The 127500-nt window shown below is 43.8% G+C and overlaps 4 protein-coding genes across 6 annotated transcripts in view; 1 reads left to right on the plus strand and 3 right to left on the minus strand.

Annotated features, from left to right (window-relative positions):
- Nucleotides 1–5774: 5774 nt before the first annotated feature.
- On the minus strand, nucleotides 5775–7334 carry gdf6b (growth differentiation factor 6b; the record flags this gene model as incomplete). Its single annotated transcript, XM_080006533.1, has 2 exons — nucleotides 5775–6670; nucleotides 6989–7334. 2 exons carry the CDS (start codon nucleotides 7332–7334, stop codon nucleotides 5775–5777), a joined length of 1242 nt encoding a protein of 413 aa, XP_079862659.1.
- Nucleotides 7335–8852: 1518 nt separating this feature from the next.
- Nucleotides 8853–71701, minus strand: LOC307234783 (fibrocystin-L-like; the record flags this gene model as incomplete). The annotated part of the gene is made up of 76 exons (XM_080006646.1): nucleotides 8853–9091; nucleotides 10053–10206; nucleotides 10885–11031; nucleotides 11723–11874; nucleotides 12206–12550; nucleotides 12690–12825; nucleotides 13331–13488; nucleotides 13862–14026; nucleotides 14585–14817; nucleotides 15419–15584; nucleotides 15851–15967; nucleotides 16094–16205; nucleotides 16433–16555; nucleotides 17309–17457; nucleotides 17794–17884; nucleotides 17970–18091; nucleotides 18518–18644; nucleotides 18862–18965; nucleotides 20031–20204; nucleotides 20499–20628; nucleotides 21103–21221; nucleotides 21715–21844; nucleotides 22353–22516; nucleotides 23286–23374; nucleotides 23631–23802; nucleotides 24090–24249; nucleotides 25052–25203; nucleotides 25337–25528; nucleotides 26350–27379; nucleotides 27515–27651; nucleotides 29003–29244; nucleotides 29977–30106; nucleotides 31576–31785; nucleotides 32406–32562; nucleotides 34871–35027; nucleotides 35568–35742; nucleotides 38058–38207; nucleotides 38537–38785; nucleotides 40714–41692; nucleotides 42464–42675; nucleotides 44340–44513; nucleotides 44946–45131; nucleotides 47273–47377; nucleotides 47937–48079; nucleotides 49002–49194; nucleotides 50759–50891; nucleotides 51373–51494; nucleotides 52343–52507; nucleotides 53418–53525; nucleotides 54027–54132; nucleotides 54989–55111; nucleotides 55209–55363; nucleotides 56006–56138; nucleotides 57083–57255; nucleotides 57796–57959; nucleotides 58645–58769; nucleotides 59192–59344; nucleotides 59562–59654; nucleotides 60056–60210; nucleotides 60679–60822; nucleotides 62153–62288; nucleotides 62809–62968; nucleotides 63080–63168; nucleotides 63390–63652; nucleotides 65341–65430; nucleotides 66402–66512; nucleotides 66730–66800; nucleotides 67228–67270; nucleotides 67411–67484; nucleotides 67651–67704; nucleotides 68094–68187; nucleotides 68303–68360; nucleotides 68485–68593; nucleotides 68752–68896; nucleotides 71116–71193; nucleotides 71629–71701. 76 exons carry the CDS (start codon nucleotides 71699–71701, stop codon nucleotides 8853–8855), a joined length of 12651 nt encoding a protein of 4216 aa, XP_079862772.1.
- A 3245-nt stretch (nucleotides 71702–74946) lies between these two features.
- Nucleotides 74947–106553, plus strand: lepr (leptin receptor; the record flags this gene model as incomplete). Its single annotated transcript, XM_080006758.1, has 23 exons — nucleotides 74947–75063; nucleotides 76952–77048; nucleotides 84323–84547; nucleotides 87105–87219; nucleotides 89383–89573; nucleotides 91111–91244; nucleotides 91782–91923; nucleotides 93481–93638; nucleotides 94126–94225; nucleotides 94554–94653; nucleotides 95292–95515; nucleotides 95780–95928; nucleotides 96576–96729; nucleotides 97995–98077; nucleotides 98208–98421; nucleotides 100836–101042; nucleotides 101161–101244; nucleotides 101370–101463; nucleotides 101756–101831; nucleotides 102179–102853; nucleotides 105679–105788; nucleotides 106197–106294; nucleotides 106396–106553. 23 exons carry the CDS (start codon nucleotides 74947–74949, stop codon nucleotides 106551–106553), a joined length of 3705 nt encoding a protein of 1234 aa, XP_079862884.1.
- An 11868-nt stretch (nucleotides 106554–118421) lies between these two features.
- Nucleotides 118422–127500, minus strand: part of LOC307234747 (myocardial zonula adherens protein-like) — a 33234-nt gene continuing 24155 nt past the window's right edge. For 2 of the 3 annotated variants that reach the window (XM_080006609.1, XM_080006611.1), the window contains exons 2-12: nucleotides 124765–124827; nucleotides 124564–124665; nucleotides 124260–124328; nucleotides 124107–124172; nucleotides 123920–124009; nucleotides 121468–121578; nucleotides 120483–120706; nucleotides 120285–120390; nucleotides 119893–119976; nucleotides 119498–119592; nucleotides 118422–118566 (exon numbers count right to left, since the gene is read on the minus strand). In XM_080006609.1, coding sequence (XP_079862735.1) covers nucleotides 118494–118566; nucleotides 119498–119592; nucleotides 119893–119976; nucleotides 120285–120390; nucleotides 120483–120706; nucleotides 121468–121578; nucleotides 123920–124009; nucleotides 124107–124172; nucleotides 124260–124328; nucleotides 124564–124665; nucleotides 124765–124827 — 1083 coding nt within the window. In that variant the 3' untranslated portion in view covers nucleotides 118422–118493. The remainder of the gene's footprint in view (nucleotides 118567–119497; nucleotides 119593–119892; nucleotides 119977–120284; nucleotides 120391–120482; nucleotides 120707–121467; nucleotides 121579–123919; nucleotides 124010–124106; nucleotides 124173–124259; nucleotides 124329–124563; nucleotides 124666–124764; nucleotides 124828–127500) is intronic. The other variant, XM_080006610.1, reaches the window with a different exon arrangement.

The raw sequence follows: 127500 nt of genomic DNA on the forward strand, positions 1-127500 counted from the left end.
ACCCTGAGCTCTGTTTCTAGAGCAGATATATGATGACTGATCTCTGGATGGAGGGAATAATCTCTAGTATTACTCACGAGATCAAAGGCTCCCAAAACCCTTTCTTTGCATATTCTAGGAACCACATGTAGGCTGAAAGTTAAAGTGGAAATCCATAAAATCGTCCGCGTTGGGTGGATCACACGACAAGTCCCAGAATTCCATTCAAAACTGCGACATTTGGTGTCCTTCCCCCCAAAATGTCAAAAAAATGGCAAAAATCCAAAATAATACGAAATAATGTTACGGATTACCACTTTAACAAAAATTGCCCGGATTTCCGAAAATTATTTTCTCCTTTTTTTCCCGTGTAGACTCGAGATTTTCACTTTTCGATGTTTGCACAGGCTTGATGCTATCGATGCCAAAATAAAAGACGTCAACGCAGCCTCTCAGCAACACATCTGGCCTGACCCGTAGTTTGAAACCCGGCACGCCAGGTCAGTGCATTTCTGCCGGGAAAGGCGGACCCCGCCACTGACATCGGAAACAGTAAATAGAGGAGCACACCCATTGAATGGTTGTTTCCTATAAAAGTTTCAACGAAATAAATATGGGACAAATATCAAATACAGGCTTACAGGCTATTTATTTATTTGTTTAGGTTTACAAAAATAATTGCATGGATCACCACTTTAACGAGAAAACTCAATCCTTTTTCCTTTCTCAAAATGACTTCAAATTCCACTTTTCAATTTTTCACAAGCTTGAAATAATCAATGGCGAGATGGCGCGACCGTTTATTCCTTCAACGACACTAAACCCCGTGAGGCACATCTGGCCCGATCCAGAGTGAGCAACCCAAGAGTCTGGGTAATATGCTTGTTATTGTCCCTTCTTTGAAAAGAACCTCTCGGCCCCAGCGGATTCGCGGATCCAGCGTGGGGTGGACGCGCCGTGGAGCCGACTGGACTCGTTCTGGAGACGGAGTGTGACGCTGTTTGCCAACTGCGCTGACCCAGAGAGGACGGCCTTTCTTCCAGGATAACAGAGCGTCTCCCTGACCCCCCCCCCCCCCCGCTGTCAAAATACCAAAATACACCCCCGCCTCCTTCCATCCCGGCGCTCGCTAATCCAACCTGCAGATCCCAGTTGGTGCGCAAACTGAACTATTTACCTCGGTAGCTCCGGCAGGAGGTCGAATATCAGTGGTGCGCCGAGTACTTGTCACGCCCCACGTCCTGATAAAACGGAGCCTAATGAAGAACGGCCGCGTTATCATCGCCCTCTCTCGTCACATGAACACAATGTAACCCCACATGGCGCTGGAATACTATTTGTTTAGTACGGCCTGGAAGAGTCCCCGAAAAAAACTCCCTTTTTTGAGGTTGTGCACTCAAGAGAAACGAAGATCGGGGTTTCAAGGTGGCACACGCACACGCAAGCACGCACACACACACACACACACACACAGACACAAGCATACACACACACACACACACACACACACACACACACACACACACACAGACACAGACACACACACACACACACAAACACACTCACACACACACACACACACATATATACAAACATACACACACTATATCCTAACCTTTCCACTAATTATCAAAAAACATTTTTTTTAATCATACAAATATAAGCTATGGGATATACACTATAAGATACAGATATAACTCTCATGTAAAGAAAAAAAAAGAATATATATATATATATAAATATGTAAATATATATATAAATATATATTTTTATATATAAATAAAGAAATAAAGAAATAAACAAACAAACAAACAAACAAATAAATAAATAAACAAAAATACATATATACGTATATATATATATACTGACAAAAAATATATATATTGACAAAAACTATTGGGGTGAACATAAATCTTATCATAATAATCTTAACATAAGCAGAATCGTCAAGTGGGCGTGTTGAAACTCCAGAGCTGACTCCATTTGAAAAAAGAAACAAACCGAAAGGCAGTTTGGCTGCACGTCCCCCGTCCCGCTTGCAGCTTCTCCGTGTTCTCTTGAGGTCGGGGAAGGAGCAGAATCACTTTCATTTGTTTCGCTGCAGAGATCCCCATTCCCACACCACGCCAGGCGATTCTTTTTTTTTCTTTCCTCCCTTTCTTCTTCCCAAGCTGCCCCGCCCCAATTAGAGTGACTCACCACGTTAACAAAAACATGGAATTGAACTTCAGTCGCTCTTCAGTGTGTATATGTGTATTCATTTGAACATGTAAATACTGTAGATATTCACGTTTTCACCCTGATTCGTGAATTCATGTGCATTCATCACACGCCACGTTAGTGTTTCGTTTTTATTTCCAAATCTGTACTGTGTTCAACAAGAATGAGACAAGTACCAGGATGATGTTTTACGTGTAACATGAGTTGAATCTGCATAGAGAGCACCGCCTTCAGAGAAATAAATAAACAGAAGTAAACAAGCAACATTTTCCCCGGGTTGCCGGCGGTGGGCGAGATGATGCGCTTCTCGTAGCTTCCCTTCAAACCAAATGATGAGCGAACGTCAGTTAAGAAGGAGACGTGGACTCATACGTCGTCGTCCAACTGGGAGAGTATTTACACTCATAATAGCCTAAAAACAAAATAACGTCTAAAGGTGAGCGGTGACTTCCGCCCGTTGGTCTCCTGCTCTGCCGCTGTGGGACTTTTTGGGGATGGATTGAGGAGAGGGAGGGGCGGGGCAGGGGTTCCTCAAGCTCCGTTCGGGCCGCGGTGAAATCAGGGGGAGAAAGTCGGGGCAAAACATGAGGTTTGACGCTGTTTCCACGGAGGGAGAAAAAAAAACGAAAAGAAAACCACAACGGAAAAACAGGCCCTGGCATTGGCATTCAGGACCAAACTCCGCCCGCACACCATCCATTCTGTTCCCCTCCGGCCAGCGCTGATAAAGAGACGCGTCCCACGCGCCCCCCGTATATATATAAAAAAAACCCTGTTTTGTCCGCCGTATATTTCCCCCGCCGCGCTGCAAATCTGCCAAGACGGAGCCGGAGCGTTAGAAAAGGTCTCCAGATGCCCCTATAGAGATGCTGCATTCCACCCCTTTGTTCCCCAGAGGCTGTTCAGTGCAGCTGCTGAAAACAACCTCCCCCTTTTTATATCTTACCTTGTTGTGTGGGGAGAGAGCATCACACACACACACACACACACACACACACACACACACACACACATACGCGAACGCGCACACACACACACACACACACACACACACACACACACAAATTCCTTTCCTTTGCCACCAAACCCACCCATCCACCCCTCCGCCTCCCCCACTTGATTGCCACCCCCTTTTCTAAGACGGTGTGTACGTTGTAGAGCGTCCGCAGCCCACAGAGACAATGGGCCACTTGACCTTTGACTCCGGGAGGAAAAAAAAGGCGGCTGCTTAATCTGATGTCGAGCGCCTCCGCGGCCATTGTCCGCACCCAAAGGCGCCTCTCGACCAAAGGGGTCGGGGGCCGCCGCGCCCGCCCTCCGATTGGCTCGTCGGCGGGCTCGGCCCGGCCCGGCCCGGCCCGGAACGGCCCACCCATGGAAGGCTGGGGATCTTTCTGCTTGTCTGCTGACCCCACTTTCACCCTGGCAACTGTCACTCAACCTGCTCATCCATTAACGCCCGAGGAGATCAGACTGGTCTGCAAGGAGACGGAACCATCCGCACGCGTCCTGATCGGTGACTCTCAAGGTTCCTCTCCTGCGCTTGATACGCATTTGATACGATTTTGTCTCTGGGAGCGCCGATGTGGGACGTCTTTTTTGAATTGTTAGGTATGATTTTGTCCAAACTCCCATCCATACCTGTCATACTACAATTAAAGCGATAACAGTGCAACTAGGATGAGAAAAATAATTACTGCACACATAACGTTTTGTGATTATGTGGAAGTTGAACTATTCATAATTTTGCTGGGGACCCCCTGGAGCCTCCCGAAGGACCCCTGGTGGGTCCCTAGACCCCCTGTTGAACACCACTGCAGTAGATCATCTGCAGTTCATTAGGTACCGAGCGAGTAAACACCAAACAGATAAAATGTGGTAACACACTGAGTAATGTGGCAGCGTAAGACATGTATCACCCAAAATAAAGAGACGTTCCAATGAAGACAGTTCATAAGACACTTTAATTGCTTCTGTCGCGACATGAAAACGACCGTAAGAGCGGTTCCAACTGGGACTTTGCCGGAAAATGGGGCGCATTTATACAGCATGTTTCTAGTCGTGGGACTCAAAGCGCTTTACAGTGCATTCCTCACGTTCACACATGGACGGCGGCGGCGGCGGCGGCGGCGGCGGCGCCACGGCCGTGCAAGGCGCACACCGGCTCATGGAGAGCGGTGAGGGGGGGTTGAGTGTCTCGCTGGAGGACACTTCAGCAGGCAGCCAGGAGGAGCTGGGGACTGCTCTGCCTGCTCTACCTCTTGAGCTACTAACCCCCCTCCCCTCCCCTCCCCTCCCAAAAAAAAAAATAAAAATTGACTGTTAAGAATCAGAAACTTTGGAGGTGCTGGGACTTTTTTTTTTTTAAATACGGAAATGTCACAAACTTTAGGCCTAAAGCCATTATTCTGATGGCATGTTTATTCCTCAGGATGGCAGTAATAACATATAAAAACACATTTTAATGACAGGATCATACTTTAGTATAACATTTTGATTTGAATCAGTGTAATATATATATATATATTATTATTTTGTAATTCCACTAAGATAATGTAAAATACAAGTTAGAATCAACAAGCTAAAAAGGTCTATATAAATGTTTAATACTGCAGCAGAAATGTAAAAGGTGAAAGCTTCTTCTGGTCTTTTGCCATAACTTATTTTTATTTATTTTTTTTTACAAAAGAAATGGCGCTACCGTTCCACCATCTGTGACCAGAACATATTTGACATTTTCTCTCTCTCTCTCTCTCTCTCTCTCTCTCTTTTTACTTTTTGTTTCCAATGCATTCCTCATATGTCTTTAGTTGAAACTCAACACTACGATGCCTTGACACACGCAATCCCCGAAATTTGTTGAGGAGCAATACTGGCACGAACGATGCAATAACTTATTCATAGAGCATAAATTATGAATTCCCAGAGCAATATTTACATATGGTCACTTTGAACATCAGTGCATTACAGAAAAAAAAAAAACCATCCATATCGTTACGTGTACAGTAAAGCCAGGAAGCCACATCGGGGTCGTTTAAAAAAAATAAAATGAAACCTTTTTTTTTTTTTTTTTTAGAAATGAAAACCGGAGTTTGGACGAACGGAACGTCACTCTCTCCGAAGCACTTGGCTACGCTCCCTGAGTCGCAGGCCATGGCAAGTGCTTCGAGATGAACTTGCGGCTAAGTTAAAGGCAACCGTCCCGGAAAAAGCTCAATATTCATTTTTGAAATATTGTGACAAGTTGAGAATTCAAATCGAATGGTTTGAAATTGATGGACTGAGTTCTTCACATCACCTGATTTTTCCGGCAATTACGCATCGGCCATGAGACGCAAGGGACATTAGAGATGGATCGTAAATCCCCTAAAAGAACAATTAATCCACAATCTATAAATAAAACGGATGAGGTATTAAACATGGCCCTGAAAGAAATGATTCCTATCACCTCGCACTTCTATCTCCACGCTCCTAGATATACGGAATATAGATTTGGTCCGACTCCCGTGTCGCCGAGGGAGCCGCTAAACGGGGCGAGAGGTCGCCCGGAGCCTCCACCGCCATCACCTCCACCACTACCTGCACCCGCAGGACTCCACCACCATGTCCTCGTACTGCTTGTAGACCACGTTGTTGCCCGAGTCGATGTAGAGGATGCTGATGGGGCTGAGCTTGGCCGGGGCGCAGCAGCTGGGCGGCATGTTTCCGGGGTTCATGGAGTTCATCAGCGTCTGGATGATGGCGTGGTTGGTGGGCTCCAGGTGCGAGCGCAGGGGGAAGTCGCACACGCCCTCGCAGTGGTGGGCCTCGTAGTCCAGCGGGGCGATGATCCAGTCGTCCCAGCCCAGCTCCCGGAAGTTCACGTGCAGCGGCTTCTTGCTGCACCTCGACCTGGACTTCTTGCCGTGCCGCTTCCCGTGGCGGGTCTTCTTCGCCGGCGTCGTCCTGCGCTTCCTGCTGGCTTTGGCCCGCGCCGCCCGCTCTCGCGCCCTCCGCTTGGGGCCCAGCAGCGCCATGGCCTCCCTCCTCTCGCTGAAAAGGGTCTGCCTCTTCTTGGACCGGGTGAAGACCACCAGGATGGCCTTCTTCGGCTGGGGGCGCCCGTGTCTGTGGAAGCCCAGTAGTTGCAGGTCCAGCTCCCTTTCCGGGTTGTCCAGCACGGCCCTGAGCTCCAGGCAAAACCGGTTCCCCAGGGTCAAGGACCGGCGCTCCTTGAAGATCTCCCACACGTCCAGCACCTTCCAAGTGGGCCTGTGCGAGTCCTGGAGGTCCAGCGTTTTGGAGTCCAGCAGCTGCTGATCGCCGCAGGACAGGAGCTGGACCTCCACGGACCCCGTCTCCGATATCCTGAAGTTAGCAGACACCTTGGTGTATATCCTGAGCTCGGCGCCCAGGACCTCCGCCCGGTCCGAGAGCGTGGAGACGTCAAACAGGTAGCGCTGCCCCCGCAGTGGAGAGAGTGGGAGGTCATCTGTGGAAGGCATCAGCACAACAGGGTCAGATGGATTTGATGTCAGGCGTGGGACGTCCCAGCCCAAGTAACGCATGCGTGAATTTCAGAAAACTCAGCGGAAGATTCCAGAGTGAAGAAGAATTATCCAGACCATTTGATAATAACGCAAGAATAACCACAATCACATCATGCAACTATGAGCTCTTGAGAGAAAGAGAGGCACAGCTCAGCATAGTGCATTAGATGAGGATGCACTACTGGAAAATCTATATATCTCCAGTAGCTTGCAACACTGTGGTGGCAGCAATAAGAGTGCACTGAAGTGGCTTCCCATACCTTGTCCATTGTCCACAAAACTTGCGATGGTGTTCGCCGCTTTGGACGAACGAAAGAAACTCGCGTTGAGTCCCAGTTTCTCCGCCGTGGAGAAGGTCTTGTAGATGGAGAGCATGTAGTCGTGCGGCTCCACCAGGTCTTTGGGGACGGCCTTGTTCTGTCTCTCGCCGGGGTGCGACGCGTAAAACTCCTTGAAGTATCTGGATGCCTCCTGTCCGTCAAACAGCTTGCCCATCCTGTGGCCCTTGGGCGCGGGCTGCAGGAACGCAGCCAGGGTCCGGAGCCGGGGGGCCTCCAGAGCAAACACGAGGGCCGCGGCGAGGGTGCTGATCTGGTAGAGGTCCATTCTCCGGATCCACTAGGGAGCAGTCTGAGCACGTGGATTTCGTGGCCGAGGGACCACGGGAGGTGGTCCACAGAGCTGGAGGCGGACCGTGCATCCAGCTGCAGCACAGTGCGTGTTCTGCTCAGTGTGAACCAGGGCAGAGTGGAGGAGGGCTGCGGACCCGCCCACCGTGCAGGGGCTCCTGTAAATCTAAACTGTCTGGGCTCTTAAATTAAAGGCTGTAAAAACTAATTGTTCCACTGTGTCGCTCAGGAGGGATTTTCTCGGGGATGCGCGGAGCGTTGTAAATTCTCACGTCGGATCGTGCACGGTGTGCGTGGACCCCCCCTCATCAACTCAAAATTCCATAAACTCTCAAAAAGAAAATTAAGCATGATATAGCCTATATAGGAACAGTATGTACATAACCTGGATTTGTTTATTACCTGAATTTCTTCCTGGGGATTAATAAAGTCTAATCTTATGTAAGATAATGTAAGATAACACTTTATAATTATAATAAAGTCTTATCTTACTTGTTGATACTGAGGTATATTGTTTATTTTTAGGTTTATTGTGTATTGCCACACTTTCAGTACATCTTTGGATGAATTGTATATTGCCAAAATTGTCATTTCTTTCTCTTTATCCCCTTATATCTATTGTTTTGACAACCGCCGCTATTTCCCTCCGGGATGAATGATGTGTATATCGATCTATTTGTTCAGGAATATACATCCCTATATATACACTTGTAATATTTAAACATACATATAATTTATATATTTTTAATTTATCATATACTTTTAGCCCACTACTTGACATCTCCCACATTATTCAATGCATCCTGAGTCAGAAAAAAAACCTGTGTGGAGTCACGCGCCCTCTAGCGGCCATCAGAGTCCACCGCACCGGTTGACATTAAATAACTTATTTCCAAGATATGTCCAATGTCTCAGTTCAGCACCTTGGAGAGAGTCTGGGAGGCTCGTCATTCTAAACAACCTCAAAACTAAACAGTCAAGAAAAACACAGAGACACGTTTGATTTGATTAGGCAAAAATAAACTGTATTTTAGAAAGATCATGTCGTTTCAGCCCAACATCCACAAACACGGAATAGTCTTTATCAATATATATATTTAAAAGATGGATGTTGCCTCAGTCTAGGATTGGTTTCTACAGGGTTTGTACACAGGTAGTGTAAAGAAATCTTGCATCAAACATGGAACGATATACAATGAAATTCCTGCATTATCAAAAAGATTCATTGAAGAGACCCAGCTGAATTGAAATACAACAAAAATCCTTTTGTTTATCCTTTCACAGATTAAATCGTATTCAAACATCACCATATACAATATAGACATATCCTTCACAAATCAGAAGTAGTAACACGTTCATCTGTATAATTCTATTGATTTAGACTTGTTTATGTCAAAGGAGTGGTCAGCCCAGCCACATTTCATAATTCAATCGTTTAAAGGAGACAGTTAAAAAGTTGGCGAAAGTGCTGATCAGAATGTGATCTTACGTTAACTCACAGCCCTGCGAACAGGAGGCCCAGCGCGTACACCACGCTGAGCGAGCACACGCCGCCGGAGGAGAGGCCGGCGCCGGAGTCGAAGATGCTGCTGTCCCCCGTGACAGTGGGGGGCGTGGCCGCCGTGGAGCCGATGGTGCTGGCAGGACTCTGGGTGGTGGGAGCGGCCTTGACGCTGAAGGAGCCCGAGCGAGCGCTCCACTCCTTCAGAGTGAAAGCCATGGCGAGGTTCTCGCCTGCGGGGGAAACAGGTTTAATGGGGGAGAAATGATGAAGGCTTTTGTTCGAAATAGAAAGTTACCGTTCTTAACTCATATTTTTGTCACTTTTTCCATTGCCGGCCAAACAACGTTCCCCTTGGAGACCAAAACGTTGTAATGAATTGATTGATTCAATCCATGTCGCTAGGTAAGCGAGGTAAAACTGGAATTTTCAAGTTGGAAAAAGGTACAAAGTTGGAAAAAGGTGCATAAAAATAACTAATAATAATAATAATAATAATAATAATAATAAAAGAATTATAATAAAAATGTCAAAACCCCTTGATCATAAACAACACACAATCCAAAAATACAAGTAGTAGTAATTATAAGTAGTTATTATAAAGTAGTTACTATCAAATGCTGTTATAGCATTATTAGAATCCACAACATAGACTACGCTTAAGAATGGAGTAAGAGTCCAAGGCCCAGCGCTTTCTTTCTTTCTTTCTTTCTTTCTTTCTTTCTTTCTTTCTTTCTTTCTTTCTTTCTTTCTTTCTTTCTTTCTTTCTTTCTTTCTGTGGTTCCCTGTGGGATGGACTGTATTGGCCTCTAAACTTGGATATTTTTTAGGAACCACAAAACAGTATAGTGTCTATATTTCAGTTCACTACAGAATGAAGGGGTTCAGGTGTTGGTCGATGTTAAATGTAAAATGTTTTCAGAACTAAGACAAATATAAAACAAAATTGAAGGCTGTCTTTGGGACAAAATATCTCTGAAGTATTAGGTTCGGTGGTAGGTATAGGGTTTTACAACTTAATTTTGACAAAAAGAAACGGACTTGATGCGGATGAATAAAATCCGATAAAAAAAGAGCCTCAACCAAAATTTAAGACGATTGAATGACTTTTAAGGGCTAATATTAAAAAATTGAATTTGAGACTCCGTTATGCTGATCTGAGGAAGCCGCCTGGACGTGGTTTCGGTGACGTACCGCTGTTGATCACGGCCAGGTCGGTGTAGTTGGCCCAGCAGGTGCTGAACAGGATGGTGGTGTTCCCCGTCAGCCCCGCGACGCTGTTGCCGGCTTTGTCTTTCAGGGTCGCCGTGGCGGTGAGCGTCGTCACGCCGACGGACACACAGTTGCCCTGACGACAGGATATTAAGTGTTTTTTTGTTTGTGTTCCAACCACCTTCCTGTTTTCTCGCTACCAAACGGACATCATTTCTGATGTGTCGCAGGAAGAATTTTTGGGGGAAAAATGTGTGTTCCTAATCTTCACATCTACATTTCTAAATAAGATATAATGAAGTATCTTAGAATATAATATTACGTATGAGTATAATAGTACAGGAATCATCTCTAGCTATTTAAATTACAGCTTGTTAATTATACAAATATTTCTGAGTAACGTCGATTTTTTATGACGTAGTTGGTAAAATATGTTAATATAAAAAAATAATCACAAAATAACATACCAGTAGTAAACCGGTATACCAGTAGTCGGTGAATGATAGAATCAGGTTGTGCTCTATTGGTACAATATAAAACCAAATTGTTCTATACCATGTCATTGATCGCAGCCTTCCTGTTGTAGATTGGTTTAATGTGATTTTATAGCTTATTCCCTACATATACTAGAGGAGTATTATTGAAATAAGCCATTGGTCAAATAATTGTATCAATAATAATCAATAAAATTGTGAAAATAACAATCGGAAGTGTTGGAGATTCATCTTTACCAATTGTAGGCATTGGATGAATTCTCAACAACGTGTCTCTAACCTATGTGTATCGCTGGCTGCTATTTAAGCATAGTGTTTACCTGCTCATCGATGGCCATCAGGCTGGGCTGCTGGTCCAAAGGGCCCACGTACTCCCCTGCCACTGGCTCCTGGATCACCAGCAGGTTGAACACGCCGGACACGAAGCTGACTTTGGGCTCCTCCCTAGTCACCGGCGTCGCCGCCACCTGAGCCACGGGGTTGGAGAAACAAACCTCAGTGGAAGTTTTTGCGAGGATTTTCAAGATAACCTACCTAACCTACCTACCCAAATGTAAGTCGCTTTGGATAAAAGCGTCTGCTAAATGCTATGTAATCTAAAAGCCACTGCTTCCCACTGATTTGAACTGTCTGGTGAAGATAGATTTTTTTTTTAAATTGGATACTCTGCCGTAGATATCAATAACATGTCGTCTTTATTACCGGTATGTTTGAACCACTATGTGTAGCGTGTCAGTGAAAGCGGGTACGTCCCAGGACATCCCAATACGCAACAATATAGAGATGGATGGATAATACTGTGTGGCGGACCAAGGGGCGTGGTTAAGCCGCGGCTGCAGACAACAGCATGCTCTCCTTCCTCGCGACCGCACAGCCGCCCCGAGTCGGCCAAATCAGTGCCCGCGCGCCGCTGATTTGGCCGACTCGGGGCGGCTGTGCGACTCGCTTCTTAATGTTTGTCTGTCTTGCAGAGGAGATCGGCGCACGGGCTCGTCAGCCGGCCAGATTTCGTCAGAATCGGTGTCGATAGTGAAGAGGTGGTATCGACACCATCCCTACACCGATAAAAACGGCAGAAAATCATGACGGTGTTTTTGTACATCGTCCTTCCATGCGTCTTTCATGATGAACGCGTACAAACCGTAAGCGGGGAGTCACCTGTTGCCAGGAAGGATCTGAGGACGGAGGCGGCGGTGGGATGACGCCCATGGAGGAGACGTTGAAGCCGATGGAGTTGCTCAGGTTCCCGGAAACGGCCGCCTGACCGAGGTCGTCGGCGACGCTCTTGAGCACGGCAAAGTCCTGCTCATCTGAAGGAATGTCGGAACGTTGGGGTCGTCATAGCAACCCCACAGACTTTTCTCCATGTCTCAGTCATTAGTGTAAACATTGTTTTTTATAGAAGATAACAGTCAGACTAACTAACAGGCTAACAGTCAGAGCAGAATCACTAACAACATGCATTACTTACATACATACATATTAAATCCATGATCTCAGAAAATAATAATGAATTTCCTTTAAAATATTTAAGATTTCTTGCTATTCCTGTCCTTGCATGGAGCTAACACAGTAAGCATCCTGTCACCGTCTCGCTTCTGGAAACACAGACACAGTGTGTCCTGCAAACTCCTCTCTCACCGTTAGTGGTGTTGGTGGTCTGCTGGACGGGCGGCTTCTGGATCGCCACCTCCACCGTCAGGCCTGTGGATCTCTTCCTGCGCCGCGAGTCTCCGTCCTCCCGGACGATCTTTGTGATCCGGATCATGTTGGGGGGGATCTTGAGGAACAGCGCCAGGTTACGGACCAGGTCGTCCCCGAAGAACTCCGCTTCGGTCATGGCCGGCAGCTGGAAGGCGATGAAGAGCAGCGGCGAGGTTCTGATCTCCACCGGTGAGGACCCCCTCACCAGGACCCGAATCATCTTGTAATCGTGGTCAAAGTAGTTGGTTCCCAACGTGGAGTTCAGCCAGGGAACGTACTGACCTGAGGCCATCAGGGACAAAAAGGCAGAAATAAAGAAAATATTCCATATATTCACTATAATCACGAATAGTTCCAGCAGGGTTTCTGGTTGACGAAGCAGACAACAGACGATGTCAACACATTTGCCAGTCTGTTCTACCTGTGAACTGTGGCTCCATCAGGGTGTAGTCGGTCTGCTCAGCGTTCCACTTGGCGTTAGTTGGAGCCACCAAGCTGTTGTCAACATACACATCCAACCGCTGGGGGTTGGAGTAGAAGACCGAGACCAAGACACTCTGTGGGATTAAAAAGAAAAGAGGCGATCCGAAGGAATCAATAACCCACATCAATAACAATGTGTTTTCCCTACATGTAATATTTCATATTACTTACTATTACTTACTTACTAAATGCAAATTCAAGATTAAACTAATCTCATTTGATTTTGAAAATAAGCAAGTATTAATGTGTGAATCATTTTTCACTTCAACAATGAAGTGGCTTCTAACTACAAGCCCTGCTTTGTTTACACCTGTTTTGCTTGCATCCTGAAAAAAAATATTCCCTTCCCTGATAATTAGAGAGAGAGAGAGTGAAAAACTGAGTGGAAAAACATACAACCTGTGTTGGTGAACGATATGGCATCAATGGATATATCAAGGGACATAATAATTAGCAAAAGTTCCACAAAACCTCCATATCACTTTAAAATGAATTTTCAACAGATTCACGCCCCACAGGAGAGAAATATAAAGAGGATTTTGACGCGTGGGAAGCTGGCGGCTGAAACAGAGCACTGACCTCAGAGGGCTCAGCGTTCAGCATCATGAGGCGTAGCTTCTGAGGGGTGGTGCTGCTGAAGTAGACGTCGAAGGAACGCCCCGTGGCCACGATGCTGTGGAACAGGGAGAGTCTCTCCTGGCAGGTGTAGCCGGAGCACCAGCCCTGGTCCTGAGGGCCTGCGGGCGGGTCGGACATTTTTTATCACAAGCCTTCTCCTTCCATTGAATAACGTCAGACCTACATTCCACAATGTATTTTATCCCTATTGCACGTCAAAGTAACAAAGAAAATGTGAGCAGGACTGATTATCATGTCAAAACCGCATCACAAAGTTAAACAAGAAAATACAGTGACATGCAAATTAGTTATTGTTATATTCAATTTTGGGCTTCTGCTGGACAATTTGAAATTTACTGGACAAAGAAGAGTATCTAAACATTAGAAAATTCCCTGCCGATAGAAAAAGAAAAAAGAACCTCCAATACCTTAGGATCTAGGCTGATTAATCCTCTAATTGTCATGTGACGGTGGCTGACCAGATCCTCTTACCGTTGATCAGGTCCACGTAGCCGCCTCCCAGCACTGCGACGGGGGACAGGCGTCTGGTCTCCGTGTCCGAGTCCAGACTTTCGATGGCCAGCATCCTGTAGTTCAGCCCAAAGCACTTGTAGCTCTGCCAGGACGGCACAAAGGAGCAGTTGTCCCGGATCACGCCTGCAGATTTAGGAACCGGACAGGAATTCAGAGTAGAAATGAGTTGGGGAATCCAGTTTGATCTCATCTAATCTAATACGATCCAATCCAATGTTCAACCCGATGTTCTGTCCACTTCTGCCACACCAAAAGTTCCCCCTGGGGATCGACAAAGTATTATCTTATCTAAGATAATACTTTATAAAATGTAATGTTTATATTATAAACATTAAATATGATAGATTAATATAATATATATTTTTATAAATATATTTTTTATATAATATATTTTCAAATATTATTGAATAACTGTATTAATTCATCAAATAAATGTACGTTCCTCTGACTTTTTTTAAGGCCTCGGAGACTGTAATTGTGTTGGGACGTGGGATGATTTTGACTGCTTCAATAACACCACTTCACCGTGAGATCATTAAATGTTATCACCTATTCTAATCCAATCTGATCCTACTCCATTCCAAGAGCTCATTTGGACCTCTGTTTTAAAGGCCAAATTACCATTTAACGGCGATACGCAACAACGGACCGCAATGCAACATGTCTACCCGGCAACACTACCTTTGTGCGGTGCGATCTGGTTGACGGGGATGCGGCTGCCGTTCTGATAGGTGAGCATGACCTTGGGGATGCGGTAGTCCCCCAGGCCCCTCCTCGGGTCCCCGCCCCACTCGTACTCCGACTGGGGCACCACGGCGCCGACAGCGCCCAAGAAGGAGCCGTCCAGGTCCTTAAGCATGCTCTTCTTCTTGGCGTCACAGTCCATGTCCACGCAGTCGGCTGGGTTGACCTTTCTGCAAGAAGAGGAAAAATCCATAAAACTCACAAATACGCCACGAGCTGTTCTTCTACATTCGAGGACATTGGCATGAAAATCACTCAAAATGTACATATCTCAACAGAGAATTTTTTTTTAAAATATGCCATAATGGTAGGGTTTTTTGATATGACATAAATTTGAAAACTTCACAATTCACACAAGTGCCTTAAATTTATGATCGAACTATTGTAATATTTCTCCATTTTTTGTCTGATTAGTGTAAGCTTTGCATTTTTTGGGACTCCAAATGCCCCCCTTATAATACGTATTCTTTAATACACAATTAAATGTCACCAACCCAATAGGGCGTGTGATATATTTATGAAATTGTATGAATTTATAAAAGTTCATTTGAGAAACTGCAAAAAGCTTACAACAGAAGCTCACCTCACTTTAATATTTCAATATATTTTTTGAAATAAGTTATATAAGTTATTTAAACATAGTTGTGAAATTACTAAGTATAAGTAAGTAACTTAATATAAGAAACCTTGATTTAACTTTCTGTTGTCCCATATTCTTTAGTCATTTCAGGGATCTGGTATTAAACACAAGGTGATATTTCCAAGACGCACCCCAGATCAGGCCTGTGGATGAAGACCTGGGCTGCAGATGTGCTGTTGGTCATCCTGAGGCGCCGGACGTGCACCGGGTGCTGCAGATCCTCATTCGCTGGGTTGGTCATGAACATCACGTCGAGGTGGCCGGAGCAGATGTTTCGGAACGCCGCGAAGGTCGTGTCTGGATATGGAAACGAGAGCGTGAAAAAGCGAGCCGGGTAGACAATTACACACGCAAGAAGCCTTCCCAGATTGTACATCGCATTCCGTGAGACGCGCTCAAAGGGGAGCGTGTCTCTGCTGGATGGTTGGATGACGCGTTCAGGGACTGAAATGGACTTCTGTTGAATTCCAGAATTCCCGCCTCACTCTGATTAAGTGCAGCAGCCACTGTCATGCGGCTCCGCCTTTCCAGCGCGGATACCAAAGCGAGAGGCCGGAACTCACCGACGACCCTCATCAGGCCCTTGATGGCGTTGTAGTTGTTGTTCAGGTGATGGACCTTTATCGGGCAGTTGTTGTGCTGAGATCCAAAGGTCGGCCAGCAGATCCCAGACCTGCCGACTGGCGCCATGAGAACATCGAGTCAAGTCGAGGCAATGGATGCGCCGCGGCGCGTGTACTTTCATCACAATTATTCACACGTTATTGGTCGTATCTGTTGTGTGTTTGGGAATTGGAGACTAGTACCGTTGTGAGGTCGGGGCGCGCGGTGAGCATCACTCTCCAGGATGTTATAATCCGTCATCAGCACGCTGTCCGAGCAGTTGAAGTTGGGACTGCTTCCAACTATCACGGCATTCTGGCGACACGGACGTTATTTTTGATGTGAAACGTAAAAAAAGGCTTAATAACTGTAACAGCTTCTCCAACAAAAACAATTGCTGAGCATTGACTTAAGTACAGCAGATTAATTTTCTAAATGTGGATTTGAATCCCTTTCTCATATTGTGATTGAACAGGATCAGCAGCAAAAGGCGGTGAAATGCACGAGACAAGGGGGAGCTTGAACCACAGGAAGCCTCTCACCTGGACGTCCACAGTCTTATCAGCGTACAAATGGGCCACAGCGGGGGGCGAATACACCATAGGCATGATTCCCATTCCGTTGTCCACCAGTGTCACGTTGGCAACGACCACATTTGCGCTTGTCTTTATGGAAAAAAAGGAAGATAAAATAAATAAAAAGTACCTCTGTGCATTTTTTTCCTGTTAAAATTGCGAAATTCCTGAAACTCTTCCGCTGCTCACGTGGTTAAAGCCGTGGCAATAATTACATAAACCAAACTGCATTTGTTTGAGATCTTTTTGACACGTTTTTAGATGACGCAATTACGTTTCAATCCAAATTTAAAGGGGAACCGCGACGCAGGTCGACTCTAATCCACCCTGCTCTAACCCAGTGACATGTTGAAAATCTGGCGCTGGCGGTTGAACCGCCCTGGCTCCACGCTTGCACCCTGTGATTCAAGATTCAAGTGGTTTATCTATCATACATACACACATTCATACATATATGCAGTGATATGTCTTTGCAACGCAGCTGGAGATTATGCACAATAAGTACTAACTGATGCAATAGCTAACTAATTACTTACTAACTAACTCACTGAAGTAACTGATTCCTAAAATGTACTGCAGTTAGTAAATAGAACAATATAAAATAAAATACAATTAAAATAAAATAAGACTCAAAAAGGTAATACAGAGTGGGGGTACAAAATAGAAGTAAAGGGAATAGAGTTATGTACATGGGATAGGCTATTTGTATATACAGATATGTGCAGTGAAGTGCATGTGAATAAAGTGAGTATGGAGGTATACAGTACAGTATACAACAGTACGACACAGCAATACAGTAACAACACAGCAGGGTTTAATCACGGCAGGTCGAGTGTTTCATACCTGGAAGTAGATGCCGTAGTCAAAGCTCCTCCACACCGTGAAGCCCTGGATGAGGGTGCAGCCCGGGAGGCCATCCCTGTTCAGGTACACACCAAACAGACCGCCGTGCGCCTCGTTGTCGCGCCACCTCTCGTTGGCGTTTGGAAAACCTGCCGAGGCGCGAGCCGGATGAGTGACTCGTCTGCGCCTTTGCGCCCAACGCTTTGGCCGCTCAAACACGTCACTCGAGACACGTTACTCGTGCGCGTCGCACACGCCGCGTAAGCGAAACCCGAACCGGCCTCATTTCGGTTTGCGCAGCGTGGAGGGACCTTTAGTGGCCGAGCGGCCGCCGTGGAAAGAGCCCTGTGCTGAGAAGGCCGAGAAGCCTCGTTTTGGCAACATCGGTGTCGTTTCCACGGCTTCCTGTAGAGGTCACCGTTTATGGCTGATCGCGCCTTTAAATCATCAGAAAATCCCGTCACGAGAAACGCGTGCGGCGGTACCTGGGCACGGCTCTCCGTCGATGCGGTATCCAACCCTCTCGTAGCCGGCCACCGTGTTGTGCTGCAGCACCACGTTGGTGCCCTCGTTGACCTGGCGTAGAGACAGACACAGGGTGAACGGAGAGAAGGCGTGTTTTTGAGAACGCCGATTTGTTTTTTTTTTTGGGAAGACGGACCTCGATGGCGGCGTTCCAGTCGTAGTTGAACTTCTCCTCCCTGTTCTGATAGGACCCCGGCCACAGCGTCAGAGTCACCAGGTTCCTTCGAACGCTGATCCGGCTGCCCCACACCCTGATCCCTGTCGGGTTGAACGAGGATCGGAAAGTTCAATTCACAACCATGACTTGTATGTTTCAATCAATCCGTCAACCCTCTTAAATCCTCTATTAATAGTTTTAGAAAAGTGTTTGTGTGGATAAACAGTGATCAACTCCTCATAAGGGCTTTAAACTGAAAGTTTAAACAAAAAAGTCCTACAAATCAAACATTACTGCACCTTCCAACTGGGAAGACCATGACTATTTAAATCTTCAATCTTCGTTAAACCCTTCGGGGCATTTCACTTCTAATCCTGAGCGAGAAGTGCCACAAAGAAATGGGATTGCTCTGCTTGAATTATAATTTACAGGTAGAAAAAGTACAAATTTTACTTAAATACCCGGAGAAAACCGTGCCGCTATAACGGTCCGGAAGAAGTCGGGCACAAACGGGTTCATGAACGCACCTTCTCCGACGGTGTGGAAGATGACGTTGTTGTCGATGTTCATGCCATCGGTTCCAAAAACCCCGATGGCCGGGGAGAAGCCGCTGTGGAAGGAACAACCCTGGACGTAGGACTCGTTTGCCTGAAGCTTGAAAAACAGACATGAACATAACAGGTTATGTGTCGATCTCACAGCAGTTAGAGATGGGGCCTGTCGTCACAGAGCTGTTGAATCTATATACTGTAGGTAAAAGCACCAGTATGAACGTCAATTCGTTTCACACGATGCAGGCCCCGCATTTTGATTTAGTTTCACCCACATTCACCAGCGAGGCTTTGAATGCCATTTAGATTTATCCTTGTACCTCTCCCAGGTTGAGGAAGGCCACAGAGTAGCGAGGGTCTGTGAAGTCGGACCATCCCTGCTGCCCAGAATGGTAGAACTCCACATTTCTGATCTGGGCCTTGCCTTTAGGGAGACCAAAAAAAAAAAGTTAAAAAACATACCAAAAAAACAAAAAACAAAAAACAAAAACACACACACAAAAAAATTACTATACACTATGGAGCTACGGACACGGTTGAGGTCTCGTACCTCGTCTCGTCTCGTCTCGTAGGTCACACATGGAGCGGGAATTAGTGAAAAACAAATAAAATTTGACCAGAAGTAGCCAAACGCTCGTGCATCGCCCACAAGCCAAAGACACTTTGTGACATCATCATCCAATCTGTTGTAAATGTGCCGGTTGTGGCTACGAACGCACATTCGCACCGTGCGAGCTGCGTGGTCTAGACTCCATCGCTCTGTAGTGGTTGCAGACTGCGCATGTGTGTATAAGTGTGTGTGTGTGTGTGTGTGTGTGTGTGTGTGTGTGTGTGTGTGTGTGTGTGTGTGTGTGTGTGTGGTACGAGACATCCACCCATTTTTCGGATAATGTCGTAACACACAACAAGTGTATATGCTTGCGGTATTAATTCTGCGTTTCACCAAGACTCACCGCGTCATCATGTCAGCTGATGTGTTCAAGGGAAAGTCGGAAAATTGTAACTTGTTTTAGACGTAACGCTGATGTCAAGACGAGCGACAGCACCAATGGATGCTACGTTTCATGGAAACTCGAAAATTTGTAATTGGTGTCGATAATGTATTGCGTATTGCTGCTATTTATTATTATTATTATTATTATTATTATTATTATTATTATTATTATTATTATTATTATTATTATTATTATGAATGTACTGGTGAATAGTGGGATGCTAAAGGATGTAGATACCTTGAGCCTTACTTGAATATTTTAAATAAAAAATAATGAGGAGTAGGAATAGTTTTGTGATCAGGGGGTTTGCAACCCGGGGTCTGCAGCCCTCTAGGTAAATTACAGGGAGTCCGCAGCAAGGCTTTTTTTGTTTTACACCTTTGTAATTTTTGTTTTCCTTTTTTTTTAAGTATGCGTACAACCTATTTTTGGAAGGGGGGGTCCTCAGCCATAAACAAGTTTGGGAACCTGGTGTAGACTAGTTGTTTTCCAACCTTTGTAGTCGATTCCAGCCCAAGAGTAGGTGCCGACCAGCACCCGGGCCCCGAACGACTCCTCGAACAGTCCCGGGTAGTCCTGACCTATGACCTTTATGTTCCTGGTCAGAAGGCCGACGTCAGCCGCCAGCGTGTAGGACACAGGGGTTTCTGGGACGTTGTGAGTCTCACCTGAGAGAGAGAGAGAGAGAGAGAGAGAGAGAGAGGTGGAGCAAAAGACAAGGGGGGACAGAGAGAAGAAGAAGGACAGAGAGAGTGGAAGAAAGACGGATAAAGACAAAAAGGATGAACTTGGGAGAGCATTTACACAAACATTATCACTCCATCATTGTTCAGGACTCTCATCCTCCATCCAAAACATAAAGAGAGTCTATGTTCAGCATTCAGATTGATGGATGCCATTCCGGTCTAGATTTCCAGAACATTTCCTCGGTTAACTGGTAGTACTGGGAGCGTCGCACTGACCAACATGGGTGTGCTCCAGGGACTGGTTGAGGGTGAGAGTGCGAGCGTTGGAGGACAGGGCCGTGATCCGTCGGGTTTCCGTGTCCCACGGGTTGTAACCGGTGGTGGAAATGACGACGTCGTCTCCGACCTGCATGCGACAAAGACGACAGCGAAACAAAGAAATAAGCGAATGGATAAAACGAATTGACCGACGACCTTCAATTAAAAATAAAATAAAGAGATATCAATGATATCTAGGGTGCAATCATACAACAATACTTTTTATCAGTACAGACATTGGGCAATGCCAGGCTAAAATAGAGTACTAGAAAAGTACAAAAATACTTGTTTTCTTGTATATATAATTTTTTCTTTTTTTTCTCTCTTTTATTATTTAAGTTTAAGAAGTTTAGGATTGTGTGAAGATTCAGCACCTGTTTCTAATTGGGAACAGCCATGGCACATGGGAATAAAAACTTCTCTTTCTAGCACTTTCTAGCACCACTAACGTGTGTTTACACTTACATTTGGTTGGATGTTTGACACAGGGATATATCACACTTGTCAATACCAGAGTGAATGACAAATGTCACAGAAAAAAACCCCCAGGATGAGCACAGACCTGCCAGTCGACCGGCTCGGCGAGGGTGAGCGTGGCGGAGCCGGCAGCAGCGGTTGCGGCGAGCTTGGTGTGATAGACGTTATGTGGTAGTCCATACAGCTCCAGGGTGCCAAACACACCTGGTGCACAACACAAGATACGACAATTCCCCAATATCACCACACTGTCATACTTTAAGATTTGTTTCTTCAAACTTTTCTTCGTGCCAAATTCTGTAATAAAGTATCGCAATAAAAGGATATATCTCTATCAATTTTTTTAGGGTTGAATGTCAAGTAAATTCACACATAGTAGGTGTTCTGAAATATTTTGAAATCAAATGTTTGAAATGCCCCCGAGAGTTAGTCGAGTCTAGTCGAGTTCAATCTGTGACAAGAATGGATGTAATATTGGTTTGCGTGTTTGGTTTGTGTTTGCCTTTCTCTTTTTTCACGTTTTACATTGTTTATCTGTGCGTCTCCGTCTAATTATATTACATTTTTTGGATTAGAATATCTCTCACAAATCATTTACTTCCACCACACCCCACTCACCCATTGTGCCAAAGAACATCCCTTTTCTTTTGTAACATCACTGAGGCTGTAAGCATCTTGCAGCTCCATCAGAACCTACCCAGAACTTTGGAGCCCTGGTTGGGCCCTTTGGGCAGGGGCCAGTCCGGGGTTCGGTGGTTCCCCCGCAGCTTGATGTGCAGCTGCCCTCTGAACGGCTCATCAGACCAGCCTGCGATCAGCCTGCCGCCCTGAAACCGTGACAGCAGACGGACAAATTGTGGGTGCGTGTGTGGGATCACGTAGTGCTCTACTATCAAAAGGAGAAAAAAAGCCAAAGCCATTTTAGCGACAAACTAGAAGTTTCGTCCCCAAGTCATATAGGATAAGATTTAAAACTGTGTATGGGACGGTATGGAACCAAACCGTGGGTAACGTCGACACTTTCTCTGTGACTCTCGCCCCGATGCTCCCTCTCCATGCGTTATGCGCCGAAAATGATATCAACAAGTCTATGAGTCGTGCCCCCGTTCCTCCGTGCCCTGTTCCCACACTGTTTTTAGTCGTTTTATTCGGAGGAACAGGGCACGGCGATCGGGCGCATGGGAGCCGTGTTTGCGTCCATTTTCGGACGTGGATGATTCACACATATAATAATATATTCACGAGTCCCCTTATTTATAATTTATCATTTCCATCTCTCCTGTCATCACGGTGCTGATAAATAAGATACTGTGAGAGTGTGAGAATACTACCGACCTGGATGGAGATGTAGGTGGCGTCCAGAACCACGGTTCTGTACTCTGGGGTGGAGCGAGCCGTGCGGCTGGAGGCGTTGCTGTTGGTGTCGGGGATCTCCAGGACTCCGACCACCGTCATCTTATTGAGGCGAGGGGTGTCGCCGTCCAACACCACCCACTGCCCTGTTTGGTGTGAAGCGCATCAACAGGAAAGTGATTACTGTTTATTGGGATCCCCATTAGCTGCTACCAAGCCGTTACTCTTCCTGGGGTCCACATAGACAGACATACAACAGTACAATTACCTACATACGAACAAATATAACAACTTAGTAGCTTGATAGGGGATTTACAATAAATAAATAGGCTGGTTATAACACATCAATGACAAAAAAAAATTAACAAATACACTAACAGTAGGAAAAGGTAGGAGGAGCCCAAAAGAGAAATTGGAAATTCATCCGAGACGTTACACACTTTTCACAGTACTTTCTTTGTTGTTTTCCTTACAAATATAATCACACTATATCTGGGAATTCCCTTGTTGCTTGGTACAGTATGTTTCAAAGTGCTTCTTTTAAAATAAAATCCCTCATAATTATTTAACAAAGCAGCGGGGCTGTCGAGCACACGTGGGCTCCCAGTGGAGGCGGGTTGCAGAGGTTCTGCGGCCACATCAACCACCGGGCTCCTGAACGAGATGGGAATCTGATAAACATCCTAAGACCTCATAAAAATCTGGTCAAAAAGGTTTAGAACTTAACAGAGTTTGAACCTGATTCTTTATTAAATTTCCCTTGAAATGGTTGTTGTGAATTATTCACTGCGTAGTAATTCTCCAAAAGCTAAAAATGGGGACGAAAAATAATAAGCGGTAATAAATGTAGTTTTATGTATGTATTTATAATGTAGTTGTTTATTGTTTATTGTTGAGACTTTTTTTTTTTTTTACCTGTTGGGATCACGACATTAGCGCCCTCTGCTGGTACAGTGAAGTTATTCTCTGCCGAACTTGCCCAGAAAGAGGCGTTGGACCACCGGCTAAAGAATCATGACAGTCAAATCAAAGAATCATATAAGTAAGACACAGCAACTATAACATTTCTAAAGTTTTTCTCAATGGTCAAACAACTATTTATTTAAATCACATCACTTTGTGTGTACTATATAGTACCGCATGCACAGTATGTGTGTTTATACACTGTAGATGTGTGTATGTATACATGCAAGTACTGTATGTGTGTGTGCACGTGAAGTATTATCGTATGACTGTATGTAAGTGTGTAGGCACGCATACATGAAGTTGTCGGGCCGTCGGGTGGGTACGGGGGCCAGCGTGGCGGGCGGCGGGGGAGGAGGTGGGATGCAGTTGGGGAAGAAGCAGCGATAGACCCGGAAGTTGACGCTCACGTCCGACACGGAGCGGTCGACACTGGAGCGCCGCCTGCGCTCGCTCCTCTTTCCGGACACTGAAGAACCACGAAAATGTGATTTGGTGATTTCTTTGTGCTAAAATATGAACTTTTATTACAATTGGAATTGGGTAAGTGACATAATATGAAAGCGAGACCCTTCAATTTGCGGAGTCTGAGTGTTACTGGAGGGACACTGACACAAAATAATACTGCTGCAACAGGGAAATGGTGAGGTTTCACAAATATCTGATATAAATAAATCTCCACCAACTCTCACAGTAAAAACTATGTTGAAAATGTTCATTTTAATGATCAGATGATCAGCATTGACTGACGCTCACCTATGTAGTAGACGTTGTTGGTTGTTTTGTTAAAGTACCAGTCGCCGTTGTGGTTGTTGCTGAAGCTCAGCGGAGCATCCGAACCGTTTCTCATGTCCGCGATTTGGAAGTGGTCGGGGCTCTGGGTCAGGTTGTGGTTGATGATCACGTACTCATCCGACTGTGAAGGAATAAGCAACGCACGATGTTTGAGTGGATCCGTTTTTGGGGATCTTTAAGGTCTTAATGTTGAGGAGCCGTCGCCCGGGCGCCAGATGTTGGCTTTTGTATTTTAAAAAGGACCGTGCTGTCACTTTAGTAGCTGATGCATTTTACGTGACTAACATTTTCCTGTTAACTCACATTTTTTGGATTTTTCTTTTTTTTTTAATTGTTGGGGCTCTATGTTTGAGTTTTGGAAAATTCGAAAGATGTGGTGAAAAACCCACCTTAAAATGATCTCCTGGTCTCACCAACTAAGTATGGTAACACATCTGTATGTGACGTCATTTTTGAGTTTTGAGATATTTTGTATTTGTTTATTCCACAATAAAGCAATGGTGCTTTGACATTTTTGAATTTGAAAACATTTAAGTTCAATTTAGTAACTAACAAAATGACATGTTAGTAGTACGTACAGGAGATGATTAGGCGGCTTTCTCTCCAAATGTTTTCAGATTTTCCAGCACTTTTATCTTCTGTGTTGTGTATGCTGTAATGAATTTGAGCTGTTTACTGAATTCCTCTTTATTCAGCAACTGGCAGAAGAATCTGGGAGTTTTTATTCATGATTTAAGTGTTTTTTGGGGGATAAAGGATACAAATTTTGAGGATAAAAATAGATCAAATTTGCAGGACTTCATTTAACAGAATATTGCACAGAACCAGCTCTTTTTTATGTCGACAACCTTTTATCCGGTTGTGTTATCTACACATTTTCAAGTGGGAAAATGGGAAATTGGAAACAGGAATTGCAGAGGGACCTTGAAGCCGTAGAACTTTGCTTGGTAGGTGATGTTTGTGATCTGGTCCACGTCTTCGAAGTACAGGTTGTACGTCTCACGAGAGGGCAGCAGCGCCATCCAGCCGAATTTATGGGTCATTCTCTTCTTCAGGTAGGGGACCATACTAGTGCCTGTGATAGCAACAGAAAAAAAGTTAAAGTTTAAGTTTAAATTATTTTTAACATAATCTAATGAAAACTAACTGCAAAATATACAAGTTCAACAGTTTGTGTGTGTGTGTGTGTGTTTGTGTGTGAAAGATACCATGGCTGTTGGTCAGAACAACGTTCTTGGCTCTCAGAGAAGACGGCGAGGGGTTGTTGAAGGACAGGCGGTGGAAGTCGACGGTGTCGTCGCACACGGCGCCGGGGAAGCCCGCGCTCCACTCGGCGCTCCGGTTGCAGTGTGCCGGGTCCAACAGGGGGCTCATCGGCACCGCCTTGTAGTTGGCGTTTCCTTGGAGCAATGCAACATGGGTAATATGAAGTTTCGGCGAGACGAGGTCGATGCATAAACCGCGCTGAACTCAGCTTGAATTTCTTAACCTGTGGGTCCCGATCCAAAACTGAGCTCAGTTTATAAATTGATCTAATTTATAAATGTATTTATGAATAACAAATATTGTATAAAAACATAATAAAACATAATAAAAGAGAATGTCGAAGAGAATCGTTCATGTTTTTCTATGATTTCATGCTTTAATTCAATCAACATCATCCGCTTCTTCTGCTCAGCACTTACTTTCTTAGGACTTTCTTTTTTTTTTTTGGCAAAATAACTGCACAAAAAGCACAAAACGCGAGCACAAAACACAAAAGAGATGCTTCCACGCTCAGGTAACCACGTGAAGTGAAGGAGTGAGACGGGGGATGCTGGCCGGATTCGCTCGCCACGCCAATAAGCGGTGGCGTACCTGAAGCTCGCTCCTTGTAACTCACATTTTTTTTTAAATCAAGGAACCACTATATCTCTAAAATAAAAACACACAGCCCGAGATCGCGCCTCTCCATGAGGCATTTCCCGCTGCGGTCCGCAACCCCCGCATTCTTCTAGTGACGCCACTGATTAGGGGTCCTCCACAGCTCTGGTGGCCACAGGGGCCCTAAGTGCTTAGCTTGCTTTTGCGTCAGGCCGGCCCTGCTCGGTGATCCCCTCTTCATCCTTGCGTTGAGCTAACACAGCTAGCATGCAGAACTGGAGTATCCCTTGAAACTATGATGACATATAAAAACCCATATAATTCATATGATCAATAGAACAAGAGATGGATCAGTTACCTGTGAGGGAACCATCAGTGTCCACCAGCTGCACCTCGTGCTCCCATCTGAACCAAGCCTTGTTGGGCGTGTTGTGGTACTGAATTTTTCCAAACTTTGCAGCCCAGCCCCCGCAGTCGTGCACACATGTGCCATCGATGGTCGTGACCCCGATGGCGGCGCAGGAGCTGCGATCAAAGTTGATGAAGTTGGTGTTGAGGACGGTCATGCCGTCGTCGAAGGGCATAATGACGCCCCGGAGGGTGCAGTCGGTGGCTCCCCTCCCCAGCTCGTCCACGTGGCCAACAATGGTGCTGTTGGACACCATGGCGCCCTTGTTTTCTCCAAAGCCACCCACTGCCCACGGCATGATGCGCTTGGAGTCGATACCGGCCTTCTCGTTATTCACCATGAGGAAGTCGAAGAACTGCACGGCGCCTACGTTCACCCACTCTGCGCCCTTCTCACAGTTCCAGGTGGTGAGGCCGCGGAAGATGGCCGGTTCGGGAGTGCTGGAGCGGCAGCCCCCGCCGCTCATGGGGAAGAAGTCCTGGAAGATCCAGAGTCCGAACCAGCCCTGGGAGTGGACGGTGTTGTTGCTGAACTCTCCCAAGGGAACCCTCTTCTGGCAGATGTTGGGGTCATAGGACGGGCCGTCCGGGTGATCGTGCATGCGGTACCAGAAGCCAAAGTGGGTGCCGCCCGCGGCGGCGTTGTGGCGGATGATGTTGTTGGGATTGGTGACCCAGTAGGCGGCGGGCGTGACGTCGTCGTTCAGCAGGCTGGTGCTCTGCTTGACGAAGACCGCCAGGTTGTACTGCAGGATGTTCCGCGTCTCAATGCCGTCCTCGATGAAGAAGGCCCCGCCCATAACATTGTAGACGACGTTGAACTCCACCAGCACGGCGTAGGTGTTGTGGATGGTCACGGCCCTGTTGAAGGTCTGGTGGATGGCGCAGCCCCTCACGTATGACTTGTACTTGACGTCTCCCAGCAGATGCCAGTGGATCGGGTACCGCCCGAGTCGGAACGCCTGCCCCATGTGGAAAAGCTGAGAGGCAAAAGCATCTAAATCGTTATCCAAAAACATCCAATATCAACACGTGATTGAAAGATGGGTTAGGCTAACCCTAACCCTAACCTCCATACTGTATTTGTCTCAAATATTTTTAAGCAGCATTTTTACCTCCACGTATTCTATTCTTCCCACAGCCATGTTCTTATTGGGCTGGGGTGCGTGGAACATGATGCAGCCTCCAAACTGGTCGCTGCCCATCTCCTCGCCGAACCTCCCCTGGAAGCAGGTCTGGGTGGCAAACTCGCCTGAAGCCCACAGGAGGAGAGACATAAACACTCCATCGGTACAACAACTTTATCATAACAAGTCTAGCGTTCCTACTGTGAGAAACATATTCTAAATGACAGAAAAGTAGTCTAAAAAGTACAAAACGTTAGAGACGCCCCTCTATAAGCATGGACCTTCACCCATTTTGGGTGGTGAACCAGTTAGAGGTTAATTGCTGCCTCTCAAGGCTAATTCAGATAATATTACAGAGCAATCAATGTGTGTTATAATTTTTTTTTATAAATTGTAGTCCTGACAACCAAGTTTTGGGCCCAGGAAACCATTGATTAAAGTCATTTTATGTTTTTAAGCTTTTTACAGATATAACAAATATTTATAGGGTAGTACATTTCTTTTCATTTTATCTTTAAAGATAAAAGCTCATTTCCAGCTCTATATTTTTATTCTGGGACTCCACTAGAGTAGCTTTCCATGATTTACAGTTAAAAAAAAAACATTATTTATCTTATACTGGCCCTTTACACAGCCCCTCGGTTCAGCCTCTGTCTGGAACAAGGTGTATTAGCTCCATCTCTTTAAGACCCAACTCCCTTGGCCAACTTCTGGAAACCTGCCGAGGGGGAGCACCCATATTCGTGCAGGAAAACCAATAACAGGCTTTTTCTCGCTGTTTCCTTCTGTTTCTGAAGTTAGGAGTAGAACATTGAACAATGGGATAATTTTTGTCTTTGATTTTGTCATTTAACATTTCCCATTTGTTGCGACCGCAAAGTTATTGACTTTTTTCCCGCATGCGCATTGGGCACGGTCCTTCCACTCGGGGTGGTGCTGGAGTGGTTCGGCGCCCGGCGGGGAGCGTGGGGGTTCCTTCCGCCCTGTGCAAGCATGGAAGCAGGGAGATGGGGAGGTGGCGGAGACACCGGATGATTCTCATGGCACAGATTCAGTAAAGCGGTCCTAACAACTTCCGAGGCAGACTGAGTGCCTGGATGGGCGCGTCCCTGTACTTGGTGGGCATGCTGGGACCATGAAGAAATCCGTGATGAGTTGACGTCAACTTGTGCCGAAAGTAGAAGAGAGGAGGAGGAGTCTGAAGCCTGAGCCTTTTTGCTCACAGGGATTACAGTACTTTATCATTAGTTTACCTCATTATTTGACACTTTACAGAAAATAAGGAAAAGAATAATAGGTCCACTTGAAAAATAATTGGGTTTTCACTTTTTTATGTCTCCACTTCAGATTTTCAGCTGTTTGAAGTGGGATTAATTAAAATTCCTGTATTACGATGTTATAATTTGTAGTAGTAGTATTGTTAAAGATATGTGCCATTAAGATTTTTACATCATTTAATTTAGTAAGTCATGGCACCTGTGTTGAAACCTTCTTCACAGGCCGCGATCTTGTCCTGCCACTCCTGGTGTTGGGAGCCTCGCACCACGATGTTCCTGGTGAGGAGCCCCACCTCCCCTCGGCCCTCAAACACGGTTCCATCGGGCAGCGTGACGGACACCCCCAGGTGGGTGTACTGCAGGGGCTCCGTCAGGGTCAGGGTCCTGCCGTCAGCTGACACTGAGGCAATCTTCCTCACCTCGTTCTCCCTCTGACTATGTCTGGGGAATAAGACGAGAACAGGAATTAACAGGTTGCACACGCTGTTTTCTACATGTTATTATGGGACGTGCATGTACCTGTGGCTGTGTCTATTGATATAAATGTATTGTGTATTGTGTGCAGTGGCTAAGTACATGTATATTCAGTTTTGGAGACTTTCGACTTTTCGAAACAGACCACTACATTTCAAAGCAAAAGATCTATACTTTTTAGTCGATTACATTTCTTACACATTTGCCTGTCAGGGTACTGGGTGTGACAAATACTTAATTTCTTTAAGCACATTGAAGAGCAGGTATTTAATAATTTTACTTAAGTAGAAATGTCAGGGTGGTACATTCAAACTAGAGTCATTTAGTTAAATTGTACTTTTACTTAGGCAAAAGGTTTGAGTTCTTCTTACACCACTGATTGTATGTTGCTGTGTTTGTTTATGTGAATATGTGCGTGTTTATATTGTTTTATGTATGTGTACCCATTCTAAATGAAAGCACTTGCATTTCATGCACCTGCATGTGTTTTTTTATAGTATTGTCTTAAAGGAACACTCTTTTTTGAGGGGAAATTTCACAGGAGCTAGTTGATCCCCTCCGCAGCCTAATATTGAGCAAATACAGTTTCAAGGCAGCCCCTCCCCATCTCTATTCTAGACACAGGGATGAATTTGGTATCGAACGTCTCGAGTTCCAATTTGACAATCACAACTTCTTGTAAGCGTTTGGTCGTTGTACCTGTGTCCTGTGGAGGCGAGAACGATCTCGTCGCCGACCTTCCATGTCACCTGCTTCATCAGGGTGAGCGTGGCGGAGCCGTTGGAGGCCGTTTGAGCCAAATGGGTCCAGGGCACAGGGACCGGGATACCTGGAGAAACAGGTTCACCACAATGAGCTTCAACCTCGGGGAATCTGGTGGAGAACCGTAACTGAAGCTGGAGCTGCAGACCTCATATTACCGTATGAGCTTACCATGCCGTGACTTAACGGCCCGGACACCACCCTAACCCTGAGCTATGGTTCATTTAATTTTACGGCACCCGTTTATAATACATGGCAACTCAATACTTGATTTTAGACACATAAAAAAAAAAATGTTATACAGTGCAGTGAGCAAATGAGGGATGAGAATGGCTAAATGTTTGCACCGAATGCTTTCACAACAGAGAATCGCACCATTACTTCAAAGATAAAGGCACAGATTTGAAGGATTCATCGTTGCTTTGTTACTAACTAAACTGTTTTGTTGTTGGTTTAACTTTTTTGTAAAATAAAGTGTTATCTGTTAATATTGGAGAATGATTTAAGTGAATGTTTACAGTTTTAGAAATTCTATATATGTTGCTGTACATGCATGAAAGAAAAAACAGAAGAGATGAAGTGCTTGTGTGCCGGTGTGTCTGTGTGGTTGTGTGCCTGTGTCTATGTGTCTATGTGTCTATGTGTCTGTGTGTCTGTGTGTCTGTCTGTCTGTGTGTCTGTGTTTCTGTGTGTCTGTGTGTCTGTGTGTCTGTGTTTGTGTGTCTGTTTGTCTATGTGTTTGTGTGTCTATATGTTGATGTGTCTGTTTGTGTCTGTGTGTCTATGTGTTTGTGTGTCTATATGTTGATGTGTCTGTGTGTGTCTGTGCGCCTGTGTGTTTGTGTGTGTGTCTGTGTGTCTATGTGTTTGTGTGTGTCTGTGTGTCTGTCTGTGTGTGTGTCTGTGTGTTTGTGTGTGTCTGTGTGTCTATGTCTGTGTGTGTGTCTGTGTGTTTGTGTGTCTGTGTGTATCTGTGTTTCTGTGTGTCTGTGTGTTTGTGTGTCTGTGTGTTTGTGTGTCTGTGTGTCTATGTGTCTGTGTGTCTGTGTCTGTCTGTGTGTCTGTGTGCCTGTGTGTCTGTGTGCCTGTGTGTCTGTGTGTCTGTGGTTCTGTGTGTCTGTCTGTGTGCTTGTGTGTCTGTGTTTGTGTGTGTGTCTCCGTGTATATGTGTGTCTATGTGTTTGTGTGTCTATGTGTTTGTGTGTCTGTGTGTCTGTATGTGTCTGTGTGTTTGTGAGTCTTTGTGTTTGTGTCTGTGTGTTTGTGTTTCTGTGTGTCTGTGTGTTTGTGTGTCTGTGTGTTTGTGTGTCTGTGTGTGTGTGTGTCTTTGTGTTTGTGTGTCTATGTGTTTGTGTGTGTCTGTGTGGCTATGTGTTTGTGTGTGTGTGTGCCTGTGTGTGTGTGTGTTTGTGTGCCTGTGTGTGTGTGTTTGTGTGTCTATGTGTTTGTGTGTCTCTGCGTGTGTCTATGTGTTTGTGTGTGTGTGTTTGTGTGCCTGTGTGTGTGTCTGTGTGTGTGCTTGTATGTGCATCATACCGTGCATGTCCAGCACCCCCTCCCTGACCGCCAGCGTCTTGGTTCCGTACACAGGGAGTTCAGGCGAGCGAAGGTGGCCGTGAAGGGTGATGATGGCCTTGTGCTGGAATGGCGCCTCCTCCTGACCAATCTGGAGTCGCCCGCCGTCCGTGATGAGGATGTTTTCGGCTTGCAGTTCGATGTCTGCTTCGTCAAATATCAGTGTGCCCCCTAAGCACGAACAAATAACGAAAGAGGGTTGCAAACGAGTTCGACGGAAAATCTAGTGTTAATGATGAAATAAAGACCGACATGTTATGAAACACAACTATGTCAATCGAAATGAACCTCGTAGCCTTATCTTGTAGTCTGACTCTGAATATGACCGTCTAGTCTTCACAGTATGGGGCCGGTAATGATTGGATGAGCATTAAAGGGACCCTCGATGGGCTGCAAGCTAAAATGTGTGAGCTCAATGCAACGCTGCAGAGGGAATCAAGTAGCCTAGCTCCGGTGATATTTGGTAAATACACCTTCCAGCAAAAGCTAAGCAACACGTGTTGTTTTTATATTAACTTGCCATAAAGATGCAAGATGGACCAGATGGAACATGACATAACAGATGTATACAGTGTTATCTGGCACCGTCCCTGTGGACCACACAGAATGTGACATCCTGTCGTCCACAGTATCATGTTGTGTTCTCAAACTCCATAGGCTCAAACCGTCGAAGTATCCCTGCACTAACGCTGTCACGCCAGCCCATCGTCACTTTGCAATTAAAACGATCCCGGAAACAGCTTCTCAGCGTGAACCCACGACTGCAGGGATCTTTTTTTTTTTTACATCACCTTGAATGAGCAGCATCTTCAGCACCGGCGTGCTGGTGTCCAGCAGGATGAACTGGCCCTTAGTGACGACGGCGAACGTGCCCTTCTCCGGGGGAGACAGCCCCCCCCACGTGTACCTGGACGACCACACATCAATGTAGAAGAAGTCGGCGTTGTCCTAGGAGAGATTGATTAAAAAAATATATATATATATATTTAAATTACACACAAAAGGTGTGATGTAACATGCTGATGAAAGTTTTATATTCCATTCCAGGAAGGTCTCCACTTCTGTCTGAGGGTTTATGGTTAGAACGTCTCATGTGTGGAAACTGTGTTTGCCAGGGAAGTGCTTTATTTTATACTCAGGCCATCAACAAAATAAAAATAACCACTTTGTTAAAGTGAGAATGATTTTATTGTGGTGAAACATTAACCTTCAATTTCTGGTTGTACTGAGTTGCGCTTATCGGAGAAAATTTCAAGGATAGTTTTGGCATTTTTCAACCCAGGCTTTACTAAAATGTTGAATCCCATCAATAGTAAAATGTTCAGCGCGGTCGTGCTGTGAACACTTGCAAATGATGGGAACCAACGTTTTAAATAAGGCCTCGGTTGAAAAACAGTGAACCTACAGTATAGGGGTCCTATTGTGGAAAACTCACTTTTTCAGTGCTTGTGTACGCATAAAACACATACTGTGAAATATGACAACCCAGTCAGTTTTCTGTGACCTGCCTATAAAGCTTGGGCAGATTTACAATTAAATCGTCTCTCGGCAACTGACTCGTCTGACGGCACCATTGAACGCGATTGACATTGATGATGGACGTTTTTTAAATATTTTTTATCCGCCAGGAAAAATCTTAGCATTGAAACAGTGTAAGTGCAGTTTACTGTGTTCTGAAACTGGAGCAGGGAGGGAGAGAGGGAGAGAGGGGGTGGAGGCTCCCCCCCTCTCCACTCAGAGTAACCACTGGTGATTGGATCAAAAAGAAAAGGCACAAGGACCCCCAGCTCTGGTTCCAGGCATTTTTCCTCTCTGAGAAAACTCGCAGGTGCGCCAAGGTGCGAGGTTCACGAGGTGTTCCTAATGAATATGTCTTGCCTAGACAATCCCCTACGTCGATGCCAATTCACACCTAAAAATATGCGCCTGTTAAAAAGAGCACCATGGGGTCCATGGGGCTAATATAGCAATAAATAATATAATCTCATAGAGATATATTTAGATTTATATGAAAACGTAAACCTAACTCAGAGAATTGGAGCGGCGATATTTTTGCGGTAAAAAGACGGCAGCGGCGCGTGCCGTCTTTTTATCTTAGATCTGCACATGCGAGTCCCTTGATAAAATCGTATATCAACCGATCGAGTAACTCCACCCACGGCTGGAGCGCCACCGGACCCGCAAATATCAAAGCTAAGAGCTAAGCATGGGAAGTGCAAAGTAGTCTGTTGGCTGCAAAGACCAGCACAAATCTTTTAAAAGAAAGGGGAATTCATACAAACTGTCCTTACAAAACTGCAGACGATGACAAGCCTCGATGTGGATAAATGCTTAAAAACACATTTCACAGCCTCCATCTGTGTGTGTGTGTGTGTGTGTGTGTGTGTGTGTGTGTGTGTGTGTGTGTGTGTGTGTGTGTGTGTGTCGGCCGTAACTGCACGTAATGCATGTGTTGTGGTGTGTGTGTGGCAATAAGGCGAGCTACAGCTTGTCCAGTTTAATCTTCATCTTAAAAACGTATTTGCTTAAGAGATGGAAAAAAAGGGTATTGGGTTTGGGATCGACATCGGCAGATACTCAAGGTCGCGGTATCGGACATGAAAAAGCGGTATCGAGGCCATCCCCAATCCTAGTATCTTATGTATCTATAAGCAGAACTCAATAAGGTTTGATCGTTATACCATATTTCCGATATATCTGGCTGATATAGGCGTTTTAACAGATATGGGATATCGGCCTGTCTATTGTTGTCGCTGTTAAAATACATAACTTGTTTCTTCTGTAAAGCCGTGCCAGTATTTGCATCTCTCCTCTCTCACACTCTCCGGACAACCCCGCCCATGCGAAGAGGGGCAGAGGGAGAGTCCGCTTATAATATGCCATTTTGGTGCTATGGTCGCTATTTTCCCCGATGCTGAGGTTTCCAACCTGGTGGTATTTGCCACCAGGCCCTGAGAAGGCTGCAGGCAGGAGCAGCCCCGTGGAGCCGCTCCAACCCCCCCAACTTTATTTCCTTTGCACATTCTATTTATGAACAAAAAAAAAAGAAAAGGAAAAAAAAAAGTGAATTTGTCATTTAAAGGCAGTAATTCTTCCTGGAGTTATTCCACAATTATTTTTTTTTTAACAAATTCAACAACAATGAATATCGGCACAAAATGTCGGTATCGGCAGCCCCAGTCAAACAAACATCGGTATCGGCTCGTTAAAAACCCACATCAGTCCAACCCTAATACTCAACACCAACCACTCTTACCAGCTTGGCGATGCCTCTTTCTCCGATGCTGACCCGAACCTTTGTCTCCTGCGACCGGCGCTGGGCGTTGGTCACGCAGACGATGTGCGTGCTGTTGGTGGACTGGACGTCACACACGGATCCCGCGATGGTCACGTTAACCTCGCCGCTGTTGTCACTGCACGGTGCAAGCAGGAATAAGCGCCATCAAAACAAGGGGAAAAGAAGTACACGTGTGAGGCAAAAATGGCAAAAAAATCAATAATTTGTTTGGAATTCATGCAAAGGTTTTGTGCTTAAATGAAATACCACCACCGTCACAAATGAATTAAAATATTTAGCTTCCCTACCAGGTTGAATTTGAATTGAAAATTCCGTGAAATCTTTTTTCTTTAATGCATACCAGGTGGTGCACTGAAAAGTTGGTAGCAATTCCCATTTCAATACCGTTTGTATCAAAATCAAATACAATAGTGAGATGCCCAATACCCAGCCCTAGTATCACTCCACTCCAATATCAATCACTTCACATTCATATTGGCATTCAAATAAAAAATTCAACAGCACAAAACCAAGTACATCTGCAAACACACTAACAATGAATTGTGCAATTTGAGCATCTTTTTCTAAACCGTCTATAACCTGGGCGTGGCCTCCCCATTCTGTCCTTTTGTGCACCATTTAATCACTATGTCCTGGCTCCGTATACACAGCGCACCTGAAACCGGAGCCGGTGATTGTGAGCCGGGTGCCACCGGCGGTGCCTCCCCGGCGCGGGGAAACCACGGAGATCACCGGCGTGAGCTGGGATTTGTAGGTGAAGCCATTTGATATGTTTACGCCGTTCAGCCAGTTAAGGACGGATACCGCACAGCTCACCTCCGACTCAGAGCCTGAGGGCAGAGACACACACATGGACATGCACACGTACACACACACACACACACACACACACACACACACACACACACACACACACACACACACACACACACACACACACACACACACACACACACACACACACACACACATAATATATATAACTAAATCAAGCGCCGAGAGAACAAGTAGCGCTAGATGTCTTTCTATCCATTTTATCTGACACGGTGACAAAACACTGAGAGCATAATGAATAACCAATCTGCTATTGAATGACCATCATTGGCAGCTTAAGATCACTGCAGACCTGCCAACCTTGGGGAAATATCTTGAGTAGCACAACAGTGTACCAGGGAGTCTCCGTGGTGACTGAGTCACTGCAGCTAAATGACTCCATCAGTTATTCACACCGTAGTCGTCTGGTAACGAGGTGATGAGCAACTACTACAGCTAAATATATACAGTATACACATTCATATCATTAGGATATATACACCTTGAAACGCATCATCTCGTAAAGTTACCGAACATGTTTACCAGCTAGAGATGCACCGATTCCAATTTTCTTGGCCGATGCAGATTCTGATTTCCGATTTGCTGTACGTCCATGACAAATACATCACATGATCTGATCACGCTCACGTGTTTGGACAGCTGCACATACGGACAACCACTGTAATTTTCAGTTACCACAATAGTGAGGTTGCTGATTTTGACACTGTTTATTATTATTTATTATTCATTATGGAACAATTATAGAACATGAAAATGTCTGAGTTCCAGTAAAATAGAACATGGGACATTTAACTAACATGGAAATGTCCAGTCCAAACTTCAAATTAAAGTCTCTTTCACTTTAAGTGCAAATATACATTTATATTATATTTATATGGTACTTTGCAAATAAACTGCAATCATTACAAAAAATAAACAAATAAAATAAATGGCCCGACTCTTCTCACTGTCGTTCACTGGAAGTCCTCCTTCCCTCACCGTCCGTTAAACCAAGTGAATCAAATCAAACGACTCGTTTTACTGAGTGACTTGTCAAGAACCAAGTCTCAAAAAAAGAGTCAAACTTTTCATCACAAGCAAAGCTCCACTGTGACAGCGGCAGGAAGGCAGTCTGCACAATGTTAGAATATTGTCAGGTGATAAATAAATAATTTATCAAATCTTCTTTGTTTACCTTGACGAACCTCCACGCAGCGACATTTTCTTTCTTTTGCTCTTTTTTGAGCATCAACTACACAACCACGTTACATTATGTTGGTATCGGGTTTCAGTATTGGAGTACATGAGCAAATGAGCACAGTATCATTGTGTAATTTTGACCGGCACGGAATCAGAAAATATATCTGACACTGATGGGCCGGTGAAAACCGACCAATTCCGGTCACGGCCGATCGATAGGGGCGTCTCACGTTTTTATATGTTAACATCACGTTCACATTTTTGTGCTTTATTATAACTCTCCCACTTCCCATTTTACCTCCCAGTGCAGCGTTACACCTCGGTGGATAATAAAGTACCACTCAGTGCTGTGTATCAACCGATGTTTGACATGTTGAGTGAGAGGAGAGGGAGGGGATATAGAACCACATCTGGTCCAATCCGAGGGATGTAGTTTAAATAATATATGTATGTTTTGTATTAATTGATTTCTGTCATTAAATTACAATAATATATATTTATATATAAATTTTTTATTTTATTTTAATCATTTTCTTTACGTAGTTTCAGCTGGCATTTCGTACCTGCGTATTTTGACTAAGAATTGCGTAGCGGGTACACAAAATGCGTGCAGGTTGGCAGGTCTGTCATTGAGAGTTCAAAACGAGATGGGACTGATTTGGCATAAAAAAACCTAATAAGAAGGAATCCTTTGACGGTTCAAAAATAAACCAGGACAAAAACATTTTTTCCAAATGGAAACATTTCTCACAATTACTGTTACAGAAAAGCAACATAGCGCACAACAGTATGTTCCGTACAGGGTTGAAAGATTAACAGTGACTAATAATACTGACTCCCTGTTTTTCCACAAACACAAAAGGTACGTTCTCCGACACAACTTTGTTTTAAAAAGTCGGTTTCGCCTGGAATCATATAAAGACTTTGCTGATCATCAACAAAGCAATCACTGATCTAGTTCCAAGCTACATTAACAGTAATTATCAACACTATTAATACCTAATATTAAAAAAAACTGTAAGCTTGTCAGCTCCGAAACTGACGACCCCAAGAAAAAAATGGACAGAAAAAACGTGCGTTTTCGTATAAATCTTTGTTTGACATAAATCTCTCTCCACGCACTCACACCTACCATTGTTGTACGGAGACAGGCAGTGGAGCCGGGTGGATGTGGACTTGTTTCTGTGGATCTCGCATTCCTTGCCGCAGATAAGCACCGTGGAGTTGCGAGGGTCAAAGCCGGATCCTCGGAGCGTCAGCTCGGCGCCCCCGCCGAAGCTGCCTGCGTCACGAGAACCGAGGAGACATGAGATGAGACACTGTATGCGCTTTCAGACGGGAATATAAAAGGATGGAACTTCAAAGACAACGATAAGAGAAGAGTTTCGACGCAAATGATAAATGATGACACAAATGATAAATATTCAAGATAAAAAGTGCCTGTGTCATAGTGATGATACGATATATTTAGTATTAGTATCAGTATTGCTTGTTTGATGCTCATTCTTTTATATATATATATATATATTCAAAGAACTTAAAAAATATATGATAATTGTATTATTATAAATCAAATCGAACATAATATTATATAATATAATAATATATTACCTTCATTAGGCTGCACACTGTGGAGGAGCAGCTCGTAGGTGAAGACAGCGCTGGAGCTGGCATAACCTTTGACCCGGTGTTGAAGCATGACCGGGTGTGTGCTGCCGGCGTTCTCACCGGCTGTGCACTGAACCTGCGTGTCGTTGACAGAAGATGCGTTGCAGGGCACATGGTTGATGGTCACGGAGACTTGGTGGGGGTCGGTACCAAACCCTGTTCCCGTCAGTGTGATCAGCGTGCCGCTCGGACCTACGGGACACAAAAATAAGTACTGATACGTTTACATATTTTCAATTTATCCTATTCCTATTTCCTCAAATGCAAACCGGTGGTCAAATAAAAACCGGGCGTAATAAATACCAGGGCCGTGGTCTACACAAACAAATAAAAGCCTGCCTCAAATACAGACCGCTGGAAGAACTGATCAGAGCTGCTGCGCTGTTCCAGTGCAGAGCTCCGCTCTCAAACAAAGCAAATAAAACAGTGTGTTTTTAATGCAGATGTATTTAATTTACCTCCTTTCCTACTGCTGGGTAGCACATCACAGATGGCTTCTTGGGGAAAATGCCCCCCTCTGAGCGTTCTCCCTCTCCACCATTCCAAGCGGCGGTGGAAATGGTGCATTCAGGCGAACTCGTAAAACTATTATTCTCCCCGTCCGATACCACCACAAGTGCAAATTTTAGGATCGCTACTACCTATCCCCTTTTTTCACGATACATGTGTTTGCATGTCATGGCACCCAGACGGTAGTTTGTTTTAAAATTCATACTAAAATATGATCAAATATATTAATTAAACAGAGAAAATTAGATCATTTAAGTAATTTCCCCTGGGATTAAGTAATTTCCCCCTGGGATTATTAAAGTATTTCTGATTCTGATTCTGATTCTGATTCTGAGATATAAAAGCCTTCCTCTAATATATGCCTGCGTTCAATAAAGCCCCGGTAACCTCTGCAGTTGAGGAAAAATAAAGGCTCCGGTCACTTTGAGGAAATACAGTACTTAAATATATCAAAAGCAAACCAAAGCAAGAGGAAACAATCCATAAAACCAATTCAATTCAATTCAAAATTGGGCCGGTCAAGATCCGCCGGTAAACAAATACAGCTTGAGCGGTGGGGTCCTGACTGCGGCTCGCCCGGCTCCGAACCGACTTTCACGAAGTTTGGTTTGGAGTTTTGAGCGCTGTGGTCGGCTCCACAGAGGGCTCCACTGCACCGCATCCCTCAACGCACACTGCACCTGCCCGCCTGGCACTAGGGCACCAGGAACGAAATTCAAATAGAATTAGAATATTATTAAAAAAACAACAATAAAGTTCAATATAAGTTCAACCAATTTGTTACACAGTGAACGCACATTTGCAAGAAATATTCCGCTAACGCTGTACGAAGTCCAAGTTGGCGGGGACGCACAAGCGCACAGAGTGTCTCCTCTGGCATTTCACTGTGTGTACAAGGGAGAGTGCGCCTTTGACCAGAATGACCAGCAATTCCATAGACGGGGCGATGAAAGTGGGAAATAAACCCAACCATCACAAGGGAATGTCCTCTAGTGCAGAGGTTCCCAAGCATTTGCCACCGGCCCTGCAGAACGTGGGCGGGATTTCTTCAGGAGTGATCTGTGATCTCCTCCCGAGTGGAGCAGCCGCAGGAAACGGAGTAAATTAAATACATCTTGAGTTATTATTTGCTTTGTTTGGAGAAAAGATCGCTCTGATCAGAGCTGCAGGTAGTAATTTGTCTTTTACAACCAGCGTTCTCCTCTGGCATAAACAGGATCTGTTTTTCTGCACTTATTTTGGTGAGTAACTTAAAAGTATTGTAAGAAGTAGTTTGTTTGTTGTTTTGTTTATTGCTGTTGTTTATTATTCTAACTAACTGCTTAGATGTTTGTTTAAACATTCTCTTATTTTTGTTATTCTTTATAATGTTTAACATTTAAATAAAAGTAACTTATGGGGAAACAAGTGTTTTTCTTTACAAATCAAGATTAACAGTAGTAACTAACAACTAACAATAGTCTGACAATCACAGCCTCAAATTAATCAAATTTTTTCAAAACCTACTGAAAGTCATTTGAAAAAAAAAAGGTCATTAGATGTAAAAATGTGTACTCCTTACACATTTTTATTTGGCTGCTGCTTTAGTATAAAAAACTGTGAACGCTTACCTGCCGCGGGGCTGACTGAGGTGACACTCGGGGTGTGGGAATCGGAGTACGTGAAGTTGAGAGGAGGGTACTGCACTGAGAACACCTGAATCGTGACTGGCACCGACCCGGGGTCACGCGGCGGGCTCAGGCACCGCAGCATTCCCGGGGTCACCTCCTGGATCCTGCAGGGTGAACCACCCACCGTCACGCTAGTGTTGCCTGGCGCAAAACCGTTCCCGGTTATCACCAGCGGTGTTCCCCCCGCCGTGCTGCCCATCCCTGGGCTGAGTGACGCCTGGGCCCGGCTACTCAGGGTCGTGAGGCCGGACGCCAGGCCTTTACTTTTCACGATCACTTGGACCTTGTGATCCCCAGCCGGCAGGGGGCCGGCCATGGCGGTGATGTTGGTGTCCGTCACCCTGATGACCTCCAGCTCCTTGGATCCGGCGAAAACCACCACATCCTCGACCCTGTCGCCGAAACCTTCGCCGGAGACGGTCACCAGGGTGGCGTTGCCTTCGACACTGGCCGGGGAAATGCCGGTGAGCGTGGGCGTAACGGAGGACGAGTAGAGGAAGGAGCAGTTTGAGTGGCAGGAGCTTTGGATCAGGCCGACCTGGAAGACCACGTTCCCGGCGCCTGGCTGCAGCGAGGGGGCAGAGTCACAGATGATGTGGGTGTAGTTGACCGACAGTACAGCGCAGTTCAGGTTGGCCGCGGTCACCTGGCCCTGTGAGAAACCAGAGCCGCGCACGCTGAGTCGAGTGTGGCCGGTGGTGCTGCCTATAGGGGGCGTCACAGAGTCGACCACGGGCAGGACCACAAAGCGCCGCCCCATCTCGCTCGGCACCGTAATGATGGCCTCGCCCAGATTGTTGACCCGGACGGCCACGGGGTGGGGGACACCGACTGGGGCGCCGCTGTCTGGGCGGAGCCTGCAGTGGATGTCGGTGTGAGAGCTGTTTAGCACCGTGCATGGCAGACCCCCGACTGTCACCTGAAACCATGGGTTACAAAGAGATTGGTTCAAACATTTTGTTTTTATTCACAGTTTAAACAAGGAATCAAAACTTGACCAGAGATACATGGATGTGATACAAATAATTGCTTCTAGAACTATCAGCTCTAGAGAGAGAATACTTTTTTTTCATATATATTTGATATAAAATAAGGATATAACATTTTTAAATGAGAGGAAAAATAATAACATGAGGTACAATAATACAGATTGGACTGTGGCAAATAGTGAACCGAGTGGAACATTTAAACCCACAGAGGCCAGTACAATAATGGTTTTCTTCCCAATGTGATTTGTGAGTGGTAATCTGTTAAAAAAAATCCCCTTTGATATTTATTCCATATCTATTCTCAGTCTCATACCAAACAGCCAAGATTTGTAAAATGCACATTATGTGCTCCGCTATACGCTGGTTCATTGTTGATGGCTGGGTCCGCCTTTCCTGGCAAGAATACAAAAATCAGGCCCACAGCTACTTGTGGTTAATAAACTCTTGATATGGATAAACATTCACAAAAAAGAACCACCTGAAGGTACCACGGGAAACACCAAATCAATCAGAATAAGGCATCTATGAGCAAAGACGAGGGCAAACCCAGATGTTTAAAAAATACGTTCCAGTTTCGAATGGAATTCTGGGACTTGTAGTGTCATCCACCCAACAGACAGTTTATGGATTGGCACTTGAATGATTAGTTAACCTTAAAAAAACTGTAATGCACGGTACGCAGTCACTGAAATCGTACTAACCTCATTGGCGCAGGCAGTATCACTGAATCCCTCGCCCTGGATGTGGATGACCTGGTGGGTGGTGCCCTGGCTGGGGGAGATGGAGTGGACCTTGGGGGTCGCACAGGATGAAAAGCTGAAGGACAGCCCACCTGAGCTCCCGTTGGAAGACTGATTGCACTGAGGCGCAGAAGAGATGCATTGTGGGGCAGCCCTGCTGACTCGACGCGACCCTACATGGAAAGTTAAGCCTTATATCAAAACACTGCAGAAAGCTCTAAATAATATAATATACGATATACTAGAGTAATGATAATAACCCACTTGTGGTTTAAAAATGAATGCTCCAATTTAATAAACATGATGTGAGTTGTGTTTTTGACAGTATATCATGCGTAGAGTTGAAAGTATGTCATGCGTCTCAAACTGTACAAACTGTGCAATAATGAAATGCAAATGGTCATATTTATACCATGTTCACAGTTGGTACTTATTTACTCCATGAACACTAGCTTGCTATACTTTGGTGCAAACGCTAATTAGGGTCCGAGCCCACAGAATGTGGGTGAAGACCCTATTGTTATTGCTCCATTTGTTAGGGTCCAAGCCCACAGCAGGTGAGTGAAGACCCCATTGTTATTGCTTCCCTTATTCTTCACGTTCTTCTTCAACCTTATTGAATGGGCTTTTTGGGGGCCTTAAGATACTGGAAAACTCATAAAACCTTGCACCCTCATCAATCCCAGTGAGCCATTTGATATTCTATGGGCGTGGCAAAATGGCTCGCTAGCGCCACCTAGAAAAGAAAAAAAAAATCAAACCTATTCACTTTTGTTCACGAAAACTCACAAAACTTGGTACACGTATGTAACATCACTAGACTAAAAAAACATATATATTTGGCGCCATGACCTAAACCCAACATGAAGTCGGCTATATTTAATTAAAAGTGCCATTTGAATCACTTTTTGGTCATTTTTATGCTTTGTACTTTCGTGGAGTCCTCCTAGGTGATTTATTAGATCCACTTCAAACTTGGCGAGTGTCTTCACGAATGCGTTTTTAAAAGCTTGAGTTTTAGTTACATTGTGTGGGCGTGGCAAAGCCTTGAATTTCTTGAATTTCCTTGATTTTTGAAAAAAGGCAGTGTTTACATGAGTTTTTTGTTGCTACTTGGTCATTTTCATGCTCCGTACTTTAGCAAACTCCTCCTCTGTGATTTATCTGATCGACTTCAAACTTGCGTCCCACCGACACTTGAACGTCGAGGACCCGGCCATCGCTGCTTGCAGCTTTAATTACAATTACAATTATGATTGTGTTTCCAAGGATTGTGGGCGGATGAGTTAATTAAGGTCAGAGATTAGGCACAAGAACTCAGGCTTACCAACCATACAGTTAGCAAACAATAATATCATTTTGACATAACCATAAGTCTGAAGTTTAAAAGAGGTTGGTGTACAAATGCCTTAGAAAACAAAAGTCTTTCAAAGCTTAGCCATATTGACTAAAACAGTGGTTCTCAACGAGGGGTCCAGGGACCCCTCGGAGTAATCCAAGATTTTCCATGGGGTCCTCAGCAAAAATAATGGATAGTTAAATCAATTGTTAAATTAATAGTTCAATTATTAATAGTTAACACTATTCACTATAGGGACTATTCAAGAAAGAACAAGAATGACCATAATTTTGATCATAGTTTCACTGTATTATAGACAGGTGTGAAAGTTTGTACCAAATCATATCTAACCATAAAGAGCTTCTCAGATTGGGGTCCCAGAGACAAAATCTTATCAAGTGGGTATCAAATTGAGGGTCCTTGATATGGAAAAGCTTGCGAACCACTGAACCCACAGTTGAACTTAGAGCGTCGTGTTGGAGACAGGGATGAATTTACCGCCTGCTGCCTGCCTGGCCTCGATGCCGCCCACGCTGACAGACACTCCACCTCTCTTCTCCCTCAGAGGCAGAACGTTCACCACTCCCTGGAGAAGCTTGGTCTTGCTCGAATCGATGTACCCGCTGCTGTAGTACTGCACGCCAGGCGTGGTGAACCGGTACAGGAAAAAGCCTGAGGATGGAGAGAGGCAGTAGGGAGGGGGAGAGAGATACAAGATTGAAACACACACACCGCGCACACACCGCACACGCACGCACGCACACACACACACACACACACACACACACACACACACACACACACACACACACACACACACACACACACACACACACACACACACACACACACACACACACACACACACACACACACACACACCTTTTCAGTATTATTAGGTTTATATTCAAATATATCAAAAGCTCAAATGGTTTTACTTTGTGGAAATATCAATGTGCTACTTCCACTTTTACTCGAATAATTTTGTGTCAGTATTTGTAACTTTACTGAAGTAAAAGGCCTGAGTTCCTCTTCCACCACTGGTAATCAATCATAAAGCTCTAAAATTAACTTTCTCAGGCGGTGGTGGTTGGGAAGTGGCACCTTTTGTGGTCCTTGCATCTCCGGTGTTGAATAGTCCCCCGTCGTAGGTGGTGCCACTGGGGCTGGAAACGCTGAAGACCCTGAAGCCCACGTCCTGGAAGAGTGGAGCCTCCCAGCGCCAAACTACTGTGTCTCCAACGGAAACCGTCAGAGAAGCAGGGCTCCAGGCATACCCCTTCCCAAACTCTGCACAACACAAACATGCAATAAAAAAAATAAAAAGGCGAGGCAGGGACAAAATTAAACACTGGTATGAGGAAGGCTCTGTCCACAGACACGGGTTCAGGGAGGGAGACGGAGACTTCCTTGCAGTGAGGTGCCGACACGGTGGGTTTTTATTATAAAAAAACACAACAAAAAAGGCTCTCGCTGGCCAAATGTGAACATAAAACCGAAATCAGATTGCTCAGTGCGGTCAGTGTCAATTCCGCAATCTCATCCTCATCTCATCCTCTTGGCTCCTGCACCACGCCATCCTCACTGCAACACATAAGAGAACTCTCCCAGCCGACTCGGACCAATCAGCGGCAGCAGGCTGATAAGGCTGAGTTGAAACGGCTGGGCCGGCGCGGGAAGGAGCCTGAGCTGTAACCCGCAGACAACGGCTTAACCACGCCCCCCATCTACCACATGGTACAAGGAAAATACAAATAAGGCACACGACCAGTTACAGTCAATGGCAGGGACAGCCACTTGAAGAGGGCCGTCCCTGCCAGAGGACTTTCGGCTGACAGCCGAATGGCAACCAGCTTCCAGTCAGTTTCCAGCCAGCTCGCAGTCAAATAACAGGCGGCTGCCAACCGGCTGGGATCCCCCCCATGTGTCCTGACAGGGCGTGTTTAATTTAAACTGTAAACACTCCCATTCATTCAATTGCAGTGTGTCACCATTAGATGGCACTAACTTCGCAAAAAGACAATCACATTTAAGAGGAAGACCTGAAATATTGTTCTTTAAACCCTGACCAGAGGTCATCTTTCAAAGTTCAATTACTTTTGTCATATGAATGGGAACAGGTCTTTATACTTCATTCTAATATACATGTTGCACAGCTTTCTAATTTTAAAATAGAAGCTGTTTTCTTATTTACAATTTTCAAACCACAATGTTCAATAGATTTGTCATGAGAGCACTCAAACTTGGTCTTTATAATTAGTTAGTTTCAAGTTTATGGTCAAATACTTGATAACAATGCAAGCATCATTACTGGTGATGAGATTCTTAGTCTTAGAGTCGACTCAACTTGACATAATAAGTAAAATAAGGGCATAGCAGTTATTAAAATAAAACAGTATTTAAAAACAGAATTTAAGGAGTATTTAACATCAGTATTTAACAAATCTAAAATGCAAGGGAGTAATATAGTATAAATAATATAAAAGTATTTACCTAAAAGACAAAATAAAATCCGGAAAATAATGACAGTGAGTCAACTTAATCGTGGACATCTTAAATAGTCGTGGGCCACAACAATACAGTGTCATACTGAATGGTAAGATAGACAGTGTTGTAAGACAAACACTGCAATGTACTACCAGGAGGTAAGACAAAACAGGTATGCAATGTAATACTTGATACATGAAAGTGACTAGTGGTAGATGATGTAAGCAGCAGTTCTCCTTCTTTTTTAAAGTGGCCAAGTGTGTGGATTAATAGGTTCTAGTATTTGGCCTTTTGATTTCAAACATTAACATTATTTTTAATACATTAAACATTATTTAATATATGTCACCTGTTCACCTGCGTGGCAGGGGTAGAAAGGGAGAACCGAGTGGGTCGCCGTATTTTTTGTTGACTGCTGTTTTTGTCTATGATTATTTAATAATTTGAGTATATTTTCTGCATGTTATACTAAGTTGATTTATTCAATTATTAAAAGTTACAAAAACATATATTTTGATCTCTGCAAATATTTTTTGGTAGCGCGTCAGACAATCAGCAAACAAAGCCCTAGCTCAGTCTCTCAGTGTAGGGAATTTAAAAGTAAGGTATTTGTTTTGAGATGTCGTGGAGTAGAAGTACAGGAAAACAATAGTCCAGACTGTATTCAAGTATAGCACTTGAGTAAAAGTACTCAGTTACACTCCACCCCCTGAGCAAAATATTTGCAAAAATGTAACTCTTTGAAGTCTTAAAAAAGCAAGCCACTGTCTAACGCTTATATCCAGACACAATCACATTTTAGTCACACTCAATCACACCACTGTCACGCTCACCGTCACAGGTGACAGATTTCTCCACAAAGCAAGCCCAAAACAATTCTTTTCAACTGCGGCCTATAGAGAGGATGACTGACAGCCGGACAAAGAGGCGAGGTGTAAACCTACCGAGGTGGGAGCCCTGGTTGGAGACGGTGTGAGTCCTCTCCTCGGACTGCACCTTGCATTCCAGCTGGTTCTCCGAGGCAGACATCACCTCACAATCAGCGCCGCCTGTCACGTAACACACCGTCTCGTAAGAGCTCTCACGAAAAGTGGAAAATCACTCTGGGCTGTGCAAGTTTTTCAAAATGGCGACCTCTCGAGGTACCACTCTGATAGCTTCATTACTTGGCACTGTTTGTCTAGATGTGCCTGGTGGGGAGAGCATGTGTCACATGGTCACCAAGTAAACTTTCATTTAGTAAAAGAACTTTTGTTATTGTGATGGATATGAAGCCACTTGTATGGGACAGGTATGGGACATCAATCAGAGGTAATGCATTAATATACTCATTAAAATATAAAGTGACGGATCAAAAAAAAGTGAAGCTAAGGGATAAAACACATTGTAATAAAATGCTTTCTTAAAATGGATAAAAAATGTTTGTTTTAAAGAGCTGTTCCAAAGACTCAAAGAATATGCTTTTGGGATCATTTTAAGGGAAAAAAACTTGCAACAGAAATCCGTGAAGTGAAATGTTGAGATGTAGCTGATGATGAAGGGCTGGTTGACGAGGAGTTTTTTCTTTTCTACAATCTGTTTCCAGTTTCCCAAGCTTGTGTTTCTCACCGATGGAGACTCTGTTGTCAGTGATATTTGTGCTGAATCCGGAGCCGGTGAGCGTCAGGGCGGTTCCCCCGAGCAGAGAGCCCAGCGCTGGGGACACACTGTGCACCTCCAGGATGGATTCAATGCTGGCATTCAGGGCACTGCTGTAGTCAAACCAATCACAAATGGAGATCATCAAAACATTTTTTATGTGGAATGAGGTTTTAGTCAGTTGGACACTTAAATGAAATAATTAAAAAGATGCCATGGATACAAAATAAAAATATAATAATATGATCTATAATGTAATATAAAATAATGGGCGTCTAGCTCAGTATAAAGATTGTAAATTTTTCGATCACAACAAACAAGTGGCAACTGTGAATCGCTACACTCATGTTGTAGCTACTTAGCCAAATAGTTTAGTATATACGGTATATATAATATATATATACCGTGTATATATATTGTGTATATATATATATATACACAATATATTTTCTAACGTTGTTTTTTAACATTGTGGGAATTAAAAGAAAAGAAACAAAGATACGATCAATGACAAACGTCATAATATGACGTTTGTCATTGATTGTACCTTTTTTACTGTATTACTTCAGGAAGTGATCACATACTGTATTATGTGATCACTTCCTGAAGTAATACATATTCTGCATACCACAGAAACATCTGGAAATATTTTAGTCATATTCTTTTTTTTTTTTTTTACTCAATATATGAAACCATAAGCTCAAAGTTATAAAAAATGTAAATACTGTGCTATAAAAGTCTATAAAACAAATCTCAATTCCAAATAAAGGGGTCACATAGGCTGTCTCTCGGGGAAAGAACATTTTAAGTGGTCTGTTTATTTGGCCGTTAAATACAGAAAAGTTGCAACACATAAGCAAAATTGCAAGCTATTAAATAGGGCTTGTAAATTGGCTGAATTTACATGAATTATTGCCATCTCAAAACCGTGATTCCCTAGAGGGGGCTGATGATTGCCCTTCAATTCTAATCTAAATTCATCCATCGACATCCAAGGGTGGAGCGCTTGAGGAACTGTGGGCGACGTGGCCGTACCTCGTCCGGGGGTTTCCATAGTTTCCGACGCGCACGTCCACCGCGTGCACGCCGGGGGGGAGGGCGGGGAGGAGACAGGTTATGTTGGTCTGCGTCCACTGCAGCACGGGACAGTCCCGCCCGCCCACGTACACGCCGCTGCTGTTGTCCGGACCCCCGAGTTTGGAGCCCAGCACGGTGAGAACCCTCCGTCCTGCACGGCACATTATTCGACACGGCGACAACAACGTCAACAAATCTTTCCGTGGCGAACATTGCGTGTCTGCTGCTCAGTCATCAACACCTCGGACAACAATGCGTTTGTCGTCGCTGCTGTGATACCTGGCAGTTGTTTTGTTTCGTAGAGCACATCGTTGGGTCGCACGACATGTGGTGCATTGTCTGGCACAGTGTAAATATTTCCTGACGTGCCTTTCGGAATCTATAAATAGAGCCCGAGAGCCAACGCCAGATCAAACCTGCAACTCAGATTCCTGCCACAATGGAACCAAATGACCAGGAAGACAGATAGAGGGGGAGAGAGAGAGAGAGAGAGAGAGGGAGAGAGAGAGACATCACAAAAGGTTGCCATGAACCCCTCAGGCTCCGGGTGACAGAGAAAATGGATTGCATGCCAGAAACCCACGATGCAGACAATGGTGGATGTATGACTAACCGAAAAACACAAAACAGAAAGGGACACCTGACGACAGGGGAGTCACGTGCTGTTCTTCTTCTCGTGTGGAACATGAACATGAGATCGCCGCGTCGTGTTCTGAGCTGTTTTGGGATGGTCATTTCCATTATAATGATCTCTTCAAGGTATTAGATTCAAGATTCAACAGGATTCAAACCAACTGATTCCTAAAACGGAATGCAGTTAGTGAATAGAATAATATAAATACAATTAAATAAAAATTAAATAAGCCTCAAAAAAATAATACAAGATATCGGGGGTACAAAATAGAAGGGAATAGAGTTATGTATATGGAAAAAAAAACAGATAAAGATACTTAAATGTGCATTATCAATGAGGAGCGCCTGTGCAGGCTGCCGCTAACGAGCGGCACCACATCAAGTTGAAGCGAATTAAGTCAGTATCAATGGTGGTTGAGTTGATGAGTGACATGACATCATGTCAGCAATATTAATATTGGCCCCTTGTTATTTGCTGCAAAGGAAAATTGCTGTAAGATTTACTAAACCTGGAATGATTGTTTTTTTCCTCATTAGAGATAAGCAGCACAGATGTTAAAAAAAAGAACAAAATCAGACTCTATAATTATGTCAAATGTTTGATATGTCCCTTTGTTTCAGATTTTTGTATGGACGGTGTCAGATTTAATCCTGGTGTTGGACCCATATCCCATTTGTGACGGATACAAAAAAACATCTCTGATGACAAGTGTTTGGTTATTGGTCAATGGGCAGTTCTGTGTTTCATTAATAGGAGACGTAGCCTGGGAGACACTGCGTGACGTTTTGGTTTTCAACAAAACAAACACACGGAATCCTATTCTTTCCATTGTCAAAATGTTGTGGGCCAAGTGGACCATGGATCATGAGCGTAGAGTTAATGAGACATCTAAGATTTCTATTGACCTTTGGAAACAATAGCCGCCCAAGCTGGATTCTTGATTTCACTTTGTTTTTATTGCTGGTATTACTTTTTTCAAATGAACATGTAGCAAAAATCCATTGAGCCGATCTACTTGAAATACTTAATAAACATTATTTTATATCACAAAGGCTCCATCTGGAGTCCTCTCTTAACTCACCAATAACGGTGGTATTTTTGGGACTCAGGCTTGTGATCAGGGGCGTGAGGTTTTCATCGTAGCTGAAGGAACTCGCCGCCGTCTGGCTCATGTTTCCCACCGAGACTTTGACCGCCTGCGATCCCGCAAGTGCCTAGATTTAAAAAATGTCATTATCACCATCATCTTCTCAGTGGTTCATGGCTTCTGCAACACGGTGGCTGTCGGAGATGCCTGGACATTGCAATTTTGACAAACTACGAATTTCATTAAAATTTGTAGGATTGCATAGATGCAATGCAAACGGTTTTCTCTTCCCAAGTGTTTTTACACATGATACCAAATAATAAATACAGTATAAACAATGCCTTTTTTGTTTTGTTTGCTTTTTTAAATTGGATATGTTTCATTCTATCATATAAATGTAATTGAATGAACAAAAATATTTAAATTAAAAAATAATTAAATTTAAAATAATTAAGTCATTTCATTTGTATATATAGATCTATATTCATACATCTATATTCAGTATATATTAATAATATTTTCCTTAATGTTCTTAATTATGCGGTTAATTGTTTTAAGACTTTTACATATTTATTTTGTACTGTTTTGTATTTTGTTTGCATACTCACTGCTGGAGTTCTGCACTTCAACTCGTTGTCCCGAGCGTGGACCACTTTGCATTCCGCACCGCCAACCGAGACCATGATGCGTCTGCCGAATCCAAACCCCCTCATCGTAAGCAGCGTTCCTCCTGTGGAGGACACAACGTGCACTCATGTTGATAAGATCAAAAGCTCTTCACTGGGAGCGAAGTCATTTTGCATGAGCATTTGTTTGTGGCGCGGTGAAGACCTCAGTCCCCGTTTGTTCACTGTCGTCACGCTTGCTGTGACGTCCGTGTGTTCATGAAAACAAATTCCTTTATATACACAAGTCACAGAAGCATGTGTGTCGTGGCACACTCTTTCATGTGCTTATGAACATGTTCGTCATTTTTCCCGTCGGTGTCTCTTCTTCGTGTTTCTTTGTGGCGTGGTGGAAAGAAACAAAGTACAACTTCTGCGCTTAAGTATATATTTCTTTCTGATGTTCATTCGGTTTTGGAGACTTTAAAAGTTTACTCCACCACGTTTCAAAGCAAATACCAAAGCAAGTACTTTTTTACTCTACTGCTTTTCTAACACAGTTGTGTAAGTTTAGCCACAATTTAAAAATCTGGATTTATTATCGTATTTGTATATCCTTGCAAATGGTATTGAGACGCCACCTATACTATTTTCTGTAAATTTTAATTGTAGGATCTGCATAAGCCCTCATACAGTAGTATTCTATACCATATGACAGACTCTGTTATATCAGCCCACTGCATATACCAATTACTTTTACTTTTAATATTTATAAGGTCATTTAAGACCAAGTAGTTGCATTATTTTACTTAAGTAGAAATGTCACTGTGTTACTTTCACTTCCACCAGAGTAATTCTGTGTTAGGGTATTTGTACTTTTACTTAAGTAAAAACGTAATTTATGTATTTCTTCTGCTGTGCTAAATTTCCTTTAAAAATGAGTTCAGCACACTGTACGGCAAACATACAGTACCTGCCACGCTCCCAGAAATGGGGGAGAAAGAGGACACTATCAGTTGGTAGGTGAAGTTAAGGACGGCGTTTCCGGTGTAGCGGGCACGGCCCAGGGATGGGAACGCAACCCACACTGGGTAGATTCCAGCAGTGGCATTTCCCAATCTGCACACCTGAGTGGTGGCTGGAACACAATAAAAAAAATAAAGATTTAAAAATACCTCCAAAACTACAATAAAAAATAAATACAGTGCTTTCTTTTTGATTTTACAGATATTTTATTACTTAATGATACTTCATAGTAAGTTAAAGGGGAGCTATTATGCTTTTCCTTATTTTATTTCATATATATTATGTTACAATGTCGGATGTTCAAAGTGTCAAATAATGAGGTAAACTAATGACAAAGTAATCGCTGTAAACAAAACGCTCAGGCTTCCGACCGCTCGGTTTCCAAAGGTTTTTTCTACCCTCTGCACCAATAAAAATTGTGTTTTTTTTAATTGTAGATGTATTTATCTATTTTAATTTATTTTATTTTCCGACGTTTACATGAAACAAAAGATCCCCGCTTCCGAGAGAGTCCCGGTGTGTCGCAGTGTTCATTTCTCCCACAAGCGTGGAGCACGGCAACGAAAGTCGTAAATAACTTTTAGACGAGGCCTCGTAGATCGAATATAAGTGAAGATTCAGCAACCAGATTGCTTATGTCTCGCCTCAAATTTGTTCAGAAACAGATTATGCTGGACTGATAAACTGAAATCTGTGAAAGTTAAGGAGTAAATACAACGAAACCCAGAAGCCATGCTCAAACCCCATTGGCTCACAGAACTCAGGGCCTCGGGAGGGTGGCTCCTCCCACTTAAAGAGCCGTTTTGGAATAAGAGGGTTATAGAGGCATGTTAGAATGGCTCGAATGCATAATCTGAGTGGTATTTTCAGCAACAAACTTCAAACACATGTTTTGGGGACCTCAGAGACCTATATTAGCTTGTGTAAAAAGCAGTGTAATAGGTCCCCTTAAACGAATCATGAACTGATGGATTTTTTTTGAGATTCTCATATAACATAAGGGAGAAAACAGTTTCCCTTACATGTGACCTGCTCGACTTGGCATCTTGCTGGTCCGACCATAATGGAGGCGTTTTCGTTGCTGAAACCAGTCCCAGTGACCGTCAGCAGAGTCCCGAGGCCATCGGATCCTGAAACAACAAAACACTTTCTTTTGTATGTTTTAGATGGAGACATGGCACAAAAAATATTTTATTATTTTTCTTTCAGAACAAATATTGAAATTGAAAATCAAATCTGTAATCCTATATGATATATTAGTATTACATTTTGGAATCAATTTGGAAATATTTTTACTCTGATTGGAAGTTATATAACAATTTTCCTCTTTTAATGAAATGCCACCAGAGTCAAAAATGAATTGAAATATAAAATTTCTATATTAGACTGAATTTGCTCAGTGAAAAACGTTCGTAATAAATTTCTCACGCAATTGTCATTAAATAAAAAATGTCTATACAGTATATGGATACACAATGGTATCGTGAGCCATCTCATTGATATCGGACTGAATCAATATTGAATCCAACCGTGACCATTTGTAATTAAATCAAATCAAATGGTGAGATCCTGCCCAATCCCCAGTCATAATAGTGAATAAACATATTCTCATAGAGGAGTAAATCGGGCACCTTGGGATGGGCTGATTCCAGTCACAACTGGGGTCTTGTCCTCTGACCATTCAAACCCACAGCCACCCGAGCAGTTGGACGGAATACCGTTGATGAAAACCACCACCTGGAAGCACAAGCACAGGACCCCAAATCAGCAACCGAGAACTTGAGAACCTTGCACCTTTGGTTGTTCACTGAGGGAGAAACAGTCAACAAAAACAAACATACAACATGCCAAAAAGAAAAAGAAAACAAACCGCCACACATGAATAACTGCTTTTACTGGCTCCAGAATGCCCCGGATAGGCATGAAAGCAACTGATCAAATAATGTATTTGTCCATTGACAGAAACGTAATCGCATTAAATCTCAGTGATTGAAATAATCAGTTGAAAGGGATATTCCAGATTTTGGGGAAATCTGCTTTTGTCTAAGGCTACAGAGGGGACCAAACTGCCTAGCTCCAGTGAAATCAGGTAAATATACCTCGCAGAATCTCAAAAAGCTTAGTTATTTAAGGGATACATCTTGCCTCTTTGTGACAAGTAAAAAATAAAAACTGGACACACAAGGATTAAATTGGTATTGACCTTCTCATCTGAATCTGGGTTCAACAGACAAAAAGCTACTTTCCCAAAAAACTGGAGTATCCATTTAGCCATGTGTAATTACTACTTCATATTATAAAATAAAAGGTTATTTTTCGCACTGAGCATTTTCCATAATTTTGTACCGTATTTTAAACTACTGGACTGACGTGGGGTCAAAAAACACCAAGCCACAAAACCATTTCCCCGTCACCCTCGCTGTCGCACAAAGCTGCTGTGAAGTGAAGTGCAAAATGTGTTAACTGGGACAGACAACATGAAAATTTTTTTTTTTATAATAATTAAAAAAACCCGAAAAAAAACACTTCCTGGGTGTGAAGGGAGACATCCAAACACTCTGGTCGTTTAAATATACCAAGACAATGTACCTACCTGGGGTTTGGACTCCCACACGCGCAGGAAATCTCCCGTCAGGCTTCTGATAGACAGGCCTCCCTTTGTCTTCTCGTGCGCGCTGACTTTTGGGTCGCTGCCCACGACTGACGAGTCATTGATCTGTTATGAAAGCGGCACAAACGACATCAAGCGGCGTCTGACATGCTTCATATCATCACATGCTACATGTCCCAGAAGCCCCGTGTGGGGGTCTGACCTGCATGAGAGGCTGATCTCCAGGTTCACTCAGCCACCTGACCAACCACTCGGGGCGTCTGCAGTTTCCTTTCCGCATCACCTTGACCTGGCCCATCTCCGGAATGCCTTCCAGAGTATACTTGAGGTCCTCTTCGCTGATGTCCACCGATAACCCTAACAGGGAGTATTGGTCAGGTCAACCCCAGAATAGTCAGCATCATAAATCGTTGTAAACACACTATCACAATGACATCTATAGTCCACTGTATATCGCATACCTTGCACTTGCCTATCGTGGTCAATATTGAGGTCAATATTTTAAAAGCAATATTCAATACTGAAAGGCTTGCTTTAGATGTGAGCCACACAGCCAATTCTGTTTTTAGAATAACCTCCCTGGGAGCAACGACACATTCAGTTTGAACGCATGGCGCTCGGATGTGACCGTCAAATATACTCCCGGTCAGAGTTGAAGTCACTCTCTTCTGGGCATCAAAACCGAAATTATACAAAGCCAACCCTGGTGAAACCTGAACCCGTTTGAATATCAACTCTGAAATGGGAAACCCTTTTACACTTCTAGCTATGACTTTGTTGGCGTAGCTATTGAACAAAAGCCAATTATTGTATAGCGAAACAAAAGCTCTCCCCTCCCGGCTGTGTGACGTCAGCTGCTGTGTATTGGATTGTCGTGTGGTAACGTGCGTGTGTGTTTTCATTATCATTGCTGTAAACAGTGTTGGGGACGATAGAAGACTGGGCTTGATCAAGGCCCCAGGGTAAGAGCCTAAACCATGCCGACCAAGTGGGATATACCTTCGACACGTCTCCCGTAAATCTCCACGTCGAAGGTCCCGTTCAGAGGAGGCGTGGCCCTGTGAAGACGAGTAACGGTGATGGTGGCTCCGCCCTCCCTGAACTCCGCCATGTCGCCGGTGCTGTTGGACAACCTCTGCGAGACGGGGGAGAAAGCGGCGTCGACGTTAGGTGCACTTTGTGGAGGTGTTTAGGACAAAAGATCAAATTTGTTTAATGAAAAAAACTGTTCAGCTTTTTTTTATATGTTATTATTTACATACATTTTTCATAGATTCTTTGAAAATATTTAAAAGTAACTTGGCATTGCCCAAGAACAGTGACCTTCAACCTTTTCATATCCATGACCCTTAATTTAGTACACATGAGACCACAGACGGCTTTTGATGGGATTTTGTCTCTGGGAGCTATGAAACTAAGGAACTAGTGAAATTATGATCAAAACATTGATTATTCTACATTCTCTAATGACTCCAGTGTCTGCAATGTCAATGAAGTTTAACTATTAAGGATTTTGCTGAAGACTCCCTGGAAACTCTCGAAGGACCCTCGGGTGTACCCGGCCCCCCACGTTGAGAACCACTGCCCGAGAATATGCTTACCTATACATGAAGGACTGGATGAATAAATAAAGGAATACATAACATTTGTCCAGTCATTGCAGAAGACACAGCAGACAGGAAAACATGTCAGACAGACAGTAAGCCACAGCCAAAGCCGATTCTCTTTCCACGCCCGCTCTTTCAGTCAGTATCGCTGTCATCTGCTGTAGGCAAATGTATAATTGCCAGACACCTCGACCTCAAGATGAGTCAGATATTAATCATTTTGGAGCCTCTAATGCTACGCTCCCAGGATATCAAAGGCCTGCCAAAACCCTGTCCCGATCACAGCGGCCATATTGTTCCATGTCTTTTGAAATGTGCAGACAGTCCACATTGGGAAACTGGATCACAATCACAAAACAGGCATCCCTTACAGGATCAAGGTGAATCACTGACATTTTTGGCGTTTTGCTGTTTCTGTCCTGTTGGACGGACCGTCCGAATTGAAAAATAAATTAACTTTATCGGTTACCTGTAGGAAGGCAACTTCCAGCAGAGGGAAGCCAGAAGCGCAGCCCACAGGTCTGGCAGTGATCTCATAGCTGAGCCCAGAAGAGTTAGTCTCCGGGACCCTGCTCACTGTGACGTTCTCAAAGAAACGTCCGGACACGGCGAACGCTGGGCGCCGTCTCTTCTGGATAACGGCTACAAAATAGTGTGTGAGGAGGAAGATAAAACTGTGATGGTGAAATCTAAATTTGCTTGAGTCCAGGCCTGTGTTCCATGATTACTATCCAGGCCCTACAGGTGTGCTTTTGGCTAAATTTGGTGCATTGCTCCTGATAGACAAAGGAACAAATAACAAAAACATTACTATTACTATCACAATCACTGATAATACCACTTTCAGACCTATTTTGGTTCTGCTATTGAAATGGAAGGCCTCAAAATGAATTACCACATTTAAAAAATGTTATCCTTGTACTGCAATGCTATTTAGAAAATCTTTTCAGCTGGATCTGTACTGAAATTATTAATTTTATTAATAATATAACGTAATTTAATTAATAACATAACATAATAATCATTCATAAAAATAAACCTATAATATAGAATAAAACATAATAATAAAATGATAATAACAAATTAGGTAATAACATACATTTTTATTCAAATTAAATACAATCTTTATCTTTGAAATAAATTGGGCCAAGCAACTACAAATTAATAGTAAAAAAAGTGTACCAAATTCATCGTTTGTGGTGGGCCTCTTTCCAAGGTACAAGGCGTCCACGTAGAAATCCTCCCCGGAGGCGTCCTTGTACAGGTAGAGGTGGAGAAGCTCATATCTGCTCCCAAAGAAATTAGTCTGCAGAGAGCTCAGCAGCTCCATACACTTGTAACTCCATCTGTGGAGGAGAATAACATCAACAAAAATGTGCACGTTGTAATTTTTGTCAAGCTGTGTGCAAAAGGAAGTGCTATTCCCTCCAAGCTCACACCAAAGGACTTGCTAGGATTTTGGTGTTCCAAACAAATGTTGATGTCGAGAACCACACGGGAAATCTCTTTGTTAAGGCGTGGTCCCATCACTGGCAGTCATTCGATTTGAGATGGTCACGTACTCTTGTGAGAATATTGTTTTGGTTTGACATTATCTGGCTTTAATCAAAATCACATTTTGCTAACATTGTATGGTTGGTCGATATCAAACTATTGAAGGGAATGACAAAAACACGCAAAATCTAAAATCAGAAATAGCAAGGTTTATAGTAGCCTTTTCCGTGGTTTCAGCCTAAGAAGGGAAAATATGATGTGGCACTGAGCCTTAAAATTCACCAAGCATAATGCCCCTTAAGCTCAGAGTAACGCCCACACAGCATTTTCAAAGGGAGTGGCGTTGATTTGCAATGTGGGGTTGTTAAGTGGCATTACAGCGAAAGAGTCAACATAGGTTCGGGTTGAGAGAATCTTTCAAGTCTGAGCTCCTATAGTGTCTGCACTACTGCGACAGAAAATAAGTCTCAAAATATAGATGTCTTTAAGAACTCTGTAAGTGCATCCCTGCCACGATAAAAATGTAAAAAATCTTACGCCTGGCCCTTTCGGAAGACAGATGTGATCTTCATGGTCGCCGTCACCGTTTCGCTCTGACTGCTGCGGTATCTAAACTTTATTCCGACTTCATCCTTCAGGTTTCCTTTGTAGGCAAAGCAAAGCTGGAAAGCAGGGACACACATACATGCCACATTTTTTATTATGATTGAACATGTTCTATGTATAGGAATCTTAAAAAAGACCGTACAGTACCGGTGTCAAATACAGGACGCATATTTTACATTAATGAGCATTTTTCCGGATCATAGCTCACATCTCTTCTGGTTTTGGAGAATTTTTGGACAATATACTAAGGAAGCTTCCTTAAAATGATCCCCTGGTCCCACCGAGGACTACAGTAAGATGTGTTTATTTTTTTTAATCAAAGTTACTTAATTACTTTGTTTATTCAATTTGAAAATGCCCAAGCATCATTGCTTTAACAGACACGGAAAAATTAAGCGACACAATTTTCCACCGGTACGGCCCTTCGTCGGTCCGATCTAGTGTTAACGATACAGGTCTGGTGTGCCATAGGTGTTACCGTGTTATACTGTTGTAATGGAATGGCTCCATAGGTTCCTTTGGATTCTGTGGGATAGTTGTCTATGAAGAGAATCTCCGGGTTCCTCAGTGACCAAATGCCACAGAAAGCCTCCGTGTCGTTCACAGGCGTCCCTCTTGAATCCCCGTTGTACTAGTGAGAAAAACCAAACAACATGATGAGAAAGGTAAAGCCGGCACAAGTCAAATGTTTATGGTCATTTACCAAAAAGAAAGAGACCTCTGGATTAAATGAAATTGTGTTCAAGTGAAAGAAAAATGAACTGATACATTTTCACATTTTTCAAGCTCTTGTTTGCAAAACCGCGATAAAAATGTACAAAAGTAAATGTAACTTCTGTAGCACTGACCTGGGATCTGTCGCGCTCAAAGTCTCTGAAATACACCACGTCGGCGCTCTCCCCGGTCTGGATCTCACCGGGACACGCAGCGGCCAACACGGCCTGCAGCGCAGACAGCACCTGCTCACGTCATACCAAAAAAAAGTGTGTTGTTATTTTCTATCATGTATTCACGGAGCCAAATCTAGAACCGAAACAAAATGACAAGCACGAAAATTTAATTGTGAGTTTTATTTTTTCGATGAATTGTTAGGAACAGATCTAAGATGCTGGAGAAAAAAGGTTTGAGTAACACCTTGAGTAGAAAATATTTATATAAAGTATGAAGTATTGGTAAACTTATCCTGAATGTCAGTTGACATCTGACCTTTGGAAATTAAAAAAACGTTTGTATATTGGCCCAGTCAGGCCCAAAGCAAATTAGGAAGATGGAAGATGGAAGATGGTTTTCACCTCAAAGTCCAGCATTTGAAGGATTTAAGGTATTTACGGAGTTTGATCACCTCAGACTCTGATGCGTTGACGGGGATGGGCTTTGTGGGGATCCCATCCCAGAGCAGGGTGAAGGTCGCCATGTTCCCTCTGCCTCTGGTGACTTCGGCCACTGTGACGTTGGTGTCGGGGCCCAGAACCAGGGGCTGAAGGTTTTCAAAGTCCCCTGCATTGAGTAAATACAGTTTAGTCTGTTAGTAGACCTATTATGATGTGAGCTATGAGTGAGGAAAATATATGAGATTGTAAAATAAAATAAAAAAAAATGTAATGTTTGAGAGCACTGAGAAAAAACTAGGACATGAATATGCGTTTAAATGTGCCTTAAAAAAGAGGAGCTGTCTAGATATATATAGTTATTATCGAGCTGTAAGCTGGATAAAAACAGGTGGCCAGTTGTTCAGGATGTTAGAATTCAGTCCTGACCATATCTTTGGACTGGATTACACATGCCTCACATTCACGACGGCGGCAACCGTGCAAGGCGCACACCTGCTGGTTGAGAGAGCGGTTGGGGGCTCAGTGTCCCACTCAAGGACACTCTGATGTGGCGCCAGGAGGGGCCAGGGATTGATCCTCTGATCGCTGGATCGCGGCCACTCTACCTCAGCGTCGCCCCGCGTCTCCCGCTTACCCCTTTCTGAGTGGAACGTCACGGTGAAGTGGGATCCGTTACTGTGGGTCGTCTTGGTGACCTGCACCGTGTCGGGTTGAATGGACCACAAGCCGTTCAGAGCCGCCTCCACCGTGCCCGCTGCAGCGCTCACGGCAATGGGACCTGCACCAAGGAAACACAACGTATATTCTTTCATGTTCATCGTATAATGTTGGTTCATTAATATTTATCGATTCAAAAAATCCATACCATCCCACTGTGCATAATAACAGCAAGACAATTCTCTCAACATGGTGGCGTGAACAAGGTCAAGGTTCAGTGTTTGGATTTCAACCCTGTGCAGTGTCATGAAAAGCCAACAAGCAAATCCAAACTAATTTGGATAAAAGTGCTAACTGAACTAAAATTACATTTAAAATATACTATTGAATGTTTTAAGACCCAAACTTTTTGTGAGATTTCACAGCCCAGAGAATAACGGCAACGCAAATGAATCCTGTCCACGGGGATATTGCTGTTTACTGGGCTGGATAACAGATAGATCACATAGATCGATAGATTTCCCACGAACTTGCAGCTTTTGAAACTAAAGATGCATTTGATGTTCATTGCAAACAAACAAAATACTTTAAAATTATACTTTTTTTTTCTGATGTGTCACGTTCAACATCTTTCGGGTCCTTCGGCGGCGTTGATTCGGAGACCGGCTTGGAGCGGTACTGGAGTACACAGACATCCCTTTCATTTTAAGCGCCAATGTCCGAAAGCGGGGCAAAAATTAGCGGAACTTCCACAGGGTGTGTAATGTTTCCAGTGTGATTGGGTTAAAAAACAGCCGAAGGCAGCATGGAGTATACATGCCCGCACTACCCCTGCTGGAGCGTCTCAGAGACCGGCGGGAAGCGTGGGGGTTCTCCACAATGTGTGCGCTAACCCTAACCCGAACCCCCCCTAACCCTAAACTCTAACCCTGCTGGAGCGGCTCAGAGACTGGTGGGTAGCGTGGGGGTTCTCCACTCTGTGTGCGCTTACCCTAAAGCTAACCCCCCCCAACCCTACTCCCCCAACCCTAACCGTAAACTCTAACCCTAGCCCCTTACCCTAACCATAACCTAAACCTAACCCTAACCCCTTAACCCTAAACCTAACCCTTAACGCTTACCCTAACCCCTAACCATAACCTGAACCCGGTCAGTCATAGCAGTCCCCACAGAGTGGAGAACCCCCCACTAGCTCCCCACCGGGCTCTGAGCCAGAGCAGCATCTCCGCTCCCTTCTTTCTATTATTTTTTTTCCCAATCCCAATGGAAACATGACACCTTTTGTGGCATGTCGGTGATGTCGAACGTGACACACCAGAAAAAAAGAAAGGCATACTCTTCCACTGGCAATGGGAACGGAGTCCAACGCCTATTTTACACCTGCACATAGGCAAATTTTGGTGTAAAATACATTGGATTAGATCCGAGGCTCTGCCTGGCATCATCCTCACCAGTCTTTGCTTCGCCGTAACACAGACTGAAGAAAGAGTTGCCACAGAGTTGTCCGCCACAGCTGCTGTCCACTGTCACCCTCTGGACCTCTTTGACTGGAGCAACATCGCTGGGCCAAGACCCAAAAGTGATCACCTGGACAATGGTGAACGGGGGGAAGAGAGAGAGAGAGAGAGAGAGAGACAGAGAGAGACAGAGAGAGAGGTGGGACGGACTGTCAATTCACGCCACAGGCTTTATCATCTCTTCACTGTGAAATGAGATGTGTGTACGTTCATTTCAAACTCATGTTTTAGTTTGCAGACTTCGGAACCGAGCAAAGTATTTCAAAGCAGCTCCGACCAATCAGGAAGGGGAGAACCAGAGTATTGGAAGGAGCTGAGATATGGGTCAGTGTTTCCACATGTTTCGGAAAGGAATACCAATCAACTACTGGACTGTAGGCGACAGTTGCTGGGAATAAAGAATCTTGTCGTTACCTTGCACGGAACCAAATGTTTTTATACTATTTTACATCAAAATTTTCTATTAACGCAGAATGATTATACTGTATCGTCCTTCTCCTCTTTCCCCCTCATTCACTGGGCCTGTTGGCGAGTTGCGCTGGGTCGTTAAGTAGGTTAAGTATAGAAGTAAAGTCCTTGCAACTGCTCACCTGTTTCTCATCTCTGACATCATACGTTGCCACGACGGCCTGGAGCTCGTTGACGGCGTCGTCCGTTTGGTCTTCGGTGAACGGGCTTGAAGATCTGAAGATCCCGAGGTTGAGGCCGCCTTTCCCTCTGTACTCTTGGTGGAGGATTTCCAGGTAGTAGCTATCAAGGTTTATTAAAAAAAACGTGAATAAAAAAATGTAATGAAATTCTAGAAGGTTGAATAATATACTTTGACATTCTCTGACGGAAAAATGGAGCTGCGCTACTTACGCTTCCCCTTTCACAAGGAGCACTGGCTCTGACTTTTGTGTCGGCAGTGTGTTGGGCCTCGCGTAATATGGCTGATGTGCAACTTTTACCTCAAAAAACAAAAAACAAAGAAACAAGGACTAAGAAAACGAACCCTATCATATTATATTAGATAACATAACATTAAAATTTGTTACAATACATGACTTTATATTACATTTGTTAGTCATCCGGAGAAAATACCGCAACTTTGCAGTAACACATATCAGTATATTAGCAACATATTCATATACTACGGTAACTTACAGATCCTTTTGTTTTACTATTATACCTTATCCTGTGGTCGACTGGTGTTGCTGAAGTACAAGTCGCATCTGTCGTCGCAGTTCAGGAGCAGGGTGTAGTTTTCAGTTGTCGGAGGGACAAAGAAGCCTCTAGACCGCGTGACGACCATGTCCAGCGAGGGGAAGGTGTACGGCATGGAGTCGACCCACTGGGTCCAGTACCCTTTTTTGCTCTCGTTGTAGGTCATTATTTCACTCAGCAAACGGGGTTTTGTGTCATTCCACAGCTGCATTTTCAAGCCCCTGCCACCTGCAGAGAAAACGGGTATGAGGCAAAATGTAGTGGGAGTCAGCTTTTAAACAACATGTATTTGAAGCAGAGTTTCCATTTGAAAAAATTGATGCTGGTCAACGTGTCCTGGAAGAACGTTCTGGACAAATGGGAGAGATTCCTGTCGAATAGTATCTGTGTTTATTGAGCTTAAAAATAATTGATAGGCAGGCTATATCAATTAATGAAATCATGAAGGCTTGTAGGTATATGATATATTTTTTAGAATATTCAAAATAAAATAGGTCCTGTCAGTTGACGCCATTTAAAAAATAAATAAATTTTACAAATATAACTTTAATCAAATAATTTCAGTTTGTGAACAATAAGCAGACCTGCCAACCTTGAGAAAATATTTTGAGTAGCACAACAGTGTAACAGTGAGTTTCCGTGGCGTTGGTCACTGCAGTTAAATGACTCCATCAGTTTATCCCAACATTTTTTCGAGTACGAATACATGAGCCCCTTATCGGGTGTGTAAATTTGTACACAGAATTGGATATATCTGACACCGATCGGCCGCTCACCGGTCATGGACGATCAAGCTGAAAACCGGCTGACATTACGGTCACATTTTTGGATGATAAAAGTACGGCTGCATTGCGTATCAGTGGGTGTTTAGAGAGTGAGAGGAGAGGGAGGGGTTACAGAACCACAGGTCGTAGCACCTGGTCCAATCCCAGGGATTTTTTTGTGTAGACATTTCTTACCTGCGTATTTTGACCAAGAATTGTGTGGGTGGTACACAACATGCGTGCAGGCTGGCAGGTCAGAATAAGTAACAAGTGCAGCTGTTTTAATTAACTTTTCACTTGAACAAAATTTAGATCAACTCAAAAACAAAATACATATGGCAGGCAGGTGTAAATAAATAATACAGTTTGTGGTGTTTTCGTCAGGAGTAGTCCAGTCGACATATTTTCCAACACAATGGATCTTCACTGTCTGCCTTGGGTCAGAACTTAAATATCCCAAAAGAAAACGGCAAACTATAGAGGTATGTGGCCCTGTGGTCAACGATACATCATCTTTCTGCTTCTCCTCCGAGTTTTGAACGTGTGTGTTTACAAGCGCAACCTGCGGGCGGGGCTCATTTCTTTATCGACAAACGGAAAAGTTAAGCTTCAGATCGTCCAAACTGATTGGCTTTCCATTGCAACTTGCCGAACGCGGCAAGGGACAGATCTGCAATTTTTTAAATCTAAATGATCCAGTCTATTTTATTTTGATATAGAAGAAAGAAATATGGCAATAATTATCATTATTGTTTTATTTCCCAGCACTAATTCATATTGTGCTTACAGGGAATTATTTTCACCGAACACTATGACCACCATAACTCTCTGCACAAGCTGACGTCAGCTCGTCCAGGATTTCCTTAGATGGTCATCTGCTCCTAATTTGACTTGTTATAGCCTAAACCCGACTGAAGGAAACTCAAATAATGGGGATTAGGCGATTATGTAAAAAGGTCTCGCAATTTACTTGAACTAAAGTACTCAGTTACTTTCCAGCCCTCACAGAAGCTCACCTGTCGCATCTTTGATGTGGGAACTATTTCTTCTTGAGATAAGACACAAAACAACCACAAAACAAAAGTGCAGACACTGTGTCCGTCATGGATTTCAACACATAAAAGGACGGGCAGAAGAAGGGCGTGTTCTCACCCGGGAAGCCCGTCATGTTGCCCGTCTGGTGCTGGGGAGTCATGCATGTAATCCTGTCATCAGATACACTCCGGATTTCGCAAGGCTTGCCTTTGAAAAAGCAGCGATAAGAGGTTGTGAGCATCTATCTCTCATACAAACATGGAACGCACACAAACAATGGTAACAACCATTAACAGCCACTGTAATGTCAGTAAAAAGCATAAAACTGTATATAAAACTTTGACTTGAAAGTATCTCATGACTAGCAATGGTTTGAAAATGCTTAAGATGAAAAATGGAAGGACACAGGAATGCCAAAGACCTGCTTGAAAGACGGTCCCTCACGCCACCGTTTTCAAACGACTGTGTGTTGTCACGCATTGCACGGCGCTCGCTGCTCAGCATCAACACTTTGTACAGTTGCACCAGTGAGGATTAAATTAAGGATGGGATCAAATTAAAATCTTAGAGCTAACCAGGGATTACTTTATCTTGGTTTTTATTTTAATTAGAGTAGGGCTGCACCACTGAATTCTAAACCTTGCTCAACATGAATCTGCGTCTAATTTTGATCCGCCCTCCACGACGGGGGACATGATGGGGATAATCTTCATAATACACCACTGTCTTTAATGTTTGTTTTATTTTTTTAATCTATTTATGACATATTTTGATAAAGAAGATAAATCCCGGATCAAAGTTTATTTTATTTAATTGAAAAATTATTCTCAACTAGCCCTTAAAATAGACCCCTTTGGTAGACTTACACTCCCCCTTGTGCGGTACTTTCATTTAAGACACACTTTATTTCAAAATGAAAGTGTCAGTGTTCGAGGAGATTACACAGATCCTCCATTAACTGCAATCCTACACTTCTCCCAACCAGTTCCCGTCAAAGCAGAGAGCCTCCTACCTAACGATTCTCTCGGCCCCGTCGGGATCGGACGTTAAGACAAAGTAGATTTAACGCTTATAAACCTTCACTGCGTTGACAGTCTTACTGGCCAGAGCCGCAATTTTACTTTTACGGGATTGTCGGTGGCTCCCGTCACATGTCCCACAGCTGCCATGTTATTTACCTCCCACAAGAACACGTGCAGGGTGATCGGTTTGGTCAAAGAAGCGGCCGTGGACGGTCAGCAGCGTCCCGCCCAACACGCTGCCCTCAGATGGAGACACTCCTGTCACCTCTGGACAAAAATACCACAAGAAACTGTCAGTTTTTATGGGAAATAGTGAGACTCCCCCGTATAATAACACATATATGCTGTACATAATAACATAGGAACTCCACTGCCCCACTGTATCAATACAGTAGTGAAAATATGCACAAACACTTCCCAAACATCCCCATAAAACATGAACGGGCACGAATCGCGGTGGCGCTTCTTCCGCAGGGAAACCTACCTGCGAAGGTTTGAAACATGGACAGCTTGTTCAGGCTGGAAACCCTGTGTTGATTCTTCTCCGTTAAACTCCTGAAAGGCAAAGAGCAAATTGAATTGGACTCTGTTTTACAGCTTACCCCCTAAGCCATATTCCCTCTAGCGGAGTTGGAATTAGAAAGAAATATTTCAAGTTAATTGACATGCCTGTTTAAAGTGGTAATCCCGAAGATTATTTTGTTAAAAATCTCATAATTTGCACTTTGTTACATACAGCAATTCAATGTATCAGGGTCACTTTCTTTTGGCATTGTTTCGGCAAAAGAAAGTGACCGTCTTAGAGCGAACACGTGGGGAAACCTGTATGTTGGAAAAAAGCCCACGCAGTAACAAACTGTGTTCTGGGATGTCGTGTAATACACCCAACAAAGGCTATGTTATGGATTACCATTTTAAAGAGTTTAAAATTTAAATACAATTAAAAAGGATCGGGATCAGTGTGATAGTGTTCGGCAGGTACCTTCCAAAGTCAGCATCCAGGATGTAACTCAGGTTTTGATGTCCTGTTGTGAAATAAAACAACAACAAAAAACAACAATAAACAATATGGTATAAAAAGTTGATTTGGAACATCTGGTCTAAAAAAGGAGTGATCTTTTATTTTTTATCCTCTCAAGTGACTGATGAACCATCGGTGTCTTACCCACATATGTCCCAGTCATGTTGCAGCTCATGTAACCCCAATGAGAACGCACACTGTCCAACCTCAGCTGGTATCTGTAAATACATTAGCATAATAAAATATAATATAATATAATATGATATAATTTGATATGATATGATATGATATGATATGATATGATATGATATGATATAATATAATATTATGTATGTAATGTAATGAAATATCATATAATATAAAACAATATAATATTATACTTACAGTATGTCTGAGTTAAGCTTCAGAAGCTCACAGGCCATCCCTCCCATGTAGGATCTGCAATGAAGAGCCAATACAGTATATGATTAAAGAAAGTCAAGTAAAAAACCAAGTGCACTATAGCTATCGATGTAATAATGTAATTATCTGCAAACCAACAGGATGTTGTAATGTAAATTTTAGCTGAACATTCCTTAAAACAGGTCAGAACAAGCTGATGCTGTGGTGTAAGATGAAATTAGCTGCATGGTTTTAACAGCAAATTATAGTAATATAATTATATTAATATTTAATATAGTTTAGTTTACTTTTAGTTTATTTATTAGCTGTTCAGGAGTCAGATGTCAATTTGGAGATACTACCACTTGTTTTAGATATTTACAGCAGGCAATAATAACTGGCCAATAATAATTAATTCATTGAGACTGAGACTTTTTTATGTTTACCTCAGGAATCTGACATTGAGTCCATTTGAGCTTTTGTCTGTGTTACTTCCATACACATCAGAGAAGATCCGTCCTCTTATGGTAACCAAGGTACCTGTGAGTTTTATATGGTTAAAGTAACAGTTAAGTTAAATTTTTTTGTGAAATCTGGGGGGCTGGCTCACAAATCCCAATGAGAAGACTATTAAAAAACGTCACTTCAACTGTACCTGGCAGACCACTGGATGGACTGATGGTGGAGATAGTCGGTGTACGATACCAGCGGGTCTGAAAATAATATACCGTTGCAATGGTAAAATTGTATTAACAAGTAATAAAACACATTTACGTATAATGAACAGAACTGATCTTTTTGCGTTACACTCTACCCATGAAACTGTGCTGTGCTTACATAGAAACTGCAATGGTATGGTTTGTACGTTCCTCTGCAAATCCTGCTGTCGTGGAACGGGACGCCGTCCACACTGACGTGAACCACGTACTGATTCGCCGGCATGGCTCTGTGGCAGGGATGAAGGAAACAGGATGGAGAAAAGACAAAATAAATGGAGAAAAAACATATAACTTTGACACCGAAAATAATGTGCACTTATATCGAATGGCAATGCAACTCTCCAAAGAGGCTACACAGTTTAATATTCGTGAACAAGGTATGCACCTGGTATAACACATGATTTGGTTTCCGTGCGTCGAGTCTCTCTCCACGTCGCACGGGACTGACAGGGTGTCTGACACCAGAGTCACGCGGTTGCCGAATTTGTCATCCACTGGATTAAGCTGGAATTGTTTTTCCTGGGCAAAACCTATGGCGCACATAATATAATAATAGGACACAAGGCACTGTTAATATTAACAAAAATCACAAAAACAATAATATTATTAATAGTAATGAAAATAAATTTGGCTGCAGGTGTAATGGACACAGTATTATTGCTTAAATATCTTGCAAAAAATGGCCACCAAGTAAGCAAATCAAAACTACAAATAGCCCGTCCAGAAGTGACATACCTAGGTCACGTCATCTCAGAAAAAGGGAAGGAAATAGGCCCTGAGATAGTGGGAGGCGATTCTAAAAATACCTCGCCCTCGAACAAAAATACAGCTTAAGTCATTCTTAGGCTGCACTGGCTACTGTAGGAGCTGGATAACGACTATGCAAGACTGACACAGCAACCATACTAATTCAACAAAAAACAGTCCATCTGCATCCGGTCAGACAGCTCCACTATTCTCACATACTTTCACTTCCTCATATCACCTTTGAATGACGTACTGTGTTAAATCTAGCCACCCTCCTGCCAACAGAGGAGGACGGGGAAGCACATGACTGTGCGGCGGTGATATCAGAACAGACCAGTCAGACTTACTAGAAACACCCCTCCCCAACAGTGATCATATCTTGTACAGTGGTACCGCGACTTACGACTGTAATCCGTTCTATAAGAACGGTCGTATGTTAAAACAGTCGTATTTCGAAGCGATTTTTCCCATATAAATTATGAAATCATGAAGGGTGAAAATAAACAAAATACACAGCACAAACACAGTACACATGAAAAAAATATCGATGAGCCACAAACTATGTGCACCCACAATGTAGGTTGCCCGCTGACTGACTGCTGACTGACTGCTGACTGACTGCTGACTGGCCGCCGACGCACCGACTGTAAATCTCCACGGTCGTATCTTGGAGCAGTCGGTCGCAAGTCGATACAAAATTTCGCGACTATGGCTACTCGTATCTTGGATTAGTCGTAAGTAGATGCAGTCGTAAGTCGAGGTACCACTGTATGTGGATGGCTCAGCTTCTCGAAACCCAGACACAGGGGAGGCGGAAGTAGGCTATGCAATAGTCCATGATAACGGCCTGGTAGAGTCAAACCCACTCCCACCTCACTTCTCTGCCCAACAGGCAGAACTGTATGCCCTGACAGGAGCCTGCACCATGGTTGCAGGACATTCTCTTACTGTCTACAGCGACAGCCGATACGCTTTTGGGGTCGCTCACGATTTCGGCGCCCTGGGGAAGGGGCTTTTTAAAATCAGACAGTAACCCAATATTAAACAAAGAATAGGTCAAAGCTCTTCTGGAAGCCACCACTGACCCAACTGCCCAAGGGAATGACCGGGCGTAAAAAACGGCAAAACGTGCTGCACAGAAAAGGCAACCAGACACTGCAGGCGCAAGCCATAGAAACTACCCCATCGTGGGAAAACCTCAAAGAATTCCAACAGAACGCAGGGGCTGAATTACGATTACAAGGATGGCAATAAGAAGCATTTATTTAGAAGTTAAAAAAAAACAACGAATAAACTGTGATATATACTGTTAACGTCCGTGTCTGAAAATATACCGCAATATACATTTTAGGCCATACCACCCAGCCCGAGAACATAGCATCAGTTCGTGCTGTCGCTCCTCTTTACATCAGCATTACTACTGAAATGAGTTAGAATTTTCAGAGTTTCTGTTGAACACAGCATCAGCTAACGTAATGTCGCAGTGATGGAAGTTTTCCGAGTCCAGGTGACAAGCAGAATTACTAATACAAGGATACACCTGCTGGGTGTTATGACTTCATCCTAAAAATTAGAAGGTGGCTGTCTACCACTGTATTCAAGATTCAAGATTCAAGAGGTTCATTTCACAGAGTCCTGCCTCACGGTGTCTCTGTGGAAGGAAATCACTCCGCGTGGAAGTTCCCAACAACACGGTTCCATTCAAACGGATTAAACACTGCATGTCCCTCAGAGACATTTCATCAACTTCTTAAACTTTTGGGACTAAAATAAAACAGATTGATTAGGACACGTTGCTCTGGAGCTGCAGGCGAACTCCATGTGTGACGACACAAACACAGAATAATGTTTTTGACTGTTTTCGACTCCTTCAGTTTGTGTGTTACGACTGTTATTTGTTGTTGTATTATATGTTCAGATTGCGGGCCGTTCACCGCTCAGGGTTACTTCCGAATTCTTCAGAAAATGACTTTACGCGCATGGATTACTTCACTGCCTTTACCTTCGCCTGTGATTGTGAGTCGTGTCGCGCCATTTGTACTTCCCAATCTCGGGCTCACTCTGTCAATCCTTTGAGCGTCTGAAATGGATTAGACAGACGGACAGACAGACAGACAGACAGACGGACGGACGGACGGACGGACGGACGGACGGACGGACGGACGGACGGACGGACGGACAGACAGACAGACAGACAGATAGATAGATAGATAGATAGATAGATAGATAGATAGATAGATGGGCAGAATATGAATTTAATTGGTCGAATAGATTTAAAAAAATAATAATAATTTTAAACTGTCGCTCTGTATCAGTTGTAAACACATTACAGGTACGTTGCAGTTTGAAACCCGTTTAATATGTTGTTATTATGTTGTTATTATGTTGTTTACGCCACTACAAACACCTACTGCAGCTGCAGCAGATTGCGAGGAGGGCGACCAGCGGCAGGCGCGGACCCCGCCACCAGCTCTCCATCCTCTGAAGCTCCCTCCGAAGGTCCGTTCGCCCTCACCGTGCACTGCCCTGGGAATCTGAGGAAGCCGACACCAGGTGTTGACAAACAGCGCGAAGCAGCACGAAGCCATGTTTCAACACTAACTGTTTCGGAACAGCTGGGAGCTGAGCTTCCACGGCGTGCCGAGGGTTCCCTCCTTGGAGTAACCGGGCACTATTTTATCACTGTTACATGATTTACACTGCGGGAAGTCGCCTTGAAATAGCAACTTTTGGAAACACAATATATGACATACCATATCCTTAAATGTCCGTCAGTACGTACATTCTATTTTTAGGTAGAACAATTAAATGCATAACGTTACCGCGGGTCATGCAATTGAATTATCAAAATTATTATTACAATTATTGGGCACGGGTGGATATCCTTCCGCCACCAGCCGATCGCCTCCACACTGCCATTCAGTTTGAGCGTTTCCTTCATTTGTTTAATTTGGGGGGTTTTTTTTGTACCATTTATAGCTTTGTTTTCCCAACTAAGTGAGAATGTCTGAAACACCGGCGTTATTTTTAAGATTTCGCAAGGTGGTCTGAATATGGAACTATTTAGTTACCAAATCGTTTTCTTTTATTGCAAAAACTCAAAAAATAAAATAAAAAAAACCTCTACAAAACCCTGCATCACGTTTTGTAGCCTTAAGCAACATGTTGACAACTAAGAGTAGAGTTTCAGAACCAAGATTTTCGGAAAAAAAATTGGGAAATAATTAGCAGCCAATATTATAATCTTTTAATTAATATAGCTGTTATTTTAACAGTGTACACCTACTCGTCTCAGTTTTATATATATACATATATATATATATATATATATATATATATATATATATATATATATATATATATATATATATATATATATATATATAAACTCTACAGCTCGTTATTTACAAAAAAACAATAGCCTTATTTGACATATTCTTATATATTTTACGTATTGTTTTCCCGTATTTTGTTCTATTTGACATTTATGTTTTTTCTTGTATGCGCCGAACACCAAGACAAATTCCTTGTTCGTGTAAACTTACTTGGCAATAAAGACGATTCTGATTCTGATTCTGAAAAAACCATATATGGACATTAACCGGTCATATATATATACACACACACACGTATATGTATATGTATATATATATATATATATAATACATATAATAATATTATATATATAACCTGTTGACACCAAAAGGCTCCTATAGGCTAATTATTTCGAATTAAATTGAATTGATGGTATTTTGTTAAATTAATTTCGGTCGGTCTTACCTGTCAACAGCCGAAAACACCTGTGAGGGAGACAGTGACGCCGCTAACGCAAGCAATAAGGCCTTTATAGCGTGCTGACGTCACCCGTGACGAGACACTCCCATCTGCACATATGGAAGGCCAAAAGTATGGAAGGCCAAAAGTATGGAAGGCCAAAAGTATGGAAGACCAAAAGTATGGAAGGCCAAAAGTATGGAAGACCAAAAGTATGGAAGACCAAAAGTATGGAAGGCCAAAAGTATGGAAGGCCAAAAGCGCAAATAACTTGTTGGAAATAACATAAAAACGACGTGTTAACGTGTCACTTTTGAACGTGTTGACAGGTCAAAAATTGAGCTGTCAACACGTCCAAAGGTGACGTATTTCTGCTCGTGGCCAATGAGGGACGTTGAATCAAGGAAGTCATAAATATCCATGAGGGCGGTTGCGTCACGGACGGCGAACAACGACGCAGAAAAGGCGCATAATGTGGACGTATTAATCATGTTTCTCTTTTTGCCCCCTCACTTAAAGTAGTTTTTGTTTTTAATTAAAATGCGCGATCTGGCCACAAGAGAGCTCTGTTGTCCACTTTAGTTCAGCTGTTTAGAGTAAACTACGTCAACCTGATGTGTTTCCGTGCCAACAAGTCCACTTTCACTACTATTTACTTTTTTGAACGCGGGGGGAACGGTATGACAGCATCATCCTCGGCCGTCAGGATGCGTTCCCCCTGTTATTATGGACACATTCAGGAATGACAGGCTGAAAATCACAGGACTTACCTGTTGTGGGGAAACAAGTCCGCAGTGTGAAATTGACATAATGTGTGAGCTTCCTTTCTTATTTAAGACGGAGGGAACAGTGTCTGACAGTATCATCCTCAGCTGTCAGGAGGCGCGACCCCCTGTTATAATAAAGGTGGGTCTAAGACAAACGTAAACCCTAAAAGCTTGTGTGAAGAGTTTTTATCATCAGCAATTTTTTTTTGACCTTTTATCATTAAATTGCGGAGAAAGTGGACTTGTGGGGAAAGAAAACCATCAGATATACGTAGTTCACTCTTAACAGCCGAACTAAAGTGGACAACAGAGCTCTCTTGTGGCCAGATCGCGCATTATAATAAAAAAAACCAACCAACTACTAAAAGTTAAGAGGGGGGAAACAACAAGAGAAAAAAAATGAATACGTCCAGGTTTTGTGCCTTTTCGCATGTTCAGCCTATCAATACACAATTATGTGAATGAGCTAGCATTTCTTCCAAAAGTCTACAATATTCAAAATAAACCTCTTTCACCAGTATAATATTATTTATTGATAGGAATAACAGCAGCTGTGTGTGTTAATTAAGACATCACTTCACTTCACTTCACTTCTGGAGAACACAACACACTGCAGAGAAAAACAGCAAAAAAAAAAAGAAAGAAAAAGTGACATTTGACGCTGAGGGCTCTCCGTAGTACCTCCGCGGTGCGATGACGTCATCCCGGGGCCGAGCTTTTCGCGAACGCGCGCTTTCTTTCGCGGTTTGGTCGGGGGGCGGGGCGGAGCGACCCACCCCGACGGTTAACCGACCGGTTGTCGGGTCCGGTCAGTGAACTTCGTCAGGAGACTCTGGCGCAAATCGAATACGCGTATATGCACAGGCATACGCCGACGCGGAGATGGGCACAAACGCATACATCTAATTTCGTACAAGATTGTGGAAGAAACGCGCGCGCGCGTGTGTGTGTGTGTGTGTGTGTGTGTTCATGGTCCACGTGTCCGTACTTAGAAGGACACGTGGACCAGGGCTTATCCTGGGTCTGGAATTTCTAAAAACATCTGGCGTCAAAGCGTCTTCCCCGGTGACACACCGGCACACCCAGGTTCACAAGTTTATCCGGGGAAGAAAAAAAAAAAAACAGGCATCGGCCACTTTTATCATGTGTGGTATTTACGTAGAGGTGGGATCATTTGGAAATTATGGTTTATTTGTTAATTGCAGAGCAGCGGATCTTGTGCCAAAACTAGCATTCACTGTAGAAAAAAAAAAAAATCGATCTTTTCGAAAGCGTCGACGGCGCTCACCAAGATGGTGGACGCCATTTTCAAGGTCAGCAGTAAGCAAGAAGGTCAACACGTGGACCAAGAGCATCACAAATCACCTCCACTGGTCAGCATCCGCTTCATTGACTGGAGGGGAAACAGTGTAAAGTGCAGTGCAGCCCAGCGCACTTCAGACATTTTATTTGGGAATATACCAGTTTTATAAGTTACTTGTGTATCTGCTGCGGCTTTCGGTTGCCCGGGGGTGTGTGATGGCGGTCATGGCGACGGCTTTATCTCTCTATGCCTTGTTTTCCTTTTCCGAGGCGGTCCAAATTTAACACGGGTGTTTTCCCCATGTGCCGTTGTTCCTGTCTTCCTGCAGCGTGTCTGCCTGCCTCAGCCCGTCCCTGTACTAGAGCTTCAGCCTCTATTTCAAAAAACAAAGTTGTGACCCACATACAAACACGTCATTTCTAAAAAAAAAAAACGATTGACAGCCGTCCAAGATTTCTATAAAGTTTCTCAGAGCTCTATTGGATGCATGTGTAGGTGTGTACATAGCAAATGTCCATAACATTTTAACATCAAAACGCCTCACATCAAATGTGAGCTTTAAAGCCTATTTACTCCGCTGGCATGACAACCCGTCAAGCTTTCCCAGGTCTCCCCAGCGCCAGTTGACCAAACTTCTGAAGGCCAGGCAGCGAGCATGCCTGCAATGACAAAATAACAACAACAACAACTACAACAAAAAAAAGTCATGTGATCATTTTATATTTATCTAGATTTGTTTTGGGTAGGTGGTCTGCTGGTGCTAGGGTAGGTGGTGCTAGGACCCCTCCTCTTTGCCATATACACCACCTCACTGGGCCCGATCATCCGCTCACATGGCTTTTCATATCACTGCTATGCGGATGATACCCAACTCTTTCTGTCCTTCCCGCCCGACGACCCTACTGTCTCGACGCGGATCTCGGATTGTCTCGCTGACATATCCACATGGATGAAGGATTATCATCTTCAACTAAATCTGGCGAAAACGGAAATGCTGGTCTTCCCGGCCAAACAAGGTATTTATCACAACATTGATATTAAAATCGACTCTCTATCTCTTGTTCCTACCAAGGCTGCAAGGAATCTTGGTGTCATTATTGATGACCAACTGACATTCTCAGACCATGTTGCCGCCGTCTCCCGGTCCTGCCGCTACGCACTACTCAACATCCGAAAAGTCAGGCCGTACCTGACCCAATATGCCACTCAACTGCTGGTACAAACCTTGGTGATGTCCCGTCTCGACTACTGCAACGCCCTCTTAACAGGCTTGCCGGCCTGTGCGGTGAAGCCACTACAGATGATACAGAATGCGGCGGCGCGACTGGTGTTCAACCAGCCAAAGAGGGCACATGTCACTCCGCTGCTCATTGAGCTCCACTGGTCACCTGTAGCCGCCCGCATCAAGTTCAAGTCTCTTTTGCTGGCCTACAGAGTGATTGCTGGGAATGCTCCCGCCTACTTAAATGCTCTTGTAAGAGCACATGTTGCCCCCCGGATGCTGCGCTCGTCAAATGAGCATCGCCTGGCTCTGCCGGCCATACAGCCACGGCAATCCAGGCTATTCTCATTTGTAGTTCCACGTTGGTGGAACGAGCTGCCAAAAATGACCAGAGCGGGGACCTCCCTCTCTGTCTTTAAGAAGCACTTGAAGACCCAGCTCTTCAGTGAGTACCTTGCAGTATTTATTGTTACACGAATGTTGTTGTTACACTAATCTCTGTCGCAATGTAGCTTGAATGTTATTCTCCCTTGTAAGTCGCTTTGGATAAAAGCGTCTGCTAAATGACTAAATGTAATGTAAATGTAATTTAATGTATGATAATATCAATAAATCCCAACACTGTGGAGCCGTCCCTCTTAAATAAATATTTGGTGTCTTTGTAGAAGAAACGTCTCTGAAGCTGAGTAGAATGTATTTGTTTGATGGATGCGGTAAACAAAAACAACCTTAGAGTCTTATTTTTCACCTCCATTTTGGTAATCTCTTGCAGAACGGGATCCCGGAAGATGAATTCGATTCACCGACCCGCATTCTGCCTCGAAAAATTTTGGCTGTATGGATGAACCGGGACATGGACAGCGTTTCCAGTAAGTTTCCACGACCAGACAGCTTTGTTTTAAGAATGACTAATCATGCAGTGATTACTTGTTCCACTGACTTGAACCCACTGTGTTCTGATTATCTCTCTGGCCAGGGGGGAGACCGGTCGTGACCCTTTCCAGATGTGGAGGATACTGCTACGACAAACCTGGATCGCGCCTGATGTGGACCACTTTCCTGGAGGCGTGGCCCTGCGGCACTCTGCACCAGCAATCACGCTCTCATACCGTTTAGCGTTAACATTGCATAGTCAAATACAGTACTATTTTAGTAATGCATACTATTTATTTATCAATGTTGCCTGGCATGGATTCCTCCTTCCGTGGCCCCTTCTCAAGCCCCCCACCCAAAAAAAAGGGTTTCCTGGGAGTTTTTCCTTGCAGGGGTTCAGACTGGGGCGGGCCGTTGATTTCCATGTGATATGTGGTTCCTGAAGCCCTTTGACACTGTATTGTTATTAAGGGTTACAGTATATAAATAAACTTGACTTGACATCGCTCTGAGTCTTTTCAAAATAAAAAGCAAACTATATATTTTTTGGAGTGTATTGATCCCAAAAATCTCTCGCACTACGCTCCACACGGCGTAGTATCGCCATGTTTTCCCCACGATACCAAATCGATTCTCTGACGGCCACGCATCACTTTTTAATTTACATGTAGACGGACGCTGCCTCCATTTCTTTACTACGCAGGAAACAGGATTCCTCTGTTATCCTAATGCAGTTATGTCCGAGCACATTATAAACACACTGTAAGACTTTATTCAGACCCTCACCCAATCAATTTAATCTCAATCAGCGCTCAACTATTACACATTTAACCAAACATTTCTTTATCTATCATAGGGAATATTTATATATGTATTCTAGGGGGGAGATTTCAGAATATCACAAAATAATAGTGGGATACTGGTTTGGCTTTTTTTCTCTGAATTGTCTATTAAATTCAATGAGAATGGAGATTGGATGAGAATAGGGATTTAGGGTCATACCCTCATTATGAATTTCATTCATAAAAATGTAACTGGACGTAAATATCTGTGTACCCATCAGCCCGTGCGGTAAACGTTTCCACGGTAACAGGAAGCTCCTCCAATCAGAGACGTTGCGCTTAGACTGAGGATTATGGGTAGTGTAGTCTCTGTGACATTGTCAATAAAACACGTTTATCTTAAAGACAAGGTCGACATCACAGAGACGTTTGGCTTCTACATGAGAAAGAAAAAGTAAATGATTACATACATAGCGTAATATTTACATATGTAATCAGCAAAGCACAATTATTATAAACGTTTCAAACCCGAGCCCTAGCCGACTACAAAGACTACAATCCTGCGCCATTTTGTCATGCATCTTGACGCGACTGCCCCACGGGTAAAGTAGTCGTATAATATTATAACGACCAACGAAATGAATTTATGGGTGGAAAATCGCGTGCATGTCAAAATCAAGATCAAGATTTTTTATTTGTCACATACATATACATACTTTCATGCATATATGCAGTGAAATGTAATGCAACGCACCCGGTGATAGCACACAATATGTCCTAGGAAAAAAAATAAAAGTAAAAAATTCCTTTCTAATAGACCGACTAACTGACTCCTAAAACGTAATACAGTAAGTTGAATACTTATAGAATAAGATAAAAATATATAGAATAAAATGAAATAAAATGGAGTAGATAGAGGGAATATGCCTATGTATGTACAGATATGTGCATTTAAAGTGGCATGTGAATGTGAATAGTGTAATAATGTGTTTGGGATAATACAGCACAGTATACAACAGTACGGCGCAGCAATACGGCATCACGAACAACCCTGAACAGTGATACAGTATGCGGTACAGTATGCTACATACAGTACAGTAGGTAGTGGAGCCTAGTGTATGGCTCAGTTAGGACCCCTGGTGAGGTCAGCGTTGACAGTTCTAATGGCGTGCGGGAAAAAAACTCCGTCTCAGTCTCTCTGTTCTCGCTGTGTGACTGCGGAGGCGCTTGCCTGACCGCAGCAGCTGAAACAGTCCGTTACATACATTTACATTTCGTCATTTCGTTGTTGGGGTGATGAGGATCCTTCATGATCCTGCGGGCTCTGCTACTACAAAAAGGGCTCTGCCCCTCCCAAAAGAACGTGTTGTTACGGGTTAATTTTGTCGGGGAATATACCGACGTTGTCAGGATTCACAGACCCCCCTGAAAGCACACGTCCAGAGCTGTCCAACACGGTGGACATTGTTTTGGTGGCTCTTTCAATTACCGTGACATCGGGCTTCAAACGTGACCCGTGGTGCGGGTTCAATATCTCAGTCTAGGGTCTTGGGTGAAATCTCCCAAACGTACACACGTTGACCTACACGACGAGATATCCCCCCCCAAAAAATGTGTTTGCTTTTGTTCTACGACAAAGTAAAAAAAAAACAAAAAACAAAAAAACAAAACCGATTTTAATTCCGTTTAGAATGTGCACGGTCTGGGACTCCACGCTTGGCACCCCGCGGCTACGGCGGGGCTGGCTGGGTTTCAGAATAATAGAACAAAACCAAACACATTTTTTTTTTTTTTTTTTTTGGAAAGCTCTCATCCTGTAGGTTGACTTGTGTACGTTTGCGGGTATGAGCTCATCGCGGGGGCACGGTGAGCTCATACGGTGCGCACGGGGCGGGTGGGCGGGGCTTGGCTGATGTCACCGCTCGGTCGCCCCGCCCCGCCCCCCCCCCCCCCCGCCGCCGTGCCCCAGCCAGGCTCGTCCGGAGCCGCTCACACACACGTGCGGTCCTCCGCTGATCCAAACACACGGGAGCGGTGCGTGGAGGGAGCAAAAACTTTCAAGCCTTCAAGGATTCAAGCTTTGAAACGGAAGGGGATCCTCTCAAGCTACGGCATTCAAACCCAAGTAAGGCCCTAACTTATTATTATAAAAAAAAAAATATATATATATAATAATAATAATAATAATAATAATAATAATAATAATTATTATTATTATTATTATTAGTTTATTATATTAAACATACTTTGTTGATGAATACCTTACATTGTTTCTCACACAGGTGCGAACTGTGAACCACATGGCACCGCGGGCAGACAAATCCATTGATAAGCTGCTAGAAATAACCTTATCTTTTCAAAGTTCATCGCTTCGTGTTTTGGCGTAGACCTTTTTTTTGTAACGAGGTTAACGGAATAAAGGGGGATGGTTGTTCCATCAAAGGTAAATAAAACTGGAGTCACACCATCGCTATCACACGCACACGCACACACACACCACCCACGCAACCCGGAGCTTGCGTGTACAGTTTCAGGGTTACTTTTTATTTATCTAAGCAAAAATTGGAATTTTACAGCCCCCCAAAAAAGGCATTGATACTCATGTTATAGGATTGGTGCAAATGACCCCAGCTGGCGTTGAAACTCCTTGTATTCGACATGAGTTCGGAAATTATGACAGGGTGGAAATGCTGTTTGTAGTAGACACACGTTTGCTCTACGTGGTACTCTGTGTGGAAATCTGAGTTATAGGGGATGAGCACATCCCCTCAATAGCCTGTCTTTCGAAAAAAGTAGTTTCAAATACGAGTTAAGTTCGGCCAATATCTCGAGACAAGTGGTCAGGATTTCCACTATTGCTGATGGAAGCAAGTCCCGGCGCGCCTGCAGAAGAGCTTGGGAGAGACAAGAAAGTGTGAGTCAGCATGCCTGACTCACACTTGAATAGAGGCATGAATAGTTTGCTTCATGGGCTAGATCCCCCTCGGGGCACACAACTTAATTTGAAACAGAACCAGCATCAGAGCTCTATATCCTACCTGTGTGTTCACTGCGCAGGTTTTTTTACCCTTTTCTCCTGGAAAACGCTCACTGCGCGCACGCACGCACGCACACACACACACACACACACACACACACACACACACACACACACACACACACACACACACACACCCCTGAGGACCTGGGTTCCTGGTGGACTCCGAGGCTGCAGGTGTTTGCATGGCAGCTGTCCATGGTGCTGTTTTGCACAACATGGTGTGTTTGTTATGATCCAGTGGATCAATTAAATAACAGACGTGACCGTCATGTTGAGCGACACATTCACTTTCAGGTCCCCTGCTGTACATTAGTTATGGGGTTGCGTTTTGGTGTAAAGACACCCCCAGTAACACTGAAGAAAAACAAATTAATTATTAAAACGTTGGTGGTGAACCTGAGAAGATGAGAGCCGGTTCCATCCATCTGGGTGAGCCGTATGACAAAGATTACTGGTGGAAGAGGACAAATAAGTGCCTTTATTAAAAGGATTCTGTCTCACAAACACAGGGTTTAGATGTGTGAAGAGAAAGCAAACAGCTCTATAATTGATGTGAGGCTCCGGCGAGGAGAGGAATGACAGCAAAGGAGAAGGAGCAGTGACTTTATCCAGTTAAAAAAAAAAAAAAAAATCCCCTTTCTTGTGCACTGTAAAGGCCATCATTTGGTTTCCCTCCTCATTTGTGAATTGATTCACTTTTCCTCACCATTATTTTTCTATAAATGGATCAAGAGAGAGTAGGCCGTGCTCTTATCAGCTTGGCGACTTACCCCTGAAATAGGATTGTCTGATAAATATTTTTGCGCTCTTGTTGAATCCCACACTGAATTATCTTTCTCCTCCAGCATCTTAATCTTACATTCTGCAGAGTTTCATTCCAAGGGAAATGCTTGAGGCCAAACTGAGAAAACACTGAGGCAGTCAACGAACAGCAGAGGACACATTTGCCATAGATCATAAGCGACTATCTATTCTTTGTCCTTGTGCCTTTGTTTGCCACCGGGTTGTCATTAAGGCATTTGTCTTAATAGTTTTCACTCCTGCTCAAGTCAGGTGCATTAAATGTGACCCTATGTGCCGCTACCATAAGCATCTGCTAAAAGCTTTCCATTATCTCCTTTTCCCTCTGTTTGTCTCTCTCTCTCTCCCTTTCTCTCTCAGTGAGATTTGTCCCAGCGAAAGCCCAGGCCATGCTCACCCGGCTGTGAGTACGCGCAATGTAAGTACTCTGCCAGACCTCAATACAAATAGGCCTCTGAAAAGTACACACCTGAACCCACGTCACCGCAAACAAAATGCATCCAGGTACAGCTGTGCTCTCTGCAGCTGAACCTGGATGTGAGCGTTAAATGGTTGAGGGTGACTTCGATGGTTAATGGTACCCCTATTTCCTATCTAATATGGTAGAAGAGGGAGTTAGTGCGCCTGACGAGAGGTTCCTCTTCCTAGTAATGTGGAAATAGTGGGCTGTGTCAGCGTCGATGCTCCGCCCCGCCTCCGCCATGCCGGCCCTTTTAGGAACCGCTCCCCTCACCCTCCTCTTTCTGCCTCCTTCTCCCTTTCGTCTCCCTTTCACGTTCTCTTCCTGTGGCTCGGTTGCTCTTCCGCAGGCCATGGCCCTTCCTCTCGGCATCTTCACTATGACCTTTTATCTCCTCCACCTCGTTATTCCTATTTTCAGCCTTTCCTGTTTAACTTTCCTCCCGCTCCTTCAATCCCGTGTCTACCTTTTGTCTTTTGGCAGGGTTGGGTCCAACATGCTCACGTGGCTGGCATGTGTGCTCCTGCTCCCCTGCGGTGAGTTCTAAGTGATAACATGAGCAGTGTGAAATTCATGACTGGCTCCATTTTGATTTACAAGTTCAAATAGCAACAACCAAGCTGTGTAATAATCAGTGCTACGTAAAACTCACATTGTGACGCTTGTCCTAACATCCCGTAAAGGTGCAGCGTGTAGAATTTACGGAACGGACTTGACAGAAATTGAATATAATTCAAGATTCAAGAGGTTTATTTGTCACATACATATACATACGTTCATACATATATGCAGTGAAATGTCATTGCAACGCACCCGGTGATTATGCACAATAGTTACAAAACCGAACACAATAGCTAACCTAATTCCTACCTAGCAACTTCCTGAAACTAACTGATTCCAAAAACGTAATGCAGTTAGTGAATAGAATAATATAAATACAACAAAATAAAAATGAAATAAGACTCAAAAAGATAATACAAAGCGGGGGTACAAAATGGAAGGGAATAGAGTTATGTATATGGGATAGGCTATTTGTATATACAGATATGTGCAGTAAAAATATTTACAGTATAGTATACAACAGTATGACACAGCAATACAGTAACAATATTCATAAATTTGTTTTAATTAGTGTATAATCCCATGAAAATAAGAATCGTTGCGGTGGCGTTACATTAGAATGAGTCTTTTTTTATCTACATAGGGAGCGAGTACGCTTCACGGAGGCCGCCATGTTGAACCGGCATGTTTCTACAGTAGTCCAGAATGGACAAACCAAACGCTGGCTCTAGAGAGGGACTTTCAGGTTTTTTTGGCCAGTTCCGCGGCCACCGTCTCTTCCGCGGAGGTCGCCCTGTCGGAGCGGTGTATTCAATTGGTTGCGATCTGCAACCTCACTGCTAGATGTCACTTAATTTTACACACTGCACCTTTAAGTCCCTAATACCCTTCCAGGTATTTATATTCTGTTGTGACATTTCAGTGGATTGCATTCAATACTCAGGTTGTGACTATTTATTGCTTGACATCGACGTACCAGTCGGTCTTCTCCATTTACTGGACACCTAAACCCACAAGAAACGTAGACACAGATATAAACGTTGCGTCGTTGAATGTTGGTCCCACTCGCGAGTAGTTGTAGAATTCAACAGGGCGAGGCCTCTGAAAATGCTGAGCAGCGTCGGAGCAGCCTGTTGCTTTGCATGGCAGTCTCGAAAGGCTCCAAAATCCTATTGAAGGGGTGTTTCCGCACCATTACGTGACATTAATACACTTTGTTCTCAGAGTCTTTCTGCTATGTCCGCGTTTTCAGAAAACTGAGTTTCGCAAGGACATTTTTTGGAATTTTGCTAAGAATGTTACTATCTGCCGCGCTACTTAGAACATCCCAGAACACATCTCTACAGTCACAGTCACTATCGGTGATTTAATTAGTTACGTTTTCTCTTGGTGTGCCTTCTGCCTGATTTCTACATGCAGAAGGCAGTGTTGGTGTGTTTTGTGGAACAATATTACGTCGACTAATCCTGCTTTGCCTTGAGTAAAAGGCAGCAATAATACAGTGCTACAGAAAACAATAGTACCCGAACAGCCTTGCCATGAACAGAAACAATACTGATGAGAGCGATGCAGCACACCCGGTCGCAAATTAGATGGTAATTGTCTCCCCTCTCCTCGGCTGCCCAGGGGCTTGGTGCCGGGAGCCGCCTCTTCAAGCGGGTCGCGTGGTGCTCCCTTGGGGCGACGAGCTGTGCTGTGACGTGCCGGCGGATCGCCTGGCTGCGGGGGAGGACACGATGGCTCCCGGTGCCGGCGCCACGCACGGGTCTGAATCAGCCGGCCCACACCAGTGCAGCTACAGGGGCTGGGAGAGCACATCGCAGCTCCGCGTGAGCAGCGAGCCCAGAAAAGGTGAGAATTAGAAGAATCTTTAATCATCACATGACACGCCACACTACAACACATGCATACATGCATACGTTTTGGATGGGGGCCGGTGAAATGCGGCCTCTGCATTTAACCCTTCCTGGTTTGTCCTTCCTCCGGGGGGGCAGCCAGGAGCAGCGGGCAGCATTCAACGTCGCGCCCGGGGACCTGGTTCCACATGTCCATCGCTGGTCAGACGATGATGTGTTTTTGGTGGGGGTCCTTACTGATGTTAGGTGGAGGAAACCCCATGTGAGCACGGGGAGAACATGCAAACTCCACACAGAAAGGCCCCCAATTGGGAGATAACCCACCGGAGCACGGTGGTCCCCAGGCGGGAATCAATCCCAGGACCTTCTTGCTATGAGGCAGCAATGAAATGTGCCACGAGGATATATGAACTTTTGAAGTATTCTAAAGCAAGCTCTACTCACGAAGCACATGGTTTAAGAAGACTGAAGAGCCATAGGACCCATAGGTGTGTGTCGAAAGTGACGTGAATGAGTAAGCCACTGGTTATGGATGTTGTCCAGTCATTCCCTCACCAGACTCTGCTACGTGTCCGACAGCTCTCTACGTTGCAAATCTGTAATAGATGTAAATGAATTGCGAATGGTTCCGTCGTCCGTTAAGAAATCCCTGCGGTCATTCTTACTCCGCAAGCCTGTTGGTAATAAAGATATTGTGAGGCAGATTGTTAGGCTGTCGGTTGCTCTACAGCTGCTGTTGATATTGACGGTTCCGCCCGCGGCTCCTCCTTCCTCCTTCCCTTTTCCGGGATCGATCCGCAAGACGGTCGGGTCGCGTCACGCCGCCGGCGCGGATGTGCCTGGGAAAGGTCTGCTGCTGCGATTTATGTCGACACGTGGCGCTCAGGTCCCGAGCGTACCACACCCGCGAGAAACAAAGCTGTTATGGCTTCTAGAAAGCGAACGCACGCTGCCGTCGGCGTATCGCCGTTGCGCCGTCACCACAGCCAAGCGATGGATGGAGCCGGGAGGAGATGGAGTGGAGCTGAGGCTGGGGAGGATCACCGTGTTGGATCGAGCTGTCACGAACCATGACACAGCTCCAGATCAATAGACAATTAACTGGGCTCTCCTGCGTCCTTATTTAGTCAATTGTGATTCAATGGGAGAAGGCAAAGGGCTGTACCGTCATCGCCGATGCCTCTGTGATGCCTTTAACCTGATAAAGCGCGTGAGTCCACCTTCTGCCACACACGCTCAATCCTTTCCAAGAGATTGTGATTTGTGTATCGCACGACAGTTACTTACCGCGTGCTGCAAGCCACAGGCTGCGATAGCAACCTGAAGGAGGATGAGATGTAATCATCTCATTACTCGCTGCCTTGAAATGGATGCAACCGCTCCCAGGAGAATGAGCGCATTGATCCCGCGCTCAAAATGCCAAACGTTCACATGAGTTTTGTTCGCTCAAAAGCTGTCGTGAGCTCTGATCACTATTGTTACTCTAAGACAGCGTTTCTCAAATGGGGGTAGTACTGTACTGCAGCGGGTACTCTGAAAAAAGAAAATGTTGTTAAATATATTGGTTATATATAAAATAAGATAAAGAAAACCACAAACGACACACATAGAGTACATTTTTAATGTAAAAGAAAAAAAAAATTCTCCCAATGGCCGTGAACAGGGTACTCACACATTGTACATTGCACAACAGGCCAACCAGCAATATTAGCCCTCAAATGATTTAGTAATTAAACTGTTCTGTCATGTTGCTTGTGGTTGCTAGATCTGGCCTAGGCCTAACATATTGGACTCTGCTGGCCGTTCAGCAGAAGGATAATAAAACCGAGCTCAGTTTAAAACACTGCGTTCAATCAGAACTCAAATGGCCTTCGCGGCACAACGGCTCTTGGCCGCCGTCGGGCTTTTCAGCATCGTGAGCACTTGATCACGCATTGTTCACGTGTCAACCTTTATTTTCTTTGGGTATTTTATTTCTCTTTCCCTCATTTAATTTATCGAATCCCAATTGACCCACACACCTTCTAGTGGTGATGATAATGATAATGATGATAATGATAATGACCCGCCAGGGTGCATAAATTTTTTTATTAATTTATTATTATTAAAATTTTTTTTACATTTATTTAACCAGGAAGTCCCATTGAGATCAAAAATCTATTTTACATGGGAGACCTGGCCAAGGTAGCTGCCATACAAAATAAACTATATAAAACACGTACATGATATACAAATGACACCATAAAACAGAATGACAGCTATTCAAGCACAATGGCCTCTCAAGAAAACGGACGAGGAGTTTGTGGGCGGGTCTAGCGAGGGTAAATACACAACGAAGAGCTAAACAGACTGGTTTTTCTTGATACCGATCCTCCATCCATTCATCAACATTAAAACGACCGACTCGAGCTGACTATCCCAACGAATACCCTGAAATCTGAGATTTCAAGCAAAACCATCCGGTGTAGCCCTCGATACAGGCGATACCGTATGAACACGATTTGTTTACGTACTGTGCTCGGAATTAATGCCCGGGGCCAATTGTCTTCCAGGCGTCTGCTTGGACGTGCTGTGCAGGATCGATGAGGGCTGGGGAAGCCTCGTCTGCGATCTGAGGTCTCGCGCCCCGCTGGCAGAGCCGCTGGTGGTCCGCCTGCATCGCCTGCGGTGAGTACGAAGCCCGGGCCCCGTCGCCGCCGCCCTCCCTGCTCGTCACGCGGGGTGTTGCGTTGGGACGTGGGCACGTGGCCCGCGGCGTCAGCGTTTGTGTGGGTCGGGCTTGTTTATGTACGGTGCGCGTTCCCGTGTGTGTGACCGGAATGGCAAAGGTTTGGTTCCCAGGCGAACCGTGGCCTGTGGTTTTGTGCGTGCCCGGGCACATTGGGAGGTGTTAAGCGGGTCGCCCGGAGCCTTGTCGCACCCTGTCGCTCCGGCGCCACGCCCTCCAGCTCTGGGAAAAACTCACGGACCCTTGTGCGCTCGATAAGAGACGCGGACGTAAATTGGTGTTAAGTCACAATAACACTTAGATTGAGATCCTCATCAATGACACTAGAGCATAACAGTTTATTAAGGTCATTGATTACTTTAGGTTACGTCAGGATGACTCTGACTTTAAAATCCATTGCCGAGAGAGAGAGAGAGAGAGAGAGAGAGAGAGAGAGAGAGAGAGAGAGAGAGAGAGAGAGAGAGAGAGAGAGAGAGAGAGAGAGAGAGAGAGAGAGAGAGAGAGAGAGAGAGAGAGAGAGAGAGAGAGAGAGAGAGAGAGAGAGAGAGAGAGAGAGAGAGAGAGAGAGAGAGAGAGAGAGATCGATGGATTGAGAGACAGACAGACAGACTGATAGATAGATAGCTAGAGAGATATACTGTAGATATAGACACATAGATAGATATATGCAATAAACCTAAAATTTATAACAAAAAAAATGGAAAAAAATTTCAACACACAATAAACCAAAAGGTTTACTTAAATTAATCATAAAAAACTGTAGAAAAAATTATAATAATTTGGAAAATTTCAATCAACAAAAAGAAAACCAATCAACAATAAAGTCCCTTTTATTAACACTTCACATTCTGACAAGAGTAGGGAAATGTGCAAGTTTGCATATATATACAGTTAATATACTGTACCGGTCAAAAGTTTTACAACACCTCCATTTTTTGCAGTTTTTATTGACATTTATGCAGTTGAATGTCTCAATGTACTCTGACATTAAAGCATAGAACAAATAATCAATCGGAGACAAAAAATTAATCACGCGATCATTTTATTTAATCTCCAATTGTTTATTTGTTCCATGCTTTTGTTTAACAAAATTTAATCCAAACCAGTAGTCCACCGGCGGCGCTCCACGGCCCGGCCGAGCCTCTTTTTCTTACTTTGCCGTCTTATCGATGGCTTTTTCCCGCCGCTGGAGCTGTCGAACCTGCAGCGCCGAGTCTCCTCTCCGCAGCGGAAACTGAGACTCGCTCTCTTCCACCGGTGCAGAGCTCCGCTTCACGCCGTCGACTCTCAGAGGCTCGTCCTCTGATTCCGCTGTGGCTTGGGGTCTTTCCAGACTTCTTCCCGTCAGAGTTTCCTCCGGTTTTCCAAGTGGCCCTTTGATGGCGTAGGAAACTGTGCTCGCTGACACCTTGGCTTTCTGAGCAGTTTCTCTGAAGGAAAGAAAGCCACCCTAAGGGTTATAATGGTCCGTCTCTGTCTTCCTTCGTATATTGACTTTTTCACGCAATCATAGGAGCAATATACTACTTCCTGCGGTGCAATATTGTCCAGATAGTTCTAAAGAGGGAGTGATAACAGTCGGCTGCGACACTGATTTTATATGGACAGGGGGTTTGTAGGTCATCAACAAAAGTTGGGACACGTGTAGGAATTGTCTGCATCAAATGTCAAGGCTTCATTTACTTCCATTGCTGCAGAACAGCTGTTAGTTGTTAACCCATTACTTGCTCCCTGATATAGGGCTTTTTTTTAGAACTCTGAAATCAACATTATTTTTCAGTTTTTTCAGGTTATTCACTGGACTTGAACAGCTTCAATAAATAAATAAATAAAAATGGAAAATTCAGGCTGTTCTAAAACCTTTGACCGTGTATATAGTGTATATATACATATAATATATACATATACACTGTGTACCCAAGTAGAAAACAAAATGGTTTCAATAATGTTATGAAATAATATCAGGTGTGAATAAGATAAATCAAATAGAAATGGCAATAAATTCAAAATATATCTAAATAAAATGGAACAAGTGACTGTACATACAGCAGCTTGTTGTTTGGTTTCATTCTCCCATTTTCCCTCATTTCTGCGGTGCACAGGCGGCGGAGCGAGGAGGCGCGTGGAGCCGTGGGAGACGCGGAGGCGGAAAACCCCGTCGTCTGCGCCGCACAACATTCCGTGACATGTTCCGTGGCCCTCGGCGATAGTGAGAGCTTCGTCGCCGTGGTCGCCGTCGCCGTCTCCAACGCCACCGCCCCGCCCGTCCGGCTCAGCGCTCCGCCCCGTCCCGGTAAGGCGTGGGATAAATCACGAAAAAAATTGGTTTTCGGTCCGGAAAAAAAAAAATATATATATATATATAACACACGTGGGAATGTTTGGAACATTAATCTAGCCAAGGACCGAATCCTTCTGGGGAATTTTCCAAAATGTTGTCTTACAGTCGTCGCCGTTGCGTTCTTTGTTTTGGCAACACTGTTATTTCATGTCCAGTAAGTCCCGAAAAGGACAGAACAACTTACCGGCATTCTCTATTTTTTTTTTTATTCTTTTGCAATGCCGTGTGTACTTGGACTGGTATTCAATGTTAATGAATAGATTTGACTCAGCCTGCTTTGAAGCTCCTCAACATTTTCGGTAATTGCTGTGTTTGTCTGTGAGATCCAAAGCCACGGCTTATTACCCTGGACAGATAAGAGGAAAAGTGGAACATTCTCCTCTCTAGTGCCCAGAAGGGCAGGCATGACTGGAATACAGCTGACACCAGCGCGCGTGTGTGTGTGTGTGTGTGTGTGTGTGTGTGTGTGTGTGTGTGTGTGTGTGTGTGTGTGTGTGTGTGTGTGTGTGTGTGTGTGTGTGTGTGTGTGTGTGTGTGTGTGTGTGTGTGTGTGTGTGTGTGTGTGTGTCATTGTGCCAGGTTATTAGTTACGCATTTATTTTTGTCACCATGAGAAACGGTGCAGAAGTACCGACACAAGTTTGCGAACAAATCCTTTAAATGAGTCTTTGTTTAGTCTGTGACTCAGTAGCTGCAGCCGGGCTCACAGGCGTTCCGCGAGCCTCAAAGTCAGACTCTCATTCACCGGGAGTCCTCCCTCGCTTGCAGCGCGCCCCACCGGCGGAATCGAGCCGACAGAACGAGAAAGTGAACGGCTCTTTTTACCCAGCAACTCGTCAGGAACCGAGTCTCAAAAGAGTCAAACTTTTCATCACGAGTGTGAAGCCACTGAAATTTTGCTGTCTGTACACATTAGTTTCTCATATATCTCGTAATTGGTTTAAAAAAAAACAAAAAAAAACATGCTTTTAAACTCCACTTGACAATTGTTTGGACTCCCTTATCACTTTTCACTCACAGTCTTCCCATCACGTCTGTGTGAGAAACTGGAACATCTCTATTGAATACCTGGATTTTGACACCGAGGTGAAGATCCTACGTACAGGAATCGAACGATTAAACGACATCGGGGAATTTGACCAAACGATGAGAGAGATGAAATGACCATTTCCCTTCAGTCCTCTACTCAGGTTTAAATTGATTGAGCTCTGACACACACTGACTGACTCTGACATAACCATACGGTAGATATCAACGTTCCTTGCGTGATGGTGCTCACCACCCACGTAACCTGTAAATACTGTAGGACTGATCTTTCACCTTTCGTGGTGTTCGACAGGATGTGATGATGTTTCTCTGTGTACTGTGGCATTATGAGCTCAATGAGGTGGGTTATTATTATGTCTGATTCAAAGTACATATCAGTGTTGGGATAGATCAGTGGGTGTGTGAGTGTGTCTTACTCCCTCGTTTCCTTTGCCCCCTGCAGCTAAACCGAGTCCTCCGGTCAATCTGTCTCACAGTCAGACCCTTGAAGGACAGCTGGTTTTGGGATGGACCGACTGTTTGTCGGCGAGCTACGAGGTCCGGCACACGTTCAACAGCACCCACCCGGTCTGGCAGGTAGGTGTCTCACTCACGGCACCCAAATGATCCACCAAATCAAGGAGGAGGGGGAAGGGAATGTGTGTGCAGAAGTCTGATCCATTTATCTATCTTTCTATCCATCTGTCTATCTGTCTGTCTGTCTGTCTGTCTGTCTGTCTGTCTGGCCGTCTAACCGTCTGTCTGTGTCTGTCTGTCTGTCTGTCTGTCTGGCCGTCTAACCATCTGTCTGTGTCTGTCTGTCTGTCTGTACTGTCCTCCTTAATATACATATATATATATATATGTATATAGTCTAAAACATATACTAAAACATACTGAAACATTGAGCCATGTGTGAGTCACATATGAGTCAGATTTGTTCATTTTTCCAAGAAAGCCTGACCTTGACAACTACTCTGGTGTGTGTGTGTGTGTGTGTGTGTGTGTGTGTGTGTGTGTGTGTGTGTGTGTGTGTGTGTGTGTGTGTGTGTGTGTGTGTGTGTGTGTGTGTGTGTGTGTGTGTGTGTGTGTGTGTGTGTGTGTGTGCGTGCATGTGTCCGTGTGTGTCTCCAGGTGTTGAACGTGTCCGGGGAGCCCAGGGTGTCTCTGGATCTGAGGTCCCGGCTGAACTACACCGTGCAGGCTCGCTGCTCGGGCTCCGCCCGCCCTCTCCTCTGGAGCGACTGGAGCCAGCCCCACCACATCTATCTGGACAGTAAGAACCACAAGTCCTCACTACATCACACTCACTTTATACATTTGTTTTTGTCCAAATTGAATAATGAGTGACGCTCTTAATCGCTCAAGGTATTCAGTTATACCCTTTCCAGCAACTAGATGGTGTTACTGGATGTTTGGAAGCCTTTCATCCCAGACAGGCTCTGTAAATGTTCTTTAATCGTATTATAATTGCAATTTGCGGAGGTAAAACAGCGTCATTGCTTACTAAGATGTCCCAAGGTTGCCATAATCCTCCATCGTATCTCACTCACTTTAGATGAGATTGCTCTCGCATGGAGCCCGGGCCAACGCGATCACATTAGCACCAGACATCCTTTTTAAATATCCCGTACCTGCCTGAAGTCCAACTCAATCTCAGCATCGCTGCCTTTTGTGTTTCGTCCCACCCTCACTCCCACACCTCAGAGCTTTCTCCAGCCGCTGCCGATGCTGTCGCCTTTGAATGCATCCACTCACCAGCGTTATTCAACAGTGACCTTTATTACTCTCTCTCTCTTGGGTGGATTTAACGGCACGTCACCGCCAACTATCAAACCGGCCCTAGCCCACACGTGCTCATTAACCCGGATCATTAACGGAGCGCTCATTCCAATGTGGTTGACCTCAATCGGCCAAGGTCGGTGACCACCACCACCACCACTGCAGTTTCAAGAGGGCGTCTAATTTACTGTCTTGTGTTATTGGACCAAGTCTGCCAGACAGAGACAATACGCTTTACTGGGACGTGTGTGAGAGGCAAGAAAGTGAGACGTGAACGCAGACACACACACACACACACACACACACACACGCAAACATGGCAGAGACCTCTGAGCTAAAACAACCATTATTTCACAATGTTTCTCGGTAAGCGCTTGTCGCCTGGAAATCTCTCCCTGTTTTCCCATTTTCTCTTGTTTTTTCTCTTCTCTTCTCAACCAATATTCACCAACTAATCAGAATCTGTACCTCGCGATGACGCAAAATAAGATAATTTTTTGTTTTTTGAATTGTGACTCTCCACCATCGGCTCGCGTAAGTTTCGGATATGAGTCAGGTTGATTGTCACGATGCAGCCGCGGAGGTTTCAAGGTGGGCGTTTCTATGGCAACTAATTGGGAGGCTATACAGTTTGTTCCCCGTGGAGGCAGTGAGACAATACGGTCGCATCTCAAACCCCGACAGTTTTGCAATCTGATCGGCCTCAAATCCACACTCAAAATAGAGGAGGAGTGAACCGGAGTGAAAGAAGAGAAATTGCGACAACGTCGGCTATGACTCATCCAAGAACTCAGTCATCTTTTGTGAGAGGGTTGACGTGCGAATGCGTTACGCTACAGGTGTTGTTTCAGCAGTGCTTCTTGTTTTCTTTGGCTTTTTGGTCTTTCAGGGGGTAGGCTTCAACGAAAAAGAACCTTGTGAGCAGAGTCGCTTAATAGACAGGAGCCGCAAACAAATAACACCGTGATTCATTACGAAGGAATTCATTAGAACTCAACTTTAAGCTCAACTTAGTTCAAAATGTTTATTTATTTATTTATTTATTTTTCAGCCGTCAGCTACATCCCCGAGAAAGTTGTGGCGAAACCAGGGGAGAACGTGACGGTGTATTGCGTGTTTAACGACCGCAGCACCAACGCAAGCGCGGCCACCTGGATGCTCAACTTCAACGAGCTTCCCCACGACCAGTACAGACCAGTCAACCAGTGGGTACGTACTTTCTCACTGGATCTGTGGGGGAGGGAGGGCAGTGACTGAGAAAGTGTCCCCGTTACAGGGCTTTTTTAGTTTAATTCAATTAGAAAACGGAGGAAAATAAATAAATCTACATTAAAAAAACACACTGTTTTTAATTGTTGTGTTTGGAGAAATCCCACCCTCCACTGCGGAGCTGCACCGCTGAGTGCGATGCTCAGCGTAATGGTATGGTCCACTTTAAGGGTGAAATCCTATTACAAGATTCTTCCAAGCATGGACATGCGAAATATATTGCAATGTTTTACGATAACAGGTAAGAAGGATATATAAATGTTTCGACCCCTCCAAGTCTTAATTAGGGGGATCACCCCCCATAATTACAACCATGAACACAACTGGCTGCAAGCGTTTTCTGTAGTTAGCTATGAGTGATAAGTTCAAAAGCGTCATTTTCCGGGTCACAAAATTTTGACTCCTTCTCATCACTGTCGATGATCAGGTGAGCCAAGTCACGGTGCGTCCATCACAGAAGAGGATGTACGACCTCCTGCAGTGCACTCAAGAGTGGAACATCCCCTACAGCCAGATCTTCGTAGAAGGTGGGAGCTGGTGCACAAAAAGTAGATGAGCATACACCATGTAATGACCCCAGCTCTTACTTAGCAACTATTCGCCCTACAAAAACAACTTATATATGCCCCACATATGACTTACCAATTGACTGTTGTTCATTTGAAATTGGACATAACCACGGTCGTCCCTTCAAGTCTCCCATTATGGTTTCTATGTTGCGTTACAATACTGAGAAATGGTTTTTCAACAGGCAGCGCCCACTATTCAACAAATAATGTTTTGTAAAAACGTTTTTGAAAAGGAACAGCGGCGTCTACGTATCTGAAATCGAATGTGTCTAATGGTGAATAACAGGTGCGGCCATCGAAATAAAATGTGAGACCAACGGCGACATCGACGCGATGACCTGCAGCTGGAAAAACAACCAGTTGACCAGGCTGAATTTCTCATTCAGGTCAATTTCATTTAATTTAATTTCGGAATTAGAAAGAACGTGAGAACAAAATGTTGAACAAGTAGAGAGACAGATAGAGAGACAGACAGACAGACAGACAGACAGTTAGACAGTTAGATAGATGGATGGCATATGTAGTTTCACTAAACAGGGAATAGATCGATGATGATCACTATGTATTCTACATAAAGGAGATGGAGACCCCTATACTTCACTTTAGTGTAACATTTGCTTAGTATTCAAAAAACACATTTAATACTTTTGCAAATTATCTTGATAAGCTGTAACTACATATGCACAAAACTGTAATTCATCCATAAGGTTCCATCCAAGGGATATGGAATGAAGGGATGTATTTGGAAGGGTGGTGGATTTTATACGTAGATCTGTGGTCGTGCTGCTCGTTGATCATGACCAGACAGATAGACAGATAGATAGACAGACAGTAAATGAAGACAAACATATTAGTGAATCAAACATTTTAATCGTGTCAAGGGGAGTGATCGACAAACAGACAGACAGACAGACAGACAAATATGTGCGTCTGGCATTATTAAGCCAAAGCCGTTAGGGTTAGAAGTGAAAAGATTCAGGTGGACTGGTACCATCGGTTCATTTCCACGTCGTCTCCATCGCAGGTGGGCGGACCTGCTGTGCGACGTGATGGAGGGCAGGGAGCGGGCGGGCGTGGCGCTGGGCGAGCCGGGCCAGGCCACGTGCAGGTCGGGAAAGCTGGGCCAGAGGACGCGGAGCTGCACCATCCAGCCGCTGAGGATGAGCTGCTACAAGCTCTGGCTGGAGGTGAACTCCCCGCTGGGCCCCGTGCGCTCCAGGCCCGTCTACGTGACGCCCACCGACCACGGTGAGCGAGAGGGAAGGCGGGAAAGCAAGCGCAACAGAAAGTGCTTCACATTTCCAACGTATTCCCCGAATATAGCTGTGAGCCCATACTGGATATATTGGGATTCGTTGTCCATCTGCACTTCATTACATTTAACTTGAAGTTCTCTTCATTTATTAATTCATTCATTTTTAGGTTCATTGTATATTGCCAATTTTTTTTAAATTGTGTCCGTCCGTCCGTCTGTCTGCCTATCTATCAATCTATCTCCAATTCCCTGCTTAGTGAAGCCACACATGCCGTCCAACGTGAGGGCGATGAGTCTGAGCAGCGGGGTCCTGGCGGTGACGTGGGAGCCTCCCTTCCTGCCCGTGGAGGGCCTCCAGTGTCAGTTCCGATACCACTCTGCCGTGCGAGCCCAGCCGGAGTGGACGGTGAGCTCTTTTAAAAAAAAAAAAAACGGAATCCTTTTTGGAAGGCCCTGCTCTTCAGTCAGAGCGACGTGGGCCTTAAACCGATCTACATCCACGGCCGTCTTTGCTTTTCTCCTGCTTAGTTTTTTTCAAGCTCCCCGTTCCTTTTGTGGTTTGTAGGAAAGTGGATTTATTTTCAAATTATTTCAGATTAAAATGAAATCGTCCTCAAACATTACCCTGTTCCTAAAAACACAATGACGTTTAGAGAGATGAAATAAACAAATAAACAAGCACACAGAGACTCAGCTGGCACAGCTTAACAATAGAACTGTATTTTCACATTACGATTTCCTTTGACCCACCATGTTCATTTTGACATATGCTGGTATGAGGCTTCGTTTCTGTTTCGTTGTTTAATGCATTTTTCTCAGAATTTGGCAACAACACTCTGAGATGACCCCTTTTCCCAATGAGATGTTACATTAATAGCTCTTTTTGATAGGCTAAATATTGGACGGGCCCGTCGGGGTGGGTAATAGCGTAACGATCGAGAGGGGGAAAAAAATAAATCCATGAGTCAGTGTATTTTTTTTTTTTAATCTTTTCTAATATCTGGGCCAAAATGTTTTTTGTTTTTTTTTCTGGGAAAATGTTGTTGCTTTCAGGTTCAGAGTCTGACGCGGCTTTCGCGGGCGGAAGTTGCCGTGCCAGACATGTGCAGAGTCTACGTGGTGCAGGTTCGCTGCATTCACACCAACGGCACTGGATACTGGAGTGACTGGAGCGACGCCGTCTACTCCACGCCCCAAAACAGCAGAGGTACGTTAGATGCTTATTTTGGGGCTGGGAACACTTTTAAATGATGATGTTAATAATAATAATGTATAGCTTGCCGAGCTAGTTCTGTCAGACAACTTGACTGCGCCACATGCTTCCACGCCCTTATGGGTCGTCCTGTTAAAGCAGCCTGCTCTCCTGCTCGACCTGCTTTGCTCCCTCCACCTCTCGTGCATCCACCTGTCGCACTCTACTCTTCTATCCATTGGGACGAAGCCTATGTTTTCCGTACGCCTCGCAGGAGTCAAGAGCAGGAGAGCCCAGACTTCCAAACTCAAATGATGCAAAATAAATAAAGATAGTTTTAACGTAAATCAAGGAGTTGTCCATCAGAAATAATTTTGATTTACAACCCAAACATACATGTATGGTGAAAATGCCATTTAATACATTTTGGTGAAGATTATTGTGATAATAGGTTATTGTTTCTGTTCTCAATAATCAAATTATGTTATAATTTGATGATACACTACTTCTTGAAAGGAAAATTTTTCGTACTGGTCAATCGCACCAATATCATGTGATTAATTAATTTCATAATTTATTTATTTTTCTGTTTTTTTCTTTGTTTATTTCTCATGCCCTAAACTTCAGTGTATTCTAAGGACTATATCTAAAGCCTACAGTACAGTATGTCAAAGAATCCATGTGAGATGAATGACGTGGAACTACACAGTAGTGCACAGTGTAACATGAGGCTAACGCACTAGTTTAATCAAATAAAACTAATATTTCTGACTCATGAAATATGATCGAAATATTTATCATTAATATCAGGCTTCAAATCTATTTATCATTCTTCATTTTTAACTCTCTGAAAAGAACGATTCAAATCCAGTTAATTCCGACGCCCACTGACAAAGAATTACTAGATTATTAAAAAAAGAGCTCTTGACTTTTTCCCTTTTTAATTTCTGATGTCAAACAAGTCAGATTTGTATTGGCCCCCCTGGTTTCTGAGTAACTACTTTACAGGTTGTTTTTTTCAAAGGAACCAAACTATTCTGAGCTACCAACCAATTGGCTGTTTATTTGGAGAATTTGGGTTAAAAAAAAAAAGGCTGCATCTCATTTGCAGGAAGATAGGATCTTATTTGCTGGCTAATGTAACCTCTTAGCAGCCAATGTAATCATATCTGACCATTTATTTCTATCCATCTCCAGCAAAAAATCCCCACACACACACACACACACACACACACACACAATGTGAATGCATTTGTTGCAAACTGTGTTTTCTCTCTTAGCTCCCGAGAACGGTCCAGATTTCTGGAGGGTTCTTCAGGACGATCCGTACAGGAACCTCACCAACGTCACACTGCTCTTTAAGGTGCGCGCACACCAGAGCAGCTGTTTAAACGTACAGAAATACGACAACAACAACAAAAACAAACGTCGAAACCGTCAAAAATACTCACCCAATAATCTGTCCTCTTTCTCCCCCTCTTCTCTCCTGGCAGCCGCTCCCTATAGCGAGTCAATCCTACTGCGTGGATGGCTTTGTCGTGCAGCACCAGGCCCCCGGGGGCCTCGTCTTCAGCGAGGAAATAGAGGCGGGCGCCGCGTACAGCTTCGAGTGGAACCAGGAGCTCCGCACTGTGACCGTGCAGGCCTACAACGCCCTGGGGAGCTCTGCCAAAAACACCAAAATGACACTGCAGAGACAGACAAACCGTGAGTCGCGGGGGAGAGAGAGAGTGAGAGTGTCAAATATTCTCTGTGTCATTTAAAATGTGAATCACTGATTCCGGCACTTCAGTGTTCAGACCCAGGGCTCAAGGTGAGGAAGGCAAATTTTGAGGAGGAGTTTTTGTTTTACCAGCTCCCAAAAAATAAAGAAAAACCTTCCTTTACACCTTTAGGGAAAGAGTTCAGTCGTCTGATGATTACATATCTCTCTTAATTATTAAGATTACGATATGAGCACTGAAACACAGGTCCAATAGACCGAAACTCATTCATTCAATACTCGCTCAAGAGAAATAAACAACATGACAGATATTGTTATTTTATTGTTATTATTTTGTGACACCCAGAGAGGTATTGTGGATGTCTCTGATAGAGAGTGGATTACAGTGAATCGTTATGCTCTAACGACGTCCCAAACGAATGGTCTAAGTCCGTTCGGTTCAGTAAAAGCAGATCACATGGGCCAATACTCAAAGGTTGGATTTTGGAGTCGGTATCAGTGGTGGAACAACTAGTATCGGTCCATTACTAATATGAAGCATCTCTGTCGGAGATGGAGAAAGAAGCTGTGCAGCGAGTTGTTTGAATAGAATATGAAACACGAAAGGACCTTTTATCGACAATAATACGACTAAGACAAAGAATAAAATGGCGGCGTACAGTGCGAAGAACTGCAATATTCCAGTTTAATTATGGAGAAGTCATTGGTCCGTCAGGTCACCTCATGGACCATGGACCAGGGTTCATAGTCCATGAGGTGACCTCGCGGTCCACGGAGCGTGTCCATGACCTCTGTGCAAATAATGAAAAGGAAGTCAAGTTCTATACAAACATGGAGATAAACAGCTATTTTCACTGCTAATTGGGGCCTTTTTACTAACAGAGTAGATAATAATGTCACCACCCGTGCAACTAACTCCCACTGAGCAGTGCCTGTTCTCTTCCTGCCTGATATGTTTTTGGAGAAATATCCCACTGTAACCGAGGTTGACTAACCTGAACTTTTCATTGCATTACTTACTTATTTTTTCATCATTACCCATTTCAGCTTTTTTTTTTTTTGTTGTTGTTAGAAATTGAAGAAGCTTTTAGGAACTATTAGGTGCAATCCAAAAACTACAACGGTAGCTCCCACATATAGTAGATCCGGCAGCGAGACTGCAACGCGCTCCGGTATTTGCCACGGAGAGGCATTAACAGCCCCACATTAAACAATGACACACATGTTTTCTGAGAGAGCAGAGCGGCTGACGGACAAGCCATTAGCCCCGGCGAGGCACTCTAATCGAAAAAGCAAGGATGGTGCTCCTAATGACAATAAACCTCACATCCTCTCTGGGAGGTGTGTGTTTGTGCCGCCGCTTCTCCAATTAGACCCCACATTTTGTAAATGTCATCAAACAGCTTTTTGGCAAGTGTCCCGTGTTATTCTGTTTTTTAGATTTTTTTTTCGCCGAAAGCTTCCGTCGATTTTCCGAGAACTTGAGGGAACACGGCACTCGCCCTGAAAAACAAAACAAAACAAAATACTGAATGACCGTATATGATGGATCATTCTGCCCTGCCTCCACCCCCAGCTGAGAACCAGATGATGCCTTCTTCATCAAATAACGTTTTGTATAGTAACGTTGAGATCACACCGACTTAAGTTGTGTATTTCGGTCCCAAATATTAGGACGAACAACCGCATTCAGACACATTTTAGACTATAATGTCATTCTACAACGATTGAGGGAGGCGGGACCTGCCATCATTTTGGAAAGCAGTAGATGACTCTAGATTTTCGATCCGTCCTTTCTTCATTGCTTCACAGCTTCAACATTCAAGTAATAACAGCAAAAATGTCAATGAAAGGCAGAAAAAAGGTACGCACACAAAATCAAGAAATGATGAATATCAGAAATACATGTGTTAAAGTAAAAAATATTAAAATATTATATATTTTTTTAATATATTATATAAGTAATAAATATAAAATAATAAACATAACATAATAATATTATTACTAGAGGTAAACAAGTAACAAGTAAACAATATTACCTCACTGCAAACATGGAAAAAACTATACCAGCCAAACTTGCAGTGCAAATCATGCAATTTGAAGCTTTTTATGAAGTAGTAATAAGTATAACATAAGTACATTTTTGTGTAATACAGGGAGTAGGCACATTTGGTGACCTGCTTGCTTTTCATGTTTTGACATTTGATGTTCCTCTTCTAATACAGTGCTGTGATTTTTGACTGATACCCCTGAAAATTGACACTCCAGAGAAACATTGCATCCCAAAAAGAAAGAAAAATATCAAAGTATTGGATATGGTCACTATACTGTCGCAGCAAATGAACACAAGTGGCTTGGTTATTGGTTTACTAATCCACTGCTATTTTCCTCTGTGCAGGCCCCTGCGTGCGGCTGTTCCATGTGACGGTGATCAACAGTACGTGTGTGTCTCTGTACTGGAGCCTGCTGGACAACAGCTCCACGCCCCTCGCCATGGTGGTCCAGTGGTCCGCACACAGACAGCAGGACCAAGACAGACACAGCAGCCAAAGCGGAGAAACCTGGGCCAGGCTCCCTTACACCCAACACACCCAGTACCTGAGAGGTAACTTGGAATGCAACGCCATTGACATTGCAGCTCCAGCTGTTCCCCGTTTACTGTAACTAGGCTCTTGTGCTTTAAAGCAGATGAGAAAGCTAACCACAACAATGCCCTCTCACAGGGGATTTTTTTGACTCTGAGATGTACGGCTTCAGCTTGTACCCGGTGTTTGCCGATGCAGAAGGGGAGCCGGTGTACACCATAGGTAAACTCCACTTCTAGTGTCCTTGAGCAATATGGCGGCGTACGTTGACGTAAATGCCTTGTTTTTTACCATAAAATTACCAATGTGTTTGGGAAAAATGTGCTTGTTTTTAATTCAATGACCAGCAACTCGAGGGGACCCTGCGGCCTACATGCTTCTGATGATCATCACCTTCCTCTCCGTCGTGCTGCTGGTCACTCTGGTCCTCTCTCAAAACCAGTAAGAACGGACCTCAGTTTTAACCAATGCATATACCGTGGAGACCAAAAAGTCCAAAAGCTTCTGTTAGGAATTCACCGGCCTTTGCGTCGGGATAATTTGCTTGTTTCAGAGAGCTATCATGTCGGACTTAGAGAGAGAGAGAGAGAGAGAGCGAGAGAGAGAGAGAGCGAGGGAGAGGGAGAGAGAGAGAGAGAGAGAGAGAGAGGGAGAGAGATCTCTCTCTCTCTCCCTCTCTCTCTGCAGAGAGAGAGGGAGCTGCAGGCTGATAACTCCACTGTCTGCTTCCCAGGATGAAGAGGTTTGTGTGGAAGGACGTGCCCAACCCCAACAACTGCTCCTGGGCCAAAGGTCTGGACTTCAAAAAGGTAAAAACGCACTCACGCACAGTCACGGTTCTCTTGTTTGTCTTTCAGATTGAATTTGAAATTGCAGGGAAAAGGTTAATGAAGAAAGGGTATTTTTCTCGGTAATGGCACAATTAAACTTTTGTATTGTTACCTTCATGGGTAAGGTGAGTAAGGCAATGTCAACGTACTCACTTAATATAACCCTTGTTCGCATACTAAAAGCCCATTAGATTTGCATAAACTTTGGCGTCACTAACTACTGTTATTCATCTACACACTGTGTTTCCCCCCTTCTGTTATTACTGCACGCGCTGAATTGAATTTTTAGGACTTGTCCTTTACCACTTTGTGTTTTCTCTCTCCAGGCCGACGCAATCGACCACCTGTTCCGCCTCCCAGAGGGTCTCCCGGCCTGGCCCCTCCTGCCGCCGGCAGAGACGGTGTCCAAAGTGGTGATAGTGGATAAGACCGACGTCCCAACTCTCACCACTGCCGTGGTCCAGATCCCGTCCATCTCCTTTGCCCTGGACCCGGCCTACGACCTCTCCCCACCTCCGGGCTCGGCCTCGGGGCTGAGCGCGCTCCAGGCCGCGGGCGCCGGATCGGTGGACAGCTCCGCCCAGTCGTCTGTGGCCTACGCCACCGTGCTCCACGCCGACCCCAAGCAGGACCGGCTGCCCGTCTGCCTTAGCTACAAGGAGGGCGGCGGCGGCGGTGGCGGTGGCGGCGGCAGCAGCTCCAGCGACGAGGGGAACTTCTCGGCGAACAACTCAGACATTTCGGGCTCCTTCCCCGGAGGCCTGTGGGAGCTGGAGAGCTGCCGGGACGGCGTGGCCGACGACCCGCGCCGCTCCCGCTCCTTCAACTCCGTGGAGGAGGGGTTCTCCGAGACTTCGGAGCAGGAAGAGGAGGACGAGGGGGTCAGGGGGGAGAAGGACCTGTTTTATCTGGGGATGGACTACCCAGCGGAGGAGGGGGAAAGCGAGGGAGAGGACAAGGAGGGAGAAAGGGGCGGAATGGACATCGCACTGCTGACGAGTGTAGTTTCAGACTGTTCCGTGGAACCCGACGTACTTCTCAGGACGGAAGATGGGCCAAAAAACCCTGATGAGCAAGCGTCGGGGTCCAGGGGGGGCTTTCGTCCATTGTACCTCCCGCAGTTCAAAACTGTAGCGTGCATACGACGACTCAAAACGGAAACGCAAGAAAGCCTGTCGCCAACTGTGAGCTATGGCACTGCCTAACAAAGACATCCACCTGCAAAGGATTTTGTTGGTTTTCCACCTGCATAGGGTTCTGTACTCTGTCCTGTGGTGTAGTTCGGCAAGATGTCACCAGATGCCACCAATGTAAAACACTTTGACCGATGGACACATTTATGGACTACAAACGTAGCTTTCAAAGATGCTGCTATTTCTAAGTGAGATGAGGTGAAGGGAGAAACGTGGGCACAAGCTTATAACATCCATAGGCATAATTTATTTATTTACAAGGCCTTAAAGACCCGATCGCTGCCTGCTGCCCTGCCATGATGTGCTAGCTCCGGTTGAGGAGGGTCAACCTGCTGGGAAATAAGAAAACCAGATGGGAAATAGGTGTGCTAAAAAAATAATAATAATGCTTTATTCGTTCATTCCTTTGGTTCTCTATGAGATGGACGTCAAATGGGGAAAGCGGTGGTCGCACACTTGTGGAAGTGATGTAAATGTAGTGGAGGATGCAGGTTTAGCGCTGAGAAGAAGCTCCATGTATCTCAATGGCAACTGGGAAGATGTTTGTATCTTAGGTGCCTGGTAAAGGAAGGCCTGTCTCCAACCCGGAGCTGGAAAACAATCCGTCCATCCGTTTGGAACTTTCCCCGGGCCAGCGGCGAGAGGGGTGGATGGGATTTAGAGCCAAGCCTTGTCTTGCTTTTGGTGTCCCGCAAATTCTTTAAAAAGGTGACGTTGGAGGAAACATCTGAGGTTTCCCTTCCCTTCCATTCGCTGCTGGTGTATTGTATAAGATTGTCTTTGGTCTTTAAAAAGTACAATATTGAATATATTGAAGAGACACATGACGGGTGCTTTTTGGACTCCTACTTTTTATTTATGAGCCTACCCTCCAAAAAAAGGGAGGTCTCTTTGTATTGTGTTGTACTGTGTTTGAAGCTTTAAAAGCTGTATTTGTTTCAGTTTGTGAGAAATGTGCCATTGTTTTTTTCCTGTATTTGCCATTTATAGTGGAAAACTTTTGAATGGTGTGAAACCAACGACAGCTGAATGTCCATTTGAATCCAGTGGATCGGAGGATAAACAGGAAATGCTGAGGACATTACTGGGCATCATTTAAATTTTAATTGTTTATTGAAATGTATTGTCTATTTTGATTGTTAGAAAATTAAGTATCCACGCTGAACGGTTGTGATCTATTGATGGAAGACCACAAGACCCCGTTTTTATTTTTTTTAAGAACACTCCTACGATTTTATGACCATAGACATAAAAAAAAAAAAGAAAGACAAACCAGAAAAAAAGACTGAGGTGCAGTTTCACCACACACTGACACCAGTTTTGTGATCTTGTGAGGGTAATATCGACGATTTTACAGCACAACAAGGTACGAATGGTCCTGATGCGATGCTCATTTTGCTCAATAGAAGGAACGAAGAACATCTCGTTTAATATTCCCATTCCGAGGCCAGCTCTAATAATCTTTTTTTTGCGTGTGTGAAGATTAGATCAGAGGAAAAAAAAAAAGGTCTCCAATTTCGCACCTGCAGAGACAGAAGAAAACACGGCCGAACCGATCTGAAAGGCTGGGGGGGGGGGGGAGTGCCTTTCACTTTCTCTGAACGTGAATCCATGTGGAGTCTGTGGGATGTGGAGCGAAGGGAGACTCATCCCACCATATGACTATTTTTGTCCACTCCTCAGAGGTCCGGGCTTGCTCCAGGCCTCGCGTACAAGCTCGTTCCAAATTCCAGCTTTGTGAACGCGACATTACAACATGTCATCTCAGACTGGCTCACGGAGGTTCTGCATTTTTCTCAATGTGATTGAGTTACTTTGACAAACTTTAGCTATATCTGTTCCACCAGCCACATAGCACAAATAAAATATAAAAACATCGTTGTTAATTAAAATACGATTATTTGTGTCCCTCAGTTTTGTTTTGCCTGTCACATCAACTTACTGATCCAAAACATGAAAAAAAAAACATGAAAACATGAAAACATGGAACAACCGGAGTCCAAGGGGTCAGGGAACCGACGAGTGCTGGGAAGGATTGGGAGGCACAGGAGGGAGTCGGAGGCAGGCCCTCATTTTTTAAAACTGATGAACCGTTGCTTGAAGTGATTAGATGTTCCTCCCTGTTATATATCAATCGGGGATCCAGCCCATTCAGGAAAAATTCTCCTTGAGTTTTGAAATCCTAAACTATTTGAAACAGGAGAACAGCGGAAGCTACGAGCAGGGTTCACGTCTCGTTTGAACCGGTATTTGTCACGAACAACCATACGAAGCAGAGATGAGTGAAACCCTACCAGATTGCAAGTGGTCCTGCTTGACTGACATACCGCTCTTCGTAAAACAAAATGAACGAGATGAGATTAACATGAAGACGCTTTGTGACGTCATCATGCGATTTACTATACAGTGTAAATGTGCAGGTTCTTATTCAGTTTGCACGTGTCAAGTGTACGGTGTAGACGGTCGTGGTTCGACTTTACCAACTATCGTCCTATTTCGTATAAGCTCCGCCCTTTAAGGCTGTCGCCAGTGGGTTTTATTCCCTGAAATATTTTAATCCACGCCCACCTACGGACGCACCTTGCGTATGAATAGCGGGTGCGACCTTCAATCGGCTCCCATTTTTTCTTCAGCCACGCGGCAACATTCAACAGAAGAAAGAAATGACTTCGCCGAGCGGGGTTGACGTGTGTCCAGTGTGCGAGACAGCATACGCCCAGAGCTACTACCCGCGCCCCACGCTGTGAGTCCTGCATCGGACCTTCTACAAGCACCTTCCTCTGGCGGAGAAGCAGCGCAGGGCCGACGCTTTTGCGGCTGTGGCCGATTCAGAGGAAGAAGTTCCTGCCCAGGACCACTAACCCCTGAACGAAGCGCTCGACCTCTTCCACGCCGGGCCGGGGTCCACGGAACCTCCATGCGGGTCGCCCCCTGCCGGATGTACGCTCGACTTTCGCTGAGGTCCCCATCCCGGCGTCAACATCCCTGCCAGCTGGAGGCTCCCTCCTCCGGGAGCTCCCTGGAGTAGTAGAGAGGGCGGCAGGGTATAAAAACCTCGCCGTTCCTCCGGCGCAAGCCCCACTTCCACCGTACGACATGGGCCCAGATGGGCTGACGCAACCCCGTCTAGCCCCGTTTCCCCGCCATCAAGGCGTACCAGTTTGGGGGAGACGGCTGAGCCCGAGGAGCTGAACCCTCCAGCCTCCCCCTACGCGCGCATCACCAAGGTGAAAGACTTTACGGGGCACGGTTTTCCTCCCGTCCCTCCGTTGTATCCATGCCTGGTGTCGGTATCGGGGGTGAGAACATGCCCAGATATTCCGACCGGTCTCACCAATGCGCCTTCCAAGCCTCAGTGGCAGCGAACAACGTCGTGCTGCTGGCGTATTCCATGACAAAGGTGGCCGCCGAACCCGAGCTCGGCAAAGCCGCCAGCGCCACCCTAGACCCGATTGCCTCAGTTGCAGTCTCCACCGCCCCGCATTGCGGCATGGCAGCTGCTGATTGACCGGAACGCCTGGCTGCACCTCTCCTCCTCCATCCCATGACTCCATGAAAAAGGAGATCCTGGACGGCCCTATCGAGCCGGACGGCTTCTTCGAGCCCCACCTCCAATCACTGGTGGAGCACATGCAGAGAACGACGGAAGAAGTGGAGAAGATCCGACGGCATGTGGCCCGGTCGCAGCGTGGGGCGCGCCCTCTCTACCGGTCGCTGCCGGCAGCCACATCCCGCCCTTCTGCCCCTGCTCCTCCTGCCCCTGCTCCTCCTGCCCCTGCTCTTTGGGAAATGCTCTGTATGTAAACTGTATTGATATAAAACACAAACATCAACTTAACAGCTGTCCTCCTGCTGAAACTCAGTCTGTCGACACAGCTGTTGTACATTTGTCCCCCACACCGTGTGAGCCGGCGTCCATTACCGCCTCGGTTAATAGGCAGCACGGGTTCATGGCACCTAAGCGGCGGTTTTCCCCTCCCATTAAGTCAAATCTCCCACACACACACCTCACTACAAGCCTTGCGTGGACAGCGCACACGAGGCGCCAGCGCTCGGCCTCTCCTCTCGTCACCCTCCGGTGTGTGAGAGGATGAGCGCCCCCCAGCGTCACGTTTAGGAGCACCGCCCTCCCAAATGGCGACTTATCTACGTCGGTGTCCCAGCCCATCACTCCCCTGCTCCCGCTCCTGCTCCTGCTCCCTGAGTCCGGCTTCCCCGCCTGGTCGTCAGTCTCCTGTCTTCCCCGTCACAGTCCTGATCCCCTGTCTGTTGCCCGTTCCCTTGGACCCTGGCGCCCTGCCGGTTTCCCTGGACCCTCATTCCCTGGTTTTCACCCCCTGTGGTGTTCCCTAACCGTGGGTCTGCAACTGGGTTCTCATCCTGACCACCCCCTATTTGACGGAATGAGGCCCATCCTCGATCTATCGCCGCTCAACAAAGCGTCCATGGAAAGGAGGGCCCCTCCAAACGCCGACGATAAGACAGGTGCTGGAAGGTGTTCACCGGGGGAACTGGTTCGGTTCCACAGACCCGAAAGACGCACGTTTCCGCGTCTCCATCACTATGAAGCACAGGAAGTCCCTGCGCTTCTTGTTCCATTGAATCAAATACCAGCACAACCGGCTCGGTAATCCCTCGGCCCCACGCACCTTTTCCGCGTGTGTCGAAACGGCTCCGCTCGGGGCTCGTCGCTACGGACGAGGACACCGGTGACGCACCTTTCGAGTCTGGGTTTCGCCATCAACTGGAAAAAGAGCTCCCCTCCTCCCTCCTCCCTCCTCCCTCCTCCCTCCCAGCTCGTCGTGTGGGATCAAACGGGTTCGGCGAAACAGCGGTGGATCCGTTTGCCGCGCGCGGAAACGCACGGCGCGCTCTCCGCTTCCCACTGCGCCCGCGGGACGTTTCCTCCGCTGGGCGTGGACGCGTTTGCGCGCCGGCCGTGGCCCAGGGTACCCCTTCACGCTTTCCCACCGGTCCCGTTGGTTCCACGGTTTCCAGGACCGGGTGGTAGAGGAAACGGCTGGAGGCCATTCTGATGGCCCCGGAGCGCACGGGCGCGTCAGGGTTCCCACACCTGCAGAGTGCGAATGGGATAATAGAGAAATATCTGCAGCCCTGATAGATTTGTATATTATTTGTTTCTCTTTTTAGTTTACATATTTTTTATTTTATTTATTCTGTGTTTTAAGGTAAAGCCATGAGAATGCACTTAAAACTAAATTCAGCATTATTGTTATTATTATTATTATTATTATTATCATTTGGTGTGTGTGTATCGTGATAATTATCTATTGTGAATCAATACAAAAAAAATATCGTGAAAACATTTTTGCCCATATGGTCCAGCCCTATTTCATGGAAAATAAACTTTTTGAAAATGTGACTCAAATGTTATTCAAAGAAAAAGGCAGCACTAATTATGTAAATTCAACCACTACTGTAAACCTCCGTAATATACACCGCGTTCGAAATTATTATGCAAGTGATATTTTTGTCTGGTTTTCCTAAAAAATCGACGCAAATGACAGTCAGCATAATTTCAAGTCATCAAGCGTTAGGGTATAATTCGAATGTTATTGAACAAACCTCCCAATGATAACAGTATTTTTTTCAAAAATAAAAAACTCAAAATGCACTGTTCCAGATTATTATGCACAACAGCGTTTCAAAACATTTTATAGGTTGTAAAGAACTGAAAATGGTCATTTGTTGAATGTGCAGCATTAGGAGGTCATATTTACTGAAATCAAAAGCTATTTCAATCAAAAACATCTTAACAGGACAAGTTACATGTGGACATAGGAGCCTTCTTTGATATCACCTTCACTATTATTGCATCAGTTGAACTTGTGAGTTTTTGGAGAGTTTCTGCTTGAATTTCTTTGCAGGATGTCAGAACAGCCTCCCAGAGCTGCTGTTTTGATGCCAACTGCCTCCCACCCTCATAGATCTTTTGCTTGAGGATGCTCCAAAGGTTCTCTATAGGGTTGAGGTCAGGGGAGGATGGGGGCCACACCATGAGTTTCTCTCCTTTTATGCCCATAGCAGCTAATGACACAGAGGTATTCTTTGCAGCATGAGGTGGTGCATTGTCAGGCATGAAGATGATTTTGCTACGGAAGGCACGGTTCTTCTTTTTGTACCAGGGAAGAAAGTGCTCAGTCACAAACTCTATATACTTTGCCGAGGTCATTTTCACACCTTCAGGGGCCCCAATGGGCCCTACCAGCTCTCCCCCCATGATTCCGGCCCAAAACATGACTCCGCCACCTCCTTGCTGATGTGGCAGCCTTGTTGGGACCTGGTGGCCATCCACCAACCATCCACTACTCCATCCATCTGCACCATCCAGGGTTGCACGGCACTCATCAGTAAACAAGACTGTTTGAAAATGAGTCTTCATGTATTTCGGGGCTCACTGCAACCGTTTCTGCTTGTGAGCATTGGTTAGAGGTGGCCCAATAGTAGGTTTATGCACAACTGCAAGCCTCTGGAGGATCCTACACCTTGAGGTTCTTTGAGGTACACGGGACTCCAGAGGCACCAGCAGCTTCAAATACCCGTTTGCTGCTTTGTAACGGCATTTTAGCAGCTGCTCTCTTAATCCCATGAATTAGTCTGGCAGAAACCTTCCTCAATGTGCCTTTATCTACACAAACCCATCTGTGCTCTGAATCAGCCACAAATCGTTTCACAGTACGATGATCAGGCTTAAGTTTTCATGAAATATCTAATGTTTTCATACCTCGTCCAAGGCATTGCACTATTTGAGGCTTTTCGGCAGCAGAGAGATCCTTTTTCTTTCCCATATTGCTTGAAACCTGTGGCCTGCTTAATAATGTAATAGTTTTCCTTTATTTGGGCTCACCTGGCAAACTAATTATCACAGGTGTCTGAGATTGTTTTCAGTGATCCAAAGAGCCCTGAGACACAATACCATCCATGAGTTTAATAGAAAAACAAAAAATGTAATGTTTATGACACTTAAATCCAATTTTAATAATAATTTGGAACGGGGCGTATGAATGCATGTATACATGCGTAATATAAACCTGCGTAAATACGTCATTATTGATGCACACAAGACCTAAGGTCACCTATAGTCACTAAGACTCCACATGTACTTACACACAACAAGGTAAGTTATAACAATGACAACGTTTGGTTTAAAGTAGAAAATAAAGGGTTGTTTAAAAGAAACGTCATGTACAAACAATTTCCTACAGCTAAACCTAGCAGATTTAAATGAAAAGACAGAAAGTGGTAACTATTGACAAGTTCTTCCCTGATAATTCTAGTGCCAAATGAATGTTAAAGTTCCATACATGTTGTCTGCATTACAATATAGACAAATAATCTAATCTAACATGTTTCCAACCAGTTGATATTGTACAGGAAGTGTTAGGTGTTAGTGTAAGTCTGTTCAATTGATATTTTATCTTCGTGGTCCACATTACTTTGCCGGATTAATGAAAAATACATTAAAAAGTAGTCCACAAAAACTTGTCACCATGTCGATTACAATCCACTGGAATGTGCGACTGAGTGATGCGTTCAAGATCCAGCGAGGGGTCGGAAAAATAGAAGCCGAGCAATGGTAATCACTCACAGGAATATTTTATGGAAATGTAACTTACTGAAAATGTAATCCAAGGAAAAGTCCACAGATACATTTTGCAAATTAGACTGTTATCATAAATCTACGTGAACACTACATAATTGACGTATACGAGACACAGCACCAGCTACCGCATGGTGCGTTGTGGGCCACTCTGTGCTGTGGATTGTGATTGTGGTTGGCTAGGTGGGCCCCCTAGAGGCTGGGTCCGTGTGGTTTCTGGTATGCTGCGATCCGGCGTCCGTGCCTGGTGCCCGTGGCCCAGGTTCTGCGCCTGCGTCTCGTGCCCGCACGTGGGGGTGGTTTTATGTGTGCGCCTCAGGGGTGCAGGGTCTCCTCGCTCACTCCAGGACTGGGCTATGCTCCTCGGGGCCGGCCGTGGGTGTTGCTCCGCAGGCTTCCGGCTTCTCTGGGGGCTGGGGATTGTTCTGTGGCTACAGGGCGGAGAGCTCGGGGCTTTCCTGCGGTTGTGGGGGTGTCTATACAGCCGCGGGCCTCAGGGGGGGCTTCGGGGCCTTTTCCACTGCTTGGAGGCGCTACGATATAATACCGACCTCATACACCAGAACCAATTGGGACAAGTCCCGTACACGCGTGCACACGCACACATACACATACAAATACACATACACATACACATACACATACACATAAGGACAAAGTCATCACAGGCAAACACACCCCAACACCCTCCTGGTTACATCCCTCTCCTTTTCTCTCTGATTTTCTGCCTTGACTATGACAGGAAGAAGCCCCGTGCCCAATTGCTGTTACAGTTTTCCTGGACTTAATTAACTCTGTTTTGTCGATACATGTTGTCATCTGATGTTTCTACGTTCATGTTTTTCCATGTTCATGTTGTTGTTCGGTTCCATGTTTATTAGTCCCACCTGTGGTGGTTCTCCCCCTCTTGGAGTAGTGATCAGTTGTTTAAAGGCCAAAACATGGTAAGATCGTTCTCCGAAGAGGGGGATTGGTGGCGGTTCATAAAAATATAAAAAGTTAAAGATCCAAGAAAGTTGTCTGCGTTACATTATAGACAAGTAATCTATCCAATTGTACATTATTAACAGAAAAAAAACAATGAAGTGATTACAACAAACATGTATTTACTGTATATATTTTATGAAATGTTATTGTTATGTAAAAGTAATTACAAAAGTTGTTTTTGTTATCGTTGCAGATGCCAAAAAACAGCCAAAAACTCTTCAGACAATAAAGAAGCCATTATCCTCAAGGTGAGTCACAATATTAAAAAAAAAAAATACTAAAGAAAAATACTGTTGAGGAAAAAAAAAAATCACAGATGGAAAAACTTTTGAGGTAAGGTTTTCCATTATGGTCAATGTTTTACGTCTGGTTGAAATGGAAAATCGTTCAAAGATAATGCCATGAAAGTTGGATTTGTGAAATGACACGGACGTAGCTCCATTATGTTTATAAGTTCAGTATATTTCGCTGCATTGAAACAAAAAATGGGCACCTAAAACGTGCCTAAAATGAATAATCTGGACCCCGTGTATTGATTATTTTGTCCAGCTGTTTTGGAGCACTGTTAATTAAAGCAATTATCCGTCTTGTAATTTCTTGTCCAAATTTACAAATCACTTTACTTTACAACTTACAAACAAAATTCGGACTGTAAGCTCAGCTGTTTAGAACTGTCATTTAGAACTGACCTACAGTATCTCATATGACACAAATGATGTCACTTTAGAACTTAAAATCAATGGTTGACGTCTTGCTGAAATGGGAATGCTTCGTACGTAATGTCATGAAAGTTTGATTCGTGGAATTACATGAATGTAACAACCGGATGTTTGTAAGTTCAGTAAATTGATGCGTTTCACAAAAAAACCCCCAAATTGTCGGATTCAACGGATAAACTGGACCCCGAGTTCGCTGCCTGCAGCTATATTTATTATGGTTATTGTTTATTTGTTTATTATCCCTTTTCTACAAAATCTATAAACCCACTAACTCAAATGTAAGTGAATTTTTAAGTTGTTCTCAGATTTGAACATCTTCTACCTGTACGTTTTTAAACTGGCCACTGGAGGGCGCCCCATTCCACATCAAATCTTCTAGATAGTAAATATTGTGTGTGTGCTCATACCATTTATTCTGTTTTTAATAAAGGAAACAGCATCAGTTGTTGTTGTTGTTGTTGTTGTTGTATTTGTAATGTGTGCAGGTTAGGCTACACGTGTCTGAATTAACTTTTATGTTTACTTTTAATTCATTTGTTTTTGGTTTGGCATCCGTCTTCTCCCGTTTTAAATATAATGTCTTTACTTTGTACTGTATATTTAGAGACAAGTATAGTATATAATAAATATATTTTATTTCCAATCTTTGTTCTGGTTCCCCCTGGTTGTTCTCTGGTGTCGTTTTTGCCTCTTACAGAACAAAGATAAAATACCCTGGAACAAAATTATATTCTTGAACTACAGATTCAAACTATATACTCCTAATTTTATTCCAATTGCCCTTACTGTCTTTGTTTTGCATGCATTCATTGAAAATATCCTTTCCCGAGTACATTGGAATACAGCTCAACTCGTGTATTTGGGGGTTAGTGGAAGTGTTTCTATGCTGCAGCCACCACCGTCCACGCGCAGTTAACCACTCTGGAAAGCTGTGTCCTGTGATGCCCTTCACTGTTTACCTCTTTTTTTGCCATAGAAGGACATGCAGTCGTGTAGCGCTTCTACTTGGCACATCGATGCTCTCTGTGGCCATGCAAGTCTCAGATACGGAAACGGGCAAAAAGGAAAAGAGAGGGAGAGCGACACGTGAAAGAAAAGCTGAGTTAATGTTCACTCACATTAACAAGGGCCAGTTAATGGAATGTTGCTGAAAATATGTACTAGATTGTATAAAAACATCCACTGATTGGAGCAGGTTTCCTACGACGCTACTCCATAGCGATCAGAATTTCTTATTTTTTTGTTTTCTTTACAACTGTTGTCCTTTAATGTCAAAAAATGGGCCCCAAAATCTTTGAGGGCCCCCTAAACTCTTTTTTTTTTTTTTTTGCTGTAAACAGGATTTGGAACAGGAGGGGGGGGGGGGGGGGGGGGGCTCCTGGAAACATAGAGGCAATGTTTTTACCCCCCCCCCCCTCAACAGGAAGAGGCTATTGTCCCTAGTCAAATATTTGATTATATGCATTTTTCTCTCACATTTCCTCCTTTTGTTCCTACTGGAACAACACATACAGGAAAATGCAATAATGCTAAAATTTCATATAATTTAGGCAAAGGGGCCAGAATATAACATGTAAATTGGATACAATACAATTATACTGCAGAGATATCCTTCAATTAAATCTTATTGGAATCTACTGGGAAAACACACATCTAATACTACATTCAACGATATGAACTCATAACCAAATATCCCAGATATAATTCAAGGACATCTCCACCTCAAATTTGACAAACCTCTCCTCATATCTGACTAGAGAAGAGTAAGACCAGTAAGGGTTATCTACACTATACTATGACAACGCCTAAGACTTTAGCCCATCGTCGTACAGAGGAAAACCCTGTGTGAAGCCATCTCATAATTCTAACTAGAAAACAAAAAATCACGAATCACATTATGAAATAAACAAAATAAATATAGGTTGATTCCACTTATACATAATGCTATGCAGATTAATCAATGGTTATCACTCAATAATGACAACAACAAAATTCATTGTGAACACAATGACTAACACATCCTATAAGTAGGGATAAACATAATTAGACAAACATCTAATATACGTATGCATTTCTTGGCGAAGAAATGCATACGTATAACAGATCACAGTAGAAAACAAACCAACAACCAACCTCGAAACACAAACCCAAAACTAAAAGAGAAAACAAACAACACAAAATGGAAAAACCCAAACCAACAACAGGTATATGCAAATATATAGCAACAATAAAACGGGAGCAATTGCAACAAAACGAATGATCGTTACACAACAAATAAATGATGTGCCTAAAAATAACACGTTGTATATGGTTATCAGAAAAAAAAGCTAGCCCTTGACGTCCAGTAAAAGCCAATGGGAAACCCAGGAAGTCCTTTTGATGGAAGGGCAGAGGAAATAGATGAACATATAACAAGGTGGGGAGTGGCCAGGCATAATCAAATGCGGAGCAGCAGTCCACGCTCGTATCCACGTTGGTCGTTTTGCCACCTTAACTGCCGCTGCGGTGCTGCGGAGGATCTGGGATGGTCCCAGGAATCCGGCAGAGTTCCAGCTTTTCCCTCCGGAAGCCGCGGAACACCACCCAGTCACCTGGTCGGAGGTCGTGTGGTGGTCCTTCAAGTAGGATGGGTAGTGTTGCTTTGACCTGGGCACATAGGCGTCAACACTTGGGTTAGAGACATACATTATGACACCATTGTTTGGTCCAGGTCCAAGAATGTAAAATAGGGTACGCGGAATAATTCTGTGACTCCCCAAACAGTCACGTTGAATATCCGACTACAGACTCAGACTCAAAAATGTATGCATGCACCCGAGTGCATATCAATCACATCATATATATAATGCTGGGCATGTTATGGCCTCACTCATTTGTAGAGCGATTGTCTTTGATCTGATCTCTTTGTCAGTCGTCCAGGTCGTCCCAATCAGAAGCAGCCACGTCTACACTGGTCAAAACTGCGGTCAGTGGATTCCTGCTTAAAACTGCGGAAATAAAACACCGAATAGACGGGTTGGTTAATGCATCAGTACATAATTACAAGATATTTTCAAGTTTAAACTACAAATTTTTGAATGTCCGAATTTAAAGAAACATTGAAACGGCCAACGTATTTCACATTTATTTAAGTCTTTCAATTTCTAGTAGGCGAACGTACACAATCCATTACCTTTCTTGTGTACAAAACAAAACAATTATTCCTCTTTGTTAAACTACTTGTTAAGTGTTATAGTGTATATCAACATCTACCTTATTCAATTTCAAATCGGGATTACTACTAGAGTAAGACTAAAGTAAAAATAAAATAATTACATTAATAATGTTGTTCGATTATACTTAAACAATCACAAGCCTTACTGAGAAAAAAAAAAACATTGAAAGGTAACCAGTAAGGATTTGAAACGTACAAACACAGTTGTATATCACACCAATACGAACAATTCACTCATGCAATATCATGAACTAATGTATAGTGTTTAATCTATACTATTTAGTTATTTATCATATCCTTTGATTTAGAATGACCAATTTACTCATGCTCTGTGCCATTGTGTCAGTTTGTTACTGCTGTAACACTGCAGACTTCCCCTGTGTGGGGTAGATAAAGGATTATCTTATCTCAACCAGCAGATGACTTTGACCCAAGAACACAAAAGGGAAAACTAAAGTAAATCTAAAAAGAATAACTAAACCAGAAACAAATTCATTTCTGCTGCCTACTATGCATCATATCTGCTCTCTGCGATGTCTTGAAACATATTTTGGAACAAATTTTTCCCAATTTATATTGATCAATTTAGTTTTATAAAATCTATTAACAAAGCACAAACTATAGCTCTAAAACAAGAACTCATCATACTCACCACCTTACCAAAGTCGCATTAATGAACCCAAGACACTTTCCAGCAACTTAAAACCTGCTACAACTCACCACACCACTATGATCAACATCACAATCATCTCTCTAAACACAATCCAACAGTTCAAAGTGTCCAATATCTATTCATACTCCTACAGCATAGACCTACAGCATAGCTTCCTCTGCTGAACCCATATCCTACTAAAATGACTTTTATAACTCACTTTGCTCTAAGTTCCATCCTAAACAGAGAATCCCAAATAAATCTTGGGCAAACTTGCCCACTTTCATTGTCTTTCACATCGACTTCCCTAATCCTTTCAGTCTATCATTAACTTTACAGATCTCTCTGGCCTTGTTATATAAAAAAAAAATTAAAAAAAAAATCATAAAAAATGTCAAATTAATTAAAAACCTTACAGTATCCTTTCTAGCAATCCTACCAGATATTCTAGATATAATGCTACTACTCACCAAGGACTCGTGTGAAACTAGTTTGACATGTTATGTACAGCACACATACCACGCTTATCTCGCGTTTATACATTCGCTTGTTTCATTGAGATTTTTTATCAGCCAGGAGGCTTAACATAGCCCAAGAAACTGATAGAATCTCTCCGAACTCATCTCATCCTTACGTGTTCCAGGGTGATCAAGCGGCCAGACACCAATCCAACCAGGATTCACGTGAAAGTGTATTATACTGCAAATAGTCACACAGTGGGCCCCTGAACTCCGTCCTCTCCCTAACTATTTAAAACTTACTGAAACTAGTCAGAAAGTAAGTCGCATAGCTGGATTATCGATACCTCCAAAAATGAAATCTAAAATTAAAAAAATAATAATACACAAAACAATAATTTTAAATTATAATAATAATTATTATTATTATCGTATTTAATTTTATTTTTATTATTATTTTTTTTTAATAATAAATTTTCCTCTAGTTATTAATTCATTTATTGCTGTTTTTTTTACAACAACAGAAGTTTCTCACCTACCCTTAACGCTTTTGCTAGGAGGAAACATGAGAGAGGACCATTCTGCTTCTTGCCCTCAACTCTTCTGTTGGGAGGGATCAAGAATACTCTACAATAATAATGTATTCAATAATGTTGACTTATTGAATGACATAAAAAAGAAATAAAAATAAGGATAAACAAACAAAAACCTTGATTGATGCAATATTGGCCACTTTCACCACATCTATCTGGACAGTAAGAACCACAAGTCCTCACTACATCACACTCACTTTATAAATATTTTTGTCCAAATTGAATAATGAGTGATGCTCTTAATGGCTCAAGCTATTGAATTATACCCATTTCCAGCAACTAGATGGTGTTCCTGGATGTTTTAATTATCCCCCTCTGTTTGGAAGCCTTTCATCCCAGACCAACATGAACTTTTGTTTTTGTACAGTTTATGATTTCCTCTTCACTATGAATGGTTACAGGCTCTGTAATTGTTCTTTAATCGTCTTATAATTGCAATTTGTGGAGGTAAAACAGCGTCATTGCTTACCCCTCGTGCTCATTAACCCGGATCATTAACGGAGCGCTCATTCCAATGTGGCGGAGCTCAATCGGCCAAGGTCAGTGACCACCACCACCACCACCGACGCACTTTCAAGAGGGCGTCTAATTTACTGTCTTGCGTTATTGGACCAAGTCTGCCAGACAGAGACAATACGCTTTACTGGGACGTGTGTGAGAGGCAAGAAAGTGAGATGTGAACACACACACACACACACACACACACACACACACACACACACACACACACACACACACACACACACACACACACACACACACACACACACACACACACACACACACACACACACACACACACACACACCTCTGAGCTCAAACAAATGGAAGATAAAGCCCAAAAAGGTACAACACATGAAGACTACTGTGACCGCGTGGAAGCGCGCGGCACCATCGGGTTGTCTCACGGAACTAGCTCTGCATGCTTCACATCACTTGAATCTCTTGAATGCTTTGTGTCACTGTCTTATTTGCATATCATGGTTTCCAACTTCCACTGAAGTACATTTCTCACAACCTTTCCTTGTTCTTCAGTTCCGTCAACAAACCCATTCAGGGTAACCAAAACAGCCTGACATGCAGGTAAGATTGAGATCACTGCAAGAACCACACCTTGTTTCACAGTGGGTGATTAAATATTTTATTTACATATATTTTGTTTTCACGTTTCAAGCCGGAGCACGGTCTGTGGATCCTTTTCTGTTCAGGACTTGATCTCGATGACTTTGATGAATGGAAGAGCCTTGTTACTGTGTGTGGATGGAGTCAGGGGTTTGCTAAGATAAGATAAGATAAGATAAGATAAGATAACCCTTTATTAGTGCCTGGAGGGAAGTTCAGGCATTCCAGCAGCAAAAAACGGTGACACAAATCAAAATGAGAAAATAAATAACAAGTTTGTACATTATCTATCCGTCTATCTACCTGCTGCAGGAGGAAAAGAGAACATCGCCAGAGCTGTCACAATGATTACATTTGAGCTAACTGTTGTCATCGAAATCACAACGTTGTTAAGATACCACGGCAATGTCCCATCCAAATTGAACCTGAATTTAAAGTCCATTGTTAGAAATGTTTCAATTAATTGAAAACAAATTGCCATGTTTCCACCAGTTGAGTTGATTACAATTAACACCATTATGGACCTATACACTTACACTATAGACTTATTATTACACTATTATAGACTTATACTAGACTTAAAATATACTTATACTATTTAGACTTATTAGACTATAGACTTATTATTACACTATTATAGACATATAGTAGGGCTTAGACTCTGTTTATACTATTTAGACTCAAACTAGACTAAAGACTTATTACACAATTCTAGACTTATATTTTTTAGAGTTATATAAGAATATAGATATTATTATACTGTTATAGACTCATACTAGACTTATAGACTATAGACTTATTATTACACTATAGATGTATACTAAATTAATACTATGCTTGTACTTTTTATTCTTATACTAGACTATATACTTATTATTACACTATTATAGATTTATACTATACTTAAACTATTTATACTTATATTAGACTATAGACTTATTATGACAGAATTATAGACTTAAGTGGAATAGCAAATATGTTCTAAATAATAATAAAATTAGAGAAAGAATATATCATTTCTGCATTTTTGCATTACCAACAAAATGAAAAGTAACACGAGATGAATATCAGGATGTGTATGATCACCTGTAAATGATCTGAGGTTTATTCTCAGTGAGAGCCTCGGGCGGAGGCTCCTGCCCCCCCATCATGAACTCCATGTGGTGGTGCATCTCTCTGTTCTGTAGACAAGAGCACGACACAGAAGTTGTATATAGAGATATAGATGTAGACGTCCTAAAAGTACAATTCATGGCTGAGCTGGTATAGGGGTGCCTAATAAAGTACACACTGAGAGTAGTGTAATATACACACACACACACACACACACACACACACACACACACACACACACACACACACACACACACACACACACACACACACACACACACACACACACACACACACACACACACACACAATGTATATTTAAGTTGTTTATAGATGCATATGGTGGAACATTATCACAGCATTCTGACCTCGGCCTCCAGGAAAGCAACTTTTTCCTCGAGATCCATGATCACTCTGTCTCTCTCCTGGATAATCGTCCGGGAGTTCTGCAACTACACACGCGCACGCACACGCACACACACACACACACACACACACACACACACACACACACACACACACACACAGAGCAATGTTTCTCCAGAGAAAAACAACTCAAACCCTCATCAGTTATTCATGATGAGAGAGACTTGAGTTTCACTCCATGTTTCCACTCAGCTCCACTCGCTCACAAGTCAGTTAAGCACTTCACGTCCGCCTCTTAAAAGATCTATTTACCACATGAAGGACCTGGTTTCCTTTATGTCTGTGCACAGCCAAAAAGGGATGGCTTACAGAGTGTGCGCGCGTGTGTTTTTACCTGTTCGATCATGTGGCGGACCTTCCTCTGCTGGCTCTTCAGCATGTCGTCAAGGTGATGGATCTTCTCTTTCAGCCTGGCCAGCTCCTTCTCCAGCACCTCGCTCCTATATCATTTATTTGATCAATTGTTTGTTGTTGCTCATGTAACATTATATCGATAAACATCGCGGGCCATGAAATGGACATTGAAAAGCACCTGTACCTCCCATCCTCCCCCGGGTCCGTCCCTCTTCTCAGCTGCTGCAGCTCCGCCTCGCCTGCGACCACCCTGCTCCTGAGGGCGGCGCTCTCCGCCTCCATGCTTCCCAGCAGCCTCTGCAGCTCCTCCGACCGCTGAGCCCGCTCCTCCGCCCGCTGCTCCGCCCGCTGCAGCCGCTCGCTCTGCTCCTCCAGGCGGCGCTGGGACTCGCTGTTCTCCACCTGCAGGGTGAGCCGCAGGGGTCAGGGCTGCCGGGGGCTTCATGAAGGGGGATTAATGAAGATGAAGATTGGAGGGACGCACCTGATGACGGCCAGGCTTAGGAAGCGTCGTGTTTGCTTGTTTATTTCTTAATCGTGGTCTTTTAACCCTGGCGCAAAGCACTGTATTTCAGTACATTTCTAGTATCTGCACTTACTTTAGTATACGCAAGACTCTACATTTCAGAGTAAATTTCTATACTTTTTACTCTACCCCTTTTACATTACTTTAGGATTTATATTTCTAAATACATTAAAAAAAAAAATCAAGATTTTCATTTATATTTGTCTATATTTCTAAACTATTTATGACGCCGGTTTTTGAGCACTGATAAATGATTCAATATGAATTATGATGAATGCCTGAACTTTTTCCACGGACTTCAAAGTAGTTCTAAGTAATTATTTTCAGCATGTGAGTCAGCGCGTTGAACTTGCTCGCCCACTATTTTGCGGCTGACTGACGAGTGTCTACAGACTCCCGAGTCATCTCAGAGAGCTGAGAAGTCGAGTTGACTCATTCACTAACTATAAGTCGGCCGCAATAACAAGCACGGTTCTTCATGTCGCCGTTTTAAGCGGTTCACAGGAAGAGTGGTGCAGTGCGTGCTTCCGCAAAAAGGTTTGGGAAACACTGAGGCGAGAGCGCGGGGAGGGAGGGCGGGGCGGCACAGAACGAGCTGCTCAGCCACGTTGCTCATTTAATTCCAAATCCCAGTGACCTGCAGCCGCTGTCTGTCCTCCTGGTGCCTCCGCTCGGCCTCCTGCAGCTGGGCGTACAGCCGCCGGGTCGCCTCCCGCAGCTTGGAGCTCTCCTCCTCGCTATCGCTGACCTGGGAGGGGTTGGGGAGCAAAGTAAAGCGACAGCGGGCGTCAACGCTCAGCAGATAAACAAGTTTGACCCCGAGGCCGGACCGACGTAACACAAACACAGAGAGAGAGAGAGAGAGAGAGAGAGAGAGAGAGAGGGGCTGCGGGTGATTCCACAATCAGGGTGCCATTTAGCACTTGTTTCTGAATCTCAGAAAACATGCCATTCAAAAATGTGTTCATCCATCTCAGGTTATATCGCTTCCTTTCTTACAATGTTTCTTTTTGCTGAAGATGGGTCACAGCAAATGAGCAACAGGGTTGGAGTAGCCGGGGTTGCTAAAATGTCTTTTAACAAAATAAAAAAGGACTTTCAAGACATCATTTTGGCAACAGGGTTGTAACTTTAAGAGTGACATTCTCAGGCCACATCCACATCCAGCTCGGCTTCTTACCGGTTCCAAAAGCCGACGTCACACCACCCTAATCCTGCCTTCTCTCCATTGGCTCCCTGTTCGGTTCAGAATCGATTTTAAGATTTTACTGATCACTTTTAAAGCACCCGAGTCTGACTCCAAGCTACATAAAAGATATGTTGACCCCATATCAGATCCCCAGGCGGGCGGGGCCCTCCTGGCTGTTCCAAAGTCTAGACTTAAAACTAAAGGTGACCGCGCCTTTTCTGTCAGGGCCCCTCGACTTTGGAAGCTGGAAGTCTTGATGTCGTCCCCTTTCTTTATCTATTTTATTTTTTACTTATCTAGTTATTTATATATTTTTCATTTATATATTTTTATTTTTTCTTCTTCTTATTATATTGTATGAACTTTGTTTTTTGTCTCATTATCCACTTTTACAATTGAATGAATGAATTTAATTACTGTTTATTAATGTTCCTTTGCCTTTTAATTTCAAGATCTCAACACTTTTATTTCTCTGTCAAAGCACTTTGTAAACCCAGTTTTTAAAGGTGCTATATAAATAAAGCCCTTATTATTATTAATAATATTAATTATTATATTATTATTATTATTATTATATCACAATATCAGTGAAAATCCAGAAAGAAAGGGAATTTATTTTTCCCACAGCATTGGGGAAATTCAGATGCCACTTCTTGTTGAACATGTGGCTTGAGCAATGCCCCAAATATTTCATGGGGGGGGGGGGGGGGGGGTTTAGGGTTGAGTTGTGACTATTATGGGACGCAACTAAAATGTAAATTTGTCATAATGGAAAAAGATGTTGCAGAGGTTTCGAGCATGAGATGGATGCAATGGATTCACACGGTAACTTTACACGTATATTTATAAATGTAACATCAGCGGGCTCATGGGTGTCCGAGTTAGAAGGCTCCTGAATACCTGCCCCAGGAAACAGAAATGCTGCGTGTTCTAATCTGAGGGCGGCACAGGTTCAGGCACTTGATGCTCTTCCCCCTAGACGAGGGTAAACATCCCACGTTGTTGTTAGAATTTGACACCTTTCGCGATAGAGGGCAGTGAGGCGTCCTCACTGGGTTTTTTGGAGAGAGAGAGAGAGAGAGAGAGAGAGAGGGAGACACAGACAGACAGACAGACAGACAGACAGACAGACAGACAGACAGACAGACAGACACACACACACGTTCCCGTGGACGTTGTCCCCGATGTCTCATGTTCCATGTTACTGGCGATGTTTCTTATATTGTGCCCAGTCTCGAATGATGCGTGGGAAACGGTGCTGGGAGAGAGTGTGTGTGTGTGTGTGTGTGTGTGTGTGTCGGTGGCACCAACTCAATCTGGTTCTGAACTGAATGTGGATCGGGATAAATTCTAATTCATCTGGATAACGTCAGCTAGCATACGACCTGAAACCAGCTTCCGCGGCGCTCCTTGGATTCCACGGATTGATAAAAGCAAAACAAAAAAGGTATCAGTGCTATAACCCGGCTCCCACTTGTGAATGGAATTCTCACAGGAGAGGAATCAGTTCATTCTGTCAAAATTATTTCTTTTGGCGGAATGAGTGGAGAGAGGAAAGAGTAAATCATACATTCTTATTCAATATGAATTATCCCAAATGCAATGGCTTTTGTTTCCTCAGACTTCAATTTAATCCTAAGTTACTATTTCCAGTTTCTGAGTTGAAGATTCTCTCTTTCTGTCTCCCTGGAGTGACTCCAGATTTCCGAGTCATTTCCAAGATTTGTGCGCTACGATCGAATCGTTTGCAAGTCGTGCATCACAAACAATTACCCGGCCACAATAATGATAAGCAGAGTTCTGGTGGCGTGGTGCCGTGTTGGTGCTATAACTGATCATGGGAAGTTGGCATTCAAACGAAACCATCCGGAATATAAGAGTGTGACGTCTTGAACCGTACCAGAGCGTCCGTCTTGGTCGGGATGGTGTTGCCGTTGGTGACGACCGGAGGTTTGTTGGGCAGGGGGACTCTGAAGCCATTGGCTGGATACTGGGAAACAGAGAGACCAGTGACCAGTGAGGATCGACCTTATAGGGGACAATACGTGAATCTGTGCAACAACACATGTGTAACCGGGCCATTGTACCCTGTTGTTGTTGTTATTCTGTCTTGCGGCCATTTGCTCTCGCAGCGTCTTCAGACAGTAGCGCACCTGAAATACACACATCTCTATGATACGCCCTTTTCTTTATCTGTCGGGTTTTTTTCTTTTTTTTGCCCGAAAAGTGGCAAAACCGACCTCCTGTATCTGCGACACCTCGTCCGTCAGCATCTTCACCTCTCTGGGCTGACGAGACTTGAGGAACACCTGGACACACACACACACACACACACACAAACACGCAAAAACACAGGCACAGACACACACAAACAGCTCAGTTAAAATAGGACATCTCCTGAACAAGGAGACACAGAAACGTATTCAGGGCGCGCGCGCGCGCACGCGCACACACACACACACACACACACACACACACACACACACACACACACACACACACACACACACACACACACACACACACACACACACACACACACACCTTAATGACTTCTACTTGTTCGTCTGTGTGTGTGGTCCGATCCACTGGAGGTTGCTGCTCCTCGCTGGGTTGCTCTGGTGGCGTTTCAGCTCCACGGCTTCTCTACAGGCAGAAAAATGAAGGTCCATGGGTATATTTTCATCTGTATCGGTTTCACAAAGAAACAATTATAGAATAGTACTTAGTCTTTTTTTTTTTTACCTTATTGTTGGGATTGGAGCCTCCCCGGTCCAGCAGAGTGAGTGTGGGCTGTTTGCATCCGCCCTGAAACGAGACGAGGGAGGAGAGGAGGAGTCACGACCGTGGCACCAAACACTCGGTCAGGGGGCAGAGGGAGTGTGAGGAGGCACCAAATAAAAGTGTCGGGTCGGAGAGGCTGAGGCGAAGACGAAGCGCAGATCTGACCGTAAAACTGTGGAAATGTTCTCCCAACGGACGCTCAACAGCGCCTGGGCACGGAACAAACACCGAACGCGGCTTTTCCCATGCACTTCCCTCCGCTCGGTTCCCCATCAGTCCTTTCAGAGAATGGAAAGTGGAGCTGACGCAGCCCAGGCGGCTCCAGCTCCAGCCAGACTCAGCTGAGTCACGCACAGCCACGCACGGTCGTTACCACGGCAACGTAAACAGTTCACATGGGAAGCGTTCATTTTGAATGCCATGTCGTATTACTTGGATTATGAATGTGTTTTCATACGTAACAGTGTTCATTTAAAGAATTTATATGAAACGTTTTTATACATTTGTTATATAGTTTGAGGTTGTACAGTATACTATAGGTTTTTTTTTTTATAAAAAGAGGAATTAAATTGTGCATGATTGTTGATTCTCACCTATCACCTTAAACCATTTTTTACGAGTTTTTGTTTTCAATAAATCTAAAAACTAAAAAAAACTAAAAAAAATTCTTACATTTCTTGCATTGCTCACTATCCCCACTCCCACTAGCCTACAGCCTCATTCCTTTGTCTGACAGTCTGACAGAGGGGTCATGAATTTTCAGGTCATTAGCTAATAGCTCCTCTCACACTTTGGGTCAACTGAAATAAAGTTGTGAACAGTTGTGATAAAACCTTGTTTTTACCTATTTCAGGCATCAGATTTGATCAACAAGAATAATGATACTGACCAAATTATTAATGTCATATCAATGTAGCTGTGATTGTCCTTCAAATATATATATCAACCACTTTGGAGTAAGAGTGTGTTAAGTTGATTATATTTAGATAAATATCAGACCACAACAAAATCACAAAGCTTTTCTGAATTAAGCATGGACCTGAGAGGGTTAAGGACAATGACAATGTTCTTTTTGGCGTCATCAGGTCTTCCACAACGTTTGTTTCAACTTCATGCCAAACTATTAAACTTTTTCGTTGAATATTTTGTCATCTAAACGCTCGTCCCGGTTACACAACAGCGTCTTAGACCCAAATCCAAACAAATGCCTGCAGGGGAACGCCCTTTCTCACGTAACTGAGGTGAGGCAGGCACGAGATAAACTCTTATATGTGCAAAGAAAACAAGCCCCAAACAAAAATAAAAATGACATTTCCTTGAGGGAACGTTATGTAACAGTGTTTTTATACAGGCACTGGATCTATTTATAAGAGGATTATACTAAATCCCTGTGTCATCGCTCTGGCCTTCATGTTTGTTACTGTATGCACGTAGACTTTTTAACATTTTACATACATTTCCCAAATGAAGTCAAATTGAAAGAGTTTTGCTGAGGTCACTCTTCAACAGGAAAAATGGTAGGAACACAACGTCCCCATCAAATCACGTCATCTCATCCCGAATTACCAAAACTTAAGTTACTTACAACAATAACTTACTAGCAATCAGTACTTTGGATCAAACCTTGGGCTGTCATGACTTTGGCGGAGTCATAATAATAACGAAATTAATTCCTATCAAGTTCAAGTTCAAGAGATAATTTATCATGAATCATTAATACACTGGGGAAATGTGTAATTGGGTCAGCTTTAAAAGTAAATAAGGAAAAAATATATAAAAATATTAAATGAAATAAAAAACAGTAAAAAACTATTTTTTTCCAGGTTTTGCAAACTTCAAATTTAAAAAGGTGTAAACCTAAAATATTTCAACTTTGCTCATTGGGTCAGCTTTAAAATAAATAAGGAGATAATTAAATGAAATATAAAATAATTTTAATAAATAAATTAATAAATAGATTAAAAAAAATAAAATAAAATAAAATTATATATATATATATATATATATATATATATTTTTTTTTTTTAAGGTTTCATCAACTAAATATTTAGGAATTAAGGTGTAGATCTTAAGTGGAGAAAACCTAAAACAAGATAGGTTTAACGATTTAAAACAATCTTTAAAAGTTGGTCCATTGAATCCAATTCAATACTGTTGTTTTTTGTGTCTATGTCTTTGTCATGTGGTTTAATTGCTGTTTGTGCTCTAAATCCTCTACAATCCCATCTCACGTCTGGGTCTCACCTGGGTCTGGGAAAGTGCAGGTCCACACAAGGTGCAAAAGAAAAGAAAAGACAAGGACACAAAGTGTGATACCTGCGCCATGGAACCATGGAAACAAACCGGCGATAAGAGATAAAAGTTGGATCAAGTTAAGAAAAACAAAAAAAAACCTTTGAGGCTTCGAAAGTATCTATCGTTTGGTTTGTTTTTCCTTTCAATGATATTGATCACGACAGAAACAGTCTGTCATTAAGCTGATAGTTCCCAGTGGAATGTTGCTGTGGAGCGTCAGAAACATGAAATGTATTTTTTGAGCTGTTTTTACATGTTTCTGAAGCAGCTGGGAGCCGGTGGAGACAGCTGTTTTTTTTTACATCCCATGCACTTTTTGAGCACTATATATTTTTTCGATTTTTTTGGATTCAAAACCAATTAAACTCAAAAAAGATACATAATTTGTAATATTACAGAATC

This window comes from Zeus faber (assembly GCF_960531495.2).
Source record: "Zeus faber genome assembly, chromosome: 1".
NCBI lineage: Eukaryota > Metazoa > Chordata > Actinopteri > Zeiformes > Zeidae > Zeus > Zeus faber.